The 144,179-nt window shown below is 41.4% G+C and overlaps 1 protein-coding gene across 1 annotated transcript; it reads left to right on the top strand.

Annotated features, from left to right (window-relative positions):
- Positions 1-23,034: 23,034 nt before the first annotated feature.
- Positions 23,035-124,057, top strand: SEC24A (SEC24 homolog A, COPII component). The gene is made up of 23 exons (XM_089669944.1): positions 23,035-23,302; positions 39,977-40,501; positions 44,605-44,745; positions 63,007-63,087; positions 65,251-65,417; positions 68,867-69,051; positions 74,795-74,897; positions 76,654-76,780; positions 89,323-89,432; positions 90,372-90,484; positions 93,067-93,185; positions 95,178-95,233; positions 97,084-97,290; positions 102,051-102,174; positions 102,267-102,425; positions 102,922-103,095; positions 105,482-105,592; positions 108,072-108,247; positions 109,990-110,127; positions 112,362-112,466; positions 112,983-113,075; positions 114,185-114,288; positions 117,458-124,057. Exons 1-23 carry the CDS (start codon positions 23,245-23,247, stop codon positions 117,570-117,572), a joined length of 3,291 nt encoding a protein of 1,096 aa, XP_089526070.1. The 5' UTR covers positions 23,035-23,244; the 3' UTR covers positions 117,573-124,057.
- Positions 124,058-144,179: the final 20,122 nt, after the last annotated feature.

Here is a 144,179-nt window from a genome sequence, read left to right as displayed (position 1 = left end):
AATACATGCTTAAGCTGGCCAACTGCATCAAAGTAATCTGTCTATGGTCAGTCCTACTCTGCTCTGCCTACGCAAATGCCACTGTGGACACAATGCTAACATAGGGGAAAAGACACAATGGGGGAGAGCTACAAGGTTCAGGTATGGCTACTGACCCAACAATACAACAAACAAGAGATACCTGTGCTCAAATCCCAAAAGCTAGTGCATGCATTTATCCATCAGGTGCTAAAGGGGTGTAACCACATATTAACACTAGAAATTCTGAAGGACCCTCTGCACACTGGTATATACCCTTTCCAGCAGACTATGCAATAAATAGGGATATTTAGTTCACACATATTGCAATACATGCTTAAGCTGGTCAACTGCATCGAAGTAATCCCTCTATGACCAGCCCTACTCTGCTCTGCCTACGCAAATGCTACTGTGGACAATGCCAATATAGGGGAAAAGACAAAGTGGGGGAGAGCTACCAGGTCTAGGTCTGGCTACTGACCCACAATACAACAAACAAGATATAACTGTGCTCAAATCCCAATAACTAGTACATGCATTTATCTATTTATCTTTTTAATCTCAGATCTCTAAAGAAGAAAGGCAGCCACACTATGAAATTGAGGAGAAGCAGTTCCATCTTAACCTGTTTGCACCCACAGTACCTTAACGCTGAGAGGCCTCATATATGCGTACCAGAATGTAAACACAGCTGTACCAAGAGAGAGTGCCGTTTGTGCTCTTGGCACAGTCACCAGCGGCTAACGGAAAGCTCCTGATCACTACCTGCTAATTACGTTGGTCACATGATGAGAAACCCCACCTCGCCTCCCAGCTTCAGAACCCCTTAATCACTTCCCTACTGGGCACTTTCACCCCCTACCTGCCCAGGCCTATTTTCAGCTTTCAGCACTGTCCCACTTTGATAGACGATTGCACGGTCATGCAACACTGTACCCAAACTAAATTTTTATTACTTTTCTGAGACAGAAAAAGCTTTCTTTTGGTGGTATTTAATCACTACTGGGTATTTTATTTTTTGCTCAACAAACAAAAAAAGACTGAAAACTTAGGAAAAAAAAGTTTTTCGTAGTTTCTGTTATAAAATTTTGTAAATAGGTATATTTTGTCCTTCACGGATGTGCGCTGATGAGGCTGCACTGATGAGGAGGCACTGATGGATACTGACAGGCATCATTGATGGGCACTAAAAGGCTGCACTGATGGGCACTGATAGACAGAACTGACTGGTACTGATAAGTGGCACTGATGGGTACTCATAGACTGCACTGATGAGGAAGCACTGATGGGCTTTGATAGGCATCACTGATGGGCACTGAAAGCCAGCACTGGTGGGCACTGATAGGTGGCACCTATGGGTATTGATAGACTGCACTGATGAGGAGGCACTGACAGGCATCACTGATGAGCACTGAAAGGCAGCTCTGATGGGCACTGATATGTGGCATTGATGGGCACTGATATGTGGCACTGATGGAACTGCACTGATAATTTGCAAGTCACAAAAAAAGGCTACTAAAATACAGCGAGTCAATTTTATGAAGTTATGCAGTATTTTAGTAACGTAACGTAGTGGTATTTTAGTGCCGGTGGTTGTCGTCATCCTTAACAACTAGTAAACTGCTGGTTTTTATGATAAGGGCAGCCCCCGCTGCATCCTTAACAACCATAGCTCATCTGCTCTCAGCGATATTCCCCACTGACAGCAGAATATAAACTATGGAATTTCTGGCCTTTAAAAAATTGAAAAAAAAAACCAGCACGGGGCCCCCCCCAATCCATATCAGGCCCTTTGGGTCTGATATGGCTTTAGAGGGGAACTCCACGCCAATTAAAAAAAAAATTCATACCAGATCCTTATCCAAGCATGCAGCCTGGCAGGCCAGGAAAGAAGGGGGGGATGAGTCTCTCACACCCAAAGCACCCCACCCCCATGTTGAGGTCATGTGGCCTTGTTTGTTGGGGGGGGGGTCACTCGTTCATCCCCCCCCCCCCTTTCCTGGCCTGCCAGGCTGCATGCTCAGATAAGGGTCTGGTATAGATTTTTTTTTAACTTTGGCGTGGGGTTCCCCTCAAAATCCATATCAGACCCGAAGGGCCAGGTAAGGATTGGGGGGACCCCCACTCTGTTTTTTAAAAACATTTTTTTAATGTCGGCAATTATTTTGTTTGCATTCTGCTGTCAGTGGGGAATCCCGCTGACAGCAGATTTGTCACAACCAGCTGCAAGCTACTTAACAACCAGCTGAAATAAAACAGATTCCTTAACTGTCACATGCCTGGACCACTACCTACTTACTGTATGCATTTATTTATTTTCTTTAGTGAATTGACTTTAATGCAGTTTTACAAAACATTTTTGCTTTTTGAGGTAAATACCACACAAACGGATAGTGAATTGACATGTTCAGTATTGCATGAGATATTTGGGAAAAATGTGTTAGATCAAATAAATTTCGCATGCAAGCTGCTTTAGTGAATGGAACCCAGAGTGCATTGTTACTGAGGATGCAGAACTCTATTTGCATACAAAATGGCAGCATTCAGCACTATGCTTCACCATAGCCTTAATACCACTACTCAGAGCATTCTGGGAGATGTAGTCTGGAAGCAAGATTGTCTATACAGTAAAGCTGAAGTTGCAACTACAAATCCCAAAAGCACCAGCCAAGGACAGGGGTATTATATAGAAAAAGCCTGGTAAGGAGCCAGACAGTTGGGGAGAGATGTGCCCACTGGAAGGCGTGTGTGAATGACTGTTCCGAGCTGTGCTGTCCGGACCAGGTCGGGTTGGGCTGCATTCAACAGTGGAGATATTGAGCTGAGGAGCAGACTGTTGTGCCGAGTGTTAACACTTCTCTTCCTGCTTAACAGACTCCTTGCTTCAACAGCATTTATCTTTGTTTAGTCAACTTAAAGGGGCACTCCTACTGACTAAGCTCAACCCTTATTTATGGAACTTCCTTATTAACGTCACACCTGAAAGTGAACTTACCTACTGACTTCTCATCTTAAAGTTAACGTCCCCATTGACTCCATACCTTATAGCAACATCACCCTGTTTTGTGCACCAGTGTAAAGGGCCCCAACTAAGCCGGAAGAAGCTATATCCAAAGACTATTCCAACCCAAGGGTCTGTCTGGTTACCACACTGGTGTACAGGAGATTTGATAGACTTTCAGGTCTAAGCCTAGACTCTCCCGACTGAGAGCTCCTAAGTGAACTAGCCTGTCATCTTATTGATAGCAATCTGAAGTCACTTGAAGCATAATCTCCCAGTCAGAGAGCTATCGCTTACACTCTTGGTACTGCAGTACATATTTAGCCTTACTTTAGAGGTACTGGTGTTAACTGCGCTGTATTATTATTGCTTCTTCTCCTTGTTAACTTTGAATCTTTTAATTGCTGTATTGCCCAGCCACTCTAGTTGCCAATACAACCCGTTTACCAGAGTCAGTGTGTGCACTTCTTACGTAACTGCCGGGAGGCCCTGACAAGGCTATTCTGGTGGTGTCATCAGAAGTGAGGTTCCACCTAGGGCCAAGGGAAAGAGCAGAAGATCCAATACTACCAGCGGCTGCTGCGGGGAGTGTTGCTACACATATAATTGAAAGGTTAGTTTTTAAAAGTATTTTAATGTACCCTGGTCACAAGTCTGATGAATGGGTCTTGCGAGACTCCAAATTGTTGCCTTGCTGTAACTATGTGATTGTTCATTAAAACTTTTGAACACATATTGGTGATCCTTGGTGTGCTGGTGACATTCTCCCTTGTGTATAAAAATGGTTGCAGTTCCTAAAAGTTTTACTTGATATTTGTCTTCAACCCCTTGAATTAAAGCTGAAAGTCTACTCTTCAAATTAATTTGGATTGTTTCGTTTTAATTGATTCTGGTGGCATACAGAGCCAAAAGTATGACAATTGTGCCTGTGTCCAAATATATATGGACCTAACTGTATGTTTTACACACATAGCTAGTACTTTTACCTTGGCCAATACACTACAGACCAATAATGGTGCTATCAGCAGCAGATGTATTAAAAAAGACCCAAGTTTCAGAACTCTTTCTATGTGCTATTTTTTCAAGTGTTTTCAATTGACCTTTCAAGTGTTTCACTGACTGTGACGACTTCAATGTCTTGATCCAGCAGACCTGTTTGAAACAATAAAATCTGTTTGTCAAAAACACGAGTCCTTAGCAACAATGGCTAATGCAGTGATTACTGATGCAACAAAGATGTTCATTACCTTCCAATCTCAAGCACTGGATTTAATAATTCAGGTTCCTTCATGTGAAGATATTCTCCAGGGTCTGCCCCCACAGATCCACCCTTAGCAGCTCTCTGCTTAAAAGATCAAGGGAGCACGCATTGCACTGTTCCTCTGATTCAGCCAGCTTAGTGCTAGCGAAAGTGGTCAGGTGGTGGTGCTTATCCTCCACTCATCTGCTCTCCTTGGGAGTTTGTGACTTTCTGGCGTCTGATAAGTATTAATACCTATAACACCACATGTGTATGAAAAACATGGAACAGATAGTGATGAGTTACTGTATATGTAACAGGAACTGCTGTATCACGCTTGTGCTAATTGGAATACTGTGATGCATACCCCACAAAATTACATTTTTTGGAGTGGTTTTATTTCACTTTTATTACTTGTAGCCACAAAATTGGATAACATTGCTATAACCACACCTATAGAATTTGCTATATGACACAATTGCATCTATGGAAGTCACTATATAATATCCAGGACACTATTTGCTGTTTGTGCTTTAGACATGTTCAGAGTGTCTGCCATGTCCCCTAAATAATGCTGAGAGCTATATAGAGGGGAATTACTTTGTTATGTTTCATTCTCTGACTGTAGCTTCAAAGAAGAATTTGGGAAGAATAGCTTGTAAGAAATAGTGGAGAATATATCCTTGTACTTCATTTACACTTATTATAAACTCTTGCAAGTTTAACTTTTGGTTTATGAATATTTTAAGAATGCACACTATGTCTTTAAATTAACTCTACCAATCTGTGTAAATTGGATTTTTAATCCTCCAAGAGTTTCATCAGCCTACCAGTATTTATGTATACCATACGTATTGGATCGTGGGAACATTTGGATGTTTGCGGATGCTTGTCAATGATACTCTGCATGGTGGAACTTGCATCTGTATGTTGTAAAGACAGTCATTATGGAAATACAGGTGTACTACTTTGGAATTTTAGTACAGGTTACTAAATATACATACTGTGTGTGAAATATGTACTGTATATAGTGGAAGCAACTGGGGATAACAGCAACTCAGCCACGAAGTGATAGGCCACGTAAAATGACAGAGCAGGGTCAATGCATGCTGAAGTCCACAGTGTGCAGATGTCACCAACTGTCTGCAGAGTCAATAGCTAAAGACCTCCAGACTTCATGTGGCATTCAGATTAGCACAACAACAGTGTGTAGAGAGCTTCATGGAATGGGTTTCTGTGGCTGACCAGCTGCATCCAAGCCTTACATCACCAAGTGCAATGCAAAGCGTCAGATGCAGTAGTGTAAAGAACTTGACTCTAGAGTAGTGGAGATGTGTTCTTTGTAGTAACAGATCACGCTTTTCTGTCTGGAAATCCGATGGATGTATCTGGGTTTGGTGGTTGCCAGGAGAACGGTACTTGCCTGACAGCATTGTGCCAAGTGTAAAGTTAGGTGGAGGGGTGATTATGGTGTGGGGTTGTTTCTCCGAGGTTGGGCTTGACCCCTTAGTTCCAGCGAAGGGAACTTTTAGGCATCAGGATACCAAGACATTTTGGACAAATTCCATGCTCCCACTTTTGTGGGAACAGTTTGGGGATGGCCCCTTCCTGTTCCAACATGACTGCACACCAGTGCACAAGCAAGGTCCATAAAGACAAGGATGAGCAAGTTTGGGGTGGAGGAACCTGACTGGCCTTCATAAAGTCTTGACCTCAACCCGATAGAACACCTTTGGGATGAATTAGAGTGGAGATTGCGAGCCAGACCTTCTCGTCTGACATCAGTACCTGACCTCACAAATGCGCTTCTGGAAGAATGGTCAAACATTCCCATAGACACACTCATAAACCTTGTGGACAGCTTTCCCAGAAGAGTTGAAGCTGTTAAAGCTGCAAAGAGTGGGTTAACTCAATATTGAGCCCTATGGACTGGGATGCCATTAAAGTTCATGTGCATGTAAAGGCAGGCATCCCAATACTGTTGTCCAAAAATATTGTCACCTCTGCATTTCTGTCCGATAATGCACCACTTAGCCCAGAACATTGGTGCAATTATAAATGTTTAGACATTCTCAAGTTTATTTCTTTTGTTTGTATTGGTATGACACAAAAAAGTGGAGAAACAAAAATCTTACACATTCCATGCAAAACCCCAAAAATGGACAATACACAATTATTGGCACCTTCTCAAAATTGTAAGAAATAATTGGATGTTATGCATTATGAAGCACCCGCCGAAGCTCTGGCTCTGGGCCCAAGTGTCACCAGCCCATGCCTGGATTTTCAGCAATTCCAGAGACTGGGGATTTAATAGACTTTTTTCTGCTAAGGAGGAACAACCCAGTGAGCCTCCAGCAGAAGAGCTGGCATCAGGGCAGAGCACCACTAACCTTTGCCTCTGCCCAGCACCAACAGCACTTCCAGAGCTCCAGGGAGCCAGGGCGGGCAGCCCTTCACCACAGCAGCAGGCCAATACAGTGGAACTCCTAACCCCAGCTGAAGTGCTGGCAGTACCACCAGTCTCTGCCCATACACAGTCCCAGCAGAAGAGCTGGCAACAGGACAAAGGGTCCAAGACCTCTGCCCCACACCCACAGCATTTATGGGGGCCCAGGGAGTGTAGGTGGTCATACTCCCTCCCCAACGGCAGTTCCATAGTCTGGGAGAGAAGGTGGTAATCCTCTCTCCCCAGCAGCAGATCCACAGTCCAGGAGAGAAGGTAGCCGTCCTCCCTCCCCAGCAGCAGTTCAGGGACTCGGGAGCAAAAAAAGTAATCTTCACTCCACAGTGGAAGTTCGGAAGTCCAGAAAGATGAAGCAGCCGGCTCATCTCCCCAGTGGCAGTTCCACAGTCTAGGAGAGGAGGTGGTCGTCCTCTCTCCCCAGGAGCCGTTCAACAGTTCAGGAAAGGAGGGGGCCATCCTCTCTCCCCAACAGTGAGCTAGAGCAGAGGAAACAGCTTTCCCTTACCAGAAAGGATATGTGCACCTGGGAGACAGTACCATAGAAATGTTATCCCAGCAACTGGATGAGGGTAGGGGCGATGGAGCAGCAGGCTCATCTCCCCAGTGGCAGTTTAAGGACCAGGGAACGGAGGAAGTCATCCTCCCTCCCCAGTGGCAAGTCTACTGTCCGAGAGAGGAGGTGTTCGTCCTCCCTGCCCTAGAGTAAGCCAGAGTGGGGGATTTCGGGTCCACTGCTGAATCGCTGGCCTCTGCCCTGTACCTATTGTGTCTTCATGGCTCCAGAGAGTTGTGACAGTCAGCCCCTCTCCCCAGCAGCAGACCAAACCCTGGAACAGTAGAAACCTCCCAGCTGAAGTACTGGCAGCCAGACAGAGGGTCCACAACCTCTGCTCCTCACCTACTGATGACATCTTTTCCCTGTGGCCAAGAATGGGGATTGTGTGGACCGACTATGTGGGTTCACTGTTCCCGACTAATGCAGGTTCAGACCAGGTGGAGGTCTATGACCTGGCTAGTCGACTTTTGAGGGGGGAGAAATGTGACAGACCCAACCAGGGCAGGGGCTTTTGGAGGGGAACTGCAGGCTAGCCTCTTGCCTACTGACAATGGCCCTGGCATCTGTGGGGCCTCTATTCTTTGGTGTGTGCCTGGGGAGACCTTTGGAGCAGTTTACTTCAGATTCAAGCCCATGTCGCCCCAAAACATAGAATCTGAGAACTCGAAGACCAAGATACAGATTTTGGGGTCTCTGTGCCCAAACCGGCATTGACTGCTTCAACCCCCTCCTAGACTCAGAGACTCTAAGAAGATGTTAATATAATCAGCTCAAAACAAACCTGATGCTTAGGACTCTTGATGGAATTTATTTACTGTCTTTCTCCCATTGTGTGCCACCTAGGTGTGCATTCCATTGTTAATTGAGTCACCTATTGTTTGTCTGTTGGCGATTCTTCCTAGAGGATCTTGCATGATGAGATTTCTCTGATGTCAGCTTCACCTCATTATCTAACCAGTGTGGGATGATTATCCCAATTTATAATATTTATGGTTATTGTTCATGTGGGGACTGCCCCTATTTGTGAAGTGTATAAAAACCTGTAATTTCTGTTCAATAAAGTAGCTCCAGTTTGACATTTAAACTAGTCCCGTCTAGTCTTTGGTGTGATGCCCAGCTCTACTACCTTGGTCCTGTGTCCCAGTGGTGAGGAAGTGGTTCTCTGATGGAATCACCCGCAGGAAAAAGAAGTCTGGAACATATAAAAATGTACCAAGAAACAAAAGGGGTAGGCTACCATTTTACATTTTTGGGTTTAGATTTTGTATTACAATGGTTTTTATTAATTTATAACAATTAACACAGGAGCAACAAATCACGCCCACGCAGGGGCTATCAATTGCACATAGAGGACTAGAAATTAGAGAAATCAGTGCTCTAACACCAACAGGGCAAAAGATACGCCCACGCAGGAGCCATCAATGGCACTTAAATAACAAAACATAAATATAACACTGATAATAACTCAGACTAAAGGCAGCTATCCACTGCCACACCAAAGCAAACAGAGAAAAAAAAGGGGGGAAAGGAAGGAGAAGTACAAAAGAAAAAAGGATAGCCAAACCAAGAGCAGGGATCCAAGAACGCCAAAGCCGAATAACATCACATCCCCAGGCTAGCCGGGGGGAGCGTGGGAAAGGTATATTGCAACCACGGCTCTCATATTTTCAAGAATTTACATTGGGAGTCATTGCAGATACTCGACATCTGTTCATTGAGCATCATAGCGGTCATACGGTCCCGCAGCCCTGAAGAGGGACAAACGGGCCACTCCAGGCCTAAGCAATTGTTCTAGAGGCCAACAAAAACAAATAGGAAGCCAACTTCTGCTGGTGAGCCAAGAGGCCTGGTATGGGGCAATGAAGCAAAGCATACCGAGCATCCCGTCGTATAGAAATATGGAACAAGGTGAAAAGGAGGCCAAACACATGAGACCAAAAACTAAGCACCCTCGGGCATGACCACCAGATATGCAATACATCACCACGATGGTCACAACCTCGAAAGCATCGATCACTGCAGGCAGGGTTCGCCTGTGCCAAACGAGCCGGAACCCAATACCAACAAAACAACACCTTGTAGGCCGCCTCCAGCGTGGTCGTATTAAAAGAGCATTTAGCTACAAGCGACCAGGCCTTATTCCAGTCCTCCGGATCCACAACCACTCCCAGGTCGTGCTCCCACTGAACAACATATGAAAGAGAAGTATGCGACGAGCGTCTATTCAAGGCTGCATAAAGAAGGGAGATAAGGCCCGGGGCGCCCGGACGCTGTTGGCAAAGCAGTTCAAAGGCAGATTTCTGGTACGGGAAAACATAAGTGCCCCGCAATGAGAGCAGCCAATGCCGCAATTGAAGGTAACGAAAAATTCCGCCTGAGGGACATCCCGTGACTCCCGAAGAGAATTCCAGGTGGGGAAGGACCGAGAGGTCAAAAAGTGTCATACTTGTGAAAAACCGTTGGCCACCCACCAAGAAAACGACCTTGGTTGATCTAAACCCGGTGGAAAGAAGGGGTTGTTAGTAATCGGGAGCCAAGGCAAGAAGGGTGACATTAGGCTACTGGAGTAACGTACCGAGTCCCACACTTGTAAGCCATGGAGCAAAATCGGACTCAGTGCCGTGGGTCACAGGGCAGGGGGAAGCCATAGAAGCGTTGAAATCGCAATAGGAGCACAATTAGGTAATTACAGCAGGACCCAGAGAGGTATGTCTGAGGAAGCATGCAACATAGATAGCGGGATGATCTGGTTCGCCTGATAATATTTAGTTAGATTGGGAACCCCAAGGCCACCCTGGAGTCTGTGGACAAAAAGCGTAGTTCTGGAAACTCTGGGACGTTTATCGGCCCAGATAAAACGCATAATCTTTGCCTGAAGCAACCGAAGGAAATGAGGAGGAATCCGCACTGGGAGGGTGTGAAAATAGTATAACAATTTCGGCAAGATGGTCATTTTCACTGAATTGATCCGTCCTATCCATGACAGGTGCGGAAATTGCCAAGAATGCATAAGAGAGGACACAGAGCAAAGCAATGGATAGTAATTTGCAGCAAACAGTGAGTCATAGGTGGGGGTCAAGCGAATGCCTAGGCATTCAAGAGAAGAAGAGGCCCATTTATAAGGGAAGTGGGACTGTAGGTGCGAAACCAGATCTGAGGCCAAGGTAATATTAAGCGCGACAGTCTTATTCAAATTGATACAGAGACCCGAAATCAAAGAGAAGCGCTCCAGAACCTGTTGCAAATTTGGAAGCGTCGTCAGGGGATTAATGAGAGTCAAGAGGGCATCGTCTGCAAAAAGGTTCAACTTGAACTCCTGTCCCACGTATGGAACCCCCGATACATTACAATCAGTCCGAAGCGCCATAGCCAATGGCTCAAGCGCCAGGACAAAAAGCGCCGGAGACAGGGGGCATCCCTGTCTCGTACCTCGCCAAATAGGAAAGGGACCTGAGAAATACCCAGCCGAAGGGGAAGAATACAAGGCTTGAATCCAAGAAAGAATAGAGTCTCCAAAACCCCAGACAGCACAAACCGCAGATATTCCCAGGATAAAGAATCAAAGGCTTTATATATGTCTAAGGACAGTAAGAATCCCGGTATTTTCCGCTGTTGTAGAAAATGTATAAGATGGACCACCTTACGAACATTATCACCCGCCTGTCTCCCAGAGACAAAACCCACTTGATCTCTGTGGATCAGGCTACGCAAGTATTTATTGATATGAAAGCTCAGAATCTTGCCAAGGTCTTCAGTTCTTCATTAAGAAGAGAAATGGGCCCGAAAGGCTTGCGGTTCCTGCACATCATCGGTCGTCTTGGGAATCATGGAAATATGAGCTCTAAGCGCGTCCGGAGAGGGCAATGAGCCCTGTCGTAACTCATTAAAATAGTCAGCCAAGAAGGGTGCTAACAGGGTTGCAAATTTCTTATAATAGAGGCCAGAAAAGCCGTCTAGACCCGGGGCCGTGGTAGACCGTAGAGATTTAATAGCTTGGGGCACTTCCGGTACGGTGTGGGTTTACATTTTAAGGCAACAAAGCCTAAATTGGTCTCCTGGGAAATTTGGATGGTAGCTAAGAAACAAAAGGGGTAGGCTACCATTTGACATTTTTGGGTTTACATTTTAAGGCAACAAAGCCTAAATTGGTCTCCTGGGAAGTTTGGATGGTAGCTCCAGTTATTAATCGGGCATGAGAACAAGGACTGTTCCAAGCCAATCCATGATTTTCTGTATTTTTCAGTGCAACAGTCCAGAACTCTAAGACTTCTGCTTGGTATTGTATAGGCTCAGGCAACCCAATTCTACCTTTATGTTTTGACAGGATCAATATAACTACATAGCCTAGTTTTTTTCCCTACACATGGTAAGTGGAGAGGTGAGATCATAGTTCTCCTAAGAACCCTAACGGGGAGCGTTTCATTGGGTTTGTAGCAAGTACAATAAGCGAGGTAAAACTTTCATATTTAGAGAGCTATTTTGTCTAAACCAAGCAATGGTTCTCTATTTCATTTCTTAACCAGCCCAGCTCTTTGGAGAACTGTTAATCACAAGCTGATGGCTGCAGTAGCTTGTGATCCATTTGCTCAGTAGGCTGTGGGCTTGAAAGTGTTGCAGCAGCTCCCTAGCTACCGTTCACTTTCACATAGCGCGCAGTGAGGTCACCCAGCTCTCCCACGCTTACTGGGACCCCGGGACCACAACTGCTGGCTTCCGAAGGGCTAAAATTTAGTTCAAAGGTTCTTTTTAAATCTAAAGGGATGTTGGTTCCCAGGTATCTGATATGTGAATTTGACTATTTAAATGGTAAGTTCTGTCTAAATTGTTCATATTGAAAGCGAGAGGACATAATGTTCATTGCTTCTGACTTTATTTTGTTTATTTTAAAATTAGAGATGCTTATGTAACTCTCGAGTTCCTTGAGAATTGCTTGGATAGAGATGGTTGGGATGTAATGAAAAATGATAAGGTCATTGGCATACACCACTACTTTGTGAGAGCAAGGTGCCCTTATCTCTTTTGCCACACATCCAGATTTCACTAAGAGATAAATACTGTGTGCATTTTTGTCTTAAAATAACTCACGCATTATTTATCTTAGAAGCAGGCAATTCACTAAAAAGGAAGTGAAAAATTTAGTAGTGGAATTCATACTAATGCTAAATATGACAGCTCCAGCCTACAGATGCTGATTGCCTGCCTCCTAACCACCAGTGACTCATCCCATCTCTGCTCATTCAGCTGCCAGCTGGGGTTACTAACCAGCCTGCATCCTAAACTCAGTGACTCATTCCTGCCCTGTTCTTTCAGCTGTCAGTTGGGGATTCCCAGCTGACAGGTGAATGTAAACAAAGGTGCCAGGACAGTGTTTAAAAAAAAGACAGTTGGGGGGGGCATCACCAAAACAATGGCATGAGCTCCCTCCCCAATTTCACACTAAACAGTTATCTGAGCATCCAATACAGCAGGCCATGAAAAGGGGAAGGAGGAGCAAACACGACCCCCCCCCCCGCCTAATCACACTAGGCCACATTCTCTCAACATGGGGAGTGCCTTGTCAGAGGGGTGAACTCCCTAGCATACCACCGTCCCTGAGTTGATGAGGACAAGGGCCCCTTCCCCACCACCCTGGCCTGGTAGTTGTGGTGGTCTGCCTACAGGAGGCTTATCAGACTCTGTAAACCCCCCTTAAAAAATAAGGGGTACATAGAACTCATTCACAAAAAAAGAATGTACCCTAGAAATAAAAAACACCAAACTATTGATACATATTTTATTTAAAAAAAACTGAATGGGGAACCCCCCTAAATTCTGATCCTGTCGATTTCCTCATGCCTAATGACATCTCTCGCTAATGAAAACAAAGGTCACCCCACTGATTGATAATGTTGAATATGGGCGTGTACATATTTGATTAATGATGTTGCATGGGTGACCCTGCTCCTTTGTTTACTTTAGAGGAGGGTATAGCAATCGTGCATACAAGAGCCAGGCACGGCCCTCACTGTGTTAAGAAGTCTTAATGTTATCCCCTCATTTCCCCCTCCCTCAGGAATGCAATCAGTGTATGATGCTGAGCCCCTGCCTAACAATTCTTTGCCAAATAAGGTAATTGGCTTGTCCATTGTAGGAAGATACCAGTTGATTTTGGGTAGAAAAGAGGCTGTTATGTTTTGTGTGCAGACAGAGAAGTGAGGACCTTCTGCGTTTTAACATCTAGCAGACAGAGAGAAAGGGGAATCTCGCTGTAACAACGAAACTGAGTGCAAGACCAGAAATCCCTTTTTAGCTCATCAGACTTGAAACTGCATAACCCCAGGCATCTATTTGGCAAGTACTTATTTATCTAAACTTCTTTCTGTTATCTGTTTGCTGTGCTCTGTATATTTATCTATATATATATTGGTTACATCTTTTTTCTGTAAATATTTCTACTGCACCCTTTTGACCTTTTAGTAATAAATCTTACTTTCTGAAAGTGTTAAACTGTTTCTATAGCCCTTTAATGTGACTTATGAATCCCTGCCGCTGAAGAGTGCTACTATGAGTGTTTAACCCCCGTATAGCCTGTCTGTGGAGATAGCGGTATACCGACGATTAACCAATCATCCTAGTGTATTGCTGAGTTTCCTCTTTCTCTGTACAAAAAGGAGGTGGTGGCAGTGTGAAGGGTTAATTGCGTAATTAACCTGACCCAGTAACAATCGCTCCCAGGCTGCTGGTACATAGATTGTGGTCCAATTAGCTGGAAAATCGTTGTGCAGGGTGCAGCTGGGCGTGGCATTGTTACGCACGTGACATCACTGTGTTGGATTGGCTAGTCCTTCGGTCACAAGTTTGGTGAGAAGGTCAGGGTCTGACACCGCGCCCGTCACATATTGGTTGGCAGCGTACGTGGGATAGTTGCATTAAGAGCTTCAGTGCAGTGTTAAAAATTAGCTCTGCACTGAAGGATTGTAACCTTTGTGGAAACAGTCCTTAGAAACAAGCGGTGCATATTTTTTATATACAGCTGTGTTCAAAATAATAGCAGTCAGACATCACTAACCTGATCAATCACTGTTTTTGGTAGAAATGATACTTCTACATGGCAAATAATTTACTAGCAGGTGTAGTAGTGTAATGGAAATCCAACAGACCCAACAGTCATGACATGCATGCTGCTGATTCTGTGTATCGAATCACTAATTGAAATGGGCATGTTGAAAATAATAGCAGGAGGTCTATTAGTGAGGTCATTCATTCTTTGAAAAACAGGTGGCAATTATTGCCCTTATTTAACCTCCCTGGCGGTTTTCCCGAGTGTAGCTCGGGGTAGAATTTCTATACCACAAGCGGTAACCCCGAGCTACACTCGGGCTTACCATGCGGCGCTGCTCTGGGGGTCCCTGCAGCACTTACCTTGTCCTTCGTTCCCACGATGTGTCCCCTGCAGCGTCCCCGGCCATCTCCTCCGGCCGATGCCGGCATCCGGCTTCTGTGTTCCGGTCCCCGTGACGTCGGGACGTACGGGCGCCGGCGGCGGCGGGAAATTTAAAAAATTTTAAAAATGTAATTTTTTTTTTTTCAATTTTAAATAGTAAAACATTGCTGTTTCATCCCATTTCACATACATATTGTCCCTAGTGCTTTGTCCTGTGCCCTGCCTGCATTTTGTCTGTTCTTTCTGCCTGGAAACTTAGAAAAGTCCATGGCGTCCAAAAAGCGTCCCTTTACGTCAAAAGCGGTTTTAGACCGGCTAGAGAACAGCGATAGTAAATCAGAACCACTTACAGAATTGAGTGATATTGATTTGTGGGGAAATTTTCCTAAAAATTACAGCCTACAATAAAAAACTATTTCCATGCGAAAAAATGGTACCACTTTCAGCACAAAAAATCGGAAGGAATCATACCGCCAAGGAGGTTAAGGAAGGCAGCAAATGTTGTACATGCTGGTTACACACAGGTAAAGTTACCTGTGAGTACTGTTACAATTAAAAGATGCCTATGTGAAGCCAAGCTATCTGCAAGAAGCCCCCGCAAAGTCCCACTGTTGAAAAAAAGACATGTGCTGAAGAGGTTACAATTTGCCAAAGAGCACATTGACTGGCCTAAAGAGAAATGGTGCAACATTTTGTGGACTGATGAAAGTAAAATTGTTCTTTTTGGGTCTAGTGGCCGGAGACAGTTTGTCAGACGACCCCCAAACACTGAATTCAAGCCACAGTACACTGTGAAGACAGTGAAGCATGGTTGCGCAAGCATCATGATATGGGGATGTTTCTTATACTACGATGTTGGGCCTATTTATTGCATACCAGGGATCATGGATCAGTTTGAATACATCAGAATACTTGAAGAGGTCATGCTGCCTTATGCTGAAGAGGAAATGCCCTTGAAATGGGTGTTCCAACAAGACAACGACCCCAAACACACCAGTAAACGTGCAACATCTTGGTTCCAGACCAACAAGATTGACGTTGTGGAGTGGCCAGCCCAATCCCCGGATCTTAATCCAATAGAAAACTTGTGGGGTGACATCAAAAATGCAGTATCTGAGGCAAAACCAAGAAATAGAGAAGAACTGTGGAATGTAGTCTAATCATCCTGGGCTGGAATACCTCTTCACAGGTGTCAGAAGTTGGTTGACTCCATGCAGCACAGATGTACAGCAGTTCTCAGAAACAGTGGTTATACAATTAAATATTAATTAAGTGATTCAAAGGAAAGCAAAATCTTCAAACATTTTTCAGTTTATATAGTGAATGTTTGAGAATGTAAAGAAGAATACAAACACTGCTATTTTTTTGAACAGTCTAATATTCACTTTTCTTCAATTTGTTTAGAGGAACAACACAAATTTGATATATTTTTCTTCATGTTTTGATTTGGAATAGAATGTGTAGTGTTCCCAATGCATTTGTGTGTATGGAAATAAAAGCTATTAGAAGGATTTTGAGCTTTATTCACTTTTTTCAACACACTGCTATTATTTTGAACACAACTGTGTATATATATATATAGAGAGACATATAGCCACAGCTCCTTCCTTTTTCTACTTTCTATTCTATCTTTGCTTGCAATTATGCCTGGTGAAGCTGAATACAAGAAAATGAGCAAAGGTGATTTGAGGGCGGAATGTACCTCACGAGGAATGGACGTCAGTCGCAAAAATCGTGAAGATTTGATTCGGGACCTACTGGAGTATGATATCCGAGCAAATCAGAACTCGGGGAAACTTGACCATGACGGGGTTCCCACTACATCCGATCCCAGTGGCTCAGAGACGACCTCGCCGCAGAGGCATATAGAGACTGACACTGGAGTATCATCAAATATCTTCACACCACCGCCTGAGCGGGCCAGCACCGGAGTGCCTGTAACCAGCAGAGACTCTCCTCAGATGCAGGAAGCCCTGAAATGCATCAAGGAGACAGATCCTGAGGCATACCTGCGGTTCATTGAACGTCAGGCTAACAGAGAGGCTGCGGAACACCAGGCTGACAGAGGTGGAGGAACGCCAAGCAGCGGCTGACAGAGAAGCTGCGGAACACCGGGCTGAGAGAGAGGCGGTGCAGAGGGAAGCTGATCGTCGGCACGAGCTGGAGATGGTGAGACTCCAGCCACAGTGACAGGCGCAGAACCCCAGGTCCCTAGAGCACAGGGTCGCCACCAAGTTCCAGTGATGGACAAAGATAGTGACATTGACACGTATTTACTGTCATTTTAAAAAATGTGCCATCAGTACCATGTGACCCCAACTCAATGGGCTCGTTACCTGACACCAGAGCTACGAGGCAAGGCCCTGGACGCGTTTGTTGAATTGCCAGAGGGGCAGGACGATGATTATGAAGCTTTAAAAGATGCCATCATCCTGAAGTACCAGATGACCCCAGAAGTGTACCGCAAGCGGTTCAGGTCCATGCAAAAGGGACCTGGGGACTCTTACACGGATGTGGCGAGTCGCTTACGCACCACATTCCGACAGTGGACTAAAGGACTGAAAGCTGACTCCTACGAGTCTTTAGATCTCATGATACGAGATCAACTCCTGCATATCTGCCCGGCAGACGTCAGACAGTTTGTCTTAGAAAGAGAACCAGCCTCTGCTAAAGCTGCAGCCGATTTGGCAGATACCTTTTGTCCACATGCGGGTGTCTGACCATCGCAAGGCTCCTCTAAATGGCTGGAAAGGAGGGAAATCATCCCTAGCAACCTCTCCTACGCCGTTGAGTCAGGCTTCCCCTCACCAACACCTGCAGCACTTGGAGCCAAGCCATTCCTGACTGACAACCGCAGATGTTTCACCTGTGGGAAAGCCGGACATCTCAGGACGCAGTGTCCTGAGCAGAAGATGACATCATCGGGCCAACCGACCCGCAACTCTTCCTCCATGCTGTTGGTCAGTGGTAAACCTCGGGGAACCAGCACCAACCTACAGCCAGTCATAGTCGGCAACCGGGCCGTAACTGGATTCCGTGACACCGGAGCTGAAGTAACCTTAGTCCGGCTAGAGGTGATAGAGGACAAGGACATCATCACAGAGAAGTTCCTTACCCTCACCGGAGTGGGGGGAACCCGTTCCCGCATACCCCGTGCCTATGTGTTCATCGATTGGGGTGCCGGGAGGGGAATGAGGGAGGTTGGATTCTCAGATGAAATCCCCACAGCTGTTCTATTGGGTGCTGATCTGGGCACCCTTAACTCCTACTATGCCCCTGCTAAGGACGCCCCGGATGCCCCCCTGGAAGTCTCTGGACATACAAGGTACTGTGTGCAGATGTTGGGGTAATATCTGAGCAACATTTGGATGGACGGAGGGAGGAGGTTGGGAGTGGGGTGGGGGTACGGAATTCTCCACCGCCTGGAGGAGAAGAGACCCCCTTGAAGGGGGAGGTAATGAACTCCGGTGGTATTGATGTTGCAAACGTAACGGTTGATAATGATGATGATACTGATGATGTATTACCAATACTAGTGGTCACCCGCAGTGTGGCAAGGGCGGCTGAGGCACAGGCTCTGGTCTCAGAAGAGCAGGAGGATGTCCCTGACCCCTCCCCTTGTTCTGACCCAGTGGACTCTGCCTCCATGGAGTCTCAGCAGCTGTCATTGTTTGCTACAGGACCACTGGCTGGGACCTGTAGTTCCACCTTTGAGGCCGCACTGCAGACAGACCAGACCCTAGAGCAGCTCAGAAGTCTGGCTAATCGCACCCCTGCAGAGAATGACAAACAAAAGATTTACTGGGAACAGAGAAGGCTGTATAGGGAGGGCTTGCCCACCGAGGGGAGGGGGTTGACATTGGTAGGAGACAGCTTGTCGTGCCTAATCCCTTTAGGGGACAGCTGCTGAAAGTGGCTCATGAAATTCCTTTAGCCGGGCACCTGGGGATCACTAAGACCAGAGCCTGATTGGTTCATAAATTCTTTTGCCCCACCATGCTCACGGACATAGCGGATTACTGTCGGTCCTGTGTTACCTGCCAGGGAGTTGGCAAGGCAGGGGATGTGCACAGGGCCCCATTGCAACCTTTGACTGTGATTGACGAACCTTTTAAGAGGGTGGCAGTAGACATTGTGGGGCCTCTAGCCATCCCTAGCAGCTCAGGCAAATGTTATATCCTGACAGTGCCTGACTATGCCACCCAGTAGCCACCTGCCTCTAGAAGCAAATAGAGTTATCCTATGTGTCCATGGACACTTTTTTAGTCTAAAAGCATTTTTGAAACTTTAACTTCTAGGAGAAATAAAACTTTTTTTATGTTTTTGGGAGCGATTTGCCAGCAGAAAAAAAACCTGAACGCTCCTAAGCTCTGCTAAACACTGCTAAGAGCTGGTTTCCAGCTTGTTTTTATTCTCAGCAGGCAGCTGCCTTCCCGAAAAAAAAAACAAAACTCTGCACTCAGTGCCGCTAAATAAACTAAGGGATGGGCCACCCAGTGACATCACCAGATTAATCCACCCCCTTTGTGACATCACTGGGTGGCCCCACCCCCTTGTGACATCATTGGGTGGTTGATTTAGCGCTGGATGCAGAGTTATTTCTTCGGGTGGCGACAGCATTCAGTGATTGAGGCTGTATTGAGGACATTTTTTTAAAACAAAGGACTTGTCAAAAACTTTATTTTTGCCAATGTTTTGGAGATTAAGTAGGGGTACAATGTACCCCCCACTCATTCACATTGGGGGCAGAATCTGGGGGTCCCCTTGTTAAAGGGGACTTCCAAATTCTGATAAGTGCCCCCTGCCCACAATCACTGCCCAGGGTTGTTGGGAAGAGGGCCTTGTCACCATCAACATGGGGACAGGGTGCTTGGGGGGCCTACCCCAAACCACCCCCCATATGTTTAGGGCATGAGGCCTGGTTCATCCCCCCATCCTTTCCTGGCCTGCCAGGCTGTATGCTCTGATATGGAATTTGGGGGGACCCCATGCCATTTTTAAAAATATTTTGGCGTGGGTTTCCCCTCAAAATCCATGCCAGCCCTAAGGGTCTGGTATGAATTTGGTTGGGACTCCACACTGTTTATTTTTTAATAATAATGCGGGGTTCCCCTTAAAATCAATACCAGACCCGAAAGGCCTGGTATGGATTGGGGGGGGCCTCATGCAGTTTTTCCCTCAAGTTTTAATTGCTGGCAATTCTATTGTTTACAGCTATCAGAGGGGAATCTCACTGACAACTGATGAGTCATCGGTTGTTAAAGCGATTCTAAAGGTTCATTTTTTTTTTTGTGTAAAATAACAAACATGTCTATACTTACCTATGTGTGTTTTTTTGCGCAGAGCAGCCTGGATTCTCCTCTTCTCAGGTCCCCCCACAGGCTCTCCTGGCTCCTCCCGTCTGTCGGGTGCCCCCACAGCAAACAGCTTGTTACGGGGGGCACCCGCTGCTCCATGTGTCCATTCACAATGGCTCCCGCTTGCTGTCTCAGCCAATGAGAAAGCAGAGACTCGGGGCAGCCGAGGCTGTAATGCACATGGATCGCGATGAGGCTCAAGCAAGAATTGAGGGGGCTGGGTGAGCTGCTGCACAGGTTTTACAACCACTTTAAGGATGAACGCGGCCCGCTCCTCAACAACCAGCTAAACTTCTAAGTGCCAGCAAAACAAAGAAGGGAAAACCGCTAATATTGAGTATTTTTATCCAGCGTTTTTCCATCTTTTTTTTCAGCTCCTAGTGTGAAGGAAGAATCTCTCCCTGGTGACCTTTATGCTCCCCATTTAGAGTGCAACCTTCCCAACAAACTTCATTAGATTCCCCCCCTTCCCCAAAATGTATATCCCTTGCCACCTCTTCCCTGTCCACAAACGTAGACTACATTAGACCCCTCCCCAAACATATCTCCCTGGCCACCTCTTCCCTGACCACAAGTGTAGGCTACATTAGACTCCTTCCCCAAATATATCTCATTGGCTACCTCTTCCCTGCCAACAAACTTAGGCTATGTTCACACTAGCTTTGTCAGCAGGCGTCAGACAGGCGTTTGGAAAGCGTTTTTAACGCTTCTCAAACTCCTATGAAAATTCTGTACATGGCAGCACAGTGCTGTTCACACTGAAGCGTTAGCGTTCCAGCAAAACTGATGCCTCATGTGGAGTCAGGAGGAGTTGAAGCCTCCCATTCAAGTCTATGGTGACGCTTCTCAAATGCCTGGCAGGTGTTTGCGGAGTGTTAAGACCATTAAACTTTATTATAGGCATTTGTGGTGCGGTTTTAACGCTTTGCAAACGCCTCACAAACACGCAAAGGGCGTTTGGGGAGCGTTAAAAACACTTCCCAAAGGCCTAACTATAGGGGCATTTGGCAGGAGTTAGAAATAAAGTCAAGTGTGAACGTAAAATACAATAAATAAATAAAATAAAAAATAAAAACTATGTCCAAAATCCCACCGTGTCCAAAAACAATTCAAAAAATATAAAAATCAAAAATCCAAAATTATAACAAAAATAATCCCCACAGGTGTAAAGTAAAAAACTTAAACTTTTTCTTCTTCTTTCATCACCAAAACCTTCTTAATACCCGCAAATCCTGATGTTCATACACCTCAAAAAAGGAAAAAAAAACTCGACATAGTGTCATACCTTAAATAATATAAAACACACGTGCCACTCACTGTGCAGCATGCAAAATATTAAATAAATGTGTATACTCTAAACGAGTGTCTAAACACATACAAATAAGTGAATGTCAATGTAAGTGAAAACACATTCACATAGGATATGTGTTATTTAATATTTTGCATGCTGCACAGTGAGTGGCACGTGTGTTTTATATTATTTAAGGTATGACACTATGTCGAGTTTTTTTTCCTTTTTTGAGGTGTATGAACATCAGGATTTGCGGGTATTAAGAAGGTTTTGGTGATGAAAGAAGAAGAAAAAGTTTAAGTTTTTTACTTTACACCTGTGGGGATTATTTTTGTTATAATTTTGGATTTTTATATTTTTTGAATTGTTTTTGGACACGGTGGGATTTTGGACATAATTTTTATTTTTTATTTTATTTATTTATTGTATTTTATTTGTTCAAAGAAAAGTCACATATATATTGTCTAGCTGGCCTTCAAGGGTGGAGGTAGATTACTTTTCTGGGATATCATAGGGTTAAGTGTTGTTATATAGAATTACAAGTGTGAACGTAGCCTTAGCCTTCATCAGCAAAGGCATTTATTTGGTGAATCCCAGCAGTAGGAATCTGATAACCGTGATCAGATAGCTTTGGCTGTCAAGCCCATACACTGCAATGAAAAGCTGTCGTGGCCTCAGCTATTCATGCTTGCTTGCACAGCTAGTGATCACCTGTATATTCCTGTTACTTGGATTTGCACCATGGGTAAATATCTGTGTGAATGGAGACTTGCAGGGCGACCTTCCCAACCACTTTCAATAAACCCTTCCCCCAAACTATATCTCCCTGGCTACCTCTCCCCTGCTTATACTGCTTCCCCCACCTCGTTGCCCCTCTCCTTTCTGGCCACCTACATTCCTGCTTGTTTTTTTATTACTTTTTTATTGTTTTTTTATTACTTCCTAGCCACCTGTTGTCACCTGCTCACAGTGCATCTCTCCATGGCAACCTCCATTATGATCCAACTTGTAGCACACCCCCCCAAAAAAAAGAAAAATATCTTATTCACCACCCCTTCCCTGCCCACAGTGATCTCCCCACCCTGCTGCTCCAGCCAGGGCTTCCCTGCATTGCCACCTACATTCCTGCTTAATTTTTTTGTTACTTCCTAGCCACCTGTTTTCAACCACCACTGCTCACAGTTCATCCCTCCATTATGCCCCACTTGCAGCACAACCATTGATGCCCCCCCCCAAAAAAAAAACCAAAACAAATCCTCAGACTACCTTGTTGCCCACTCAATTACCACACCCTGATCAGAAAGCATCACTACCTGCCCACAGTGCATCCCTCCTGGCCCCCCTCACAGTACCTACCTTCACCAACACTAGTCCTGTACCTCACCACCTGAACATTGTACTCCTTTCTGATCCCCAGCTCTATGTGCCCCACCACCTGCACACTACCACATTGTACACTGCTTTAAGATAACTGCTTAGCAGTAAGCTGCCTTAGACACCACATACGGTGCATCCTCATGAGACTAGCACTGGCCTGTGGACAATATTTCCTGCTCCTAGCTCTGTCTATAACCTGATGAGCCGAAAAGTCAGGAACAAGAACTCTCAACACCGTGCACAGAGGCACAGTCAGCAGCTCGGACAGGAAGTGCCACGTGTACTAAGCGCGCATGCGCGGGGCCGCCCCAGGGCCGGGACTCTGCACTTCCTGCTGCCTGAGCTCCCAGGGCTGAATAATTTCATTATTGCTAATATTCTCAGGCCTACACCAGGCGGACACCGGCGCCTTCCAGCCGGGAAGAGTCACCATGAGCGGCTGAGAGCCCGGCACACACAGGCCGTCTGCAGACGATCTCCGGAGCGCTCTGCCCCTTCCCCGCTCTGATCAGTCACCATGTCCAGCGCCAATTACAACTCCCAAAATGGGGGATCCGGGCCGCCCTACTCTAATGGTAAGTGTGGGGTCCCACTGGGGGTGATCCAGACCGAGGCGGGGGCCCCAGAAGTCGGACAAAGAGGAGACACTGTCTAGGGTTGCGTAATAGGTGGCCCTTCACTCTGAATGGAAGAAGGCTGTGCCCACCCTCTGACAGCTGGGAAGGGGTTAACGAGGGGGAGGTGAGTGCTGTGACCCGGGGACGTTCACCCCCCTCCACTGTGCGGGTAAGGCAGACCTTGTGTGTCAGGTGACCCCCCCCCTCCTCCTAAACTTACTAAAGGTCACAGTATACCTTCCCCGGACAGTGCTGTCACCTCTGAGCCCAGTGTGTACCCTGTGAGGGGGGGAGGAGGGGGTATCAACATCCCTTCATCCGGGAGAACTTGCTGAACACACGGCACACTATACCTGTTGATTCCAATACCGTACACACCGGACACTTTGTTGTAGTTTGTTTCTTTCTCATACTATGTCGGTTCTATTTACAGAAGGGTACAGTCTGAGAATGGAGTTTACTGGGCTTGGTTTTCTTGGAAAGGAACTCTTTTATTATGTGCAGCTCTGTCTTGTCTATCCAGTTTCTCTATCTCATGATGGATCTATCTGCCATATCTGTCTGTCAACCTCTATCTTTCTTTCTGGCCATCTCCTGTTGCCCTTCCGTCCGTCTGTGTGTCCGGTGATCTCCTGTTGCCCTTCTATCCGTCTGTGTGTCCGGTGATCTCCTGTTACCCTTCTATCCGTCCGTCTGTGTGTCCGGTGATCTCCTGTTACCCTTCTATCCGTCTGTGTGTCCGGTGATCTCATGTTACCCTTCTATCCATCCGTCTGTGTGTCCGGTGATCTCATGTTACCCTTCTATCCGTCCGTCCGGTGATCGCCTGTTGCCCTTCTATCTGTCTGTGTGTCCGGTGATCTCCTGTTACCCTTCTATCTGTCCGTCTGTCTGTCCGGTGATCTCCTGTTACCCTTCTATCCGTCCGTCTGTCTGTCCGGTGATCTCCTGTTACCTTTCTATCTGTCTGTGTGTCCGGTGATCTCCTGTTACCCTTCTATCCGTCTGTGTGTCCGGTGATCTCCTGTTACCCTTCTATCCGTCTGTGTGTCCGGTGATCTCCTGTTACCCTTCTATCCGTCCATCTGTGTGTCCGGTGATCTCCTGTTACCCTTCTATCCGTCCATCTGTGTGTCCGGTGATCTCCTGTTACCCTTCTATCCGTCCGTCTGTGTGTCCGGTGATCTCCTGTTACCCTTCTATCCGTCCGTCTGTGTGTCCGGTGATCTCCTGTTACCCTTCTATCCGTCTGTGTGTCCGGTGATCTCCTGTTACCCTTCTATCCGTCTGTGTGACCGGTGATCTCCTGTTACCCTTCTATCCGTCCGTCTGTCTGTCCGGTGATCTCCTGTTACCCTTCTATCCGTCCGTCTGTGTGTCCGGTGATCTCCTGTTACCCTTCTATCCGTCCGGCTGTGTGTCCGGTGATCTCCTGTTACCCTTCTATCCGTCCATCTGTGTGTCCGGTGATCTCCTGTTACCCTTCTATCCGTCCGGCTGTGTGTCCGGTGATCTCCTGTTACCCTTCTATCCGTCTGTGTGTCCAGTGATCTCCTGTTACCCTTCTATCCGTCTGTGTGTCCGGTGATCTCCTGTTACCCTTCTATCCGTCCGTCTGTGTGTCCGGTGATCTCCTGTTACCCTTCTATCCGTCCGTCTGTGTGTCCGGTGATCTCCTGTTACCCTTCTATCCGTCCGTCTGTGTGTCCGGTGATCTCCTGTTACCCTTCTATCCGTCCGTCTGTGTGTCCGGTGATCTCCTGTTACCCTTCTATCCGTCCGTCTGTGTGTCCGGTGATCTCCTGTTACCCTTCTATCCGTCTGTGTGTCCGGTGATCTCCTGTTACCCTTCTATCCGTCTGTGTGTCCGGTGATCTCCTGTTACCCTTCTATCCGTCTGTGTGTCCGGTGATCTCCTGTTACCCTTCTATCCGTCTGTGTGTCCAGTGATCTCCTGTTACCCTTCTATCCGTCTGTGTGTCCGGTGCTCTCCTGTTACCCTTCTGTCCGTCCGGCTGTGTGTCCGGTGATCTCCTGTTACCCTTCTGTCCGTCCGGCTGTGTGTCCGGTGCTCTCCTGTTACCCTTCTATCCGTCCGGCTGTGTGTCCGGTGCTCTCCTGTTACCCTTCTATCCGTCCGGCTGTGTGTCCGGTGCTCTCCTGTCACCCTTCTATCCGTCCGGCTGTGTGTCCGGTGCTCTCCTGTCACCCTTCTATCCGTCCGGCTGTGTGTCCGGTGATCTCCTGTTACCCTTCTATCCGTCCGGCTGTGTGTCCGGTGATCTCCTGTTACCCTTCTATCCGTCCGGCTGTGTGTCCGGTGCTCTCCTGTTACCCTTCTATCCGTCTGTGTGTCCGGTGCTCTCCTGTTACCCTTCTATCCGTCTGTGTGTCCAGTGATCTCCTGTTACCCTTCTATCCGTCTGTGTGTCCGGTGATCTCCTGTTACCCTTCTATCCGTCTGTGTGTCCAGTGATCTCCTGTTACCCTTCTATCCGTCTGTGTGTCCGGTGCTCTCCTGTTACCCTTCTGTCCGTCCGGCTGTGTGTCCGGTGATCTCCTGTTACCCTTCTGTCCGTCCGGCTGTGTGTCCGGTGCTCTCCTGTTACCCTTCTATCCGTCCGGCTGTGTGTCCGGTGCTCTCCTGTTACCCTTCTATCCGTCCGGCTGTGTGTCCGGTGCTCTCCTGTCACCCTTCTATCCGTCCGGCTGTGTGTCCGGTGCTCTCCTGTCACCCTTCTATCCGTCCGGCTGTGTGTCCGGTGATCTCCTGTTACCCTTCTATCCGTCCGGCTGTGTGTCCGGTGATCTCCTGTTACCCTTCTATCCGTCCGGCTGTGTGTCCGGTGCTCTCCTGTTACCCTTCTATCCGTCTGTGTGTCCGGTGCTCTCCTGTTACCCTTCTATCCGTCTGTGTGTCCAGTGATCTCCTGTTACCCTTCTATCCGTCTGTGTGTCCGGTGATCTCCTGTTACCCTTCTATCCGTCCGGCTGTGTGTCCGGTGCTCTCCTGTTACCCTTCTATCCGTCCGGCTGTGTGTCCGGTGCTCTCCTGTTACCCTTCTATCCGTCCGGCTGTGTGTCCGGTGCTCTCCTGTTACCCTTCTGTCCGTCTTTCTGTCTGGTGATCTCCTGTTACCCTTCTGTCCGTCTTTCTGTCTGGTGATCTCCTGTTTCCCTTCTGTCCGTCTTTCTGTCTGGTGATCTCCTGTTACCCTTCTGTCCGTCTTTCTGTCTGGTGATCTCCTGTTACCCTTCTGTCCGTCTTTCTGTCTGGTGATCTCCTGTTACCCTTCTGTCCGTCTTTCTGTCTGGTGATCTCCTGTTACCCTTCTGTCCGTCTTTCTGTCTGGTGATCTCCTGTTACCCTTCTGTCCGTCTTTCTGTCTGGTGATCTCCTGTTACCCTTCTGTCCGTCTTTCTGTCTGGTGATCTCCTGTTACCCTTCTGTCCGTCTTTCTGTCTGGTGATCTCCTGTTACCCTTCTGTCCGTCTTTCTGTCTGGTGATCTCCTGTTACCCTTCTGTCCGTCTTTCTGTCTGGTGATCTCCTGTTACCCTTCTGTCTGGTGATCTCCTGTTACCCTTCTGTCTGGCCATCCCCTCTTGCCCTTCTGTCTGTCTGGCGGGCCATCCCCTCTTGCCCTTCCGTCCATCCTTCTGTCCATCCATCCATCTGGCGGGCCATCCCCTCTTGCCCTTCTGTCTGGCGGGCCATCCCCTCTTGCCCTTCTGTCTGGCGGGCCATCCCCTCTTGCCCTTCTGTCTGGCGGGCCATCCCCTCTTGCCCGTCCGTCTGGCTGAGGGGCCATCCCCTCTTGCCCGTCCGTCTGGCTGAGGGGCCATCCCCTCTTGCCCGTCCGTCTGGCTGAGGGGCCATCCCCTCTTGCCCGTCCGTCTGGCTGAGGGGCCATCCCCTCTTGCCCGTCCGTCTGGCTGGCGGGCCATCCCCTCTTGCCCGTCCGTCTGGCTGGCGGGCCATCCCCTCTTGCCCGTCCGTCTGGCTGGCGGGCCATCCCCTCTTGCCCGTCCGTCTGGCTGGCGGGCCATCCCCTCTTGCCCGTCCGTCTGGCTGGCGGGCCATCCCCTCTTGCCCGTCTGTCTGGCTGGCGGGCCATCCCCTCTTGCCCGTCCGTCTGGCTGGCGGGCCATCCCCTCTTGCCCGTCCGTCTGGCTGGCGGGCCATCCCCTCTTGCCCGTCCGTCTGGCTGGCGGGCCATCCCCTCTTACCATTTGATTGTATGCAGCTGCTGTTTGTAGGAAAATTTTCCAACTGTTGTCTTTGAGTTTCAGTTGAAGGATGATGGGCAGGAGGGTGGCAATGGGACCCACCAATAGAGTGAATTTTGTCTGGTTCGTTAGGAACCGTCCAAAATACGCATAGTGTATGGCCTTTATTTTACCTTATCTATCAGTTTGTCCTCTAATCTATTTGTGCATATCTCTCTGTGTGTTTTTCTTTGTGTCTGTCTGTTTTGTCTGTCTGTTTTTTTTCCTTCTGCTAGATTTCCTGCCAGTTGGTGTGTGACAGCTGTCACTTTAGTTCAGAGGCTTATAAATGCCTTTGTGCCATGGTCACTAATATGCATCAGTGTCATAGAGTAATTGTCTGTTTTTGGGCCTTAAGATATTTGAACTTGTGCTGGCGGTGATTGTGGCCACACAGTTAGTGAGCTATAAAGTGAGTAAGCTGGTGACAATTGGAAAAACCCTTGTGTCATGTAGTATGATTAACATACCCTGGAGGGGAATCCTCCTATTCAGAAACAGCATCTTTCTGTGACGTTGAACCTGTCTTGTTTCCTCACCACTTATTTTGCTTTGCATTATTTTAGTAAGTGACTGTCTTAAAAAAATAACACGTGCAACCTGACACTCAACTTCTAACTTTCTAAACCGTTTCTCTCTGTTGTAATTGTAGAATGTTTTGGTTCTTTATGAATTAATGTGATTGTAATGTGCATTTCATTCTAGAGCTGGCTTGGCTGTATATATGTAAACTAACTTTTAACCTGAACCTGTTGATTTGTTAGCTATACCTACCTGGCTTGCCAATAACTCATTGTTAGTAAGTTGGGAGTGTGTGTGTTCCCTCCCTACCTTCATATTATTACTACTTAAAGGAGAAGTACAGCCAAAGCTCTTTTGGTAGTTGGTACTTCAATGGATCACAGGAGTGCAGTTGGTTGTGCACTCTTGTGATCCATTTTCAGGCAACGACTGGCCGAAGCCCGCTGACGTCACAGATCCGGTCCAGGTTCTGAAGAGATCCCAACAATGTAGTTGGGATCCACCCAGATGCCTGAGCTAACCACTCCCCATCTTGAATGTGTTTAAAACAGTTGCATCATTACTGGGCTCCCTGATGGGACAGGAGAGCCTGGTAAAGGTCTGGGGGACCCCCTTCCACCACTTGTAAAACTGATTGAGCAGCTATATAGCTGCTCATCCACGTTTACCAAAAAGAGAATCGTCTGCTCTAAAAAAAAAGAACATACCAAGATCTTGTTTGTAGTTTCAGCCATGATGTTGGTATAACAACTTCAACCCGAGGGTGTGTGTGTGTGACTAAATCTGTGTCCCAATCTACTTGTCCAGATAAACAAAAATACATTTTAACCAAAACCGTATTTAAATCCAAGGTGATTTTAGGAATGTCTGGGGCTTTTAAAAGCAAAAGAGGCTTTATGGCGACTTAAACGTGTAATAATTTTAACATTGCGCTGTTTATCTCCTTCTCCCCTCCCTGCCTGTCTCCAGCAACACACCCGTAGACTAGCAGGGAGGGGAGAGACCTTGCAGTGTAATGAGCAGTGATTGGGTGCTCATCAGGGGGGAGTGTCAGGCTTATCCTTTATCTCTTTTCCTACCAGAGCTGTTTTTGCATTTCTTGCACATTTAAAAATCATCTTAGTCTTGAAGATTACATAAAACCCCCAAACATATTTTCTGAAAGCAGAGACCCTAGAGAATAATATAGTGGTAGTTCCAATTTTTTATGTCACATATTACTGCAGAGATAATGGCCTAAGAACTCTGTTGCTTATCCAAAAAGCTAGAAAGGGGAAAACCCCGGTAATAGTACTTTCGATCGATGCTGAGAAGGCATTCGATAGAGTAGATTGGAGTTTTATGATGGATACCCTGGAAACTCTAGGAATAGGAGTAAGAATGAGAGAATGGATAGGAAAGCTGTATAGAGAGCCCTCAGCGATAGTAATGGTTAATGGAGAGAGGTCGGAACCTATTAGAATGTCAAATGGAACTAGACAGGGTTGTCCATTATCTCCATTGTTGTATATATTGGCATTGGAACCATTATTGGCAACTATTAGGAAGAATTTAGATATAAAAGGAGTGCAGATTGGGGAAGTCGAACATAAAGTAGCTGCCTATGCGGATGATCTTTTGTTTTATGTGGGAAATCCTAGGATAACACTCCCAATTCTAATGAAGAGCTTAAAGGAGTATGGGGAGTTATCAAACTTGAAAATTAATCCAACCAAAACTGAGATCTTGAATGTAAACCTTTCAAATAGTGAAAAAGAAAAAATACAAAAAGAATTCCCCTTTATATGGAAAAATAGAGAGAAAAAGTATTTGGGGGTGAAACTTTCTGCTTCATATACAAACCTGTATAAATTAAATTATATCCCACTCTTAAATGAGATTATGAAGGAACTAAGGAGATTCGAAGGAGGTAACCCATCCTGGATAGGCTGTATAAACCTGATAAAAATGATAATTGTACCAAAAATCCTCTATAAATTTCAGATGATTCCAATCAAAATTCCGGAGGCCTTTTTTAAAGTAATAAAAAAGATGTTAACCAAATATATATGGAAAAATAAAAAACCCAGAATATCATATGACTTGTTAAATAGAAATAAAGAGAGAGGAGGCTTGGGAGTGCAAGATATTAAAAGGTACTATAAAGCAGTAGTCTTAGCGAGAATTTATGATTGGACACATAATTATGAGGGGAAAAAGTGGGTTCAGATTGAGAATGAACTAAGCGGAGTTACCTTGAAGAGAACTATATGGGCACCAGCACAATATAGAGGGTTAAAAGATACCACGAGTGTTTTTACATTAAATGTTTTTAAAGTTTGGGATAAATTGCATAAATGTATGAAATGGGATTTTAACTCACAACTAATACCACTGAGGAATACGGATTATTTTCCCCCAGGCAAGGAGGAAAGTATAGGGAAATGGATTAGAAAAGAAGATATCCAACTGAGAGACATAATGGATGGACAGGAATTGAGAACACTTGGTGATTTGAAAGGGGATAAAAGGGAACTTTTTATTAAAATAGATGAATGGAAATATCAATTAAAACACTTTGTCAGAAACCTCCCAAAACCGTTCAGATCGAGAGAGGATTGGAACGTGTTTGAGAGGTTGTTAGAAACACGAGGTGACGGGAGGCGAGGCACCGCAAAAATTTATAAAATCCTCACTGAGTTAGACGCTTACACAAAACCAATGTATATAGGTAAATGGGAAAGAGATTTGGGAATAGAGATTGATGAGGATAAGCAAAGAAAAATATACAGATTAATACACGAGAATATAAGTATGAGAGAAGTGGAGGTAAATTACAAGTGTTTAACGAGATGGCACATTACACCGAACGTTGAGTATAAGATATGTGGGGAAAATTCACTAGAGTGCTGGAGGGGATGTGGAAAAATAGGCACCTTATATCATATATGGTGGGAGTGCCCAAAAATTGAAGGTTTCTGGGAGATATATGTTCAATTAATTGAGAATATCTCCGGGATAAAGATAGGACTGAACCCAGCAGTATGTCTTCTACATAGTACGGAGTTATCAGTAAATAAATATAAGGACTCTGGTATATGGTGCTATCTAAATGCGGCGAAGGGGTTGATACCTAAGTTTTGGCATAGACCAGAGGTGCCGAAGATAGAGGATTGGGTGGAAAGAACTAATCAAATTTATAAGATGGAGAGACTGTGCTATATGCAGGAAGACAGGATGGGGTTGTTCTATAAGAGGTGGAGAACATGGGAAGAATTCATGGTGAAATATATGAAGTAACTATGTGAGAAAGATAGAAGGATTTACATACCCTATATTCGCGTATGAAGAGGGTTAATAGAATTATGCAGAGTGGATGGGCTTATATTGGGGGAGGGAGGTTTTTTTTTTTTTTTTTTTTTTTTTACTTTGGGTGGGGGGAAATTAGATAGAAGGGGGGTGGTAATTGGGAATAAAGATAGCTAGAAATGTTATTAAAGATATGCAAATTTGTATGAGAACAATGATGAAATGTGCAATATATATGGAAAATAAATAAAAATTTAAATAAAAAAAAAATTACTGCAAAATTTTAGTAAAAAATACAAGTAAGTTAATTTTAGGGCACAAAAAAAAGCAATAAATGACAATATTTTTTTTTAAAATATAAAAGATATCCAACATGTCAAACCTTAAATTTGCGTGCGCTCATGAAATGGCGAGATACTTCAGTACCCTATATTTTCTATAGGTGACACTTTTAAGGTCTCTTATAGGTCATCAGTATAGTGTTGTTATGGAGGATGTCTCATGCTAGAATTATTGCTCTCATTTTGGTGTGCGCGGTGATATGTAACATGTGTATCGCAATCGACGCTTTCATGCGTAGGCGCCCCAGCATGTGCTTTTACGTGATGATCATGTGTTTTTTTTTTTTGGTGACAGGTTCTCTTTATTGAGACATCCAGGGTCTAAAAGACCCTTAATGTCTCCCCTGTGCTCCACGGAATGTAATGCAGTGCAGATCGCACTGCATTACATTCTTTTCTGGCCTCCATGGCCGGGCATCTGTCAATGGGGACCCGGAAGTGGCATCATAACGTCACTTCCGGGTCAGGATAAGAAGAGGAGGGGAGCGGACGTGTCCCCTCCCTCCCCTCCAGCCAGCAGATGGGCAAGCGGAGCCCGGGAGACCTCACGCTGGGGGAGGTTCACACAGTGGGGGAGGGGGGAGAGGCTGGCACTGTGTGGAAGCAATCGGCAGCAGCGCTGCCGCCCGAATGCTTCCACCTTACAGGCGAGGCATTTGTAAAATTATCGTTTAATGGACATGCCATACCTGTAGGCCTTTTCTGTCACCTTTGCAGCCTGGCTGAAATACTCCAAAGGTTTATATTCCTATGTTTGGACTTATTACCCAGATGCGGCAGATGTTAGGTGTTCAGCCCCGTCATCGCAGGAGTGAGCGTGTTTCTTGATTTAAAAGCTACGCGTGCGCAGTGTGCAATCTCTCTCCCTTTAATTCAGCAGCTGCTGAGCTTAGTGTTGCTGTAATAGTGAAAAGGAGTGCATTGCAAATGTGCAGCTTTTTAGCACTCTCAATTCTGCCGTGTTGGGCTTGAGTACCCGATGTCTGCTGTGTCCTGAAAATAAGTCATTTCGATTTCATAGGTGACAGAAAAGGCCTTCGAGTATGGCACTTGCAATAAATATTTTTCAAACAGCACAGTTGGACTTTAAATGAAATATCCACTGTACCATAAACAAAATCTCTACTGTTAATACTCATAATGGCCAGTGATGGGGATAGCAAGAACATTGTTCACTTATAGGCTCAAACTACAAGCAGTCTATATTGCGGTTAAGTCGTGTTTTTTGGCAACTCTTTTGAGTTATGATTTTTTAGATTGACATGCAAGTGATGAATGTTGAAGGTAGGCATGTGATGAAGGCTTTTTTCACATTTGTGGGAGTGCTTATTGCCCTTTGAAAAGTGATTTGCTATGGATTGCTTTTCAGAAGGTGGTAAAGCAGGGATTGTAGTAAAAACAATTGCTCCACAAGCCAAGTGTTTGGCTTGGGGTTGCAGTGCGCTTCTGTTAAACTCAGCAGCACAGCTTGTCCTGCCACTGCCTCTCAGCCCTTTAGAGGTTCTAAATGCTGGGAGGCGGAGACAGACATTCAGGGACACATATTAAAGCCAACATTCATAGATACCGCATAAATGCATGCGGCCGGCGGGAACTGGTTATTAATTCAGCGGCTGTGAAACACAGCACTGCAGCATGTGTACAGTCTTGTCAGGCTGTAATGTTAGAATTCAGGTGGGTGGGTGGGGTTTTTTAAAACCATGCCTCAGCTTCCTGCTTTTACCACTCCCTTACCACCAATGTAAAACGGTCTGAAAAGTGAAATGGAGCTGTCAATAAGGGCTCTTCCACACAAACGGCGGTAAAAACAGTTGGCTTGGTTGTGGTTTTAGCAGCCTGACAAGGCTGTACACATACAGAAGCATTTTAACTCAGGCTGCATAGTTTGATAGGCAGCATTGCCTGTCAAACTCACCCATTGAGTCCAATGGGAGCGCACTGCAACCATGACCCAAATGCTCAGCTCAAGTTTGCAGTGCGATTGTAGTATACTGACTTGTGATGTTGCTCATGGAAACTGTTTCTGTGAGATTGAGATTTGTTATGTATTTGTCTTGGGGAACATTGTCACAGAGACAAAGTGGTGGGAAATTCACAGTTTTAGAGCTGTCATCGGAACAATCTTCCACTGGGATCACCTGTTCCTTTGAAAACTGCCTATGGGGAGTGCTCTTTACTTTGTAATGCTTTCTTATTACTTCCTGTTATAAATCTAGAACAGGAAGTGTAGATAAATATCTTCAATGGGACACCATCACCAAAAAAACACAGGTTTCAATCCTTCACTACTCAATGCAAAAGAAAGTTTTTATGTGTTTTCAGGCATCAGGTGAGCTTCTTTTTTACGTTAATTGAATGTCTGGCTGTTTGGATTTGTGCCAGCACAGGTACTCGGAGGGTGAGTTTTATTTTGATTGTAGTCATGACCCATAATGCTCCATTCACACTTGTGCAACTTGTCATGTGACTTTGAGCACCTACAGACACATGACAAGTTGCAGCCCATTGTTTTCAATAGCACTTGTTAGGATCTATGCGACTTAGTCGCAGCAACTTTGAAAAGGTTCCTGCACTACCCTGATGCGACTTGAGTGTAAAGTCGTAACAGAAATTGCTCGACTTTGGAGTTGCGCAAGTGTGAATGGAGCCTAAAATATCAGTGTCCACTGCTGACTACTGTAGGAAACATCACTAACATGTTATCTGGTCATATTGTGAATAATGTTGACTGCCTTTATAGATTACTTCTAACTATAAAATTCTTTGCTGTGTATTTCATTTCATTCAAGACGAGGCTGAATGAGAGCTATTGTTTAAGTATCCATAAGCTGCAAACTCTGAAACTATGCTAGATGTACTGGAATTGCCTGAAATCATACATTGCGGGGGAAATTTATTCAAATTCATTAAATTTGAATGCCATTTTACTCATCCCTAATCGCGTATAAAAAACATGGAAAATATAAACTCCATTTGAATCTTAAGCAAAGGGATACTTGGCATAATATACAGTTTGTCTGATTAAATGCAAATATAAAACAACTTTAGCTCCAAATGTTCAGTTTTGAGTTTAACAATCAAGTGTCTGTTTTCCTAACAGTGCTGCAAAGGCCACTTGTGGCTCAGCTTGAATTGATGTTGATTTTATTGCAGTCCATATGTGGTTCTGCAATTCCATCCAGGACAGCACCTAAGAGAGTATGACTCTACTACACCCCCCCCCCCCCCACCCCACCCCCAGGCAGGAAACACAATCAGTATGGACTTTAAAAGGCAGTCCCTCAGAATAGTCAGACTCCATTCACACTTGTGCAACTTAATGCGACTTTGGACATCAAAGTAGCATGCATGCATCTAAACATTTATAATCACAAGAACCTAAAAGAATGCCTAGAAGTCCAGTCAACAACTCCCCTAAAGGATAGGGGGAGGGTTTCAGCTTCAGTTTCTCTGTTGTGGTAGCTGATTGACCAACCGATAGCAGTGCCCAGAGAAGACAAAAACAGGAAAACTTCGGAAAACTTCAGGCTAGTTTTTAGCTAATCCCCCTAAGACATCCAAACAAGTCCATAGTTTACAAAGTGTTTACATCGATACTATCTTTTCAACAACAATTCTCCCCCCCCCATTGTTTTATGGCAGGGGTTAATACCACAGATACTTACCTGCTTATACCAATCCAGCTGAGCTCTCAGCACTTATCATTGGCTGACAATTCTGTGGGAAATGAAGGTAAAACACTTCCAATCCCAACCTGTTCTGCTCCAGCCAAGACCAAATTTTCCAAGCAGCTATGTGGTCAGGTTACTTGTTCTTTTGACGCTATTGACTTGAACCTCTGCTCAGGGTCAGTCTTTTGGGATAAAAGTTCTTTAGGTAGTTGTACCTCTTTAATCTGGTAAATTCTTGCCTATCCTCTCTGCAGTTATCCTGGATAGATGACTGGGGAAAATCAGTTAGACTTGCCAGTAACTCTATTTTTAGGAGTCTTCCAGGCAGCTGGGATCCCTTCCCTATTATGTTCTTTTCTCTTTCAGTCTGTGTAAATGACAAAAAACTGTCTGTTCTGAGGGCCCACCTTTTAAAGTCTGTGGTGATTGCGTGTCCTGCTCTCTCAGGTGCTATCCTGAGAGAGCAGGATAGTTATAGATCCCAGAAATAGTTACTGGAAAGTCTAATGCCAGCCATGCATGGGTCAAAATTCAATCAATTTTTCATCTGAAAATTGGACCTAAGAATAATCAGACGATTTTCGTTCTGTTAGTGGTTCAACGGCACCAGCCGATTTTTGTGGTTCCTCCCCTTTTTGGTGATCGGGCATGTTGGAAAATTTGTGAAAAATTACCGATTTTCGACTCGATGGTCAAATCGTATGACCGTTTTTTCCGAAAAGAATATGCGTATGAGCCCTGACCTGGAAGGACCAGAAGTTTTGCCTGTTATATGGGGTGAACTTTATGACTTGGTTGGCCGATTTTCGAAATCATGGATGGCACCATTGGGATTTTACATCTGTCCATGATAACGCAGGACATTTGTCAATTATGTTTTTCAGCTGTGTCAACGTTCAGTATCCTGCTTCGATGACTGCAGGGCCTTTTTGATCAATCAGATCTCCAAAACTACTTATTGGCATTTGTGGGGATACCTAATATTTGTTGTGCATTAGATGTTTACAAGATTCACACCATTGGGGTGCTTTACTGCAAAGTGGTTCAAAAGGCAGAAGGTTTTTTTTTTTTTTTTTTTCTTACCTTAATGCATTGTTTACGTTACAGTAATAGCAAAGTCCCGTCACCCCCCCCCCCCCCCTCCAGGGCCCATGTTTACCCGGTCTTTCTTGTGGGCCTTGTTGTTTGAATGGCCGAGCTGCAATGATATCACTACCTCGCACGTGCGGGAGCAACAGCTGCAGTGTAGCACTCTGAAGGGACAGTATTTGATTTCTGACATCTAGGGGGATCTTACAGATGTGGTACATGTATAGTTACATTGGTCCAAGCTGGAATATGTATTAAATGGCATACCTGGAATTCTTTAAAAATTAACACTTATACAGCCTAAGAACTACATCTAAGAACTGGTAAACTGAAATATATTAAATGTTGTTCTTGGATTTAGATATTCTTTAAGCAATTAATTTTATTGGTTCAGCATTGAAAGTTGTCCAGCTTAAAACCTGCTTTCTCTGTGGAGGTTAGAGCATCCTCTCATTTTTCTGTATTCAGACCAGCTAGAAATACTGATATTTTTTCAGGTTTGTTTTTAAGTAACTGTACCGATGATGGAGTAATCCTGGCACGCTTCCCACAGTTTTCATCTTTGCTCTCTGAACAAAGCTGTAGCTGCCACATGTACAGTTCTGGCTATGTGGAAGCTTCTTAAATACATCTATAGTTCAGTGTTTGAGCATATGTAGTTTTATTAAATGTTTCTAAATCATCTGCTCACTTAGTAAGGTCAATGAAAACACTTAAAGGAAGATAATAGGTGTAGAAGACAAAACGAAATGAAGCCTGCATGGATTAAAGTGATACTAAATCCTTAATTAAGCCCACTGAAGTGACTAGCTGCAGCCACAGTAATCAATCAAATCCTACATAAACTGTACCTATTTATCTGCAGTCCACTCTTCTCTAGAGCTATTCAAAACATACAGATCAAAGGATATTTCTCAGTTTGCAGGATGCAGTGGGCAGGAATCTGATGTCATACACTGCTGAGTACAGAGCTGAGAAATCTGAGACCCGAGTGTAGAGAAAAGACACACCCCCTCTACACAATCTCATAGGGAAACATGCACATCTGAGGGTGTCAGTCCCCTGTGTGCCAGGAGGGCAGGGACATCTCCAAAGATAGCCTTGTTTCGGAGGGGAAAAAAGAGATCAGATGGAATCTATACTAAGTACTAAAACTTTAGGTAAACGCTATAGAAGGATATGCTTTGTTTTTCATTTCAGGGGTTTACAACCACTGTGGGGTTCAAAAGCCATAAATAGGAAAAGGTAATTTTTCTTTAATTGAAATATAAAGAAAGACTATTGAGTGTCTTAACCATTTGCTGACCAGCTACAGTAAATATACTGCTGTGGGGCGGTATGTGCAGACACAATCACATACGTGTACGTCATTTTGCTTGCTCCAAGTTAGGAACACGAGGTGTGCCCCTCCAGTGGACACATCGGATTACAGTTATTGGTAATCCTCCATACCTGGGTATCATATGATTGGTCATAGCGATCACATGATAAAACAACTGTTTGGGGGTCATTTGCACTGTCCTGACAATTTAGAGCCTCAAGAAATTAGATAGGCCATCAATATAGCAGGATTGTTCAGTTTTCGTGTGTGTGTGCGCGTGCGTGCGTGCGCGCGCGCGGACTGACCATTTGGAAACTCGGCACTGCCCGGGGTCAGTAGGGGGCCCCATGAGATGCCCCTGGTACCTTTTTCATAGGCTTTTTTGAATTTGGGCAAGGACACAGAGGCCCCATGATCCCCTATTGCCCGGGGGCAACATGAGTTGTCAGTCCGCCTGTGTGTGTGTGTGTGTGTGTGTGTGTGTGTGTGTGTGTATATATATATATATATATATATATATATATATATATATATATATATATACACACACACACCATAGTTTTGTAGATGCTATTACTTTCATACAAACCAATTAATATACACTTATTGGGATCTCTTTTTTTTTTTTTTTTTTCCCCACCAAAGACATGTAGTAGAATACATTTGAGCTGACATTTTATGAGGAAATGTATTTATTTTTCTTATTGCATATGTTTTATAATAGAACATTTTTGTTTATATAATCAGAAATAAACCCAGTGGTGATCTAAAAAATCCATTCAAATACCAACAAAAGAAAGCAATCTTTGTGTAAAGTGATATAAATTTAATTTGGGTACAGTGTTGCATGACCGTGCAATTGCCAGTTAAAGTAGCACAGTGCTGAACACCAAACAAAAAATGCCCTTGTCATGAAGTAGATAAAACCTTCAGGGGGGTCAAACCTATGCAAAAATAAAATCAGTCTGGTAAAAATGGAATATAAAAGGCTGGTTGTTAAACCGAGCATGACATAAAATTCTTTAACTGTATAAACAGCAATAAGACAAAGTCTGAACATGTAGGCCTTGCAACAACTGAGAACTTGTTTGTTCCTTGGGACAGAGTGTACATGTTAGATATTTTCTTTTAACTCCTGTGTAAAGAAAAAAATGTCCTTATGGGCCTGAGGTTCGCATAGTAAATGCCAAAGGGCCACAGGTTGGGTACCAGGTTTTAGGACGTGTAAAAAGGTGAATCAATAATTAAAACGTATCTGTGCATAGATTGCCATCACATGCTGTCATTTATTCTGCCATCTGCAGCTTCTAAAACCAGCAAGATAACTTCTTGTAGTAAAATATGCGTAGACCCCAGAGAGCAAGAGATAATGTTGCCTCATTACAAAGCATTCGTTAGAGGTCGTCTGCACCCTAATGGAGACATAGAGATAAGTTCTGGAAATCGTATCAAAAGTATACTAAATCAGAATGGGGCACAGAAACGCTAAACATGGTAATAGCATGCTTCTAGAAGTGTCTGCTTTTAGAAGTGACTTAAAATAAAATACAGGTTTACTTTAAAGGATAAGTTCACTTTTTAAAAAAAATAATAATTTTGCAGGTAAAAAAAAGTGCATTTACTATTTTTATTCATTTATTGAGCCTGGAAAGCATTGCACCAGCGATCAGCAGATTGCTGGTTCCATGCAGGACTCCTGCAATCTATCATTATATCTGTGTGCCCATACATCCCACACAGGCAAGCAGATACAATTTGACAGGAAGACTCAATGAACTACCACAGCTCTCAACAGCGCCATGGTAGTTTATTGAGAACTACATGCTGACAACCGCAAAGGCAGCCAGGACTTGTAGTTCATTCATTTACAGAACTCTGTGAATGAATGATGCAGCCGTGTGGGTGGAGTGTCGCACGGCCTCCCTGTTTTCAAAAAGTGACTGCTACTATGCGGAACTTCTCCCTGTACTGCTGTCACAGGAAAATGGGTAGAACATGTAACATGGTCCCAAAGGTGAATTATCCTTTAAGGCAATATATGGTACAAAAGTCTTTATGTTCATTATTGGACTTTGCTTATGAGAACATGTTTTAAAAGCAAATTTTTATGATGTTTTCATTTTCTTTTAAAGGTCCGGTTCAGAACCCTTTGATATATCCACCTGTTGGACAGAGTTACAGTCCAGGACTTCCTGGCTCCTATCCACAGCAGATGCCAGCGAAAGCACCTCCACAAGCAGTTGCCGGACTATACAGTTATGGTGGTCCTCAGACTATTCCTCAGTCTGCTCCACTGCCAGGAAATTATCAGGGATCTGGACAAACTGTTAGTAGACCACCTATGGGACCTTCTTCTGTGGCACCTCCCCTAAATACTTCATCTGCATCCAGAATGCCACCTCCACTTCAGAACTCATATGGATCTCCCGCAACCGTTGGTGGCAGTGTTTCTCATGCAACACAATCGACACACTCAAACTGGCAGTATTTTCCAACACCAATAAGTCATGCACAATCTCTGGCCAATCATGCACCATCCACAACGGGAATGTCGCCGGGGCCACCGCCAATGGTGGGCAATTCACAGCCTCCAACTACCCAGCAGTATAGACCTCCCTTTGGAGGACCCCCACTTCAAAACAGTTTTATGAGCCCAGGTAAATCAGTCATTTGAACATTTCTCATTTTCTTTTGTTCGATAACTGGGAATATTAAAAATATTAAGATTATTATCAGTGGTAATATTTGCATTATTACTCCTCACAAAAAGAGATGGCAATACAAATGTAACTGTATTCATTCAGTATATTTTTAAGGTTTTGAACTGGTTTGGTTAATTACAAAAGAAGTGTTTGTAAAAAGTTGGTCTTCATAACTTTAAAACTCAGTTATACCTTAAATTCACTAAATACATTCCAGGTGTACCACATCAAAATGTATTTAGGATTGGAGCTCTTTAGTGTGCAAAGTTCATGTTCTCTGCTGAGTGGAGCGCTCTAGTTGTTACTCAGTAGGGGGCATCAGACCTCTGCAAAGAGACTGCTGCTTCTGCACAGAGCTCAAGGGTCCTCCTTTGCTACACGTTGGCAGAGTACAGGCTTTTGGATTCCGGATGTAACTACTGTATGAAGAAAACCAACTGTAAGACTTTGCATGCGTTTGGTTTTGATCCACTTGCAATGTGTTTAGCTCATTCAAACAGTTCAATTGGGCTAAAAATATTTTTTTTACTATTCACACCTCTTGTGCACTTCTGCATGGAAACCAATCAGCATCCAGGTTTTATTGTTAAAGCTTAATCGAACAAGCTGAGGTTAGAGGCTGGCTACCATGTACAGGTGCACCAGATTCTGAGTGAACCAGCTTTAGTAAAAAACCACTTAGTATATCTAAACCCAATCGTACATGCTTTGACATACTGTAGTGTGTGTGAAATGTATAGCAGCATTATGATCAACTTGTCACAGAATTTGAATGATTGTAAATACCTTTTTTAAAGGATAAGTTCACTTAAAAAAAAATAAATAAATAAAATTAATGCCCTTTTTTTTTTTTTTTTTTTTGCTCATTCGCTGGTGCCATGCAGGAATTCTGCAAACTGTCAGTGTATCTGTGTGCCCGTACATTCCGTACGGGCAAGCAGATTCAGTCTGACAGGAAGACTCAATGATCTAACACGGTGCTCAACAGCGCCGCAATGCTGTTGGAACTTGTAGTTAATTCATTCACAGAATTCTGTGAATGAATGACACGGCCATTGGGTGGAGCCCCACATGGCCGCACTGGTTTCAAAAAGTGACCGCTAGTACAGGGATCTTCTCCCCGTACTGCTGTCACAGGGAGGGGGAGGATGCTGCAGCGGTGGGAACATGTTGCATGTTCCACCCTAAAAATGGGGTACCATGTTCCCAAAGCTGAAGTTATCCATTTAAACTTTCTGTAACTTGGTCATAAGCCAAGGTCATTTCCCCTGCAAGTCAATGGGCAATATGTGGTAGGAGTTAATTTCCAGTTTGTGACATGTCCTGTACAGGGGACTGTATCAGGCCGCGTTGCGTTTCCACCCTGAACACAAGTAATCAGCACTGTCAAGGTCACCAGGCATTTACTTTCTACTGCCCTATTTTTGAAACAAACATCCACTACAAATAGGGAAAATTTAATGATACTCTTAACACATCTGAATTGCTATTATAAGAAAAGAAAATGTTTCTCTATATTTGGTGGAGGATTAAATACATAACAAAAGCCTTGACAATTTTGATGTATGTCATTTAATTGTCCTAAAGTAGAACTAAACTCTCATATCCTTACAGCCAAGAAATGTGTTATCCTAGCCTTTTCTTGATCTGCAGTTGACATGGTACTGCACATGTGATCAGTTATGACAATTCAGATTAGATCACAAGCAACTGTGACTATATCCTACAAGGAAAAGTTTTAGCACCAGTGCTGCAGTTTTGTTTGTTTTTCTTGCAGGATATTGGTATATCTGTATTCATTGCATGCAGCTATTTGTTTTGGTTAGTGCTGACTTCACGTATTTTTTATAACGGTGACTATATCATTCATGGCATGCCTTTAAATATAATAGTTTTGGGAAACAGTTATATCAATGGGTTTAGTTCTGCCTTAACCCCAGTTTGCCCTGCATTTTTTATTATGGAGATGTGCAGAGAAGGGTGCTATAATTACAAACAATGTTTTAGCAACATACTTCTGTTCCTTCAGTGAGCTATGCATGCAAGTATCTGTTACAAAAGTAGACTATTATTTGTACAAAGTGCATGCATTTGCTTGTTACTTGAAAATTTCTAGTGCTCTTGCCAAGTTGTCCTTGAGAGGGAAGGGATATGGACAAGAAATTAAAATGGAACTTCACTCTCTCAATCAACATGGACTATATCTAATCCTTATGCTGCCAGAATGAGCAAATAGTTAGGAAAGTATATCATATTTACTTGTTTTAACCTTCTTTTTTTTTTTTTCTTGCATTCCTTCATTTACTTCCTGGTCTCCATGCCTAGGCAAATGATGTCATACATCCCAGGAGTCTCCAGGGATGAACCAATACCTGAACTAAAGACAGATGGATTCCAGGAAGTAACTGCTACATAGAGCATCTGCCCTTATTAAGTATGGCCATTGCCAGAAATGCCAGGAGGTGTTTTTCAAAATGATTTCTTAGCAAAATAAAGCATGGAGACATGGATGGCTGGAGGAGTTTGTTTTGAATATTAAAAATGATTTCTATATGGTGGAGAAAATAACTATTTGATCCCATGTAAGTTTGCCCACTTAAGAAATGAAGGGTCTATATTTTTCATCATAGGCATCATAGGTGTATTTTAAATGATGGAGACAGAATATCAACCAAAAATCCAGAAAAAAACACATGATACAAATGCTACAAATTGAGTTGCAATCAACAATAATTCTGGCTACCACTGACTGGCTTTGTCAAAGGACGTCAGGGACATGATTGTAGACCTGCACAAGACTGGTATGGGCTACAAGACCATCAGCAAGAAGCTTGGTGAGAAGGAGACAACTGTTGGATCAATTATTCACAAATGAAAGAAATACAAAATAACCATTATTGCCCTCGGTCTGGTGCTTCATGTAAGATTTCACCTCATGGGGTAAGGATGATCATGGGAAAAGTGAAGGATCAGCCCAGAACTACACGGGATGAGCTTGTGAATGATCTCAAGGCCGTTGGGACCACAGTCACCAAACAAACAATTGGTAACAAAATATGCATCCGTGGACTGAAGTCCTGCAGTGCCCGCAAGGTCCTCCTCCTCAAGAAGGCACATGTACAGGCCCATCTGAAGTTCACTAATGAACATCTAAATGATTCACAGAAGGGTTGGGAGAAAGTTCTGTGGTCAGATGAGACCAAGATTGAGCTCTTTGTCATTAACTCGACTCGCTGTATTTGGAGGAAAGGAAGAAAAATGCTGACTATGACCCTATGAACACTATCCCTACAGTCAAGCACAGAGAAGGAAACATTATGCTTTGAGGCTTTCTCTGCTAAAGGTACAGGCCGACTTTGCTGATTGTCTTGTAGCCCATTCCAGCCTTGTGCAGGTCTACAGTCTTGTCCCGGACGTCCTTTGACAGCTCTTTGGTCTTGCCCATGGTGGTGAGGTTTGAATGGAGGAAAGAGTTTCTGTGGACAGGTTTCTTTTCTACACATAACAAGTTGTCCTTAGGAGTACCTTCTTAAGTTGACAGGACTAATCTATATACCACATAGCCAATCTGTGGAAGCCAGAATTATTGTTGGTTGGTAGGGGATCAAATACTTATTTTATTCATTGAACTGCAACTCAATTTATAACATTTGTATCATGTGCTTTCGCTGGATTTTTGGTTGATATTCTGTCTCTATCATTTAAAATACACATATGATGAAAATTATAGACCCTACATTTCTTTGTAAGTGGGCAAACGTATAAAATCTGCAAGGAATCAAATAATTATTTTCTCCACTGTAGCATTTTTTGGTTTGTGGTAATCGGATGCAGTGCAGTTCTACTTTAAGTCTTGAGAGCGAATCCAACCCTTTTAGTTATGAAGTTATGAATAAAAGAGAAATGTTGTTTCTCTGCTTACATGAACAAATTATTTCAGTATATTTTGTAGCTTTTTATAAAGGCTTATGTGAATAATGTGTTGATTTGCATTAGACTAAACCTAAATTTGCATTGTAAATACTTTAAACATCTGTTGTCCTGACCATGATTTCCAGGTCCTACTTCGCCACCAATGAGCCAGTCTGAGCCAGTCCGGCCAAATTTAGGGCCTCCTCCCACATCATCCCCTTCTTTGACAAGACTCTCGGTACCACCCACTGGTCCACCTGTCAGCAGTGCACCTGTGCCTCCTGTGGGTAAGTGTGCCCATCTTCAAAGTATTCAAATTACACCTATGTTTTTTTTTAGCAAACAATATGCTGCAATTTTTTTTTTCTTTTTATTATGAACTTTTTACTTTATATTTGAAGGGTAATGTTAAAGGGTAGCCATTCATGAAATATGCTGTGAACCATTACAAGATTCATAATATGGTTCTTGTGAATTAAAGTAGATCTAAACCCTAACTTGATGACATTAAGTTTCATATACACTGTACATAATAAACCGTTGTAATTACTTTTTCCAGAAATAAGTTTTTTACTTTTTTTGCATATTCTTGGTATTAACCTCCTCCAACCTTTTTCAGTCACTTTCTGTCTACAGGGATAAAGTCTCCTGTATTTGCTCCATTAGCTGCAAATTATTGTTTAGGGTGAGCTTTCTGATTGTGATAACATGTCTGTGCAATATATAAAAATAGAGATCGGACTTGTTGTACATCCACATTGAGGTACAAGAATAAAAGTATCATTATGCAAATCCCCTTCATTGTGTTCTTAAGGGAACTTTCATACCAAACCAAGACAAGGAAAAAAAGCATTGTTCCCTACAAGGGCAGTTCACACCACTGCATTGCAGTGCTGTGTGCCAAAAAAGTACACAATACAGTACCTTTCAATGCAGCAGGTTACTGAATTGCAACACCTCTGTGTGAATAGAGCCTAAACTGTCAGTTGTGACATTTCAAAAAGATCCGAATAAAAAAAGTAAAAAACTAAACTTGTGCATCAGCACTGTTTTTTCTCTTGACTTTGTGATCAGTGCATTTGCTGGTGTGAACTGCTGACTTTTAAAAAAAACAGCTACTTACCTGTCCTGCGGTGTGTCCCCCGCAGCCTGTGTCACCGGCCGTCCTGTATTCCAGGAGGCCAGCATCTTCAGTGTGGGCCCCCGGCTGTGACAGCTTGCGGCTTCACAGCCGGGTACCCACTTTGCATGCGCAAGTAGCGCTGCGCTTTCTGAATGGTCCTGTAGTCTTCTGGGACCTGCCACGTGTCCCAAAAGACTACAGGAAGGGAGGACACCTTCCGCTTCCGGTCGCCTAGGCGATCAGACTGGAAGTGGGAGCGGGTACCTGTCAAATTCGGGTACCCGTGCTCTCCCCCCACCCCCTTCCCCCCCAAAGGTGCCAATCCTTAATGGGGATCGGGGGAGCAGTCCTTGAAGCGGAACTTCCTCTTTTGGGTGGTGCTCCGCTTTAATGGACTGCTTGTACTGGATCTAATACTCTCTCATAGTGTGAACTGTGTATTGGGATGGCCTCTTGTATTCAAGAATGACAGAATAACAACGCAGAAGCACAGTCAGGAGACAGTTTACACCCTATTAAAAGAAGTGCCTGAACAAAGACCTTCAAAATGGGATCCCAATTCATTCTTTTAATAGAAACAGCAAATTTAGAGTGTTGTTATTGGATAATTTTTTGTGCTAAAATAAAAAAAAAACTGGATGCTGTGAGGGCACCTACGCGCTCATGCTTCTGACCCCCACCCCTGCTCCCTCCTCGCAGGAGTTCACTCAGCGTCTCCTGTGAGACCAGGAAGTGAGAACTACGTTAATGAGCTGGGACAGTGCTGGAGCAGAGAGAAGAGTGACTTAAGTATTTAGAGATGGGGTGGGTGGGGGGGGGGAATTGGGTTGGACAGGTAGTGGGGCATTTTTTACCTTTTAATACAGGGAAGGCATTAAAGTAAAAACCTTTTGACTTTAGAACCACTCTAAAAATGATTTAAAAAAACAAAGTACATTAATGCTATAAAAGCTTAAATTTTTTGAGGTCTTTAAAGTGGTTGATTAGGGTGAAGGTTTTTTACCTTCATGCATTCTATGCACAAAGGTTAAAAAAAACCTGCAGTGTGCATTTCCCTTCCGCAGCCCTCCCTCATACTTACCTGACACCGATCTTCATCCAGGGGTGAGCACAAGAGCCTCGGCTCTCCCAGATCTCTCTCTCCTCATTGCCTGATAGACAGCAGCGGGAGCCATTACTACTTTCTCAGTGAATATTTCAGTGAATATTTAAAAGATAAGTTCACCTTTTAAAAAAAAAAAATAATAAATGTACATCTTTTTTCAGGTAAAAAAAAAATATGTATTTTTATTGGGAGCCTGTACAGTGTAAAGTATTGCACTTACGATCAACAGATGGGCTCTTGCAGATTCGTATGAGCAGTCAGTTACATACTGACGGGAAGCCTCTATAAAGTACCACAGTGATAAACAGCTCAATGGTAGTTAATTGAGAAATACAACCTGACAGCCGCAAAGGCTGTCGGTAGTTGTAGTTTCCCATTCACAGAATACACGCACTCCCGCATCTGTTTTCAATTGTGGCAGCAGACACGAGGAGAAGATCCCCTGTCTGCTATGACAGCGGGGATTGAGGGGAGTGCGGTGGCAGCTGCAGCACTAACATGTTACACACTGAATATGAATGTAACATGCTAGAAAAGGTGAACTTATCCTTTAAAAACTTGTTGCCTTTGCCATGGGACTATTGCTGTCTTATTTTTGTGGTTCAGCTTATTTAGGCTATGTCTCTTACCCCATCCTATACTATATGAATGATACCACTGTACCATTAAGTTGTGAAAGGGGCAGTGGAAGTGACCATGTATGTCCTCCCAGAACCATGCCCCCCCGTGCGCCACTTGGGGCACGTACCGGGCGTGATCTGTGATCATTGTCATTCGAAACGCAGCTGATCAGAGAGTAAATAGAAATCCCAGTTCTATCAGCAGTCCTCTCCTCACGCTGACAGCGTGTGAGGAGAGCTGGTAAGTGGCATTTCTCAGAGGGGACATCTGCCCATTATTACGTCTAATAGTGCCCGTCAGTGCACCAGTGATGCCTGTCAATGCCCATCACTGCAGTTTCATCAGCGCACATCAGTGAAGAAGAAAAATCACTTATTTAAAAAACGTTATAACAAAAACCTAAGAAACTTTTTTTTTTTTTTTGGTCAAAATTTTTGTTCTTTTTTTCGTTTGTGTAGAAAAAAATAAAACCCCAGTGGTGATTAAATACCACCAAAAGAAAGCTCTATTTGTTTAAAACAAAAAACAATTGACAATTGTGCGGTCATGCAACACTGTACCCAAAGTGCAAGAGCGCTGAAGGCTGAAAATTGGCCTGGGCAGGAAGGGGATAAAAGTGCACTGTAGGCAAGTAGTCAAGTTGCAAATAACATTAATTAATGCACTTCTAAAGATTTCAAGAAACTTGGAACGTGGTATATGCTAATGTCTACTGTTGATCTCGTTCCTAAATCTTTCTCATCGGCTCAGACTAGTTTTAAATACTAGCAGATATGTGCCTGTTGATGAGCAAAGTAATTTTTTTGGACATGTTGCAGGTTCTTGATTTCAAATGTTTCATAAAATATTTATTTTTCATTTGGTGTATGTATTTGTTATGAAAGAACTTGTGAAATAAATGTTACATATGATTTAATTCTAGGGAACACAAAAGAAAAAAATGGTGGTGGGGAGTATGTCAGCAGCACTGGGGATAGGTATCAGAAAGGCCACTGAAATTAAATTATTCGAGTGCTCTTTAGTATGTCATGTAATCTAGGAACAGACAAGATATATTATATTGATAAATAATCTGTGATTGGTGGGAAGTGGCCATCAGTCTATAGAGTGAGTTGAGAGATTTGTCTGTTAGTCCTGGAGGTATATAATGTACGTAGATAAATGTCAACACAGGGAAAGTGTAACACCAAGCAAATTGATAAATTTACATTTTGGAAGCCCATTTGTTTACTGTTTTACCTGCTAAAGGATTTGTAATTCTGTATACCCAATGAATTACGTACATCTGCTGGTGCCTGCAGACATAGCAATCGTTCTGATTCTGCCATAGGTTATCATACCTTAAGTCTGTGTGTAATGTATATTTAAGCTTAAGCTGATTGAAAATATATACCAACAACCATTGGTTGAACTAGATGGACTTGTCTTTTTTTTATTTTCAACCAGACTATGTAGCAATAGAACCACTAGTAGGAGAATCGGCAAGGTAGTATACAAAATACAGTTGTGTACATACGGCAGAGTTATATTGACCCTACACTGTTTGACAAATCTTTCGAACTCTCTTTTTGAATTACGAACACTCAAGCATAAGAGCAGACGATATTGCCATGTGATGACCAAATTTCAAACGATAAATCATTAAATGAATCCAGTTTTTTGTTTTTGGCACGTGTAGTACGAACAGTATGATTTTTGTGGTCGAGATGCACATTAACCTTTCTATTTGTCTTCCATTCTGCCAAAGTTTCCCAAACTTTTCCTTCAGTTTTCTTGTCTCAAAAAAATAAAAAAAAGTCAAAACTGATTTTCTATTTGTGCCCATTAACTGGATGAAAAAGGAAGGACTGGTCCAAATGATGGATTTTCAGATGATTTTTGGGCTAGCGTATGGCCACTAAAAAAAAGGGTTTAAAATGTGAAAATTTTAGTAAAAGCCACCTTGAAATAATTTCACATAAATAACTCAAAATAGTTGAGATTAAAATACACTATAGGTTGTTTGAGAGCTAATAGCCTTCTGCGTACATTTAAAGTGGAGCTCCACCCAAAAGGGGAAGTTCCGCTTTAAGGACTGCTCCCCATTAAGAATTGGCACCTTTGGGGAGGGGCGATCGCAATGGAAGGTGTCCTCCCTCCCTCCCTCCCTGTAGTCTTTTGGGAAGCGTGACAGGTCCCAGAAGGCTACAGGACCATTCATGAAGTACAGCGCTACTCACGCATGCGCAGTGGGTACCTGGCTGTGAAGCTGCAAGCTATCACTGCCGGAAGCCCACACTAATGATGCCGGCCTCCTACAGTTTTTGTAGTTGCTGACTTTTATTTTTTGACAGCGTGAGTGAAACTCCGCTTTAAATGTTCTCTTACCTAATCATTCAATTTTGCGTTCTTTAGCTTTCTACTTTTTCTTGTTGGTTTTCTTGTATTTACTCCATATTTTCTTTTAAATGACTCGAGTAACGTTTTCATGGAGATGGCCTTAGATCCATTTGTACAAAGGAACGATGGTCACCTTTGTCATAATGTTGTATACCTGCATTTTTTTTTTTTTGCACAAAGCTGACGTGGAGGATATTGAATTAAGAACTCCATTGTACGTATCTGGCAAGTGATTTGCTACAAATCAGCCATACACTGCTTGACATGTAAAATCCCTAGGTCCCTTCCTTAGAAGTTCGAATCTGTATGGTCTCCGATGACAGGCTAAACCCCTGAAGAGTTGCAGTATACTGCTTTTATACCTCAGCCTGAGGCTTTTTCTATTACATTGTTTAAAGCTGTTAGTGTTGTGAACAAGTGCCGTTGGTATACGTCCTGTGAGGGTGCTTTAATCATCTGTCAAGCCCTGACCCTTTGTATGTAGACTCCTGTAAGTAGGTAAGGAATGATGAGATTTGTTATTTTTGTTCATAGATTGCAACCTTCTGCTCTTCTTCTTTTTTTTTTTTTTTTTTTTTTTTCTATTTAGCTGTTGTTAATATACCTTTAATATGTTCTTAATAAGTTAATAAGTATGTTCATGGCGCTGCCCTTTATCAAAGCAGCAGTATTCGGCATGATGGCTCTGGTCTTTAAAGCAGGCTATGTCAAAAAGTTGACCGTTTTCAGCAGCATACACAGCGTTCACTGTTATATGTGCGTGCTTCTATAGAAGAGAAATTGAAGATTATATGTGTGTTTGTGTATATGTGTGTGTGATAGATAGATAGATATATATATATATATAATGGGGTCCAGCTCTCCCTGGTGTGTAAGACGTGGGCCTTTTCTTGTCCTGTGATTGTATGGGGTAGAGCTGGAACTTTCCATATGCTTGAAAAGTCATTGATCAGCATCCAACATTCACTGAAATTTCAGACTTTGCTGTAAATTTATTATTTTGAAGAAATGATGAGTTGATAGCAATTTTGCAGGTAACATTTAATGATTTTTGGGAGGTCTTTGCTGTTACAAGATGTAAGTGTGTGTGTGTGAGAGAGAGAGAATGAATGAATATTGATGGATAGTTGGGTGTTTTAAAAAGTTTCTTACATTGTGGCTGCAATGTCAAATGGTGATAGAAGGGCCATATGGAGGTGAAATGATAAATCCTCGTGGTGCTTTATAGCTTTTCAGGACCATGGATGGAGAGATCTCCCCTGTTTGTTCAGTTAAATCTGTGGTGGCTCCAGGACACAGAACTTAGAAGTGCTCTTTTGATCCTCTCATCAATTTTGATTTGAATGGTAATGTACACAGTGTGTGTTAATTGTTGCTATTGCAGGTTTGCATGAAAAGTTGAGCAGCTTTCACATCCATGCTAGAGGTGAGGGTTGGTTGTCTTATTTTGAGGCTTCAGAGTATTTTAATCACTAGCCTACTGGTCACTTATACCCCCTTCCTGCCCAGGCCAATTTCCAGCTTTCAGCGCTGTCGCACTTTGAATGACAATTGCGCGGTCATGCAACACTGTACCCATATGAAATTTTTATCATTTTTTTGTGACAGAGCTTTCTTTTGGTGGTATTTTATCACCTCGGGGTTTTTTATTTTTTCTTAAACCCAAAACCACTGAAAATTTTTTTTAACAAAATTTTTTTCTTGGTTTTTGTTATAAAATTTTGTAAATAAGTGATTTTTCTCCTTCACTGATGTGCGCTAATGAGGATGCAGTGATGGGCACTGATAGGCTGCACTGATGGACACTGATGGTTGGCACTAATGAGGAGGCACTGGTAGGTGGCACTGATGGGCTTTGAAAGGCAGCACTGATAGGCGGCACTGACTGGCGCTGATAGGCGGCACTGACTGGCGCTGATAGGCGGCACTGACTGGCGCTGATAGGCGGCACTGACTGGCGCTGATAGGCGGCACTGACTGGCGCTGATAGGCGGCACTGACTGGCGCTGATAGGCGGCACTGACTGGCGCTGATAGGCGGCACTGACTGGCGCTGATAGGCGGCACTGACTGGCGCTGATAGGCGGCACTGACTGGCAGCACTGATTGGCATTGATAGATGGCACTGACTGGCACTGATGGATGACACTGAAAGGCAGCTCAGATGGGCACTGATATGTGGCATTGATGTGCACTGGTATGCACTGATATGTGGCACTGATCGGCACTGACAGCTGGCACTGATGGACTTTGACAGATGTCACTGCTGGGGCTACACTGATCATCAGGGCACACTGATCATCAGTGCCCTGATGATCAGTGTACATGTCCCCTCCGCGGAAAGCCGATTACCGTCTCTCCTCTCCTCTCGAGCTGTCAGCGTGACATCTCGAGAGGAGAGAAATGCTGATAACCGGCATTTCCGTGTTTACATATGATCAGCTGTGATTGGACACAGCTGATCACATGACCGAGCCGACATCTTCGGCTCTGTTTGTGATCGGTGATCACCATGCATGCGCGGTGAGAATGGGAGGACGTCGTATGACGTCCTCTCAGAACGAGAGAACCACCTTGCGCCCGTCATTGGACTATATGGCGGGCGGGAGGTGGTTAAAGACCTGTCTTAGGACTGACTTCTACACTTTTATGATTCAGCTTGGTAAATCCGGTTCAGGTACAGAACAGGATATTATTGTAGGATGAAGAGCATTTGAAATTAATAATTATAAATATAATTAATTTGAGGGGTGTTCAAGTCAAACCGGGACCTTTTTTGAGTTTACTTAAAAGAACAAATTTCAAGCAGTGGGAACTGCATTTATCTTTAGTCATATTCCACTGCTACATTAATACCTTTTATCCCAGCGTTTAATGCCTGGCAAGCTTCGGCATAGAAAGTTTTGTCAGTACGCCTGAACCATCCTAGGACAGCCTGCTTCACTTTGTCATCATTGTGTTCACTGTTCCCACAGATTCATCTCTTGTGCAATTTCAATACAGGTTATGCGTCGGTTATCCAGGATCATGCGTTCCATGCACTGAATGTTCACAGGAATGACTGTGGTGGGCTGGGAACCACTACTGCCAGGATCGTCACTCACGGATGTCATGTTTACACCATTTAAATGTCTTACTGTGGCTGAACATCTCACCACCGTAGTGTGCTTTAATTTTTCTGTAGATATCCGTGGGTTTTACGCCTTAGTTCACAAAAAACGTCATCACCACACGCTGTTTCATGCAGACACGAACACTGTTGTCTGCCATCTTGATTAACAGTGTCTAGACTGGCCCATGACATGTGCGCCATCTATAAGTAATAGGACACACAATCGCCACTTCTGCATGTAGTACCACCATGCTAGCATCCCTTTTTTATACTTATAAAATGAAAAGTCCTGGTTTGACTTGGAACACCCCTTGTATATTCAGTTAATGTCTTTATTTTTTTCAAAAGAACAGCTGGTTTGCAGCCGAGTGTCTGACACCTTTTAAAAATGTTTGTCTCTGACATGCTAAGGAGGAGTGCCCATACTGGTGAACAAAATTTCAAACCTCCACTTTGAGCTGTAATTTTTCTTTCACCGAAAAATTTGTTGTTTTTTATGTTGTGATTGGGCAGTTTTTTTGGGGTTTTTTTAGGCACTTTACATAAAAATGATGCTTCATGTGCTTCCAACAACTCATTGCAGTCTTTTATTCCATTTGAACTATTTAGTCTGTTCAGACTAAAGAAAGCTGAATCCATATTACTTGTTCTCTAAAGCTGGCTACATTGATCGAAATTGGGCCAGTTTAGCAGGAAGCAGCTGAATTTATTGGTTTGTTTGACTTCTATTGAAGGGGACACATTGGAAAATTCTCCTCAATTAACAGCTGCAACCACAGATCAGTGTATTTTGACAGTGGTGGGTGCTGCTGTCGAAATACTACTGACAGAAAGGGACATCTCCATCCACCTCCTTTGTATTGATGAAAGTGTGTGTGTGTGTGTGTGTGTGTGTGTGTGTGTGTGTGTGTGTGTGTGTGTGTGTGTGTGTGTGTGTGTGTGTGTGTGTGTGTGTGTGTGTGTGTGTGTGTGTGTGTGTGTGTGTGTGTGTGTGTGTGTGTGTGTGTGTGTGTGTGTGTGTGTGTGTGTGTGTGTGTGTGTGTGTTTTCGTTTTTCATTTAGTCTGCTTGCTGACCAAAAAAAAACTAATTGTGTAGGCCCATTTCACATGGGTGGACCAATCTGGTTCACCTGTCAATTTTTTTTTAGGCGGACCCGATCGGACCCTCGATTGTCCTATATGGAGCAGCAGGTGTAAATGGATATGTGTCCGTTTACACCTGCCAACATCCGATCCGTGCCTATTCACTAAAAATAGATGGGGATCAGTTCCCATCTGTCTAGCTGATTGGACCATGTGCCCATTTACATCCGACTGTCCAATAGAGAACAGTGGGCTGTGTCTAGTGGATCAGCAGTCAGATTTGCTTGGCAGAGTCTGCCCATGTGAAAGGGGCTTTATTCTGTCTGCTGTTCATAAATTATTTATTTGTTAATTTCTTTGTAATTTAAGTTGTTTTTTTTTTTTTGTATCCCGTTTTGCTTCATCCACCTGATCTGTCCTATTTATCCTTCTGGGTATTCCGGTGCAGAGAACATCAGTATGATAGGCCTGTGCAAGATTAAATTGCTATTGAGTAATGTTTGTGGAGCGTGGGCAGAGTGCATGGGATAATTATAAACAGACATAAGGGAGAACAACTGAGTATTCTGGAAAGTTTTAAATCCAAAACAAATTTGTGAAACCATCTCCTCCTCAATGCAAAAGTGTAATGTATCTGTCATTAGAATAAAGTGGCCAAAGCTGGCCACATACTGTATTGGCTACTTTCTGCTAAATCAGCTAAAGTTCCAGCTGTGCATTACCCTGTTGGAACCACCTGGCTTCACAAACGTTGACAAAAAAAAATTGGATGAGCTGTGTGTGTCAAAGCGATATTCTTTAGATTTCTCTTTAATATATTTAGCATATTCAATATATGGGTTATCTGTTTCTTTAGGTAGCCCTTATTTTAGTTTAAGGAGAAATATATCCACGATGGGTAAGGCCCCTTTCTTTCTAGCAGTCCGATTTGGGTCCGCCTGGCTGTCTTTTGGTGGACATGATCAGACCCTCTATTCTCCTATATGCAGCTGCAGATGTAAATAGACCCCTGTCTGTTACACCTGCCTACACCCAAATTGGGTGTAAATGGACAGTCAGTCCGTTTACATCTGGCTGCCCATACTGTAGAATGGGCTGCCTCCGTGTCCGCTTTGCATTAGAGGAGTGGACACAGACCTGTTGCTCACCTGCTCTGCTCTGCTAAATAGGGATCAGTGGCCAGATTCCCCACTGAGCAAGCGGATTAAAACTGATTCTGCCCCGTGTGAAAGGGGCCTATGTTATTCCACATCTAAACCGTTAGGTTTCATACTGACGGTCCGATCGGATCCGCCTGTCAGTTTTTCAGGCAGACCCGATTGAACCATCCATAGACCTCTATGGACCAGAGGGTGTTAGCGGACAAGTGTCCACTGACACCTGCCAGCATCCGATCGTGTATGCCAAAAACAGACAGATGGGGATCAGATGGCAATTGGATGGAAACAGACAGGCGGTCAGCTTCCATCTGACTGGGGCAGAAAAAGCTGGCTTTGTCTGTATCCGCTCTGCAGCAGTGGAGCGAACACAGACCTGTCATCCATTTGCTCAGCGGGAATCAGGGAAAGATCCCCTGCTGAGCCAATGGATCCTCTGGCTGGTCCGCCCCATCTGAAAGGGGCCTTAACAGCAATGTTTACAGATGTGTTGGTATTGAATACATTGTTTTATAGTGAGTGGGAATTCAAAGACTGGTTGCATAAGCTCGAAAGAGCAGGGCCCTCGAACCCCTCGTGTATTGTTCTGTTACTGTATTGTCTCATGTACTGTCCCCCACTATAATGTACGGCGCTGAGCAAACCTTTTGGCGCTATATAAATACTGTATAATAATGTCCTTACCATGTAGGACACCCTCAGTATTGTTGATAAGCCTTCATTTTGGTTAAATATTTGTCAAGGAAAGTATTTGTTGAAATCAGGAAGACTGGCAAAACACTTGTAGAATTTTGTACTAAAATTTAAATTTTCTGAATGTTTGTTCAATTTCCTTGGCTAGTACGGCCAAACCAATGATCTTTTTTGACCGCAGTGATGAAAAACTTTAAAGCTGCAGGATGGAAATTTTTTTTTAAACAAAATTCTAACTGTGAATCTGGTTTACTTTTAGGAAAAAGAGCACATTGTAATGAAACCAGTTTAACACAGCTAAGATTAAATTGAAATAGCAGATCTGGATGAAATTTTAAAAAATATCAAATGAAATTAGTTGAGCGCACCAGTGATGGAATGAAAAAAACATTTTAAGAATGTTCGGATGTGAATTTCCATGTGAATATGTGTATGAATTTATCCGCTTCCCGACCTGCCGCCTGCAATGTACTGCAGCAGAGCGGCAACTACAGCCAAAGCGACGTACTGGTATGTCACTCTGGCTGTACTAACACAGAGAGGCGCCACGTGCCTGAGCGGGCACGCAGAGCTTCCCACCTTGCGACTGCTGTGTCCCCTTTTTGGAAAAGAAACTCCAAGGTATTTACCAAGAGGCATGGTGATTGTTTTTGATTTGTTGCCACGTTTTTGGAAAATGAAGAAAGAAAACAAATAATGTATTTTTTTCTTTTTCAAAACCTTGTTACAAAAATGATATCTCTAAAATACTCACCATGCCTCTTATCAAATTCCTTGGGGTGTCTACTTTCCAAAAAGGGGTCATTTGGCGGGGGGGTGTTTGTACTAACCTGGCTTTTTAGAGCCTCCGAAACTTTTATAGGTAGTGGGGAAGTGATTTGAGGAAATATGCCCTTGAAAGCCTGGAGGTGGTCATTGGATTTTGGGGGCTTGTATGTAGCTAGGCTGCCAAAAAGTCTCTCACATCTGGTATCTCCGTATTCGGAAGAAGTAGTAGAATGTGTTTTGGGGTGTTATTCCACATATACCCATGGCATGCATGAGCAATATATCATTAAAGTGACAACCATGTGTAAAAAAGAAAATAAATAAAAAAAATTGTCATATTCAAAAATTTTGTGGCCAAAAAACAAAATGTTTCATGGACTCGGTATGCCTCTATGCAAAATCCTTGTAGTGTCTACTTTCCAAAAAGGGGTCATTTGGGGGGGGGGGTGTTTGTACTGCCCTGGCATTTTAGCATCTCAAGAAATGTGATAGGCAGTGAGAAAGTTAAAGCTACGGATATTCCAATATATTTACCATAGTTTGTAGACGCTATAACTTTCACACAAACTAATTAATATACATGTATTGAGATTTTTGTTTTTACCAAGGACATGTAGCAGAATACATTTTAGCCTAAATTTATGACCAACTTTGAGTTTATTGGATATGTTTTTATAACCAAAAGTGAAAAATACCTTTTTCACTTTTGATTATATATTTTTACCTTTCACACAAAAGAAAGCTCTATTTGTGTGAAAAAAAGGACATAAATTTAGTTTGGGTACAGCATTGCATGACCGCGCAATTACCAGTTCAAATAGCGCATTGCCGAACAGCAAAAAAATGGCCTGGTCAGGAAGGGGGGTAAATCCTGAGGAGGGCAAGTGGTTATACTAGTTAATGGTCAGTTTAAGTCAAACATTTTTTTTTTTTTGTTTGGTTATGTCTTGTAGCACAGGCATGATTGTGAGAAGAGTACAGTATTTTCTTTACCAGCCGGCTATATTAATAGGTTGGGTTAAGCTGTTCTTTGCTGTGCTGATATTTACTCCACTGCTCTCCCATGGGAAAGAATTCTCTCTGGAGAAGTGAACTATATTGCAGTAACCCAATGCAGACCTATAATTAGACTCATGAAAACTTGGGTGTTTTTAATTGTGTATATTCTGTGCACCTGAAGCTAGAGTGGTGCAGCTTTCATCAGCTTACTTTTTGAGGGTTTTGGTTTTTAATTAAATGACCACTATTGCTAGAAGGGATGTTACATTCTGAGAACTGTGTGCAGTCAATTCCTGTTTTGATAGTATTGAACATGTTAAATCATGATTTTAAGTTTGCTTGTCTTTTTTTTTTTTTTTTTTTTTTTTTTTTTTTGCTACATTCACATGCATATCTGCAAATGTGACAGTGACAAGGGGCAAGACAAAATTGTACACTGCCAGGGTGCTTGAAGGTTTGTAGTAGATTAAAAAAAAACACCTTTTTTGTTTTGCTCTGTTCTAGCTTTTGTCACCATCACTTTTCTGGACAGCATGCCCTGCATGTAAATGTACAAAATAAATTAGGACATGTAAAACTAAAAAGATTTTCATGTACTTATTACTCTCCTTGCATTTGTTACCTGCAAACAATGCCCTTTTGGAGCAAATGTGATGAGGCATTCCATACAGTTATTTTTTTATTATTGTTATGCAGGATTTATATAGCGCCAACAGTTTGCTCAGTGCTTTACAATATAATTGGAGACAATACAGTTCAATACAAGAGGGATTTTTGGGCCCTGCTCCTTGGAGCTTACAATCTAGGAGGGAAGGGCTAGTGGTGCAAAAGGTACTAACTGTGGGGGATGGACTGGTTGGAAGAGTAGAAGATTCCAGTATTAGCTGAGGGCAGGATAGGCTTCCCTGAAGAGATAGGTTTTCAAAGATCGCCTAAAAGTGAGCAGAGTAGGCAATAGTCTGATAAATTGGGGTAGAGAGTTCCAGAGGATGGGGGAAGCTCTGGAGAAGTCCTGGAGACGAGCATGGGAGGAGGAGACAAGGGAGCTAGAGAGTTAGGGAGGACTTGAAAGGTGCTCAGTGGGGATAGAAGCAAACCAACCCCACCACCTTTCCGACCCTAGGTCTGGGTGAGTGGGTCCAGATGAGGCCTCCGTAGGAAAGTGCTGCGGGGGAAGCAGAATCTGCTGCTTGAAGCCAGGTTTCTGTAATTGCTAGTATGTTAAGGGAGCGGGAGACAAAAAAGGTCATGGACAGAGGTGAGCTTATTACAGACAGAGCGGGCATTCCGCAGCGCACATGAAAAAGGGAGGGTGGTTTTTGGGAGCACGGGACCGATATTAAATTGAGGGGATTGCGGCTATTCCCGGAAGAAAGAGGATGCCTGGTGTGGGGGTGAAATAGTGGAGGACCAGGGTTTGGGGAGGGTGAGGAAAGTAACATGGGAGCGGGATGTACACGAGCACACATGCCTTCCAGTCCTGGTGTTTGGGTAAGCAGGAGAGTGAAGTATCAGCAGGAGGAGATGAGAGCAGTAGTAGGGAGATGGTAGCAGTGAGGGTGAGATGTACAAGTTTTGGGGTGGAGCAGAGGGATAAAGAAGTGAGATTTTGGAACGCAGGAAAGTAATATGAAAAGGAGGAGTAGATGTTTAAATACAGTTCAGATGTTTACACATGATTATATTCTAATATAATTGTATTATGGTTTTCAAAAGGATTTCATTATTTTGTTTTTAAAATTAAAAGCTTAAAAGTGTTAAGGTGTCTTGACATTTGAGATAATGGAACGGTCATTTGAAGTTCCCATTTAATGGTTATAACCAGTGATAAGCATTTTGCTTTCTTCACTTTAGGGCATTGTATTTAATTGAGTTAAGACATTGCACAGAAGCCTCTTGTATGTGATGCAGCAGTATTGCTTTACCAATTACAAATGTAATCCCTCTTGAACTGGGACTTCAGATCAGGCTGTTTTAACAGCTAAAACCATCCAAAATTTGTACTTGTTTTTGGTAGCTACTGAAGAGTTAATGTATATCCAAATAGGAAAAAAGGCTAAGCTTCAGAATTGAGAATGGTTACCTCTAGGTCAGGTTTTTTTGGGGGGATCTCATGAGAAATAAAAAAATCACTGGACACTAAACCCAGCAGGTTCCAACCCTAATGTGAATATTTCTTTCTGGTGGTGTGACTGTAAAATCATAGGTTGGGGTTCCAATAGATGCAACATGAGCTTTTGGTCCAGCTATTTTCTAGGTGATTGATAAACACCAGCTGGCTGTTCGCTCTAAAGGCTGCATTCACACTTGAACAATTTGTAGCTTCAAGCTCAAAGCTCCAAAAACGCTCAAACTTAAAAAAAAAAATCAATTTTTCTCTCTGGTGCTTGTTCATACCTGATCACATGAACAGGCACCTTTTTTTTTAAGTTTGAGCATTTTTGGAGCTTCGAGCTTCAAGCTACAATTTCTCAAGTGTGAATGCAGCCTTAAGGGATGATCTGTGGAACTCGGTTGTAACCCCCTTTTCACCTGAGATTAGCAGAATTGCCCACATGCTGAAATTCCTCTAAACCAACTAGCTAGAGAATATGTAGTAAAAGCAAAATAAAGCGTAACGTGCTGAAAGGGTTCATTTTTATTCACAATGCACCTGTTGCAAAATGAGCTTGTGACAAAATTATAGAAACACCAGGTAAAAGAACAAAATTATTACCTAATATGCTGTTGGACCTTTCAAGACGGCCTGAATTCTCAAAGGAATTGATAAATATAATTCTTGGATGGTGGATTGTGGAATAGGACACCACTCTTCATGCAAAAATCATTCCAGCTCTCTCAAAGATGCTGGAGGTGGAAAATGAGCCTGATCCTTGTTCTCCAAAATTGACCATTGTGGCTCTATGATAGTGAGGTCAGGTGACTGCGGGGCCTTTGATACTGTACCTCGTGACTCCACAAATAAATTGGCAACTTCGTAACTAAGTAGTTACTGGCAACTAAGTAGGCACGAACAAGTTGCCCTCTTTGAAACTCAATAAGCTCTGACATGACTCCGAATTACTAGCAGCACACATAGTGAATGAAGAAAGTGAGGCTTCACACCTGCTAGCTAGGTGTCTCATCACACAGCGGGGAAAAAAAAGAATGTTATATCACTTCCGCTTTCAACACGGAACTTGTCATCAGTTTCACATCTGCAAATCCATACAGTGTTTCCATATTTTTGTCCAACCCCTATGTATTTGTATATACAGTAAGTGTGTGTATAGATTACGGTAATGATCCCACAGTTCTGGCTCCCTGTGTCAGTGAACGACAGTTGTAAGGGAGAGGAAGGAGTGAAAACAATGGCTGGGCTATGGGTGATATCACAGCGCCTAGAATTCCCAGCCATTGTAGAGCAAGTGCTTTCTGTGCTGGAGATGGGTATCTTGTCACCAGAGCAGATTAAAAATAGGCAAGTACAAACTTAAAACACTGCATGTGGCATTTTTAAGAATAGCTAGAGCACCAGCAGTGATCATTGTTTTTCTGCTAGCAAGGAAATCTCCCCTCCAGCAGAACACAATATCCCTGCGTGAGTGATTCCCCCATCAGCACTGACTGACTGACCCATGGTGGAAGGAAAAAAAATTGGATAATCTATGGGCTGCCTTAGGTTTTTCTTCCATTTTAAGACTTAAGGGAAACCACTGACAGTAGTTCGTGGCTTTACAATACAGAAAAGCACTTGTAAGGGGTTTTACTTAGTAGTAGGTGATTTTAACTTCATTAAAAAAAACTCAGCATCTGTAATAAAGCTGCTGGTTTTCCTGGTCTTTGAACAGACAGGAAATGTCTGCACCACTCACATTGGAAGAAAAGTAGTAAGTGTGCTAATTTCTTGTACTTTGTGCACTATTCTGCTGCTGTTCTAGAGTTGCCATTCAAACAGTTTAGCAACTCCTGTACCTCCTTTTTATTCTTTTTTTTTTTTTTTTTTTTTTACAGCTGAACTACACTGCCCCTGAGCAAAACCAACCAAATTCACTGTTACACTATGTTTTAATAGTCATTGCAACCCATTCATCCATATCTCCATGTGTTATTTTGCTGAGAAATCACATTCAAAAACACCCCATAGCATTTCTGGCCATGGCCATCTTGAGTAAGGGCAAATGAATAATATAGCATTTACTTCCTGAATCCATCTGCCCTTAGATCATGCATGCAGGCAGGAGGGTGTCCTTAGCTGAGAAAATCTCTTCTCCCCTCCTGAAGACTCCTGGGATGTACGACGTCATTTGCCTTGGCATGGAAACCAGGAAGAAATGTAAATGTAAAAAAAAAAAATTTTTAAACAAGTAAATATGATATACATTCCTTTCTGTTTACTAATGCTGGCACCATAAGGATTAAAAATAGTCAATGTTGAATGAAAGAGTGAAGTTCTGGTTTAAGAGTTAAAATGTAGTGCCTGTACAGATATAAACACTAGCATGCGTGTTGAGATCCATACAGCCACTAAATTTCTTGCTGTGTCATTAATTTTGACAGGTTGGCTGCACGGAAGACCTGTCATTCCCTGAGTGCATAAAACACAACCCTTTGGATGGAGCTATGGGTCTATGCACCCTTGTGCATGGAGCATTATTCCTTATATTGTATAGTCTTCTCTGTGATCAGCCTACTTTCCTCTGCCCTATTTTCTTCAGCAGGGACAGTCCAAGATTCGAAACATCTATAGGCAGGCTGATTGTACCCAATTTGATTGTCGTACGACTTGGGTACAACCAGCATGTCTGAGTTTTACATGCGATTGTCAGCAGCTATAGCCACTAGCAATAATCACAGTGTTCTCCCAGCAGGGATGGCACCAGTGGTTGCAGGAAAGAAAATTGCATAGTAAATGGCCTGTCTTAGAAAGCAGTCAGATTTTTTTATTTTTTTATTTCCTAAACTGAATTGGATAGTGACAGATGGAATGGAAGTCTTATTTATTTGTTTATTTTTAATGTAGTGGTTATATCTGTACAAGTAATAGGGGACATGAACAGTAATAAAAGCACTGCCAAAAGTTTTCACTATTCCCCCGTTCTATTGATAAAATGTTTTTGTCAATTTCCCTGTTAAAGTGTTTTCACGTTACTTTTGTCCTGACGTTAAGTGAGAAGAGATGTCCTCAACAGATGGTAATAGACACCTCTAGCTATAATCTTCCTTGCTCTATTCAAAATAAAATAAAACACTTTAGCTGGAATTGGGCTTAAGGCTCCATGCACACTAGATTTTTTTTTTTCTTTTCTTTTAAAGCTCAAAAAAGGCTTGATAAACACTGGTAGTAGCGTTTAGAAGTTCTAGGAGCTTTTAGGAGCCTTAGCGTTTTTACAGTACATGTAGGAAATGAAAAAAAAAAAAGCTAGAAAAAAAAAGCAGTTGGGAGCGTGTATGTGTTATTTTTTTTAAACTAAAAGCTTGTGAAAAGGTACCATAATGGTATGGTGACTTTCTAAATGTTTTTTTCAGGTCCCCCTCCTCAGCCCCCAACCAGCGATAACACTTCAGTTCAAAACAGCTACGATACCATAGAAGGTGGTGGATTCATGGGTAAGAGTTCAACTTTTGTGTTCCAGGACCCTTTGAATGTGATAACTCTAACTTGTCAGCACTTCATATATTAAAAAACACTATGCACCAGTTTTAGTAATTCTACCCCAATATTTCCTAGTTTCCAAAAGCCAAGTTAGACACCACAGGTTGCTATTACCTTTTGCTAGCTAGAAAACCCTCTGCTCCCACCAAATTAGTTCTAATAGGAGCCTGCTGTACCTGGCTTCATGACCAAGCCCTCTATCTACCATTCTCCTGGCTAACTGCAAGGCCTTTATTAGCTTCTAAGGGTCCCATTCATAAAGTTGTGATGTGGCCCTAAAAAACAAAACCAAAACAAAGCTGTTGCATATTTATAAAACACTGTACTGACTGTGGGAGTTTACTAGGGAAAAAAAAATGCCTGGAGGGCAGTTTTTTGTCACGACTTCCAGTCTTCCAATCATTGAGTTTTCTTGAAGTTTGGCAGAGAGAGCTCCATGAGGTACCGCAGGCCCAGTACTATGGCCTACATTTTATAAACGGACCACAAAATGCAGGCTGTGGTGAGTAAGGCTGCAGAGTATAAGACCTCATGCACACTGGACGTGTTTACAGCTGCTGTTTTTGGCTTTTGACGTTTTTTTTTCTACAGCCAGTAAACTCCCCAGCATGTTATCCTATGTGTCCATGCATACATAGACTGTAATCAGCGGTTTTTGGCAGGGGCATTTTTTGTCTGGAAATAAAATCCAGAACTAGTGAGTTTCTAGAGGAGTTTTTTAGCTGTAAAAACACGGCAAAACACAGTAAATCGCTGCAATCTGCATTTTTGAGCTTTTTTTTTTAAACCAAAAAAAGCCCAAAAACGCAGCACGGGTAAACGTGGCAAAACGCTGTTAAAAACTAATGCAAAAACGCTGAAAAACTAACGTTTTTAATGTGACTTTACATAGCTAACATTACCAGCGTTATTAAAACGCCCAGTGTGCTTGGAGTTTTAGGCAGAGCAGATAGCGATATCTGCTCTGTTATAAACACCTGAGTCACTTTCATTGGAATAGCAGAATTGCGGTTTATGGCCTTAGTCTAGAAAAAAAGAAAACGTTTTAGGAGTGTTCACTGGGAGCCCATCTGTATTTTGATTCCGGTCTACATGTGTTTTTTGCTTCTGGTCTGGTTTGTTTTTATCATTTTGCTTTGGTATTGTATCGATAGCAACTGTACCAAACCACAGGTGGACCACTACATTGGAACTAGGCTCTATAAAGAATAATATAATGTATAATGTGGTGCCTGCTCTGATCTTCAAAAATATTTATAAATTATTTTAACCACTTTTGTACCAGAGCAGTTTTTCCATTTTTGCACACATTGAATGCAAATTTTAGGTCTGAAGATTAGTTAAAACCCCCAAACAATTTATATTTTCTGAAAACCGAGACCCTGGAGAAAATAATTCTGGTAATGGCAATTTGTTAACATAATACTTGTGCACATGTTTATCAAATGCATATTTTGGGTAAAAAATACACTGAAGCCCTTTTTTGGCAAAGTATAAAGTTGCATCATTTAAATGCGTATCAAAAGACCAAACCTTAAAATTATGCACACCTGTGAAACGGCAACAACTTTTGTACCCAAAATTGCCCATAGGTGATGAACAATAGCCCTTGCAGTTCATCAGTTTAAGTGAAGAGTTTAAGAAAGAGTTAAGCAGGAGTAATTTCCATAGAAGAATTGCTCTCACTGCAGCATGCATGGTGATTATGTTTAACACATTAGCAATTTCTGTAAGGAGGCACATCTATCGCATGTATTTACATTATGTGCTCTGGTGCGGAGAAGAAAAACTGTTTGTTTATTATGTTTATTTTATTTTTTAAACTTTTTTTCGTGTCCCCCCTGACTCAGAGCCACCTGGACTGTTTTTAATTTATACCTACCTTATCTGAAGTTATCAGACCACATAACCTGCAGGGCCATGTTCCTTAGTGGTGGGCAGCTCCTAATGCAGAGAATGGTATTGACATGTTTTGCCTCACAGGCATCCTTACACTGTGAGGACAGGGCTAGCTTGCCTACCTTCAAACACTTGGTGCCAGAGCTTCAGGTGGCCCTGATTTTTAATTGATCTGTTTAATTATAATTTCATGTTTTTATTTTATTTTTTTGTCACAGGAATGGTTCATCCAGCTCAGCTCCCTCCACCTCCTCAGAATCCTAAAATCAGCAGGAATGCATACCCAACGCTACCTCCAGGGTACCAGAATGCTTTTCCACCAGGAGGTCCAACTTTAACAACTGCTACTCAGCGATATCCTACTCCACCGCAGCCACTGCCTCAGGTAGAATACAGAATAATACACAGTTTCCTTTTATGAGTATTACTTTACATGACACAAATCGTTTTTTGGCGAATGGCACAACAAACAGCTGGATGTACTTCTTTTCTGGTTGCATCGAATATATTTGCATTAAAATATATATGATGATTTTGCTGTTGATGTGATAGATTTTATTAACTTTTTGAGATCATTTAAGGATTTCTTTGCACGTGATAGTGTGGGTTAACATTACATATGCTTGCTGTTGCATCTAGAGGTTTTCCGTCTAGTCTCCTTAACAACTAAATTATTTCCATTTCTCAATAAAGGTTTTTAAAGCATAACTATGGGAAAAAATAAAAGAAATACACATATGATGCTGTAATCTAATTACATTAAACCTAATTATTTTACATGTTGATTATATTAGTGGATCCATTATTATCTCTCCTCCTGTAGCAGGCCAAGGTTTTCAGAAAAGGTGGCATTTACAGGGGTTGGGTCAAACCATTTAACACTGATAGAAGTGCTTAAATGATTTAGTTTTTTTTATTCACAAATGTTTAAACCTTTTTTCCAAAGAATAAAACATTTTTTACTATAACTGCTTAAAATGTTTTAGCTGGAGTTGGGCTTCCATTTGGTTGTCATTCATTTATAACTATATGTCAATCTAAGACTGCCCTGTCCACATCTTCATTACTCAAGCAGATGCTGCTAGCTAGTAACTGTTCCCGATTCAGCTTTTTAAAGTGGAACTAAAATCTGTGATACTTGCCTTTCCTTCAGTAGTCCGATGTCATTCACCAGGATCTTATACCTGCCTTCTTAGGTTTCTTTTATTGCAGCAAAGACTTTCAGGTCAGACTTTTCCTGTAGTTGGCCACCAGGTTTGCACAAATCTCAGGAGGGATTTTGGCCCACTCTTCTTGGCAGATCCTTTCCAAGTCATTAAAGTTTGGTGGCTGATGTTTGGCAACTCAAACTTTCAGCTCCTGCCACAGATTTTCAATCGGATTAAGGTCTGGAGACTGGCTAGGCCACTCCAGGACCTTAATGTGCTTCTTCTTGAGCCACTCCTTTGTTGCCTTGGCCATGTGTTTTGGGTCGTTGTCATGCTGGAACACCCATCCATGACCCATTTTCAGTGCCCTAGCTGAAGGAAGAAGGTTCTCACCCAAGATTTGACGGTACATTGCCCCGTCCATCGTCCCTTTGATGCGATGCAGTTGCCTTGTCTCCTTAGCAGAAAAACATCCCCAAAGCAGAATGTTTCCACCACCATGTTTGACAGTTGGGATGGTGTTCTTGGGGTCATAGGCAGCATTCTTCCTCCTCCAAACACGGTGAGTTGAGTTGATTCCAAAGAGCTCGATTTTGGTTTCATCTGACCACAACACTTTCAACCAGTCCTCCTCTGTATCATTCAGATGTTCAGTGGCAAACTTCAGATGGGCCTGGACATGTGCTTTCTTCAGCAGAGGGACCTTGTGGGCACTGCAGGATTTCAATCCTTGTCAGCGTAGTGCGTTACCAATTGTTTTCTTGGTGACTGTGGTCCCAGCTGCCTGGAGATCATTGATAAGATCCTCACGTGTAGTTCTGGGATGATTCCTCACTGTTCTCATGATCATTGACACTCCACGAGGTGAGATCTTGCATGGTGCACCAGACCTAGGGAGACTGACAGTTGTTTTGTGTTTCTTTTATTTGCGAATGATTGCACCAACTGTTGTCACCTTCTCACCAAGCTGCTTGGTGATAGTTTGTTAACCCAGTCCAGCCTTCTGTAGGTCTACAATCTTGTCCCTGACATCCTTGGTCAGCTCTTTGGTCTTTGCCATTGGTGGAGAGTTTGGAATCTGATTATTCGATTGCTCCTGTGGACAGGTGTCTTTTATACAGGTAACAAAATGAGATTAGCGGCTCTCCCTTTAAGAGACTGCTTCTAATCTCAGCTTGTTACGTGTATGAAAGACACCTGGTAGCCAGAAATCCTGCTGAATGATAGGGGATCAAATACTTATTTCCTTCATGAAACCAGTGCATTTCTTTTGAATTTTTGTTGCTATTCTGTCTCTCAGTGTTACAATATACTTACCATTCGATTTTTAGACTGATCATTTCTTTGTGAGTGGGCAAACATTCAAAATCAGCGGAGGATCAAATACTTATTTCCTTCACTGTACATGCAAAGTCTTTGCTGCAATAAAAGAAACCTAAGAAGGCAGGTATAAGATCCTGGTGAATGACATTGGACTACTGAAGGAAATGTAATAAAGAGCCTGCCTGCTTGTAATTTTTTGAAAGTGAAGCTTTAGTTTCACTTTAAAGTGATTCGTAAACCCTTACCTTCTAAAACAACCCATTCAGTTTTAAACAGAAATGAAAGGCAAAACATTTTATGTATAGATATAATAAAATATTTCATGCACATTTTTTTTTTTTTATAAGTGATAACATACACTCTGTTCTTGGCTGCATAAGAGCCTATGGGAGGAGAAACAACAGAACAGCGATCTTCCCATTGAAAGGCTGTGCAGGCAGATGTGTCAGGACAAGTGATCATTGGAGGCGAGTACACTGAGTTTCCAGCACAGCTACAGAAATGATCATGGTGTATTCTGCTTATAGTGGTCAATTTTTAATAGGAAAGCAGAGGAACTGGCAGGAACACCAGGGATTTTACACAAAGGTATCAATACAAAGTGAACAGGGTACTTTTTTTTTTTTTTTTATACAGGTACATGGTACAGCAGGCACATATTGTGGATATGAAATGTTGGGTTTACATATTCTTTAACTTCCTTGCATAGATTCACACAGACCTATTAATGAGTCCATTCGAGTTTATTTTAACCAAAGCCCTGATGAAGGTGCTGTCTGGTCCCCAGAACCATTGGCTGTTTTTTTATGCAAATGAGTAAATGAATTAGGACTCCTTTGCTGCTTCTTCCATTGGTACATTTTTTCTCTGGTAACCTGCTGAGTACATACTGGAGGATAGCCCTCTCTATCGTGAGCAGCCTAACATGAGTCAGTGAGCTCTCTGAATGTGTTTGGGTTTTTTTCTCACCACTTTGTGTCCCAGCACTTCTTAGATGCTTTTTTTTTTATTCATTGCTGTCTACAGAATGACAGTGTTGCTGTCTGCTTTAATTGAAGGATTGAAGTATAAACACCATACATGTTATAGGAAGTTGATAACACAGGATTAACCAATAATAAAGCTGTCATAGATGTCTTAGAAAAACAAAAACATCTGTGTTAATGCCAGTGACAGACTGCACCACACGTAATTTTAGATTTTGCCCACAATACCACTTCCCCCCTCCCCCCAAACCCTTTAGGGGGAAAAAATGGTTAAATGTCCAGTGAATTTTGTGATCGGAGAATATGAAATATTTATGTAGTTGCTTATAATTCTGTGGAGTTTCTTTATATATAAATTTATTGTAATTTTGTTATAGCCTACTATGGGGATGAATAATTTGGTATCATCGGTGGGAGGTCTGAGTCTTCATCAAGCACAGCAATTGGATGAACTACGAGCTGTGAACCTTCTTCAGGAAAGGAACATATTGCCACCAGCACCAGTAAAGGCTCCTACACCCTGTCTACAGGAAGATATTCGGAAACTCAATTGTAGTCCAGAGTAAGGTTTATTTATTATTGATTGTTATTGGTAAAATAATACAATCTGTTATGCTATTTTTATGCCTGAAGGACCCCAAAAACATACAGATTACTTGTATAGAAAAGATTATCTAATATGATTTACAAAAACGACTGTTAAAGTTTCCATATCACTACAGCTTAAGATACAGTGGGGAAAATTATTTGATCCTCTGCATATTTTGTAAGTTTGCCCACTTACAAAGAAATGAAGGGTCTATAATTTTTATCATAGGTGTATTTTAAATAATCGAGACAGAATATCAACCACAAATCCAGAAAAAAACACGATACAAATGTTATAAATTGAGTTGCAGTTCAGTGAGTAAAATAAGTTTTTGATCTCATACCAACCAACAATATTTCTGTCTCCCACCGACTGCCTATGTGCTCATGTGTTACACAGATTAGTCCTGTCAATTTAAGAAGGTGCTCCTAATGACAACTCGTTATGTGTATAAAAGACATACCTGTCCACAGACTCTTTTTTGGCTCCACCAAGGGCAAGACCAAAGAGCTGTCAAAGTATGTCAGGGAGAAGATTGTAGACCTGCACAAGGCTGGAATGGACTACAAGTCTATCATCAAGACGTTTGTGGAGACAACTGTTGGAGAAATTATTCGCAAATGGACGAAATAAGAAATAACCATCAATTGCCCTCGGTCTGGAGCTCCATGCAAGATTTTTCCTCCTGGGCTAAGGATGATCATGAGAAAAGTAAGGGATCAGCCCAGAACTACAGGAGAGGAGCATGTGAATGATACGCCACCGTGGATTGAAATCCTGCAGCACTCGAAAGGTCCCTCTCCTCAAGAAAGCACATGTACAGGCCCATCTGAAGTTTGCCAGTGTACATCTAAATGATTCAGAGAAGGATTGGGAGAAAGTGCTGTGGTCAGATGAGACCAAAATTGAATTAACTCGACTCGCCGTGTTTGGGGGAAGAAAAATGCTGATTATGACCCCTAAGAATACTATCCTTACAGTCAAGCACGGAGGTGGAAACATTATGTTTTGACGCTGTTTCTCTGCTAAAGGTATAGGCCGACTTTGCAGCATTGAGGGGCCAATGGAGGGGTCCATGTATTGTAAAATCTTGGATGAGAACCTTCTTCCCTCAGCCAGAACACTGAAGATGGATTCTGGATGGGTCTTCCACCATGACAATGACCCAAAACATCGCCAAGGCAACAAAGGAGTGTTTCAAGAAGAAGCACATTAAGGTCATGAAATGGCCCAGCCAGTCCCCAGATCTTAATCGCTATAGAAAAGTTATGGAGGGAGCTGAAACTTTAGCTAAGCGACAGCCAAGAAACCTTAAGGATTTCGAGAAGATCTGTAAAGAGGTGTGTACCAAAATCCCTCCTGAGATGTGTGCAAACCTGCTAAGAAACATCTTACCTCTGCTTGCCAACAAAGGGTTTGCCACCAAGTACGAAGTCCTGTTTTGCTTGGGGAGCAAATACTTATTTTGCTCACTGAACTGCAACTCAATTTATAACATTTTGTATAATTTGTTTTTTTTTTTCTGAATTTTTGGTTGATATTCTGTCTTGAGTACCAAACGATTTGATGGTGTGTGTTTTTTCAACAGTAGAGCATGTAATACTTTATTTGTACGTTCCAGGGTGATTTGCAGCCCATTCAAATGAGTAGTCTGCAAATTCACACTGCAGGGGAACACACAGCACATTCTTGTGCAATTCTGGTGAACAGGCCCAAAGGGTGCCACAAACAGCCTACTATAGATATTAATCATTAAGAATCTGTAGGAGCAAACAGGGTGTGGGTGAGCTTTAGCACTACCAGGAAGTGAGGGGGTTTTGCCTAGTCATAATGGCCTATAGTCATAGGACTTCAGTTTGGTATATATGTTTACTGAATTGCACTTTATAGCATATTTTGTCCTTTTAATATGCAGTGTTCCTTTAGCTCCTATTCACATCTAAAAATTTGGGATCGCAAGCAGGATTGCCCTAATTCTCCCTTCAGTTCCAAATCACAGTGCTTGAGAAGCGCAGTGGCACCAAAATGTAGTACGGCCGCTATTGTTGCATGATAAATTGTGCTACAGTCGCGGTAAACCACATTGCACAAAGCCTGTTGCCCAAAAAGGAACAGCTTCTTTTCGGAGACCAGCTTTGCGTAATGTGCTTGGCCGCAATTGCAGCACAATTTATTGAGCGACAATGGCGGCAAATCCGAACTGTTTTAGATGCCATTGAAAACGAATGGCACCCAAACACACATGCTTTAGCCTGCATTGCGTTGTGATTTGGAATCGTGGGCAGAATCTCGGCAATTCCTCCCATGATCCCCATCACTAAATGTGAATGGGGTCTTAAAGTGCATCTGGCAGTTTGAATAAAATATAAAGTTACACGAAAAAAGAAACACTGGCCAAAATTGCAGAACTGAATGGATAAATGTCTTCCACGTCAGAGGAAATGCAGGATCCCAAACGTTTATTCTTCTCCTTTCCCCTCCAAACACAGACCCTTATTAGTGTGTCCTGGAATTCAGCCCATTCATATAGTCATAGCCAAAAATATTGACATCCCTGCATTTCTGTCAGATAATGCACCACTTCACCCAGAAAATTGTTGTAATTACAAATGTTTTGACATTCCCATGTTTATTTCTTTTGTTTGTATTGGTTTGAAACAAAAAAAGTGGAGAAACAAAATGCCAAATCTGAAACATTCTAAAACCCCAAAAATGGACTGGACAAATTTATTGGCACCTTCTCAAAATTGTAAGAAATAATTGCATTCCAAATTTGTGATGCTCATATAATTTTGTAATTAAACTCACCTGTATCAATTAACAGGTGCGAACACTATAAAAATCACACCGGCAACCAGTTAAAATGGTGAAAAATTGACTCAATCTTTCTGTTGTGTGTCTCTGTGTGCCACATAGGGAAGAGAAAGAGCAGCAAGGAATTGTCTGAGGATTTGAGATCAAAATGTTGAAAAGCATGGACAACTTCAAGGTTACAATTCCATCGCCAGAGATCTTAATGTTCCTGTGTCCACTGTCCACAACATTGTCAAGAAGTTTACAACCCTTGGCACTGTAGCTAATCTCCCTGGACGTGGACGAAAGAGAAAAATTTATTAAAGATTTCAACAAAGGATTGTCCGGATGGTGGATAAAGATCCGTGATCAACTTCCAGACAAATTCAAGCTGACCTTCAGGCACAGGGTACAACTGTGTCAGCTCACACTATAAGTCACCATCTGAATGAAAAGGGAAGGAGACCCAAGAGGGACCCCACTGCTGACACAGAAACATAAAAATGCCAGATTGAAGTTTGCCAAAACTTACCTGAGGAAGCCAAAATCCTTATTGGAGAATGTGCTGTGTACAGACAAAACAGAATTACAGCTTTTTTTTGGTAAAGCCCATCATTCTACTGTTTTCAGAAAAATAAATTGGGCCTTTAAATAAAAGAATACAGTCCCTACAGTCAAACATGGTGGAGGTTCACTGATGATTTGGGGTTTCTTTACTGTTCAGGCACAGGATGTCTTGAACGTGTGCATGGCATTATGAAATCTGAAGACTACCAAAGAAATCTGGGGTGCAATGTAGGACTCAGTGTCAGAAAATTGGATCACCATCAGAGGTCATTGGTATTTCAGCAGGACAATGACCCAAAGAACACATCAAAAAGCACCCAGAAATGCTTTAAGATAAAGGGCTAGGAAGTACTGAACTGGCCAGCAATGAGTCCATATCTCAATCTCATAGAGCACCTGTGGAGAGATCTCAGAACATAAGTTGGGTAAAGGAACCCTTCCAATCTGAGAGACCTGGAGCAGTTGACGAAGGAAGAGTGGTCCAAAATTCCAGTAGAGAAGTGTAAGACACTCATTGATGGTTACAGGAAATGATTGACTTGCTTTTTTTTTCCAGGGGGTGTGCTATCAAATATTAAATTGATGGTGCCAATTATTTTGTCCAGTCCATTTTGGGGGTTGTGTGTGGAATGTGTCAGATTTGTTTTTTTGTTTTGTTTTCCATTTTTTTGTGTCATGCCAGTACAAAAAAATAAATAAATATGAGAATCCCTAAACATTTGTTATTGCAACAATTTTATGGGTGAAGTGGTGCATTATCTGACAGAAATGCAGGAGTGCCAATATTTTTGGCCATGACTGTACTTCTGTTGCTTGCTATTTGCTGGATCTACTAACAATTTATATGTTCCCGACCATCATGTGGATCACATGCTTTTGGTCTTTGTATTCTTCCACTCCTTATTCTTATTATAGTGTTTATTTCATATGGTTCTACTGAGTGCACAAACCATTTAATATGCTTAGTTACATTACTAAAATAGTTTGGACTGTGATTAAAACTGACATTGTTGCCACACTGAATTGTGTGAATAACTTATAAATATATACAAATGATGTATGTGCTCGTTTCAGTCAAAAATTGCTTTGGGCCACTTTAACACTGATGTGGTGCAGTTTGATTGCACCATGGGGATAGCACAGTGTACCTACAGGTTTGGTGCCGCTTAGCTGCACTTTCCCATAGAGTTCCGTATCATATGTCTTGTGGTTTTGGTGCGCTTTATGAAAGCGCACTTAAAAGTTCTGTAGTTTCCAAGTTGTTGGGGGGATTCTTCTGTGGGTTTGTATTTTCACTGAACGTCACCTGGGTGCTGCAGGGTCTTCAACTCCCAGTAAAATTTGGGAACTGCGACAGGTCACGTGACCTGCTGTAAATGCTTAACAATGCTAAGTGTTTCATTTTTGACGGCACGGTTTTCTTTAAAGACCAGGTATTGCCTTAGGGTTCCTTCAACTGATGGTCTCCACATTGAAGAAAGGGGTTTCAGCAATTGAGTGCCACTCTTTCTGCTAGGAAGAAAGTATCACTTATTGTGGGGTCCTCTACCCTCCTGGATGGTCAGCAGACAGGACATGCTACAGTACCTTGGTGCTGGTTTCCTATTTGGGGAATAGTGTGGAAGGGCAGTGTGCTTTTCACCTGGGCTTTGATGGGTGGTCGCTTGGTCTTCTGGGATGTACAAGCTTACCTATACATCCAAGTTTAACAGACTTGTAGAGACGGCTGTGTGGCCTCCAAAGCTTATGGTCTGCATTTGGGGCCACACGGCTATCTTGCATACCTGTCATCTCTGAGGTGCAGGCGAGTTCATGTCTCCATTGATTAGCATATGTCTGCATGCAGCTCCACGTTACTCTAGAAACACAATGGTTTAGTAATAGGCTCAAATCCAGATAATGGGTATTGAACTGGAATCCTAGAATGTAATTAAGAGCCAAGTAGTTTACAGAAGACACTTTTTAAGGTAAACCTTTCTTAAAAACTGACACAAGGCTGTCGTAACTGTCTCTTGACAATGCTTGTTGCCTTACTGCTAGTCTGACCTTCTGAAAAAATGTGCAGATCAGGAAACTGACTCCTTATCCTCATATTTGTTGCTGGTTAGTGACTCCAAGTCAAGTACTGAAGCCCGGAAAAGGTCCCCTTTAAAAATACTGGTACATATTTGATCAGAAAAATGTCCCACAGTGCATGTAGATGTCAAACAAGACTGCATCCCTAGGTATTAAAATAAACACAAAACAGGTAATAGGGCACGCTGCATGCCGTACTATTATGTATTTTGACCAAAGAAACCTTTCTTTTGTGACTAAATATAGCTGTGTCTTACATCGGTATTGATGTTCCTTGCAGGTTATTTCGCTGTACCTTGACCAACATCCCTCAAACTCAGGCTCTGCTGAACAAAGCCAAGCTTCCACTGGGGCTCCTGCTTCACCCATTCAAAGATTTGTCGGTATGAACTGTTTCCAAAACATGATAGCTTTACTATTGTAATTATATTTCAGCCAGTGCTGATTATTAAGGGATAGGCTTCCTTACGTAATGGTTTTTTGCTGTTTCTTGTTGCAACTATGCTGTCAAAAGTGTTAAAAAGATTACACCTCTTGGCAGTTGCCTCTTGCACATGTTTATTGGAAGAATTACAAAGTCATGTCCATGTGTTTTAAAGTTTCACTTTAAACCAACTTTCATATTTTCATTGTGTTCTCTTCTGCGTAGCTGAACTTGTAAATTTTTTTAAAAGACAAAGTTGTTTAACTAGTTGCCGACCACAGATAGCCGAATGACGGCTGCACTGCGGCCGGCCAGTTCTGGGTGGACGTCATATGACGTCCTCCCAGCACGCGCTCTCTGGGGCGCGCACCTGGCGATCTCCGTGATCGCTGTGTCCTACGGACACAGCTGATCACGTGATGTGGTAAAAGGCCAATCATACCGGCCTTTTACCACGTGATCAGCGGTGTCCAATGACACGCTGATCACAGGGAAATGCAAGTGCCGGTTCTCGGCTGCACTTTCCTCACACTGTCAGATCGTGAGGAAAGTACTGCCGAGAACCGGCAGTTGTCAGAGCGAGGATCGGCACAGATCATCAGGGCACTGATGATCAGTGCCCTGATGATCGGTGCCCAGCAGTGCCACCCACAAGTTCCGCCCAGCAGTGCCACCCACAAGTTCCGCCCACCTGTGCCCAGCAGATCACCCACCTGTGCCCAGCAGATCGCCCAGCAGTGCACCCACCTGTGCCACTCTGCAGTGTCACACACCTGTGCCCAGAAGTGCCACCTACCTTTGCCCAGTAGTGCCACACACCTGTGCCCACCCACCAGTGCAGCCCAGCAGTGCTGCCAGTCAGTGCCACCAGTCAGTGCCCAGCGGTTGTGCCAGTCAGTGCCGCCAGTCAGTGCCCAGCAGTGATGCCAGTCAGTGCCGTCTATCAGTACCCATCATCAGTGTCACCTATCAGTGCCGCCTATCAGTGCTGCATATTAGTGCCGCCTATCCGTGACACCTCATTAGTGCTGTCTATCAGTGCCGCCTATCCATGCCACCTCATTAGTGCTGCCTATCAGTGCCGCCTATCAGTGCCCATCAGTGCTGCCTCATCAACGCACATCAGTGAAGGAGAAAAATTACCTGTTTGAAAAATTTTATAATAGAAACAAAGAAACTTTTTTGCACTTTTTTAATTTATAGCGCTAAAAGTAAAGCACCCAGTGGCGATTAAATACCACCAAAAGAAAGCTCTATTTGTGAGAAAAAAATGATCAAAATTTCATATGGGTACAATGTTGCATGACCGCGCAATTGTCAATCAAAGTGCGACAGCGCTGAAAGCTGAAAATTGGCCTGGTAAATAAGGGGGTATAAGTGCCCAGTAGGCAAGTGGTTAAAGTAAACTTGTATGCAACATTACCAATCCTAACTAAATCCACAGTTGCTGAGAATGTATCTACTGGTTCTGCATGTTGCTTTTAGATTAAGACCTCTATCTTGGATATCCAGACAAACACTAACTTTCAAAAAGTTGTTACATGCATAAGTTGGTAGTGTAGGGGTGTTTTTGAAGGCCATCATCAAAATTACATTTTAGTAACAAGACTTTGGAAAGGTCTTGAGTGTTAATTGGATATGTTCTACTCTAGTCTGACATATTTTATTCTACCTTTATGCATCCTTTGAGATAAAAATTATTCTTGTTTTTGTAGCAACTTCCTGTTGTAACATCCAGTACTATAGTCAGATGCCGCTCTTGCCGTACATACATCAACCCTTTTGTAACCTTCTTGGACCAAAGGCGATGGAAATGTAACTTGTGCTACAGAGTAAACGATGGTAAGTTGTATTTTGGTGTGAGGAAACATTACCCATATTTTGTGTTTTGTTTTTTGTATAGAATTATTGTATAAGAAAAATGTCTGTGTTTAAATATGTGACTTCAAATATGAAAGCCTGGCTCCAGGCAAAACATTTTATTTTAGTTAAAGTGAAGAAAAGGTAAGGCCTCTTGTCAGGTTTTTGCTGCCATCATTTGAGAAATTTCACCTAACTTGTTTGAACAGTCTTTAAAGGTGACCATTTCTTGCATGGCCATCGTTGGAGCAGGAAGTGAAGGGATATCTCCTATGTGGGGTCACAGACCAAAATGAAAACCTGATAGATATTTCCTCTCTTCCCCAACAAAACTAAAAATGTCAGGAGTTCTCATCTTATGTGTGTATGTTTACATATAAAATTGGGCAATGCAGTATTTAACCGCTTGCCGCCCTGCCACTGTGTTTATACGTGTGCAGGGCGGCAGTGGAGCGCAAAACCACGTTTAAAAACGGGTTCCGCGCTCCCGACACTTTCGCGGGCAGGGGGCGCGCGCGCCCGCCGACCCGCGGGTGATCCGATTCGATCCAGGAGGGATCAATCATTAGATTTCAGCCAGTGATTTCTGGCTGAAATCGGATGATCGGTCCCTGTCCTATCCTGTCCTGTGTTGATATTTACACAGGGCAGGATATGATGTCATTCTTCTCTGCCTGGACACATTCCGTTCCAGACAGAGAAGAAGAGACATTTAAACGTGAGTAAAACACTACACTAACAGTTAGAACACACTCTAGGACACATTTAACCCCCTGATTGCCCCCCCCCAGTTAACCCTTCACTGCCCTGTCACCAGTGTACCTGATCAGTGAAGCGATTTTTATTGATCACTGTATCAGTGTCGCTGGCGACTTCCAATAGTGCTAGCGCCCCTCCCAGATAGCGCCAGTTTGCCCCCCAGTACACCAATAAAGCCATTTAACCCCTTAATTTCCCCCCCCACCCCCCCAGTTAACCCCTTAACTGCCCTGTCACCAGTGTCACTGATCAGTGAAGCGATTTTTACTGATCACTGTATCAGTGTCGCTGGCGACTTCCGATAGTGTTAGCGCCCCTCCCAGATAGCGCCAGATTGCCCACTAATACACCAGTAGTCCCGTCTAACCCCTTGATCGCCCCCCCCCCCCCTGAGTTGACCCCTTCACTGCCCTCTCACCAGTGTCACTGATCAGTGAACCAATTTTTACTGATCACTGTATCAGTGTCGCTGGCGACTTCCGTTAGTGTTAGCGCCCCTCCCAGATAGCGCCAGATTGCCCGCTAATACACCAGTAGTCCCGTCTAACCCCTTGATCGCCCCCCCCCCCCCTCCCCGAGTTGACCCCTTCACTGCCCTGTCACCAGTGTCACTGATCAGTGAACCAATTTTTACTGATCACTGTATCAGTGTCGCTGGCGACTTCCGTTAGTGTTAGCGCCCCTCCCAGATAGCGCCAGATTGCCCGCTAATACACCAGTGATCCCGTCTAACCCCTTGATCGCCCCCCCCCTCCCCCCTGAGTTGACCCCTTCACTGCCCTGTCACCAGTGTCACTGCTCAGTGAACCAATTTTTACTGATCACTGTATCAGTGTCGCTAGCGACTTCCAATAGTGTTAGCGCCCCTCCCAGATAGCACCAGTTTGCCCGCTAGTACACAGATAATCACATTTGACCCCTTGATTGCCAGGAACACGCTTACTTGCACGCTAAACCTTCATTGCTAGTATAGTGTCTGATTGGATCAATATCTTTGATCAGATCAGCGCTATACCAGCATTCACATTACTTTAGTATCCCCAAAAACGCAGTGTTAGCGGGATCAGCCCCAACACCTGCCAGCACCTGCGTTTAGCCCCTACGCCCCCCCCTTCTCCCCCGGCAAGTGCAGTGTCAGTAGATAACTGTCACTTGATACATATTACACACAAAACCGCAGTGTTCACAGAATCAGGCCTGATATCTGTTAGCACTTGTCGGTAAATTTTTTGTAGCGGTTCAAGCAGTCCCTGACAGCCAGGCGCTCTTTTTCCCGTGAGTCGCACTAGGTACCTGTAAATTTAGTGGCCAAAATGTCTAAGCAAAGGTACACTAGTGAAGAGGCCTATAGGATTCTGAGCATGTCAAGTGAGAGCGAAGGGGAAGACTCACTGGCAGAATCAGGCTCAGAATACGAACCTATAGACAGCAGCGGCACCCTGACAGCTAGCTCAGGCGACGAGGAAGTGGTCCCTGCTAAGGTCAGGCGTACCCGATCCCATTCACAGGTTGCTGAGGTGGTACAAATGCATGATGACTCTCATATGCAGCAGAGTGCCAGTACTAGTGCCGCAGTATCTTTTGGTGAACTGGCGAGCACCAGCGGCCTAGTACGTCCTGGTCGTAGGCATACCAGCACTGCAGTATCACTTGGTGACGTGGCGAGTCCCATAAGTGCAGTACAAGCTGGTGCGGTGGCGAGCACAAGTAGTGTCCCGCGGCCACCAAGAATTCGCAGACAGGCCCGTAGAGCCCCTAGTGTCCTTCTGGATGTGCTTGCAAATCCCGATTGGCAGCCCACAAATTCTGCAGCACCCGTACTTCCCCCATTCACTGCCCAACCCGGAATTCAGGTGGAAACAGCAAATTTAAATACTCCCCTTAATTTTTTTGAGCTGTTTTTCACAGAAGATCTTTATGCATTGATTGTGGATCAAAGCAATTTATATGCACGCCAATTTATCGCCGCCAACCCAAATTCAAACCTTGCCAGACCATTTGCATGGAAACCCATTACGGTTTCCGAATTTAAAGTTTTTTTGGGCCTAACCCTCAACATGGGCATTAATGATAAAAATCAATTGCGGTTGTATTGGTCCACCGACCCTCTTGTTCACATGCCCGTGTTCTCTGCTGCCATGGCCAGGCATAGATATGAGAGTATAATGCGTTTTATGCACTTCTACGACAACTCACTCAGTCGTCCTCGGGGTGACCCTGAATTTGACCGGCTCCACAAAATTCGGCCCCTCGTAAATCACTTTAACCAAAAATTTGCAGATACTCCCCAGAAAAACATCTGCATCGATGAGTCCCTCATTCAATATTCTGGCCGCCTTGTAATCAAACAATATCTCCCCAGCAAGCGTGCCAGATATGGGATCAAGATGTATAAGACCTGTGAGAGGGCAACAGGCTATACATGTAAGTTTCGGATTTACGAGGGAAAAGATAGTTACTTGGAGCCCCCCGGATGCCCAGACTACATGGGGAGCAGTGGCAAGATAGTTTGGGACTTGGCGTCATCCTATTTCCACATGGGGTACCACTTATACGTGGACAATTTTTATTCAAGCGTGCCACTATTTAGACATTTGTTCAATTTGGGAATTTGCACATGTGGCACTGTGCGATCTAATCGCCGAGGCTTCCCCCAACGGCTTGTAAATACCCGTCTTAAAAAGGGGGAAAAAGCCTGCTTGAGAAATGAAGAATTGCTCGCAGTGAAGTGGAAGGACAAACGGGATGTTTACCTCCTGTCTTCCATTCATGCAGATACGACCGTCCAAATTACCACGGCAACTGGTGTTGTTGAGAAGCCCCTCTGTGTCCACGATTATAACCTTAACATGGGAGGGGTGGACTTCAATGACCAGATGATGCAGCCGTATTTAGTTTCCCGAAAATCCAAACGCTGGTACATAAAAGTGTCAGTTTATTTATTTCAATTGGCTCTATATAATGCTTTTGTTCTCTATAAAGCAACTGGACATAGTGGATCATACCTAAATTTCCAGTTAGAGAACATCAGGGCCCTTTTGTATCCAGAAGGTGCTGTGCCCCAAATCCCTCTCCCAGATGCAGTTAGCCGTCTGCATGAGAGACATTTTCTCGATACCATTCCTGGTACCCCAACCCAAAGAAGACCCCAAAAAAGATGTCGTGTCTGCAGCAAACGTGGAATTAGGCGTGACAGCCGCTATTGTTGTCCCTCCTGTCCTGGCCAACCTGGCCTCTGCATCAAGCCCTGCTTCCGCCTCTACCATACACTAGTGAACTATTAGTATAGGGTACAGCACGGCACAGATCAGGGCACATTTACACAGGGTCTCAAAAGATGTTCGGTAGTCAGGAAACTGGCTATCGCATTTGGAGAGACCCTACCAGCTGTTTAAATGTTTGAAGTTTGGAAAAAAAAGTTAAAAAAAATAAAAAAAATAAATAAAAGTACAAATACCCCCCAAAAAAATAAAAAAATGTAAAAACCAAAAATAGTTATAGTTTTTTTTTGTTGTTGTCATTTTTGTGATTGTTCGACTTTCACTGGTTTATTGTTGTTTTATTGTTAACCATTTCTGTTTGCAGGAATGCTTTCAGCTGCAGCGCTGACCTGTTTATTCTGACAGCAACAGGAACTTGCTCTCAGAATAGACATAAGTCAGCGTGAGCAGCGCTGTTGGATGAGATTTTTCATCCGCAGTTATAAAAAACAGAATATATGCCAAAGCATGGGGGCCTGGGGTGGCCTGTGGGTGGATGGCCCCTATGCTTCGGCATATATATTTTATATTTGTTGGCACATTTCATGTGTGCCCACCATTAGAAGTGGGTGGATTGAGGGAGGTTTCTAATGGTGGGCATACCACCACACACTTTTCCTTATAAAGTTGTTTTATTGAGTTTATGTTTTATTGTTAACCATTGTTGATTTTTTTGCAGGAACGTCAAACTGCAGCACTGACCTGTTTATTCTGACAGCAACAGGGTCTTGCTTTCAGAATAGACATAAGTAGGTGTGTGCAGTGCTGTCGGATGAGATTTTTCATCCGCAGTTAAAAAAAAGAGAATATATGCCAAAGCATGGGGGCCTGGGGTGGCCACTGGGTGGATGGCCCCTATGCTTCGGCATATATATTTTATATTTGTTGGCACATTTCATATGTGCCCACCATTAGAAGTGGGTGGATTGAGGGAGGTTTCTAATGGTGGGCATACCACCACACACTTTTCATTATAAAGTTGTTGAGTTTATGTTTTATTGTTAACCCTTGTTGATTTCTTTGCAGGAACGTCAAACTGCAGCACTGACCTGTTTATTCTGACAGCAACAGGGTCTTGCTTTCAGAATAGACATAAGTAGGTGTGTGCAGTGCTGTCGGATGAGATTTTTCATCCGCAGTTAAAAAAAAAGAAAATATATGCCAAAGCATGGGGGCCTGGGGTGGCCAGTGGGTGGATGGCCCCCATGCTTCGGCATATATATTTTATATTTGTTGGCACATTTCATATGTGCCCACCATTAGAAGTGGGTGGATTGAGGGAGGTTTCTAATGGTGGGCATACCACACACTTTTTCTGGCAGAGATTTCTTCTCTTTTTTTTTCATTCAGCCCACAGGCTGCATAAAGAAAAAAAGAACATAGCATATACACCCAACAAGGACCAGTGACGTACTGGTACATCACTGGACTTTGAATGGTTATACCAGGGTGATGCCTGCAGCTGCAGGCATCATCCTGGTTTTATTTTTTTCAGCCGGAAATGGGCTTTCATGTAAAAGCATTCCTAGTGGTTAATTAGCTGCAGAATTGCCTTTACAAGCAGCGGGAGAAAATGGCCCCCCTCCCCCTCCCTGAGATTTGCTTTCCAAAAAGGGGTCATTTGGGGGTGTTTGTTCTATCCTGGTATTTTAGCACCTCAAGAGATGTGATGGGCGGTCAGAAAGTAAAAGCTGTGTAAATTTCAAATTATCTATACCATAGTTTGTAGACGCTATAACTTTCACACAAAGCAATCAATATACACTTATTGGGATTTTTTTTACCAAAAACATGTAGCAGAATACATTTTGGCTTAAATTTATGACTAACTTTGAGTTTACGATATATTTTTTATAGCTGAAAGTAGAAAAAATTGTTTTTTTTTCAAGATTTTCGTGTTTTTTTGTTTATAGCGCCAAAAATAAAAAGCGCACAGGTGATCAAATACCACCAAAAGAAAGCTCTATTTGTGTGAAAAAAAGGACGTAAATTTCGATTGGGTACAGCATTGCATGACCGCGCAATTATCATTTGAATTAGTGCAGCGCTGTATAGCAAAAAAAGGCATAAATTACAGTATCTATACCATAGTTTGTAGACGCTATAACGTTCACACAAAGCAATCAATATACACTTATTGGGATTTTTTTTACCAAAAACATGTAGCAGAATACATTTTGGCTGAAATTTATGACTAACTTTGAGTTTACGATATATTTTTTATAGCTGAAAGTAGAAAAAATTGTTTTTTTTTCAAGATTTTCGTGTTTTTTTGTTTATAGCGCCAAAAATAAAAAGCGCACAGGTGATCAAATACCACCAAAAGAAAGCTCTATTTGTGTGAAAAAAAGGACGTAAATTTCGATTGGTTACAGCATTGCATGACCGCGCAATTATCATTTGAATTAGTGCAGCGCTGTATAGCAAAAAAAGGCATAAATTACAGTATCTATACCATAGTTTGTAGACGCTATAACGTTCACACAAAGCAATCAATATACACTTATTGGGATTTTTTTTACCAAAAACATGTAGCAGAATACATTTTGGCTGAAATTTATGACTAACTTTGAGTTTACGATATATTTTTATAGCTGAAAGTAGAAAAAATTGTTTTTTTTTTCAAGATTTTCGTGTTTTTTTGTTTATAGCGCCAAAAATAAAAAGCGCACAGGTGATCAAATACCACCAAAAGAAAGCTCTATTTGTGTGAAAAAAAGGACGTAAATTTCGATTGGGTACAGCATTGCATGACCGCGCAATTATCATTTGAATTAGTGCAGCGCTGTATAGCAAAAAAAGGCATAAATTACAGTATCTATACCATAGTTTGTAGACGCTATAACGTTCACACAAAGCAATCAATATACACTTATTGGGATTTTATTTACCAAAAACATGTAGCAGAATACATTTTGGCTGAAATTTATGACTAACTTTGAGTTTACGATATATTTTTTATAGCTGAAAGTAGAAAAAATTGTTTTTTTTTCAAGATTTTCGTGTTTTTTTGTTTATAGCGCCAAAAATAAAAAGCGCACAGGTGATCAAATACCACCAAAAGAAAGCTCTATTTGTGTGAAAAAAAGGACGTAAATTTTGATTAGGTACAGCATTGCATGACCGCGCAATTATCATTTGAATTAGTGCAGCGCTGTATAGCAAAAAAAGGCATAAATTACAGTATCTATACCATAGTTTGTAGACGCTATAACGTTCACACAAAGCAATCAATATACACTTCTTGGGATTTTTTTTACCAAAAACATGTAGCAGAATACATTTTGGCTTAAATTTATGACTAACTTTGAGTTTACGATATATTTTTTATAGCTGAAAGTAGAAAAAATTGGTTTTTTTTCAAGATTTTCGTGTTTTTTTTGTTTATAGCGCCGAAAATAAAAAGCGCACAGGTGATCAAATACCACCAAAAGAAAGCTCCATTTGTGTGAAGAAAAGGACGTAAATTTTGTTTGGGTACAGCATTGCATGACCGCGCAATTATCATTTGAATTAGTGCAGCGCCAAACAGCAAAAAAAGGCCTGGTCATTAAGGGGGGTAAATCCTCTGGGGCTCAAGTGGTTAAATAAAGTATGTACATTTTGTAATTGTTTGATTAAGCGGGTTAAATGGATTGCCTTGTCTGGATTTAGATGGTACTTTGTGAATAGTGTAGTAATGAGAATCTCTTGAGATAATATTTTTTCACATTTGTTCCCCACCCCTTTTTTAGGCAACAGACTGTCTGTATACTAGGGGTGAATTTATCAAAACTGGGGCAGAATCTGGAGTAGAATTGAATGACTACTAAGCAGCTGCTGTCTTCAGCTTATTTAGTTAAAGCAGGACTATACCCTCCTATCAATTTCAGCCAAGCAAACTGCTATGTTAGCCCCTGTTTGATCTTCAACTATCATGATACTGCACATGTGATTAGACCAGTAATGACACCAGCTATATGATGGTTTGACAGTTTGGTTGAGATCGTAAGCAAATGTGAGTTGCATTCCCAGCATATGTCGGGAATGTAATATTTTTTTGAAATTGTTAAATCGATGAGTTTAGTTCCGCTTTAACTGCTTCCTGCCTGGCCTATTGTAATATGCAGGGCAGGAGCTCTACTGTTTTGGGTGGACATCATATGACATTGTCCCAGGATCACACCTCACTTGCCCCATGAGCTGTGCTGCAGTACAATTTGTCACCTGCTGTGTCCACTAGCCTGCTGTCGCTACCATATGATTGCTGTGACCAATCACAGCAGATCACATAACAAGTGTGCACAATGGATGGTCTCCATTCATGCAATTCATTGTGTACTATTGTGTTGATCTCTGTAATTGGTCACAGTGATCACATGGTATAGACAGCATAGCTGTGGCCCATCACAGTTAATCACAGTAGTACACAATGGATTTCATTCAGAAAAAATGGTTGCTTATAACAGTTATAGTTAAAAAAAAAAAAAAAAAAAATCCTGATCACCTCCTCAGAGTAGTTAAGTGGTACTGTGGTAACACTGTTTTGCTCTGGTCACAGTATGAGGAAAAAAATTCATAAAAAAGGTAATGAAAAAAAAAATTATAAACAAATAGAAAACCAATTATTTTTTTTTTTTACATACTATCACCAGTCTTTGATCACTGCCACACCAGTTATATGATGACGCTGTACTGCACTGGTGACAGTATGGTGTAAAGAAAAAAAAAAAGTGACAAAAAAACTATAACTTCAAAAATCCCAGTAAACCTCTTGGACTATCTACTTTCCAAAAAGGGGTAATTTGGGGGTATTTGTACAGTCCTGGCATTCTCGGGCCTCAAGAAATGAGATGGGCCGCCAATACATCTGGTTTTGATCGGTTTTTAGATATATACACCGAAGTTTGTGGACTCTTACTTATTTGGGTAATTTTCACCAAAGAAATGTAGCAGTATACATTTTGGCCCAAGTTTCTGAAGAAAGATTATGTATTTGCAAAGCTTTATAACAGAAACAAACAAACTTATTTCTTCAAACTTTTCAGTCTGTTTTTTGTTTATCTAGCAAAAAATAAAAAACCCAGTGATGGTTAAATACCCCCCAAAAAAGCTCTATTTGTGTGAGGAAAAATTATAAAGATTTAATTTGGGTAAAGTGTTGCATGACCACATAATTGTCATTCAAAGTGTGATATTGCTGAAAGCTAAAAGTTGGCCTAGGCAGGAAGGGAGTGAAATTGGTCTGGTATTGAAGTGGTTGAGCTTTGAAAATGAAAGATAGAAGCCGTTTGGTTGACATGCACAACTATTCCAGATTTTGGCTGCTCCAGGATTGGTACATTCACTTTTATTTTTAATTAAAACATTTTTAATTGCCTAATGCCTGAAGTCCAGTCTTTCAGATACAGTAATGGTATAGAGCAGGGGGTCTCCAATCTTTTCAGTATGAACACCACATTGTATATTTTTTCAAATATTTGCAGGTTTTACAAATGAAAACAGAACTCCAAAATAGACAAAAGAATGCCAAGACTCTGGGAGAAACCACAAAAACAATTTAGAATCACATTTTTATTAGGTATACAGAGTTGAAACCATATCAACCATAAAAATGCACTTCATTGAATATGCATATATAGCCACTTGTATAGCAGAAAATCTACAATTAAGTAACACCTTATGCATAGTATTCCACTTACCAATTATACCATAGTGATTCTAAAGGTGTTTTTTTTTTTTTTTTTTTTTTTTTTTTCTTTCTATAACCACTTGCCCTTTGGAAGATTTACCCCTCTCTCCTTTCTGATCAGGCCATTTTTTTGCAATATGACGCTACTTTACTTTGCACGGTCATGCAAAACTGTACTAGAATGAAATGTATGCCCTCCTTTTCCTACAAATAGAGCTTTCTTTGGTATTTGATCATCTCTGCGGTTTTTACTTTTTGTGTTATAAACCAAAAAAAAACACGACAATTTAGAAAAAACTTTTTTTAAATTTTCTACTGTAAAACATATCCAATAAAAAAATTAAAAATCAAATGCCTTCATAAATTTTAGGTCAAAATGTGTTCTGCTACATATTTTTGGTAAAAAAAAATCTCAATAAGGATAAATTGATTAGTGTGGCAAAAGTTATAACGTCTACAAACTATGGGACTTATATTGAGACTTGATTTCTTTTTTTTTTATAATGGTGGTGATTAGCGACTTATAGGGGGACTGTGATATTGCGGCAGACATTTTTACACTAACTGACGCTTTCTGGGAACCAGTGACACTAATACAGTGATCAGTGCTAAAAATATATACTGGTCACTGTACTAATGATACTGGTTAGGAAGGGGTTAGCATCTAGGTTGATCAAAGTGTTCACTGTGTGCTTAGCAATGTGCTTGGTGTACACTAGATGGCGCTGGTACAATAGGAAGTGATGGATCCTGTTCCCAGCTCTGTAGGGGGACACATGATGGGTTACTTTCTCTTGTCACAGCACAGCTGGGCCTATGTAAACTTAGGCACAGCTGTGTTCTTCCTCCTTGCCCAGCGATCTGCGGGTGCCGGTGAAGATGCATTCGCCTGAACTCGCAGATCACCTTCTGCTGTGATAGTTTACAGCAGAAGCGATCCACCAGCGGCGTTCGCTCGCCCCTTGAGGTGGAAGTGCAAAATCACATATATACGTGATTTAGCACAGGAGAGCCAACCTATAGCCGTAAAACTGCTATAAGGCAGAGGGAAGCTGGTTAACCACTTATAGGACGTCCTCCCAGAACGTGTCCCCTGCAGCGATACAGCTGATCAAATGACTAGGTAAAAGGTCAATCACAGCAACCTTTTACCACGTGATCAGATGTGTCCAATGACATCAGATCACAAAGTAAATACAGTTGCCTGTTATCGGCAGCACTTTTCGTCATGCTGTCACAGCATGAGGAAAATACTGCCGATAACCGGCAAACAGAGGACATCCGCACTGATGATCAGTGCCCAGCAGTGCCGCCTATCCGTACCTGTAAGTGCCCATAATTGCTGCATATCAGTGCAGCATCATCGATCTCAATCAGTGCTGCCTATCTGTGCCACCTCATCAGTGTCCATCAGTGCTGCCTGTTTGTGCCACTTCATTAGTGCCCATCAGTGCTGCCTATTTATTTTTTGCCTGTATATGTTTATAATGCAAAAAATAAAAACCTCAGTGGTGATTAAATACCACCAAAAGAAAGCTCTGTTTGTGTGAAGAAATGATAAAAATTTCATATGGGTACAATGTTGCATGACTGCGCAATTGTCATTCAAAGTACATCAGCACTGAAAGCTGAAAATTAGCCTGGTCACAAAGGGGGTAAAAGTGCCTGGTAGGCAAGTGGTTAACTAACAAACGTTTCATAATTACCTACTCTGTGCAATGGTTTTTCACAGAGCAGCCCCGATCCTCTTCTTCTTGGGTTCCCTGCAGGCTCATGGCTCCTCCCCTTGACCAGTGCCCCACAATAGCAAGGTGCTTGCTATGGGGGCACTAGTGTGTGCTCGCTTCTGAGCCCTGCTCTATGCATGCCTACGAGAGACACAGGTGTGTTTTGGCCCTGCCCCCTCTCTCCTCATTGGCTTACTGGCTGTGATTGACAGCAGTGGGAGCCAATGGCTCCTGCTGCTGTGTCTCAACCAATGAGGAGAGAGAGACCCTGGATAGCCTCCTGTGCACAGTGCTGGATTGAGAGGGGGCTCAAGTGAGTATAAGGGAGGGGCTGTAGGGAGAGCTGTTTTTTTGCCTTAATGCATAGAATACACAAAGGTACAAAAATAAATCCTCAGACTTTACAAATATTTTAAGAATAACAAGTATAATAAGAGCAAATAATAAGTAATCATTGCTCAGATGTTATATGTCCATGGGGCAAAGAGCAGATCTCAACATGTTTCACAATAAATCGCTTCATCAAAAGACATCCAGATGAGATCATAATTTTGAAAACATTTTATTAAACCACAAGATGGCAATGTTTGATAACCAGTTAGGAAAGGAAAAGGTAGCCTCAACAGTTGCAGCCCCAAAAAGTGGGGATTGGGGTGAACAAGGGGCTCAGAGAAATGGGCCAGCCTACAATACTGGAAAGATATATGAACACAGGGAAGATGAAACAGATTGGAGCTACAATAGCTGTGGTCCTCCTAAATAGCAATCGGCCTACATCTCCCTAACCATTCATCAGAGTTCCTCTTTTACGTCATAAGCTGTCCATCACATAAGAGTTGCTGTGGGCCAGGTAAAATCTTGGAGTGGAGGAATGAGGCCTTCAGGTCATGGTTTGAAGATTCATAGTATAGAGCACCATAATATCTATATGGTAATATTAAAATACTGGAATTCACCAGTAGGTGGTCCTGTAAGTGAATTTATTGAACTCACATTTTTTGCTTAGTCCATGCTGCAAAGTGACAATATTTTGTATGTGTATATACCATATTTGTAGTTGGTTAGATCAGTGCTATAATGGGCTACTTTGTATATTTGTTAATCTAGTGCCCGAAGAATTCATGTACAATCCTGTAACAAGAGCTTATGGAGAACCACACAAAAGACCAGAGGTCCAGAATGCCACTATTGAATTTATGGCACCATCAGAATATATGGTGAGTGTAACTACTACATTACCAGCTTACAGCACAGGGTTAGTTCTAAACCATAACTTACCTGCTAAACAAAGAGGCAATACATTTCCAGCAGTCAATGTGTTCAAATGCTCCTGCTTCACTGTACCCAGCCACTGCAAGTATTTGACTGGTTGGATGGGTAAAATACCTGTTACCCCATCTACACTTTCATCTGTCAGCTCATATGTCCTGCAGTGTGGTGGAGGTGGGGGTGTTCCCCATACCTTGAAGTAGATGGTTGTAAGGTTTCAAGTCTTCATTATGGTCAGGTGTTTGTGACTATTTCCCTACAATTTAGTAATTTTACCCTAAAAGTGCTCTCCTTTCAACAGTAGTAGATAAAGGGGAGCTCAGGATTTCGGATCTGAGCTTTGAGTATGGTTATATCCTCAGAAGCTCCCTATTTTAACCCAGCTAACAAATCTACGTTGTCACTTTCCATACAGCATATTGGTACACAGTTTATAGGCTCCAGGATGCAGCACTTATTTATTATATCACCAGCAGTAGAGAATGGAACACAAGTCATACTTAATGAGGTTTCAGCAATAACATCGTATTGTGAACAGTTTATTTGTACATGTGCCTTTTTTGTGCCTCTAGAATTCACTGTGTCTGTGATTCATTTTTCAGTTGATGTTTTTGTGAGCATTGCATTAATAGATTGAATATTAATCAGGAGTAGTTGTCCAATATACAGAGTTCAATCTACCGTGGTAACTAGTTTGTGTTCTAGGCTATAAGAACCCTCTACTAAGCTTTATCTGAAAGTACACACAATCAAACAATAGTTACAACTGTGATGAGAGTGAATACATTCATATTTGCTTAATTATTACTGCCTTTAAAAATGTGCTTACACTCAGCCATATCTATTAGGCTATTCAGTTAATAATCTTTTTTCATTTGCTTTTAAAGCTTCGTCCTCCTCAGCCTCCAGTATATCTGTTCATGTTTGATGTGTCCCACAATGCGATAGAGACTGGATATTTGAACACTGTATGTCAGACCTTGCTTGACAATCTGGAATGGTAGGTTTATGCACAAATGTATCCACTAAATTCAAGTCTGTAAAAAAAAAAAAAAACACATTTGAATCATCCAGCTACATAGTTGGACAACTGTTAAATTTTAATTTTTGTTTTTGTAATCTTATGTGAATCATAGTCATTTTTTTTGTTATTTATCTATGGGCCTTTCATAATCTTAAGTCTAATGAAGATTATCTTTAACCACCTGAGTACAAGCCTTCATTACTAGCCCATTTTTTCCATTTTCATTTTAATATGATAGTTTGATAACACTGTTCAACAAATTTTTATTTTTTGCCAGTTTTGGAAACAAAAGGATCCATTTCTTAATGAATTTCACATTCTGAGTTCAAATATAACAATGAAATTTGTCAATTGGCTCTAGTTTTTCTGTAAACGGAAAGTTTTCTACTATAGGTGTAATGACTACATAATGCACAATAATTATATAGATAGATGTCTTTCCACAAATATAAAGCAAGTGATATTGACTACATAACAAAGCCTAAATGGCATAATATATTGCATAGGATTACCAAGAAAAATTATAGCCATAAGCTAAGTTGAATCATTTTAATACTTAGGATTCTCACTAGTTTTGTCTTCAGTTTGTGTCCGTTTTGCTTCTCTTGGCTTTTCTCTTGTATTCGAGGAAAGGGCTATCTCTTACAACTTCACGTGACTACACGCTTCAGGTTCTTCCTCACTAGACTCAACCACGAAGGATTCTGGTGCTTTAGGAATTGGTAGCCCCTCTCCATGAGGAACTGGACGTATTGCCGATGGAATATTTGGATAGTGCACAGATAACTTTTTCTTCTTATTTAGCCCTTTTACAATTGGAGGCACCATACAAAAGTAACAATTACTAACATGATCTGTTGGCTCTCTCCAAATCATTGGCACAGCGAAAGGCATAGATGCCTTTTTTCCATTCAACCATTGCTCCAGTGCCATCCCACAAGAATTGCAGCATATATGTGGTGCCCAGCTCTTGTCCTGGTCTCCTATCTTGCAGCCAAAATACAAGTTGTAGGCTTTCTTAATCATTCCTGTTATCCTCCTTTTTTGTGAGATAAAAGTTATTTCACCGCAGATATAGCAGAAATTATCTGCTTTATTCACACAAGTTCGAGGCATTACTGAGTAGCCTATATAAGCATAAAACGAAATGTAAAGACGCTGTCGAACTACAATCAGCTACAGATACTGCAGCTTTTATGCAGTGAAGTGATGCAATTAAAGGCTAATATTGCATCATCTCAGTATACATGCAATTTTCTATTGGTCACCAGTATCAATTGCGCAATATGCAGCTGAAGTTGCATCATAATTTTGAATGGCTTACGTCATTAGATGGGTGAATATATCATGGAAACTAGGGCCAATCAACATTTTTTAGGGTCATTTTCATTTTCAGCACCCCAAAATTATGTAAGATTAGCTAATTTTATGCCCAAAACTTTGTACCTGTTGAACAGTGTAATTACCTAGTAATGCAACACTGTACCCAAATTAAATTTATATAGTTTTTTGGTTGATTTTTCCAGTTTGCTTTCGTTCGGTGGCCAAAAATGTGGATTTGCTTACATTTACCTTTCATCTCTTTAACGTAAGAAAAAATAAATAAAAAGGACCCCCCTACCACCATCATCACCAAAACAAAATGATCCCGTCATTATTGATGGTCTGAGGCTTTTTAAGACTCCTACCTTCACTTCGATTTGCCAGTCCTCCCTCCTGCTATGTTTGCAAACATTAAGTCCATTCACGAAGGATGAAGGGGAGTTCCACCTCTTAATCAACTGGATCTTTGTAAAAACTGCTAGTGTTTACACTTATGATGGCAGTGATTGGTTCACAGTAATTGCAAGGTACCCTCTGGCACCCTACATTATGACTGTGATCTTAGCTGTTCAATAAATGACTCTAGGACAGGACAGCAGTTGAAAGAAAAATCTTCCCAAACAGGGAGAAAAATGGCAAGCACTCTTAATTGTTCCACTGTGCGAAGACAATTGCTACAGGTATAATTTAAATTGGACCTGTACTGTAGTAAGATTGGCCCAGAAAAGCAGACTGAAGGCAGCAGGTGTCTGTAGGCTGCTGATCTTTTCCCCTCTACTGACTTACCATGGCTTGTCCCACACTGTGTTTCTGTGTGGACATGGCAATCTTGGCAGAGAGCAAGGCTTTGCTCCCTCATGCCAGAGTTGTGTCTCTTAACTGGCTGATTAATGACAGAGAAGCAACAGGAGAGCTGCAGAAAGCATATATCCACATACTAAATTAACAAAATCAGGGAGATCCTTTTATTGCAGGTTCTCAGACACCGCTTTCTCTCCAGCAAGTCCTCAGAAGAGTAGTGAACAGTACAGTAATGACATAACTAAAATTTGTTAGAGCTACAGTCGGAGGTAGCAGTGCTTTTGTAGAGATGAGGTTATTTTTATTTAATGATGTTTCTAAAGTCACAGTATATCCATAACAACCTTTAAATAGTGAATTACAATAGCCAACCTTGTCTTTATAAATAATACTAATACTAAATTAACTCCAATAACACTTGTAACCATTTACAGGCTTCCAGGCAACACACGGACAAAAATAGCTTTTATCACGTATGACAGCACAATCCATTTCTACAGCTTACAAGAAGGCCTTTCGCAGCCCCAAATGTTAGTGGTATCAGACATTGATGGTAAGTGCTCTTATAGAAATTGTTTTAATTTACTTTGTGCACATCTTTTTCTGCTGTCAGTCTAATGTGGCAAAACTACCTCTATAGTAGGTAATTCATCCTGTGGGCAAGTTGGACTTGTTGCTAATTTCCTTCACCAGGTCTGCTTAACTACAGTTGGTATAGAAGAGAATCACTCCCCTTTAAAATAATGAAATTTTTTTTCTTTGCAGCCTGAAATTTGTTTTATTGAAGCTGTATTTACTCAGTGCAACTTATAATATCCAAGTGAAAGATGTAACCTTAACATGTCAGAAAACAAATTCAAAAACGGAATCACTGTGTTGGAAAAAGGATCACGCCCTTGTGTCATTATTTTGTTAGAACCAGCTTTTGCTTTTAATTACAGCCTTTAATCCGTTGGAACATGTCATTACTAACTTTACACATTTAGACTTTGCAATATTTGCCCACTCTTCTTTGCAGAATTGCTCAAGTTCAGTTAAATTTGATGGTGACCGTCTTTGGAGTCTGCAGTCTTTGTCATTCCACAGATTTTCAGTGGGGTTTAAGTCTGGGCTGACTAGGCCATAAAGGGACATTCACCTTTTTTCTCCTTCATCCATCCTGTGGTAATTTTTCCTGTGTGCTTTGGGTCATTGTCATGTTGAAAGGTAAACCTTCTTCCCATTGACAACTTTCTGCCAGGGGGGTGCAGATATTTTCCTGAAAAATTTGACTGTATTTTGCCCTATCCATTTTTCCTTCTATCCTGACAAGTGCTCCAGTCCCTGCTGCAGAGAAACACCCCCCATACAGGATATTACTCCCTCCATGCTACGCTGTAGGAATGGTGCTATTTGGATGGTGAGCTGTATTGCATTTATGCCAGATATGTAGTTTAGTATTGAGGCCAAATAATTCAATTTTAGTTTGATCTGGCCATAACACCTTTTTCCATGTGGCCTCAGAATCTTCAAGGTGCATTTTGGCAAAGCTCAGTTGTGACTGCATGTGGCCTTTCTTGAGGAGTGGCTTTTTTCTTGCAACCCTCCCATACAAGCCACATTTTTGGAGAATGTGTGATATTGTCACATGCACACAATGACCACTCTGTCATAAATTGCTGCAACTGCTTCAGAGTTGCTGTAGGCCTCTTGGTAGCCTCTCTGACCAGTTTCCTCCTGGCTGTTTCATCAATTTTGGAGTGATGTCCTGATCTAGGGAGGGTCTATGTTTTACCAATTACCTTCCATTTCTTAACAATAGACTTCCCTGTGCTTCTAGGCATTGATATAGCCATTGAAAGTTTTTTGTATCCATCTCCTGACTTGTGCCTGTCCACAACTTTATCCCAGAGATCTTTTGAGAGTGCCTTGCCACCCATAGTTGATGCTTCACTTGCACTATCAGGGACTGAAATGCTTCAGGAAAGCTCTTTACATGCTGAGCTAACCAAAATGACCACAGCTGATCAGAGTTGAAAATCAAATGGCTTTGTGTGCCATTGAGAAGGTGATTAGCTACACCTGATTGAGTTTACAAGTCATTTTTAGGAGGTAGTTGATGCTTTTCTTTCACTTGGATGTTATAAGTTACACTTATAAATAATAGAGCAAATACAGCTGGATAAAACAAAAACTGTCTGTCCTCATTTCAGGCTGCAAAGTAACAAACTGTAATTATTTTAAGGGGGGTGCGATTCTTTTCTATACTATCCACTGTATTAACATCTTTACTAGAAAAGATTAATGTAAAAGTGTAGTCCTAAGGAGATTCGGCCGAGAATAGGCTTCCTATTATGTGTTTATAATGATGGGTTAACCTTTCTAAGCTGCTTGAAGGTAACACTACACTATTATAACCTCAAGATTCAAATTATAATGAAATCCTATGGGTGGCTGGCTCTATTTACTGTAGGTGCAGAGAATAGGCTCAGCCACCAGTTAATTTCAGATTTGTAAATTTTAAATGGAATGCAATTAATCCATTATTTTTAATGCTTATTTACAGATGTATTCATCCCAATGCCTGAAAATCTCTTGGTTAACTTAAATGAGTGCAAAGAGGTATGACTTGACAACCAATGTCTTTTGTCTTGTGTTAGCTTCGTTTGTTTAAACCACTTAACTTTAACAAGAACTAAAACTTAAATAGACTCTATTAAGCCAATACAAAGTAACTAATAAGAATTCATCATTTTGTGCCTCTGGTAGACTTCTGACCACATTAATTGTATGCATTTTGCATCATTTATTTATTTTTTTTAATTCAAATTACAAACGTGGTATACTTACCTGCTCTGTGCAATGGTTTTGCACAGAGCAGCCCTGAGCCTCCTAGTGTCTAGTGTCCCCTGACAGCGCTCTCTGTTCCTCCTCCCTTTCCCTTCTGTCTGAAAGCTTCTTGCTATAGGGGCACCCGTGTGGACTTGTTTCCAAGCCCAGTTATGTGTGTCCATTGACACATACAGCACTGTTCAGCCTTACCCCCCCCCCCCCCCACTCCATACTCAAAAGATTTGGTTGACAACAGCAGGAGCCATTGGCTACTGCTGCTGTCTCTGAGCCTGTGGGGAGAGAGAGAGGGCGGTTCTTGATTTATTTATTTTTTTCATTTCTTTTCACCTGATGCTCCAGCTAGTCACACACTTCCTGTATTTGGATGTCACCACACCACTGGAGGAGCAATAGAGAAAACTTTGGACACTGTCAATCTGGGGAGAAGGTAGTGTTAGATTACTAGTTTGATCTATCCACAGATGTCAACTCTTCACAATTTTATTGCAGAACGAACAGTGTCACCCTTAAAGAAATAAAAAAAACAATGAATCTACTGGCAGGATTAACAGATAAATGCTGTGGTTCCATAGTCTGACACCTGTGTCACTGCTGTGTCCTGAAGATGATGTAGGCGTCAGAGGATGGAAGCACATCACATAGTGGAAGAAAAAGGCATCTGGCACTGCTGGAAGTGTAGAATGCTAAAGATTCTGTTGGAGGCTGCAGTTGCAATGGTAGGAGGCACATTCAACTGGCATTTCAATTTCTTAACTGACTAACAAGGGTCACTTTAATGAAGGCAGAGCTGCATCAAATTCAGCCTTGAATATCTGCCTAAAGTTCAGATTTAAAATTCTTACATAAATTTTGTTTTGTTTGGCTTTCTTTAACCACTTCCTTACTGTGGTATAGCCAAAATATGTCTGTGGCTCGGCTCTGCTGTTCTGGTAGGGTGTCCATGGGCATCCTCCTGGAACCACGCTTGCAGCGCACTCCCGACATGCTCTGCGATAGCTGTGTCCTTTGGATACAGTTGACCACATATCACGATAAAGTGCCAAACACACTTGCCAATTATCGGCAGTACTTTCCTCACGTGCTGTTACAGCATGAGGAGAGCCAGTAACTGGCAAGTGTGACAGGGGTATGTACACAGATAATCAGGGCACTGATCATCAGTGCCATCAGTGGTGCCTATTCGTGCAGCCTATCAGCACAAATCAGTGAAGAAGAAATATTACTTATGTGCAAAATTTTATAAAGGAGATGAAAAAAAAAGGGTTTTTTTGGTATTTTCATTTCTTTAGCAAAAAAAAAAAACCCTAGTAGTGATTAAATACCAACAAAAGAAAGATCTGTCTAAACAAAAAAAAAAACGATAAAATTAAAGTTTTGCATGACTGGCCAATTGTCATTCAGAGTTGAATAGCACTGAATTTGGCCTGGTCAGGAGGGGGTTAAAGTGCCCGGTAGGCAAGTGGTTAAGCGTCAGTTTAATGGGTAATTTGGTGCTTGTTACAGGAGTAACAGGCATAAATCTAAATCACAATTGTTTTCATGGTCATGTAGCTAATTAGTTGTCATGTACTTGTTTTTGCAGTAATGTTATCAGCTTTTCTTTATATTTTTGTCTTTAGCTGGTCCAAGATTTGCTGAAGAACTTGCCACAAATGTTCACAAAGTCCTCCGAAACACAAAGTGCTCTCGGACCAGCACTCCAAGCTGCCTATAAGCTTATATCACCAACTGGTGGACGTATATCTGTATTTCAAACACAATTGCCAACGATAGGAGCTGGAGCACTAAAACCTAGAGAGGAACCCAACCAAAAATCTACTGCTAAGGTGATGCCAATTTCACTTTTTCTTTTTTTTTTTTGCTTGATTTAGATGCCTTTCATTTTGTAGTGCTTTATTTAGTTGCCTGCCATGTAAAGTAGAGCTATAGGCATTTTTTTTCCATGTTGAATTTGCAAACTCAAGCAGTCGTAGTCTTCCTGGGGGGTAAGAGTTTTGTGTGAGAGATCGATTAACTGCATCTATAGTAGAAGCAGTACACAGAGGGGAAATGTGCAGGATGAGCTGTAAGTCAGAACCAAAGCCACTGGGTGTCTTCACTGTTTGGTAGATCACAGACAGGATAGAGAGAGTAGCTGGCTGATGATCATTGGCACAGGGGTGCCGAGCTGTCAGACTGGATGGATAGGGCACTGAAGAAAGTAAAAGGAGCTCACAAAGTTGAAAACGCAGGAGAAGTAGAGATGGTTGAGATTGTCAGTCATCCATCTGTATCTGCCCAGAGAGATGATTCAGTAGTCATGTGAGATAAACTGGGACAAGGGAGGAATTGAACGTCTCTAAGTGCGCTATAGTAAAAACGGACAATCCAAAAGATGCAATGCTGCAGCGGGGACACAGGCAATTAGACGGTACTAATAAGCAACAGGATCAACCAGGTTTTTATCACTCTTTATTAAATGAACATTAGTGATTTCAGCAACATCTACATAATATAATATTACATGAAAAAACCATGTTAATACATTTTGGGTTTAGTGACACTTTAACGTCATGTATTTGTGTCAGCTCTTTAACTTTTTTTTTTTTCCACTTTAACCTCTTCCCCACCACCCGATAGCAGAACTACTGCTACAGGGGGGCAGACCTGCGCAAAATCACGTGTCTGTGTGTGTGTGTGTGTGTGTGTGTATGTATATATATATATATATATATATATATATATATATATATATAGAATGTGCACCGAAATGAGAATTCTGGTGCCTAAATGTCAAAATTACTTGGCCGAAAACCGAAATGCGCAATTTTTAAAAATTACTATATATTTTTTATAAAAAAAATACACTTTGATTAAAAAAAATAAAAATAAAAAAAATCTATATACCCCAATTTTTTGAATAAATAGATACCCAACATGTCACTCTTTACAAATTGCGCATGCTCGTGGAATGGTGTCAAACTGCGGTACTTTTAAAATCTCCATGGGTGATGCTTTAAAAATGTCTACAGGTTAGCAGTGTAACGTTACAGAGGAGGTCTAGTGCTAGAATTATTGCTCTTGCTCTGACTTTCGTGGGGATACCTCACGTGTGTGGTTTGAACACAGTTAACATATGTGGGTGTGGCCTGCATTTGCGTTCAGCACTACTTGCCAGGACGGGGGCACGTTAAACTTAAATAAGTTTTTTTTTTTTGTTTTTTTTTTGTTTTCTTTTTGTAGTATCCCTTTTAAAAAAAAAAAAAAAAAAATGTAATCATTTTTATTCTTATCACAAGGAATGCCTTAATTCCTTGTGATAGAAATAATTAGTGACAGGTCCTCTTTTCGGAGAGATATGGGGTCAATAAGACCCAACATCTGTCCTCTGCAATGTAAAGCATTAGGTCAAAAAAGGCATTGATCTAGTGCTTTTAAAAAAATGGCCGAAACTGGAAGTGACATCACTCCGGTCCTCCAAGGGTATAGAGATGAGTGGAGGCCATCTTTCCTTCACTAATCTCTATGCCCAGCACTGGGATCGTTCGATGGTAAGTAAGGCTGAGAACTACCAAGCAACGGGCGGTGGTGAGGGGCTGCAGTGGCGAGGCAGCAGTGTTTTCTCTGCACCTGTATCGGTTTTTTTTTTTTTTTTTTTTTTTTTCATATCGGCCGACCTCTGAAAAGTTTCGGTGCACCCCTAATAGACAAAAAAAAAAGGGTGTGTGTGATTTTGCTGGTAGGGGGCTCTCACGCCACCCTACCTGCACCGCCATTGCTGACTACAGATGTCGACCACCGGGTCCCGGCCGGAGATTCCGTGCCGGCGATCACCGAGCATCACTGACAGGGGAGAGACCTGTGTGTTTCACTAGTAAAACACACATACAGCACACTTAGTAAAACAGCACACAGTTAATCCTTTGATCACCCCAGATGTTAACCCCTTCCTGCCCAGTGTCATTAGTACAATGTCAGTGCTTTTTATTAGCACTGATCACTGTATTGGTGTCTTTGGGACATCAGTGGCAGTTAGTAACCCCCCCAGTGTCAGAATGCCCGCCGCAATCTCGATATAAGTCGCTGATCGCCGCCATTACTAGTATAAAAAAAAAATTAATTCCAGTATATATACCGCCATTTGTAGACGTAATAACGTTCACGTTAGCCAATTCATTTACATGTATTGGGATTTCTTTTAGCAAAGATATGTAGCAAAATACATTTTGTCCTAAATTTAAAACGAAATGATTTTTTTTTTTTTTTTTTACTGAATATGTTTTGTAGCAAAAAGTAAAAAAAATAGTTTTGTTTTTTTTTTCAAAATTGTCAGTCTTTTTTTTGTTTATAGCGCAAAAAATAAAAAACAGAGGTGATCAAATACCACCGAAAGAAATCTATTTGTGGGGAAAAAGTACATAAATTTCATTTGGGTGCGGCATTGCATGACCACGCAAATGTCAGTTAAAGTAACGCAGCGCCGTATTGCAAAAAATTGCCTGGTCAGATAGGGGGTATATTCTCTGGAGGGCAAATGGTTAACTCAATTAAAAATGTTCAACCAGCACAGGAAATAGCCAGAAAACATTCAGTTTGTGTTCTTTTCGCACAGAATGAAAATGGTTAAAACACACCCCTAAGCTATAGGAACATTAGTAATGGAGGATCTATGGTGTAATAATTACTATTTTATAAAACAAAGATCAAAATATGTCTTTAACGGTATAATATAGGTATTAAATGATCCATAGGCAGTTTTAGGTGGAATTTATTATTTACACGTTTTGATCCTAAACATATTCTGCAAGGCTGCAGTTTCTTTTCTGAGAGTATAACAACACAGATATTTCAGCTGTGTTCAGGATCTGCCAAATCAAAGCTGAACTCAAACAACTTTATCTTTATTGCAAACTTTTAGTCTAATTTGGCTAGATGTAAGTATTCATATCTGATATCTATGGGGACACTGGGGATGCTGAAACTCCCTGTAGTAGTCCATGTTACTACTATGATAGTCCTGTTCTGGGTGTTACTCAGGTAGAAAGGAGTAGAAGTCACAATCTCTATCTCCTACACAGATTGTCTTGTAACAATTGAAAAAATACAAGGTGTTCTCCGAACTGGTGTGGTAGCACTGTATACTACAGATATACTACTCCAAAATGGAACAAAAATGTTATATATATTGCATTAGTTTTCATGGATAGTTGTAAGGATAAAAACATTTTCAGCAAGCACACAAAATACCAGTTGATCTTGCCAGAAAGGCAGTAACTTTGTGACTTCCTATGAGCTGAACTGAAAATAAAAACAATGTTATCTTCCTTCTGTAAAATTACAAATCTCTCCATTCCCCAAGTAATGTAGATGATCAAAGACAGGCATGTTTGAAGCCCAGCTTGAGTGACAACCATGGCCTTCTTACTTAGACACAGGATAGAAAGTATGTTATTCACAGCAGAGTTGGACACAAGTACCTTCAATAATCACCTTTCAGTGAGGCTCCATTCACATCTGAGAGTAGCGGGTTTTTAAGCACATATTTTACCGCGATATTTGTGCATTTTCATACAGTGTTTTTGAGCTTTGGCGGTTTTTTTTTTTATTAGCAAATAGAGGAAAAATATCATCTGTTGCATCATTTGTTGCTAGGTTTTTCTGCTTCAGCTTTTCCATCATTTTTTCTTAATTTTCTTTTTTTTATTATTTATTTTATTAGTTATTGTATTCATTTATTTATTATTTTTGTTGATAAATGAATAAATTAAATGTTAAATACACAAGTAAATACAAATATTCAAAAATAAATGCTATGTAATAATAAAAAAAATTAACCCCTAACCTAAATCACTAACTCTTACAAAATATATTAAATTATTGTTAATAATAATAACTACTTGCCCTCCTGAGCATTTACCCCCCCCCCCTTCCTGAACAGGCCATTTTTTTGTGTTAGAGCTCTGCGGTACTTTAACTGACAATTGCGTGGTCATACAACGCTGCACCCAAATTTAATGTATGTCCTTTTTTTCCCACGAATGGAGATTTCTTTCGGTGGTATTTGATTGCCTATGTGTTTTTTATCTTTTGCTCTATAATAAGAAAAAAAAAAGAAAAAAAAAAAAAAGACCCCCGAGGGCAAGTGGTTAAATAAAAAGTGAATTCTTCACCTGCATTTAGCTATAACTATATTAAGAGTGATATTTTCTTCAAAGATGTAGATCGCATACCAGAATTCATTTGTTGTGCTGCAGGTAGTATTTTCAGAATCAGAAGCAGTGCTCAGCCCTTATTTGGTATGCTAAAATTTTTCACCTCAGTCGTAGTATTAAAACATCATCCTGCCTTTGCACTGTAATATATTATTTGTTTAGCTGACCAGATTTAAAATTTGTACTTCTTTAAAATTTCCATTCTTGTGAAGTATAAATTTTGCATTTTTATTGTTGAGCATTTTTTTTTCATTAGCTTAACTTGTTAAATTACCTTCGGTGTTAGAAATGAGTCTGCACCATTATAGCTGGTTCAAAGGGTGATCTGCAGAGAAGGTAACATTACAAAACAATAAATATATCAAAATTTTTATGTTAAAATGTTCTCATAACAGGATATCCACAATTTGACACCAGCAACTGACTTCTACAAGAAGTTGGCCTTGGATTGTTCAGGGCAACAGGTAGCTGTGGACCTGTTCCTTCTGAGTGGACGATACTCTGATTTGGCCTCTCTGGGTATGTTTCAAAGCTTGCTTTCAGACTCACTATTAAATAGGTGGCTTGTGTTTAGTTACATACTGACAGCTTGTATTTCACTGCTGTTTCAGGTTGCATTTCTAGGTATTCAGCTGGTAGCATTTACTATTACCGTGCTTACCATTATCAGCACAATCCTGTGCAAGTTGAGAAGCTGCAGAAGGAACTGAAGCGATACCTGACCCGGAAGATTGGTTTTGAGGCTGTCATGAGGATCAGGTGTACAAAAGGTTTGTAAGAAATTCCTTTTCTCTATGGTAACAGAATGAAATATGCATGTATGTGAATATGTGCTACCACTGTGCACCAGTTGGGATAACTTGCTATAAAAAGCCACACTGATTGTAGGGTACCCTGAGCCCCTCACAAAATGCAAATCTTATGGTCTTAGAAACCTCACAGATTGCTTTGTCAGTTGCACAATTCCCTGCTAGCCTTTTTTTTTTTTTATAACCATGAGCGAGTCCCTGGGTTTAAGGGATACCAGCTTTCCCTATATCTCATTAATTGTACTGGCAAGCTATACTTATGGGTATCTTGTGCCTTTTAATTAGATGTGCTTATTTTGAACTATCTCACCTAGCTAAATTAAGTATATTTGAATATTAGGTATATTTTACTTTTATTTCACTTCTACTTACAAAGGTTTGTACTTTCTCTAATTTCTTCTTTAAAAAAAAGTCTGTATTTATAAGCACAACTTTTTGATGTCTTTTTTTCTTCCAGGCCTCTCTATCCATACTTTCCATGGAAACTTTTTTGTACGTTCTACAGATCTGCTGTCCCTACCCAATGTTAATCCTGACGCTGGCTATGCTGTCCAGATGTCTGTGGAGGAGAATTTGACAGATACACCCTTAGTCTCATTTCAGTCAGCTCTTCTGTATACTTCAAGCAAAGGTTTAATATTATTATTATTGTTACTGTTAAACCACATACACATTTTAGTTAGAAGTAATTTTGTTGGACAAGACCTTTTATGCCCTGTACACATACAGTGGAGGAAAGAAGTATTTGATCCCCTGCTGATTATGAATGTTTGCCCACTCACAAAGAAATGATCAGTCTAAAAATCGAATGGTAGGTATATTAGAATAGCAGCAAAATATTCAGAAGAAATGCATGTCTAACAAATTATGCACTGATTTGTATGTTCATGAGGGAAATAAGTATTTGATCCCCTTCACAAAACATGACTTAGTACTTGGTGGCAAATCCCTTGTTGGTAATCACAGAGGGCAGACGTTTCCTGTAGTTGACCACCAAGTTTGCACACATCTCAGGAGGGATTTTGGCCCACTCCTCTTGGCAGATCCTCTCCAAGTCATTAAGGTTTGGTAGCTGACGTTTGGCAACTCAAACTTTCAGCTCCTTCCACAGATTTTCAATCGAATTAAGGTCTAGGTCACTCCAGGACCTTTAATGTTCTTCTTCTTGAGCCACTCCTTTGTTGCCTTGGCCGTGTGTTTTGGGTCATTGTCATGCTGGAACACCCATCCATGACCCATTTTCAATGCCCTGGCTGAGGGAAGAAGGTTCTCACCCAAGATTTGATGGTACATTGCCCCGTCCATCATCCCTTTGATGCGGTGCAGTTGTCCTGTCCCCTTAGCATAAAAGCACCCTCAAAGCAGAATGTTTCCACCACCATGTTTGACAGTTGGGATGGTGTCCTTGGGGTCATAGGCAGCATTCCTCCTCCTCCAAACATGGCGAGTTGAGTTGATGGCAAAGAGCTCAATTTTGGTCTCATCTGACCACAACACTTTCAACCAGTCGTCCTCTGCATCATTTAGATGTTTAGTGGCAAACTTCAGACGGGCCTGGACATGTGCTTTCTTGAGCAGAGGGACCTTGCGGGCACTTCAGGATTTCAATCACTGTCGGTGTAGTGTATTACCAATTTTTTTCTTAGTGTCCCAGCTGCCTGGAGATCATTGACAAGATCCTCACGTGTAGTTCTGGGATGATTCCTCATTGTTCTCACGATCATTGATACTCCACGAGGTGAGATCTTGCATGGTGCACCAGACCTAGGGAGACTGACAGTTGTTTTGTGTTTCTTCCATTTGCGAATGATTGCACCAACTGTTGTCACCTTCTCACCAAGCTGCTTGGTGATAGTTTGGTAGCCCAGTCCAGCCTTGTGTAGGTCTACAATCTTGTCCCTGACATCCTTGGATAGCTCTTTGGTCTTTGCAATGGTGGCGAGTTTGGAATTTGATTGTTTAATTGCTCCTGTGGACAGGTGTCTTTTATACAGGTAACAAAATTAGATTATTATTATTATTATTATACAGGATTTATTAGCAGCACTCCCTTTAAGAGGCTGCTTCTAATCTCAGCTTGTTACCTGTATGAAAGACACCTGGTAGCCAGAAATCCTGCTGAATGATAGGGGATCAAATACTTATTTCCCTCATGAACATGCAAATCAGTGCATAATTTTAGACATGCATTTCTTTTGAATTTTTTGTTGCTATTCTGTCTCTGTTACAATGCACCTACCATTCGATTTTTAGACTGATCATTTCTTTGTGAGTGGGCAAACATTCAAAATCAGCAGGGGATCAAATACTTATTTCCTTCACTGTAGGAGCTGGAAGTGCGTGCCCAGCACAAGTTCCTCGGGTAGGGCTGAAAGACTGTATTGGGATAAATAACAAAATGCATACAAGCATTTAGTAAAGTTATGGCACAGGAAAACAGCAGCACAACTACTAGCTATTTATGAAATGTCACATATTATTAAAAATAAATATTCTAAGCCTTGCTATATACAAAGACTTGCTCTACCCATTGTAATAATCATTATCAGTGCAAAATTGGAATATTCCTGGAAATATCTGGCCTGTATGTTGAATGGTGCACAAAAGCACATGGTTATGGAAACCCTTGCCTGCTATGTGGTCAGTATTCAATATGAAGATGAGGAGGACTATTCACTCTTTGTTGCCATTGGTAATCATCTATCTGTCCCCTTTTGAAATGGGGGGGGGGGGGGCGCATGGGCTGGACTGGCATGGCATGAGTCGGGCTTTCACTTCTTTATACCTGGGCTGTTTCCTTGGAGTGCGGTGTTCCATCCTCCTGCTTTTTCATGGTTATAGTTTCTGTTGAAACACGACATGCACTTATTTGTGGAACCACAAATGAAAATATCCAACTTCAGTTATATCAAGATGAAATACGCATGTTCTGTTAAGTACTTATGTGGATTACGGTTCAGCCAAGTTGTGACTCCTTTTCTTTTTTTTTTTTTCTTTTCAAATAATTTACGTTTTAGGAGAACGGAGGATCCGTGTGCACACAATGTGCCTTCCTGTTGTTTCAGCACTGTCCGATGTCTATGCTGGTGCTGATGTGCAGGCTGTGATTGGACTATTGGCAAATATGGGTAAGTATGCAAATCAGATATTCTCTAAAATAACATCACGTTTTATTTATTGAGGGACTCAGGAATTTGGATACATTCAGGTTATACTGCCACCTAAAGGAGGATTGGTCACTGACGACAGAAAAATTGTGAGACAGCCCCGGTATATTTACTCCTCTTCTCTGTCCAAAGAGGGTGGATGTCCTTTCTTTGGCTCTGCTGAGAAATTTCTAACCATGTTTTGCTAGCCTTTTTTATTCTTCATTTTTGTTTCCTTGGCTTTTTCTTTAATCAAGGTTCTTTACTACACTGCTGTTTGAGCTGGTCTCTACGTAGTATTTGACTGGATTGGCCTTTTCTAAGCCTGACTTTGGAGTGTTGTACCTGGACCCGCTAGGCTGTGTGGGGCCTAGCCTAGAATGTGACTTTTGGGCGCAGGACTCTGCATTGAGGCCCTTTCCAGACCTTCATGTACTAGTACAAATTGACCTCTGAGGGCTTTCCAGAGCTGTGCCAATGCCTCAGCACTTGACCCTGTCTCTGAAGACTAACTTTGAGTAAGACCATTTGGGTTTAAGCGCTGGGAGCTACCTTATTATTGCACCACTAAGTGCCTTTTAAATGTCCTTCTACCACCAGTTGTCACCACAAAAAGATATACACTGAGGGTCTGAGTGCTGAAATAATTCTCTGGGTGGAGGGAGGGTCACACTGCTCTGCTATCTTTTCCACCATTCAGAGTGGAAGAAGCTCCATCCTTCTGCTGCTCCTGCTTTAAAAAGTAGCGCAAGGAACATCGGTTTCCTGTCTATTCCCACTTTTCAGCTATGGAGACCTGGTCACCTCTAGCCCCCTGAGCCTTCACTCATTGGAGAACCTCCATCTTTGGGGCCATATGGAGTTCCTTTAAAGCAGACAGGGAACATCAAGAGGTTGAATACATTGGAACACCATTCGGATTTTGCTTCTGGAATGGAGTAGTCCTTTGTCCTGGAGTCCTATCTTTTAACAGAGAGGTAGCCGGGTCCCTATGCTAGATGATGTTGAGAATAACACCCTCACTTGCATGGTCTTCATTATGGACAAAGCCTTGGGAACCCAGATCTTCTCAACCGGTAGCCTTTGCATTGAGGGGAGCCTTTTGTGCTCCATGGTGCACGTCAGATCCTTTGGGGAAACAGATCATCACTAGAGGGCCTGGATCTCCTTGAATCAGCAGGTGGAACACCCTAGTTTACTGCTGCAGGTACCCTCTGTCAGGGATAGAGTATGCCCAGAAGACTTTGTGGGACCTGTCCACCTGGGAATAGGTCCTCCCCTTTTGGCTGATCTGCAGTCTCTTGAGGAAGGGCCTTCAGATGCCTTACCACACTCCACTCTTAATCAAGTGAATGCTTTTACAGTTTATGCTAAGTTTCCTGTCCCTCGCTTTACTTCTGTTGATACTTTACCTGATCTGGGGAAATTAGAAGATTCTTAGACCCATGGTTTGTGGTCTGGGTTTGGCAGGCTCAACAGGATCTTTTTGCAGGGCACCAACAATGCCTTTGGGTGTTAAAGAGAATGTTTCAGCTTCAGCCATTTCTGATGGTCCCTAGCTCAGCAGTCATGTATTAAAACAGGGGTTCTCAACCTTTTGGAGACCAAGGGCCACCTAAGTGATTTGGTAACTGTTCATAGACCACAATGAGATGAAATGGTTTAGAATACCAGGTACATAGGCTGTAGGTCTTTCTTCGCTGCCTGGAAATTAGTTGTGTTCCACCTGTTTTATTGGGTTCTGGTTAATCAGCTTCTCACTGGTTCAGGTTTGGTGTTCTCTTCCATGTGTGGTTATTCCATTTTGCCAGGGACCATTTCTTCCCTGTCTTTGAAATAACATTGGATTGATTCTCCATGTCCCCCCGGTCGTGTTGGCAGGAGGCCATTGAGAGAGACAGATCCCAACCCTCTGTTTTTGTTCATGTGTTGGCCCTGTTTGCTTCAAACAGAGGCATGCTTGGGAGAGGAGGGGTTATACTAAGACTGAATTGCAATTTTTCTTTTTGCCAGAGACCAGTCCTTGTGCAGGTAGAGGTATAACCAAACTGTATCTGAATGCCTGTGTCTTTCACTAGACTCCATGAAAGGCATTTTATGGTGTGTTCAAAAATCAGTTTTTGGATCAATAGCTATGAGTAAGACCTAGAAGTGTACATGTACTAGGAAGAAAATGTCAAAAAGATTTGAGCTCTATAAAGTAAATCTTATACAGTGTCAGAATGTACCTTTGTTACAGGACAAATCTTCTTAACGTGCATTTAACTTGTAATTCATTTTGGTAGCACTTCATGATTTAATGCACGCATAATTTGGCACCTTTTGACAAAATAACCTGCTTATACCAATTGCCATTCTAAACTGGAAAAAAATATAAGCAATCAAATTATGTATTTTGGCATGCATATTTAAGATAAAATGGTTTTATTAATGCATAAGACATTTGATTTTCTACTTCTAGCTGTAGACCGGTCCGTGGCTTCAAGTTTGAGTGATGCACGAGATGCTTTAGTTAATGCAGCAATTGACTCTCTTGCTGCATATCGCAGTTCAGTACTTACTGTACAACAGCCTGGTCTCTTGGCACCACACTCTTTGCGTCTTTTCCCTATGTTTGTACTGGCTCTCTTAAAGCAGGTTAGTAGATTTAATTTCATGGATTGTGACTTTTAAATTTAATATTAAAAATGGTGTTTACAGTGTTTGTGCATACACTTTACTGGAATATGAGGAATTTCCATGTAACAACTGCACTAAAATTTGTTTTATATATTATCCATTAGTGATCCCTATATCAAGCTGTTATACTGACCATACCGTCTTACTCTGCAATTTTTAGCCATTTTCAACTACATTTCAGTTCCTGAAATAATTGAACGAAGCATGGCAGCTTGCCACTATAACTTAATTCTTTAACCACTTGCCTACTGGGCACTTATACCCCCTTCCTGCCCAGGCCAATATTCAGCTTTCAGCGCTGTCGCACTTTGAATGACAATTGTGCAGTCATGCAACACTGTAGCCATATGAAATAGAGCTTTCTTTTGGTGGTATTTAATCGCCACTGGATGTTTTATTTTTTGCACTATAAACAAAAAAAAGAGCAAAAACTTTGAAAAAAATTAGTTTTTCTTTGTTTCTATTATATAATATTGCAAACAGGTCATTTTTCTCCTTCACTGATGTGCATTGATGAGGCAGCACTGATGGGCATGGATAGGTGGCACTTACTGGCAGAACTGCTGGGCAACATTCTTGCCCTGATGATCAGTGCCAATCTGTTTTCTGACAATTGCCGGTTACCGGAAGTACTTTCCTCACGCTGTGAAAGCGTGAGGAAAGTGCAGCCGGCAACTGCAATTACCCAGTGATCTGCTGTGTCATTGGACACAGCTGATCACGTGGTAAAAGTCCACTGTGATTGGCATTTTACCACATCACATGATCAGCTGTGTCCATAGGACGCAGCAATCATGGAGATCAAAGGCTGCGCACCCCTGGGGGCACACGGGAGGGTGCTTTCTGGGAGGACATCATATGACGCCCTCCCAATACTGGACAACCGCACTGTAGCTGTCATTTGGCTGTAGCTCGGTTGTCAAGTGGTTAAAGTGTAACAAAAGGCAAAGCTTTTTTTTTGTTGTTGTTTTGGATACAGTGGAGATAGATTAGGACACCCGTCAGGTTTTAATTGAGGTCTGCACCAATTAGGGAGATTCTGCCCAATTCCACACGGTCTTTGCAAAGTAAACCTCCTTGGCTCTTCATCCTGTGCATGCGTGCCATGGACCTAGTCATTTCTCTGATGCAGCCATAGTACAGCCGTTGGTGACCGCCATGACCTAAATTTGGTGTTGAAAGAATTACTGACACACAAGTCTGATATTCACTCTCCACATAGATATGAAGTATTGCTGTAAAATATTAGTTCTATTATTTATTTTATTAATTGTTGTCATTTGTTCAGGAACATGAAATAGATTAACGTATCGTGCCAACCTGTAACGTAATTATTACAAATGTGGCTAAAATCACAGGGCAAACCCTCTAACTATTTTAAATTGGTAATATTTTGCATACTTGCAATGGTTCATATAACATTACTCCTTACATTAGATATCACAGCATTGAATAGATCCTGTACTGCCAGCAGGTAGTAATAATGTGGAGTCCTGTAATGTGCAGAGTCAAGGACATGCTTGCTCCCAGGCAATTAGTCCAAATCTTTCAACTGAATGTGATTTGGGAAATACCAGTCCTGCAGTCATATGTCAGCTTAAGTAGGAACCAAAATAATATGTATTGCATAATTTGTAGTAGTGCATCATACTGCATATATGTCAGTTGTTTGTTTTATTAATTTTTTTTTTTATCCACAGAAAGCCTTTCAGACTGGTACAAATGCAAGCTTGGATGAGAGAACTTACGCTATGTGTCAGATTAAGAGCCAGCCACTTGTTTACCTTATGCTAATGACCCATCCCAACTTGTACAGAGTGGATGACTTATCAGATGAGGTGTGTCTTACAAGCTTTCTGTTAAAATAATTTGTTTGAAAATTTACTAGTCGCCCAAAGTAAAGGTATTCCCCCACACAGTACTTTTATGGTTGGGTTTGGGTGAGAGATATTAGATTAATGACAGTGACCCTACACAAGCATGTTTAGATCCTATGTAATGCTGAAGTGTGGGCAGAGCAGTCTATTGTGTGGGTTATATATTGAACCATATGATAGCCTACTTGTGTTAACTTGGATTTGAAGGAAATGACAGAGGCCAGGAATTCTCATACATATCAGTCTTATTTTGTTTTTTTTTTGTTTTTCAACATGTTAAATGCTCTAAAAACTGTCTGAACCCTCTGAATAGGAATATTACAGTAATTCTCTATACTAAATTGATTTTAAATATCCTATTTAATTAAGACTATAACATACATACAGCTTACCCAAGACCACAAGCTTGTCTATCAAAATATGTTTGGATAGAATAATATATAGTACTGGAGTTGAATTTAAATATAATATTGTTTTTTGTCAGGTCAGCTAATTTATTCAGTACATATACACAACTGAGTAAGGAGGAGGATGGATATACCCCCACCCTTCCACTAGCTGATCTTTTAGGGTGTATCAACTGGAGTAAGTCTGTAAGTGAACTGCTAATTCTGGGTTGCCTATGGCCTTATTCACACCATGTGCCTAGACTTGCGTTTTTCTACATGTGTTCTGCAAGAGCACCAGGAAAACAATTGTTCTTTATGTGCCCTGTTCACACCACTATGTGGATTTTTTCAGCCCAGGAGTCTGCAACATGTATGCAGTTTTCTGCGCTGAAAAAAACTGACGTGAAATCAACATTGTGGTGTGAACAGGACACATAAAGACCACTTGTATTCTTTGTGTTCTTGCAGAGAATTTGTTACATATTTCTAAGCAGAAAAAAAAACAGTGTTGAAACGTACATGAAAACTAGTGTAAACTTGTGTCTGTGCAAGTGAAATCTGCACTTTTTTTTTTTTCATTATTTTTTATGCATGTGGTGTGAACGAGACCTTAGAAAGCCAAAAGTGCTCCACAGTGTTATGGAAGCACCTTGTAGTAAGTATTTATTTCAAAAATGGAAAATTTTATACAAGTAATGAAAACATTGAAATAGAATATCAGTTTATAAACTGTCAAACATTCAAAAAATATTTTCAGTTCTTCAGTAATATTTTCAAAAATATTACACTTACCAAAAAACAAAAGTTCTTTCTTTTAAAGAACAGGACCTGGTGACAGTCCAGGATCTGCTGAGCAAGCAGATAACAGGTCTGTGTCCAATACACTGCTAAGGAGCAAACACAGACACAGCCTGCTTTTTTCTATGGGGCAATTGGGTGGAAACGGACTGCCTGTTCGTTTCCACCTGACTGTCATCCAATCCGCTGGACGGATGTAGAATGGATTCCCATCCATCTGTTTTTAGTGTACAGGATCGGATTGGATGCCATCAGTTGTCAGTGGACACATGTTTTCTGAAATCCGCTGACCATCAGTGTGAAAGGGGCAAATCTCCACATCAAAGAGATCTGATAGTAACAGGAAAGCTGTTGTGACAATTCTTGTTGGCTGAAAAAGTGTATGTAAACCCAAAAACTCTATCTTTTTTTTTCTATTGTTTTGGATATGGAAAGGTAATAGTTGTGTGACCCCTGTCTGGGTTTATATGTGTTGTGTTTTTTTTTTTTTCTCCTTTGGGTTCTTTTTTGTCAGGGGATTTCCCTTCACTTCTTGTCCCAGAAACAGAGCAGGAAGTAAGAGGAGATCTCTCCAAATCAAGGGGGATATCCTCTTAGCGGTCACCAGAAGCAGGTTGCCCTTTTAGAAGATTTCTCTTTATCTCCTGTTCTGCAGCAAATATATAAAAATATTTGATTTCTTCTTACTTTTTGTACCAGAGACAATAACTGTCAGGACTAGGATGAAGATCCCCAATGGGGACACTGCCAACATTTCACAGCTTCTTAGTCTTTTACATTCTATTCAAAACAAATTGTCTTTCATACACTTTAACTTAGGCATTCCTGTGAATCCTTTCCTTCACAGGAAGAAAGTGCTGGCAGTAAAAAAATTATTGGTTTGTGATGTTGACCATACGGGATCTATGCATCTTCTTTAAACTCAAAGAAATCAAATTCTATAGAATTTCTAATAAACTATATACTTTACTACTTTCTTTTGGTGGATAATTTTGCTTTTTATTGCAGGGAGCACTTAACATCAATGACAAGACATTACCTGAGCCACCAATTCTTCAGCTGTCAGTAGAAAAGTTGAGTAGAGATGGAGCTTATCTTATGGATGCAGGGACGGTATGTACAATAGAAAATGCATTCAAAGAACTGAAATTCTAATCCTGTCTCACTTTAGAGTAAATTTGTTTTGTGATAGACCTGAGTCCTAGTAGCCTAAAACTTCTTGCATTAGAAAGTGCTTTTCTTTAATATTACCACCACTGTGCTTGCACATAGTTCTGGATGCATTCAAGTATACCTGAATGGTTGTATATGGGACAAGACCATAAATGTGAACTTTCCTAAAAACACTTGTACATTATTATTACTACGATGCCTCTACTGAAAAGCTATGAAGAGAAGCGGTGTTATAGACAGTAGTATCTTTCAACTCTGTGGCTAACGTATGGTGTGTAAATGTGTGTGAAAATGAGTAACTAAATAAAATATGCTGCCTGGTCATGTGAATCTAAAGGATGTAATTCATCCATTGAATACTAGTAGCAAAGATATTACAAATTTGTGTTAAAATTTCAGCCCGTTCATTTGGTTGCAACAGGTCTTTATTCATGTACTTCTCTGTTGTTTTGTTAGATTATGCTCCTGTGGGTGGGACGCAACTGTGGACAGAACTTCATTACTCAAGTTCTTGGAGTTGCAGGTTACTCGGCATTAACTCAAGACATGGTAAACTTTCTGTGTTTTATTTATTTATATTTTTTCCTAAGCCCTTTAAATGTAGTGTCAACATTGATGCCAATTCCAGAGCCATCAGCAGACCTAAAATTGGAAGCACTCTAATATGGAGATAGTGGCTTGCATAAAGAAGGAAATAGTTGGCCTTATGTCTTCTACTTCTACCCATAATTGGTCCGTGAAGCTGCTTCTAACATGAATGGGCCATATGTTAGATCTTTAAGAACAGCTATATCTTTGGAACCACTTACCTTGCCACCCCAAACCCCCCCCCCGGTTCCAATGTATGAGAGTTTTTATTTATGCACATTGGACGCTTGGCCATCTCTCCTAGATGCCTTTTTCTCCTGGCAACAGCATTTTGACAGGAAAAAAACGCTTGTAAGTTCGTGTAATGCATTTAGGGACGTCAAGCATTTGGGCATTCATTATTATTCTCGCCAGTTAAATGAATTCATTTTGGCTATTGAAATGAATTCATGCTCAAGCGCTAAATGCACCTAGCAGTAATGCTTGTTTAGACTCTGAATTCCTCTAAACACCTATCTGTGCAAGGATGCAAGCTAACATGCAGGGGTGTTTAGAGACAGGAGAAAACAAATGCCAGACGCCACTAACAGCAGCGTTGAAAACTTCGGCCTTAAGCCAGCCATAGATGCTTCGAATATCTGCTAGTTCAGCAGGAATCCAGCTGTGTTTTGAACCATCTACAAGCAGGCTGATTGTGCCCAATTTGATGTCGAAATTAGGTACAAGCAGCCTGTCAGATTTTTCATAGGATTTGTCAGCCAGGAAAACACAATAGCTTTGTGGGAGGGGTTCCCCCATCAACACTATGGCCTGTCTTAGGCTTGTTTCATAGTAAATAAATAGTGTGCTGTTACAGACAACAGATAATTAAAACTCTGCATTCAGTAGCTTAAAAGGGACTAAAGAAATCTAATTAGTAATTGGTTTCTGTGCGTTTTTGAAAAGTATTGTTCTTTGTTCATGAGTGAATCCTTTAAGTCTATAAGACTATTGTGGTTTTTATGGATTGTGTTGGAAATACTGTAAAACTCATAAATTATAAAAAATTTTGTCCCTTTTCTTTGCAATAGACTCAGCTCCCTGAACTTAATACACCTGAATCCAGCAGACTGATAGCTTTTATCTCTAGCCTAAGAGAGCAAAGACCTTTCTTCCCAACATTACATGTAATCCGGTAAGTTTTGGCAACATCGTCATGCGGTCTTTTCTTTCACTTTTTAATTTATTGTTATTGAACTGAACATTGCATGCTATGTGGTTATGGCCAATACCAGTAAAATAATTCTTGAAAGTGTTAATACATTGCAAGTTAGACATTATTATGCTTACTATGATAAGCATCATTCTTAGAGTTAATTTTTTCTCTCCGCTAAAAAGTCTCTACTTGGTCCAAAAAGCTATATATGCCCAATACCGTTTATTAGGAGAGATAGTGTTACGTATTCTATGTAATAGAATTGTATAAAAATGTGAAAAGTATTTATTTTATACATTACTACAAACACAAGGGATGCAAGCTAAAATGTAATTTCAGGAGTGTTTCTTTAAAAGAGTATAGGTTAATTTTTTTTGCCCTCTGAAATGTACATCCTTTATAGTGAAATAAAAAAAAATACCTGTGGGAGGGGCTAATGTCTCATGCAGCGTCATCCCGACCATAATGTCAGGATCCACCCCGTCTTTCCTCTTCTGTATGACTGACATCGGCTCCTGACAGTCTGCACGCACCCAAGACTTCAGCAGTGCTTTAGGTCTTCTCACATTCCTCCCCCTCCCATCCAGGTTATTCTCCCAAGTTTCTTTACACACTGGCAGCTCCTCTCACCCTCCTTCCTCCCCTCTCCCATCAAGATCATTCTTAATCTGAGTTACATGCAGCTGTTTTTTCCCTCCTCCCTCCCCTCCTGTCCAGGTGAGCTCTCACTGTTAGTGACATTGGAGAAGCAGAAGAACTTCTGCACTGCCAAACTTGGAGTGGAGCAGAGAACTAGCTGAGAATCATTTTAATCCTTTTCTTGTACAGTAAAGTGTCCTGGAGCTGAAAATCCCACAGCTCAGCATACTGTTATGTGCTTGCAATTCTTGTTGACAGTGTGATGTCATGGAAACAAAGGCACATGACAAGCATGTAAGTTGTTCTGAGGAAAGCGTGGTCACAGCTGAGAGCTGAAGGAGGAGAGTATGAAGGGGCTGTTCACTCCAGATGTAACCACCCACTCTAAACTTTCAGACTTGGAAAGGACTGTTACTCAGCCCCAACCAGGGCTTGGAATGGGGATACAGCAAAATGGAGCAACATAGGAATGAACGAAAAGCAGTTCTGTGGTTAGGGTAGCTAATGCTATTTATTTGTACTATCCCATACTTCTCCTTCAAGCACAATGAGCCAATTACAAAAACAGGTTTATAGTAGCTCATATATTAAAAAGCTTAAACATGTCTTAATAAATTTAGTTTGTTAATATAAACTGTTGTTATAGAACACTTTAGACAGACAAGACATCAAACTGCATTTCAACCTTTCATTCTTCGTTGCCAAAATAAGGCAATATCCTTCTCTATAAATCTGTGAAACTAAGCTCCAGAAGTAGAGGAAAGGTGTAGGGCACTGGATCCCTTAAATTAGTAGGCATATTCATTCAGGTCTATAGCAGTGTAGAGGAAATTAATTTAGGCAACTCTCCCAGGAGTGGTGGCTAAAGGTCAGCATTTTGCTCAAGTAATGACTGCAAATATGTAAGGAGAAAAGCACCAAAGGCACAACGTATCAAATCCAGATTTAATTTTATTCAGATTCTTGTATCCTAAGAGCCAATACATTTCAGGACTTAAAGGGTACCTCTTCATTAGGGCTTGCAACTGTTGACTAAAACATTTTAAGGGACTGATAAAATTGGAGGGATTCTAAAGGGTAATTGATCTGATTGCTCCAGATGCTGGCAATATGATAGCAAGAGTTTGAGTAAAATTAATTCTAGACTATATGGGGGAGATTTGCTAAAAATGGAGAGTGCAAAATCTGACGCAGCTCTGCATAGAAACCAATTTGCAGCCAGGTTTTATAGTCAAAGCTTAATTGAACAAGGTAAAGTTAGAAGCTGATTGGCTACCATGCACAGCTGGTAGCGTTCATTCCAGTAACCAGAATAAATATTCTGGCCAATGGAATCCAGTACCGCTCCTAAACGTGTCTGCAATTTGCAACTTTAGGCACGTTTTTTTAGCAGAATTTTCCTGCCAGGAGTAAAAGGTGTTTAGATTAGAAAATCAAATGTCCTGTGTGCCTGGCAGCTTAAAATTGCTGCCAGCTTCACTTAAAGCGGAGGTCCAGTCAAAATGGGGAAAAATGGGTTTAAAAAAAAAAAAATGGACACTCACCTGTCTCTTGATCCTGCCATGTCCTCACACCAGCTGGATTCACTGGCCATCCTCTGCCTCAGCACTGGCATGTTCATTGTGGGAACCCAGCTGTGACTGCTTGCGGCTTCACAGCTGGGTGTCCACTGCAAAAGCACAAGTGGGCCTGTAGTCTTCTGTCACATGTCCTAGACACGGGGTGGGGGGAGGACAATTTCCGCTTCCGATCGCCTAGGCGATCGCAGCAGAAGTGGGAGCGGGTACCTATTTGTCAAATTCGGGTACTCTCCAAACCCCCCCCCCCCCCCGGTTCCTTAAAGCAAAACTCCACTTTTAGGTGGTCCCTTGGGGGACCATGTCTGTGTCCTGTATGTGGATTTCTGACACCGAAAATACCATTGGCCCATGGCTTATTTCTTGGAAAATGCAGGATGTGGTCTCAGGCCTCATGCACACAGAGCTTAAAAAATTCTTGTTACATTCATTGAGCCTTTTTTTTTTTTTTTCCAGCCTGTAAAAGCACATCTATTTAAGCTTAAATGTCCATGCACACATAGGCATTTACAGGCATATTAGAAGAGGAGCATTTACAGACAGAACCCCCCCACCATAGGCGCATTCAGGAAAAGAGCAGAAAAAAAAGTGGAACTCACCTAAACTTGTCTAGAGCTTGTGCGTTAAAGCATTCCAATGGCCAGAATAAGTAATATTCTGGCCAATGAAACAGATTGACACTCAAATGCTAGACACACCTGTTTGGGCAATACGCAGCTTTTACCGCATTTTTTAAACCGCTTTTTCTTGCCTGGAGTTCTGGCATTCAGGTGGACTTATACAGACCCCCTGTGTGCATGAGGCCTTAAAGTCTTGCTTACCCTCTATTAACTTTTATGACCGCATTAGGTCATAGTCCTTTGTTTATGAATTTGTTTATAATTGTGCGATGTTGGTTATTGCTCTGACTGACAGATTTCTTCAATTCTCAGGGATGAGAGTGCTCTAAAGTCCGCTTTCCTGCAGAACATGATTGAAGACAGAACAGAATCAGCCTTATCATATTACGAGTTTCTTCTCCACCTCCAGCAGCAAGTGAACAAGTAAACCACTGCATAGATCATGTGTGCAAGAGGAGAATTCCCTCTCAGCAGTAACCCATACAATGGCCCAATTATTCCACATCTGCAATGTTAGGTCCCTAGGCCTCATGAATTAAGATGTGCATACACTGTGATTTCAACAAAAGTAATCTAACGAACATATTTTGGAACTGAGATGTGCAAGCAGATATGCTGTCATTTTAAATGAAATGTAAGAAGTACAATAAAAGGGATGCCTTTATGCCAGGTGTCTATAAGAACTGTCACTACTGTCAAGTCAGCAAGTCAACGCACTACGCAGCAGCCCTTGTTGGCATCATATAGTTTCCACAATATACAGGAGGCGAAAAGACCTTTACAAAAATATAGCCAGATCTTGCTTTTGAATACAATTTTTTTTTTTTTTTTTTTTTTTGCTTTCTTTTCTTTTTGCTGCTAGTTTTTGAAATTGAAATGAAATACAAGTTGCTGCTATAAGAGGAACTGCTTTGTATTCACAAGTATATGTTTTCATAATTTGACAGAACTTTAGAAATGTGTTTACAATGGGCCATAGAGCGATTTGTTTTTCTTTTTTGTTTGTTTCCCCCCCTACTGTAACGGATTCCTACGATATGTTCAATATCATCTTGGTTTTTACATGTACATGTAGTTATATGTGATTTAATTGCTTTCCCAAGCTTTTTGTAAAAGAAGAACTCCACCCAGAACCACTTTATTTCTTGGATTGTAGAAATCACCTCCAGTAGAGTAAAGTTGTGCTTGCTTTTTAATTCTGTTGATCTACTATAATTAAATTCCTCAAACAATTGTATTCATTATCTGCTTGAACCGGTTAGCTACTGAATGATTGAAGCATTGATTTCAGTGGATAATCTTTTAATGTCCATGCAGATTTATTGTGGATTACATTGACTGGTTTTGGGTAGTGTTCTTAAAAGGAATCTGTTATTAATTATATTACCTGTGTGATAGGTCTTTGATGGATTCTGTCATTCTCTAACTTTCTGGCATGCCTATTTAAGACCAATCAGAAAATCGTTTCCATCTGAGGCTTGTAACAAAGCAGTTTTCCTTTGTCATAATGGGAACATTACGCTGTCTGTGATTATTACAGCATCTTCTTTGACATTGAAGCCATTTGTATTTTAGCAATAGTTTTCATATAGTACTTTAGTTGGCAGGAACTAGGGAACAAACAGAATCCATTTGTTTTTAAGAACTATAAAAATAGGAATATAAAAGTAGCCGATAAAATAATGGATCAGATTGTGCCTCCCCAGAATCCTTTGTTTTTTTTGCTTTGTTTTTTGTTTTTTTAAGTCTCTCTGCATAATTCTTGAATAGACCTTTTTAGCAAAAGCTTATGTCAAACAGTCGCTACGTCAGAGATGTGGGCAGTTTAAATCCTGTCCAAATCTAAACTTTTCTTATAAAGTCAGGCTTGGCCATGATCTCACTATTTGTCCAGCAGTAGTTTCTGGTTGTACAGTAGTACAATCATAAATATTAGTGTAGTATACGAAACCATATGAGCCAATCTTTCAGTAGTCACACAGTGGTGTAAAAAGAACTCCCTGAGCCAGTAAACTCTTCAAATGTGGCATGTAAGTCCTTCAGATTTAAAGCTATCTTAAGCATTTGCACGCACCAGGTGTTTTCAGATCTATTCCACCAGTAACTTGATTGTGTATGGGACGAAAACTAGTACCTACATCTGATAGTGAATAACCATAATCTGCTAGTAACAATTTAACCAAATAATTTAGATGTTTGAGAACCAGTTGCTTGCCTATATCTGGTTTGACCATATACATGTTTGGCTACAAGTGGTGCCGGTCACACATGGGTCACCACTGTCAGAAGGGTATCCAAATTATTCTATGAAGGTTTATTTTGTCAATATTCAGAATCACTGATGCATTTCGACTGTTTCAAACCGGAATGTGGTACCAGATGAAAAATGTACCACTCAAAGTATACTAAACTTACCTTTCCTTTCTTGCATGCTTCTAAGATAGAACCAAAGTGTTAGCAACATTTTGTGGTAATGTGTGGGACTGCACCTTTAACATGCAAGGAAGGTGGCTGGAAAGGTTTAAACACCGACACTTTGCACATCAAATAGTTTCTGCCGTCCTTAATTTTCTTTTTCTTTTTTTCTAAATTGGCATAACTTTATTATTGACTAATTTATTGTGAAGTGGAAGGATAGAACAAAATGTGTGTAACTGAATAAATTCAGTTTTCATTGTTTTAATAAAATGCACCTTTTATTCTCAGATTTCTTTGTAATACAGTTTTTTTTTAGGATTCTATAACATTTTTACTTATCTGTAGTTCACCATCAGAACTGATGGAGTACAATGCAATTCAACATTCTACAGAGTTATTGCAATGTTTTAATTACAATCCATTTATCACATTCTAAGCATAAAGTATTTATAACGACCTATAAAATTTATCTGCCAAGATTATTAAAATGACATTTTTTTTACTAAACATTCAAACTACAGATGCTATGGAGTTGCTTTTGGTTTTAGCTTAATGTATTTAATGAGAATTATGATTCTAACAAGCATTTAAGGAGTCTTTAGAAGGTTTTTTCTGTAAGACTACAGAGGTGATTTTTGCAGACACTAAATTTTTACTAAATGCATGCTTTTAGTTGGCTAAATGCCTACTGAACAAGATGTTCCTCTGGCTAGCATTTACTAGCTAACATTAAAAATTGCCATGTGTACCGAAGTGTAAATGATCAGATTTCATAAACATTCAGCGCCCCCTCCTGACCTATACCGAAAGGGTCCTTTTGTGTGTGGTTTAAAAATTCTGTAGAGATGGAAGTATTTTTCTTCAATAAAATTTTATTTCATACTATATTTGATTTCACAGAAAACTCTTTATTTTAATGGTAATCTGCATGTGTTACCCTTTATCCTATTGTTCTAACTTAGAGAACTGAAGCTAAATACACTTAATTTTCTGTAATGTTTTAAGTACTGTTATCTCCCCTAGAGACTGCATCCGTTGATGTGTGCAATACAGAGAAATGTTAATCTTGTCTCTAATGACAGACAATTGTCTTCGGTTAGTTGCTAGAAGGTGCTGGTTCAGTGGGTTTGATTTTATGACTGGAATTCATGTTTTCTTTATATGCGTCTCATTGTAGGAGATTAAATATGCAACATTAGTTAATGTTTAAAGTGAACCTGTGGACAGATTATAGACCTAAAAAGTTGTGGACAGTAAAAATATTTACTTATTCTCAAAAAAAAGTATGTTAACTTTAAAACAAGCATCTACTGATCTCTGTAACTGCAGGCACTGTGGTGCAGTCCAGCCTCAAATTTCACAGTAGAAGCAAGGAAGTTGTTAAACATTCTCTAGCAGCTCTGCTTTCCCCCTGCCACCCCCCTCCTTCCTAAACCACCTGCACTATGCTTACAGCAGAGATTAAAAGTCTGCCAAGTCATTGCTGGAGGGGGGGGGAGTTAAGATGAGCTTAGCTACTGGGCTGAGTCATGTGAAAGATGCTTCTGCTGTGAACTTTTGCAAACTAATTTTTCACCACTGCCTAATGTTAGAAGGCATCGAAGACTTGTTTTAAAGCATATTCAGTTTTTTGGGAAATACTTAGAATTCTATAGCCTTGTCACAGGTTAACATCAAGAATATGTTGTAAATGAATTGTTAATTAGAGATTATCCTAATCTAATAACAATAATTATAATATGAGAAGCATTCATATATGCAGCAGTATTTGATTCCATTACCTTGGAATATTCAACAGATCATATATTCTAGGTGCAAAAAAGTTCCCTACATTTGCATTAGAGATTGGGATGATAGTGTGAAGGGGATACTTGTGAACGAGGACTGCAATAGCCATGTGCACCAAAATTGCATACGAGTATATCCAACTTCACTTGTATAGCAGCAAAAATATCTGTAGAATTCTACACACTGCCTTTGAAATCAGGTAATAGTCTTTTTTCTTTTTTTTTTTTGTATGGGTAACCTAGGAAGAAATGACTGCTGATTTTATGCTTTCTGAGAAACCTTTCCACCCTTAGCCCTATGTTAAGACAAGAAAGGTATGGCCTGACATTGATAAAGTTATCCATATACAGTAGTAACACTCAGTAGTAACACTCACCCACCTGCTGTAAGCTTGTTCAAAATTGGCTGACAATGTTCTCTGCATTTAAGTAAAAAACCCATAAATAGAACGTTATCCTGTATTCTGTTTTGAGCTGGTTAGTGCTTACACTATATAAGTATTAACTTAACTTTGTTATAATTGAGGCAACTTTCCCCAGACAGGCCATGTGAAAGGTAAGAAGTAAATAACAAATGGGAGAAATGTTGAAGGCTAAAATGTCCAAACCAGGCATAGATTTGCTTCAGCAGTTGCCCCTCTCTAATGCAGGGCAGGGCTGTTTAAGAGGAAAGCAATGCTTCGCTATGACTGGTGGCTGGCTTGATTGGAAAGTATTGTGCTTTTAGTAAAGATAATGGTGAATAAAACATTTTTAAACTGTACATTTTCCTAATTATAGCTTCACAGGAATTTAAAAAATAACCATACATTCTCCTTGCTGTTAATAACACAAGATGCATCACACCAAAGCTGCAGATTACACTGCAACCATAGCTGATTTTATTTTCCCCAGGAACCCAGGACAATGCATTCACTATATCTGGTCTCACACAGAACACGGAAGTGCAGTTATTTTAGTAAATAACTGCTAAATACCTTTTCTCATCAGCAGTTAGAGCAGTCTTTGGACTTGTATCTGTGTGCAACTGAGCATTGGTTAAAGCTTGTAGGAGGAGTTTTAATTCTGCTCTAGGAAGATGCAGGACCCCTGACCTCTGCCTGAATAGGGCTGATTGACACCGTGCTGATACATGCATTCTCCCAAGACAAAAAAAAAACCTCTCTAGCCATACACAACAACATGAGAATGTGCAGAGTTGTCTCCTGATAAGACATATAGTGTGAAGTCAGAGGGGGACACTGGAAGAAGGGAAGGATTAGAGAAGTCGGGATCAAACAGTGTTTACACAATGCAGAGGATTAACCCCTTAGGTTCCACAGTAAATATATCAAGCATGCTTTACTGCATATACAGGCTGATTTTACTGTTGGGGGTTTAGTAACACTTTAAGATCATTTAATCTGAGTTCTGTGACTGGGAGGGCAAGGTAGGATTTAGTTGAAGCAAAGTTATTTGAATGTATAGTAAGAGCTGCAAGTTCTGCTTTATAAGACTTTGGCTTTGACCTGAAAATGTAGAATATTCCCATATCAGTCTCTTAGGAGTGGAACTGAAACTGTGGATTTGATTTCATAAAACATTTCTGTGTACATTTATGGTTGAAAATCCTTACCTGTCCTATGCTTCCCAACATCTGGATTCTTATCTTCATTAACCTATTCATGCTTATGTTCATTTAACTCTCAAGTGCAGACTGCATTATAGTAGAGGATTAATGCAAGAGTGTAGGCCATCTTGTAACATTCCATTTTGTGTTTGCTGTAGCGTCAAGTGTGCAATGCAGTCCCCTACCACATAGGGGATTGGAAAACCGTGTAACAGTACTGTTGATCAAGAATCCCACTCAATATTGCCCTTAAGCTTCATGTAACTGTCAAACATTTCAGCAGATGACACTAGTTGGGCCTCACCAATCATCAAAATTGCAGTATAAAATGCTAGAAGATAGTGTGGATCAGGTTGCTGTGAGGGGATGCTCACAGTTCTATTAGACATACATTGATAAGTAACATCTAATTGTTTGCCTGGCTTTCCGGATACTCTGAAAATAGCAATATTAACAGACAGCTCATATGGTGCAGAATCTCTAAGCTTAAATTTAGTGCTTTAAGAAAGACCAGCTCATCCCCATTCAGCAAAGTTGGGGGGAGATGTAATACAATAAAATTTGGATACAATTAAGTTCTTACTGGGTAGATACATGAAATAGTGTGCACAATGTGATATTATAATAAAGCTATATAAATATTAAGCTTCTGCAAAGGATGTTGAAAATGTTTTCTGCTGCTGCTGAATGAGATGGTGCTGTCCTTTTCTGACAAGGAGGGTGCAGTACTTAGTCATGTTAAATCAAGTGAAAACAAGCTTGATCAGTGGACACTGAATGCAAGTTCAAATTTCTGTATATAACACTTATTTCTCATTTCTAGGCTGAATTTTGTAAAGTAGTGTAATATTTGTAACATTGAAATCCTGTTTGGAGGAGGGAGGAAAATTTTAACTTTAACTGAAAGATACAAATCTGCCCTTCCTCTTATAAGAATATGTTTGAGACAAGCTGACTTGTCTTTCTTTTTACAGTTTGTACTGTAACTTTCTGTTATAATTCTGTAAAGAAAACCTCATTTGTAACACATGCACATGCTGATTTTGTCTGTGCTAATTTATCAGATTTGGCAACTTAATAAAGTTAATTTAAATATTACCTTGTTGATCATTTCGTAATATGCTCTTCTATTTGTCACTTCATGTGCACTTTTAATCTCTTTAATTTGTGAACCACAGGCACTTTGTGGCCCCTTCAACTATCTACATTAGTGTTCACATTGATTGGTGTCCCTTGGAGCCCTCTCATATCACAGGGCCTTGACTCTTCTTCAAGTTGGAATGAAATAGATCCAGTCATAGTTGGGCTTATGCAAGAATCTGAACATTCAGCCTTATTCTATAAATCTCACTATTATGCCTTGGAATTATGGACTAGTTGCTCTGTACATTTTCAAGCTAAAATTGCTATCCAGATCACCAACTATGCAAATAAAGGCGCACACTCAATTTAGACATAATGAAAACCATAGCAAGCTAAAAATAAGCTTAAAATAAAAAACAGGGTTCTGCAGCTATATTCTTATTTACAAACCACTAGTGACTGATATTAATGCTCAAAAGAGGAGAGATTGGTGCAACACCCGTAAATCGTGAACTATCGATCAGTGGAAGAATGTAATCTAGTCCGATGAATGGAGCTTCACACTGTACCCAACCACCCAATGGTAAAGCATGGTGGCAACACAGCCATTTCTTGGTATTCTGCAGGCCCAATCAACACCTTTTTAAAGGTAGAGTCACTGCCAGCAAATATGTATAAATTTGGGCCAACCATGTGCACCCCATGGTGCAGACATTGTTTCCAAAGACAGCGGCATTTACCAAGACGATAATGCTCTGATTCACATCATGATGTTGTCAAATCGTGGTTTGATGAGCATGCAGAAGTCACTTGCACCTTCCCTGAGCGCCGTAGTTGTCGGACCTCAATGTCATAGAGCCACTATGGTCACTTTTGGAGAACAAGGTTCGGGCTCGTTTTATGCCTCTGGAACTGGAACGATTTTTGCATGAATAGTGGTATCAGATTCCATTATCCACCATCCAAGACTTATATTTGTCAATTCCCAGAAGTATTCAGGCCGTCTTAGATGCCAAAGGCAGTCCAACACCATATCGGGTAACAATTTTGTGTTTTTACCTGGAGTTTCCATAGTTTTGTTCAACCCCCTGTATATTTACACATAAATGTTCATATATTTCTAGGGCATATTGCCCTGTGTCAACTGACAGCAAGTTGCACAAGAGACGTATAGCAGGATATGCTAAATTCAAAATACACTTTTCTAGTTACAAATATAAAACTGCACATGGGACCATAATAATGATTTGTCATTACATAACCATATATAAGATCATTACTGCAGAGTTTAGTCCAGACTGCAAAGAAATATTTTAACTCTCACCACTATATCTTTGTATGGTAACATCTGCATGGTAATAGTCTGTTCAAAAGTTACAGTACATTAGTAAACTCTACAGAGAAATTAGCCCAGGTTTCAGCTTTTAACCGATTCCCGACTGCCCTATAGCAGAAATACTGCTACAGTGTGGCATTGGGTATGCAAAAAATCACGTTTGTGTATGTATGTACAGTTGTGTTCAAAATAATAGCAGTCATACATCACCTGATCAATCACTGTTTTTGATAGAAATGATATTTCTACATGGCAAAAAATTTACTAGCAGGTGTAGTAATAATGTAGTGTGTAATAGAAATCCAACAGTCATGACATGCATGCTGCTGATTCTGTGTAATTGAATCACTAATTGAAAGGGGCATGTTCAAAATAATAGCAGTGTGGAGTTCTATTAGTGAGGTCATTCATTCTTTGAAAAACAGGTGGCAATTATTGCCCATATTTAAGAAAGGAAGGCACCAAATCTTGTACATGCTGGTTACAGTGCATTTCTCTCTGAAATTCTGAGGAAAATGGGTCGTTCCAGACATTGTTCAAAAGAACAGCGTACCTTGATTAAAAAGCTGATTGGAGAGGGGAAAACATATAAAGAAGTGCAGAAAATGATAGGCTGCTCAGCTAAAATGATTGCAAATGCTTTAAAATGGCAACCAAAACTTGAAAGACGTGGAAGAAAGCGAAAAACTACCATTCGAATGGATAAAAGAATAGCCAAAATGGCAAGGACTCAGCCAACAATCAGCTCCAGGAAGATCAAAGCAGGTCTAAAGTTACCTGTGAGTACTGTTACAATTAGAAAATGCCTATGTGAAGCCAAGCTATCTGAAAGAAGCCCCCGCAAAGTCCCATTGTTGAAAAAAAGACGTGCTGAAGAGGTTACAATTTGCCAAAGAGCACATTGACTGGCCTAAAGAGAAATGGCGCAACATTTTGTGGACTGATGAAAGTAAGATTGTTCTTTTTTGGGTCTAGTGCCCGGAGACAGTTTGTCAGACGACCCCCAAACACTGAATTCAAGCCACAGTACACTGTGAAGACAGTGAAGCATGGTTGCGCAAGCATCATGATATGGAGATGTTTCTCATACTACGGTGTTGGGCCTATTTATCGCATACCAGGGATCATGGATCAGTTTGAGAATACTTGAAGAGGTCATGTTACCTTATGCTGAAAAGGAAATGCCCTTGAAATGGGTGTTCCAACAAGACAACGACCCCAAACACACCAGTAAACGTGCAACATCTTGGTTCCAGACCAACAAGATTGATGTTATGGAATGGCCAGCCCAATCCCCGAATCTTAATCCAATAGAAAACTTGTGGGGTGACATCAAAAATGCAGTTTCTGAGGCAAAACCAAGAAATAGAGAAGAGCTGTGGAATGTAGTCCAATCATCCTGGGCTGGAATACCTGTTCACAGGTGCCAGAAATTGGTTGACTCCATGCAACACAGATGTACAGCAGTTCTCAGAAACAGTGCTTATACAACTAAATATTAAGTGATTCAAAGGAAAGCAAAATCTTCAAACATTTTTCAGTTTATTTAGTGAATATTTGAGTTTGTAAAGAATACAACCACTGCTATTTTTTTGAACAGTCTAATATTCACTTTTCTTCAATTGTTTTAGAGGAACACAAATTTGCTACATATTTCTTCATGTTTTTATTTGGAATAGAATGTGTAGTGTTCCCAATTCATTTGTGTTTATGGAAATAAAAGCTATTAGAAGGATTTTGAGCTTTATTCACTTTTTTCAACACTGCTAATATTTTGAACACAACTGTATATCACCATTGGCTTAATAAAATTACAGTATGCTGCCCTGATATATGTATATCACCATTGGCTTAATAAAAATTGCTACACTATATAAGCTCTTTGTCCTGGTGGCTTACTTGAGCTGCTTAAAGTGGATTTCCTGCTGAGCTTACCTGATGCCGGGTGCAATTAATACCAATGAGCAGTTCCCACTAACTGAGAGGATCCACTGAGAGGTCTGGAGGTCTTTCCCAGGGTATACCAAGCGCCATCGGAGTGCCATATTCCCATCGGGTTCCAGATGACTACTAGTGCCCTTTATATTATATGCGTAATATTGCTATACGTCCAGTGAGTGCAAGCACACCCCTTTTTTCCATATCATGAAAGTCATGAGCACTTTATTATCATTGCAAGTTTAATGGGAATGATTGATACCTTCCAAACTTGGGAATATTGACGCACCTTTTGAATATTTTATGGACTTTAATATAATTATATACTATTTTTATGCGATTTAATGTGTTATGATGTGATGATTATTGATGTCACTTTATATTAATTACTGTCTTCATTAAGACACCACATATGTTCCACTTGCTAGCGCATAACTTTGAGCAATTTATATCACTATTTCACTTTATTATTTATTGGAGCGCTGCATTTTGATTACATATATTTATGTTGTAGGATTTTAGGGGCTATCCTTATGCAAGCTGCTTTTCTGACCATATTTTAAAAGCGCTCGCTTCACTATTTTACTCATTGTTGACGTGCTTGCAAATCCCGATTGGAGGAAGCTATGCAACTCCATTGCCTATTACAGCTTAAGGGGGGTGTTTGGAAGATGGCAAACATGCAGCTCAACTGCGATTTTCTTTTTCTTTTTTTTTCTTTTTTTTTGCCGCCCCTAACCGCAAGTCTAAACAAGGCCTAAGGCTTTGTTCACAGGGGCCGTAATACAGCGAGGCCATGCTTATCTGCACAGGGATGCACAGGTAATCCGTGCATCCCCATACAGGCAGTCCTATTGATGTAATTTGGGACACAGCGGCTACATCGACACAGCCACTGCTCCCAACTTGACATCCATGTTGGTGTATGCCCCTAACACATAGTGTCTGCGTTTAGGGCAATGCACCTACACCCGCACGGATGTGAGATCTGTCCTTGCAGCTGCTGTGTACCAGTTGACATGAATTGGACTGCCTGCACATGGCCTGCCCACCATGGGCATACGCTTTACCACACCCCATTGAACGAGGCCTTAGTAGGAATTTAACAGGAATTTTGTAAGTTATGTTGTGGTTTTGTGTGCAAATAAAGATTTTAGTGGGTTTTTTAGTGAAACTAGAGATTGGATAAACATTTGCACAACTATTGTGGTGCCTAAAAAAAAAAAAAATCAGTAGCACCTTCTTTTTATTCTACTGGTCATGTGCTTTTAGAAAATATAGGGTTTGGAGGGTCTTTTAAAAATTCTGAAAGCTGTTAAGTGAAATATTAACACACCTGGATTTTTGGAGAAATTTTTGTGTACTTTCGATTTTCACCATTTCGAGTAAGGTGCAATTTAAAATGTACAAATACAGCGAGTAAAATAAGTATTGAACACTTCACTATATTTCTAAAGGTGCTATTGACATGAAATTTTCACCACATATCAGTAACAACCCATGCAATCCATACATACAAAGAAACCAAAACAAGTAAGTTCAGAAATTGTGTAATAAAATGGAATGACGCAGGGGAAAAGTATTGAACACATAAAGAAAATAAGGCTCAAAAAGGTATGGAAAGCCAAGACACCAGCTGAGATCTATCAGTAATTAGAAAGCAATCCTGCCCCTTGTCAGTGCAAATTAATATCAGCTGGTTCAGTCTCAACTGATGGCCCATAAAAAGGTGCCTCATTACCAAGGCATCAAACAAGAAACATCTCATGATGGGTAAAAGCAAAGCGCTCTCTCAAGATCTTTGCAGCCTTGTTGTTGCAAAACATACTGATGGTATTGGTTACAGAAGGATTTCTAAACTTCTGAATGTTCCAGTGAGTACTGTTGGGACCATAGTGGTAGGCGTACACCCAGAGATGGACGCGGTTCAACCATTTTGGCTTCAACCTCCATCTTGGCAAAGGGGTTAACCATCCTGACAAACATATTTCCCCCTCATTCTCCTCCTTCCCTCTCTGTTAATTCACAGGGACATATGTGTGTTAAAAGTGTCACAGGAGGCCAGAGCCCAGCAGGGGGCTATGTGCTATAAAATCCCCAAGGGAGCATGGGCCTGGCTGTCTGAGCAACCTGTGCCATTTAACACCTCGTAAAAAGATAACACAGCCTTCCAGGAGTTCAAAAGACATTGAACCAGCTTTTTTAAAAGATTCATTTTTCCGCTATGTCTCATATCTTGGAATATGAGAGACTTACATAAAAACCAGAAATATCGTCATATTGGCTAAGAGGAGCAGAGCAGTTTGATAGGTCACTCGAATACATAGGAAAGCAGAAAAGTAGATCTCGTGAACCGTTCAGTGTATAATTTCATAATTCATATCTAATCAATCCTCAGATGTACATAATAATCTACCCGTGGGTGGAATGTCACTTGTGCAGATGGAACGTTATGGGCCAAAATATGAGTGTGAGAGATTTTGGCTCTAGTTGAGGTATCCGCCCAGACCTCCACGCCCTAAACGGGGTATTGGTCCTTGACTTCAGAGACACCCCCTGCTGGGGAACTACAAATTGGGCTGTCAGGCCTAAGAGAAAGAAGTTGAAGACGTCTCCCTTTTTAACATCAGTACCACCTGGGGAGACCCGCGCAGTTTCGCTCTGAAACTTGGATCTGCTAACCCAGGACTGTGGCAAGTACCTTAACCCTTTCACCTCTCTCTGATATCTCTTTGCTGTGCTGTTGGTCTCTGTATATTTATATATATATCTTAGTTGCATCTTTTTCTATAAATATTTTTATTGCACCCGTTTGACCTTTCAGTAATAAATCTTTCCTTCTGAAAGTGTTGAACTGTTTCTATAGCTCTGTATTGCAATTTACGAATTCCTGCCTCTAAAGAGAACGCTACTGTGTTTGTTTAACCCTCTGTATAACCGTGTTATACAAACGATTACCTCAACCATTATAGTGTTAGAATTGATATCGCTGAGTTTCCTCTTTCTCTGTACAAAAAGTGGCAGTGTGAAGAGTTAATTGCGTAATTAACCTGACCCAGTTACAATCGCTCAGGCTGCCAGTACATCGATTGTGGTCCAATTAGCTGGAAAATCATTGTGCTGGGTGTGGTATTGTTACGCACGTGACATCGTGGTTTTAGATTGGCTAGTCCTTCGGTCACAAGTTGGTGAGAAGGGCTGGGGTCTGACACCGCGGTCATCAGATCTTGGACGTCATGATCGTGGGATCATCACATATTGGTGGCAGCGATCCTGTGTTCGTGACACTCCTTGCAAGATTTCTGACAGAGAAGTGAAAAAATGTACCAGAAGAGTTGTCCAAGAGCCAAGGACCACTTGTGGAGAGCTTCAGAAAGACCTGGAATTAGCAGGTACAATTGTTTCAAAGGAAACAATAAGTAATGCACTCAACCCATTTGGCCTGTATGCACGCTTACCATGCAAGGCTTCATTGCTGAAGAAAAAGCATGTTGAAGCCTGTTTAAAGTCTGCTGCACAACATTTAGACAAGCCTGTGAATGGTGTGGAGCTGTTTTTCAGCATACAGTACTGGCAAACTTCATATCATTGAAGCAGGGGTGTCCTTAGGGTTGGTGTACCCCGGTGCGATAACACTTGGTGACACCCCCTCCGACGATCCCCGCAGAATTGATCGGATCTGCGGATTGAGCATATTGGATCAGACTCCGATCCATTATGCTCCCCAATCTGCAGATATGATCCATCCTGCGGGGATCGTCGGCTTTCTTTACAACTTACCTTTGCATGGAGCGGGTCCCGTGTCACCCCATGCGGTAGGTGTCACCTGGTGTGGCTCGCACCTGCCTCGGGACGCAATTGCATTGAAGGAAGGATGAATGGAAAATGTATCAAGACATTCTTGATAAAAATCTGCTGCTATCTACCAGGATGATGAGGATGAAATGAGGGTGGACATTTCAGCAAGACAATGATGCCAAACACAAAGCCAACAAAACCTTCAGTTGGTTTCAAAGAAAGAAAATAAAGCTGCTAGAATGCAGCCAAAATACCTGACTTGAATTCAATAGAAAAATCAATGGAAAGAACTAAAGATTAGAGTTCAAGAGGCTCACAGAACCTTCAAGATTTGAAGACTGTGTGGAAGAATGGGCGAAAATCACACCTGAGCAATGCATGCGACTAGTTTCCCCATACAGGAGGCGTCTTGATGCTGTTATTACCAACAAAGGATTTTGTACTAAGTATTAAATAAATTTCAGTTAGTGTGTTCAATACTTTTTCCCTGTGGCATTCCAATTTATTACACATAACTTAATTTGTGAACTTATTTGTTTTGGTTTCTTTGTATGTATGGATTGCATGGGTTGTTACCAACATGTAATCAAAATTTCATGTCAATCGCACCTTTGGAAATATATTTACTTAGAAAATTGGTGACATGTTCAATATTTATTTTGCCCACTGTATTTGTTATTTATTAAGTGAATACAGGTTAAGCTTTTATATTTAGTAAGAAATTTAGCTGGAAGTTTGTAAAATTTTGCTATGTTGGTATCTGCTAATAATGATTTTTAGTGAAAATATTGCTTTGATTTGTGCAAGCCTTAAAAATCAGTAGCACCTTCTTTTAATTCTACTGGTCATGTGCTTTCAGAAAATATATGGATTGGGGGGGGGGGTCTTTTACAAACTATGAAAGCTGTAAGTAAAAAATGAAAACTTCCAGATTTCTAGAGAAATTTGGTTATTTACAGTTTTGCATACATTCAATTTTCACCATTTCGCAAGAAGGCATAACTTAAAATGTACAAATATTTGGTATTAACTCGATACAGTTTAAACTTTTATATTTAGTAGGAATTTAGCAGGAATTTTGTACAATCTGCTGTGTTTTTGACTGCCAATAATGATTTTAGTGTGTTTTTAGTGAAAATATTGTTTTGATAAACATTTGTGCAAATATCGGTCCCTAAAAATCAGTAGCACATTCTTTTTATTCTACTGGTTATGTGCTTTCAGAAAATATATTTAGGGGGTCTTCTATAAATAAAAGTTGTAAGTGAAAAATTAAACCCTCCAGATTTTTTGAGAAATGTCATTATTTACAGTTTTGCATATGTTCGATTTTTACCATTTCACAAAAATGCACAATTTAAATTTGTACAAATATTTGTTATTTATTAACTCAATACAGGTTAAGCTTTTATATTTAGTAGGAATTTTGTAAAATTTTCTGTTTGTTCCTGCTAATAATGATTTTAGTGTATTTTTTGCAAAAATAATGATTTGATAAACATTTGCACAATATTATGGGGCCCTAAAAATCAGTAGCATCTTCTTTTTAATTTACTGGTCATGTGCTTTTAGACTATATATGGTTCGGGGGGTCTTTTACAAACTCTAAAAGCTGTAAGGGAAAAATAAAAAAGCAATGGAAAAATTGCAAAAATGCACCTGGGTTTAAAAGTGAAGCTCAGGGCCTGGTAGCGAAAGCATTAATAGCCCATTGGTCAGATGCCTAATCTGGCTCTAACCTATGCTGCTTATTGAGCCCCGAGCTAAATCTAGCTATAGAATCCCAGCCCAGAGGGCACAGAGTTATCCTAAAATAACAGGGGTTGATTGTAAATTCTTTTGCAATAAGCAGGTTCACCTACTAATAAACTGGAAGATGACCACTACATAAACACTGTATCACAGACTTAGTTGTCTGGTATAGTGCATGTGAGATAACAAAAAGGGGACAGGCATGCTTTTTCACCAGATTTTAGATATATACAACAGGGCTCAAGCCAGGCCTTAAGTGTTACTCGCCACCAGTTGCCCCACCCAAGCCCTAACCTGCTCTGCCCCTAAGCACGCCCTTGTTAATTATCTCATGAAATGACAATGTTAAATGTCTTATGCAGAATAAATATTGACAACAAATTTAACAATATTAACCGCATAAGGTCCGCCTTTTACTGCTGCAGGGTGGGCCCACATCACGTACAGTGGGGCAAAAAAGTATTTAGTCAGCCACCAATTGTGCAAGTTCTCCCACTTAAAAAGATGAGAGAGGCCTGTAACTGGCATCATAGGTAGACCTCAACTATGAGAGACAAAATGAGAAAAAAAATCCAGACAATCACATTGGCTGATTTGAAAAGAATTTATGTGCAAATTATGGTGGAAAATAAGTATTTGGTCACCTACAAACAAGCAAGATTTCTGGCTCTCACAGACCTGTACCTTCTTCTTTAAGAGGCTCCTCTGTCCTGCACTCATTACCTGTATCAATGGCACCTGTTTGAACTTATCAGTATAAAAGACACCTGTCCACAACCTCAAACAGTCACACTCCAAACTCCACTATGGTGAAGACCAAAGAGCTGTCGAAGGACACCAGAAACAAAACTGTAGACCTGCACCAGGCTGGGAAGACTGAATCTGAAATAGGCAAGCAGCTTGGTGTGAACAAATCAACTGTGGGTGCAATAATTAGAAAATGGAAGACATACAAGACCACTGATAATCTCCCTCGATCTGGGGCTCCACGCAAGATCTTACCCCGTGGGGTCAAAATAATCACAAAAACGGTGAGCAAAAATCCCAGGACCACACGGGGGGACCTAGTGAATGACCTGCAGAGAGCTGGGACCAACGTAACAAAGGCTACCATCAGTAACGCACTACGCCGCCAGGGACTCAGATCCTACAGTGCCAGACGTGTCCCCCTGCTTAAGCCAGTACATGTCCGGGCCCGTCTGAAGTTTGCTAGAGAGCATTTGGATGATCCAGAAGAGGATTGGGAGAATGTCATATGGTCAGATGAAACCAAAATAGAACAGTTTGGTAGAAACACAACTCGTCGTGTTTGGAGGAGAGAGAATGCTGAGTTGCATCCAAAGAACACCATACCTACTGTGAAGCATGGGGGTGGCAACATCATGCTTTGGGGCTGTTTCTCCACAAAGGGACCAGGACGACTGATCCATGTACAGGACAGAATGAATGGGGCCATGTATCGTGAGATTTCGAGTGCAAACCTTCCATCAGCAAGGGCATTGAAGATGAAACGTAGCTGGGTCTTCCAACATGACAATGATCCCAAACATAACGCCCGGGCAACGAAGGAGTGGCTTCGTAAGAAGCATTTCAAGGTCCTGGAGTGACCTAGCCAGTCTCCAGATCTCAACCCCATAGAGAACCTTTGGAGGGAGTTAAAAGTCTGTGTTGCCCAGCGACAGCCCCAAAACATCACTGCCCTAGAGGAGATCTGCATGGAGGAATGGGCCAATATACCAGCAACAGTGTGTGCCAACCTTGTGAAGACTTACAGGAAACGTTTGACCTCTGTCATTGCCAACAAAGGATATATAACAAAGTATTTAGATGAACTTTTGATATTGACCAAATACTTATTTTCCACCATAATTTGCAAATAAATTCTTTCCAAATCGGCCAATGTGACTGTCTGGATTTGTTTTCTCATTTTGTCTCTCATAGTTGAGGTCTACCTATGATGCCAATTACAGGCCTCTCTCATCTTCTTAAGTGGGAGAACTTGCACAAATGGTGGCTGACTAAATACTTTTTTGCCCCACTGTGTATATATATATATATATATATATATGTAATTTTGCATTACCGGGTGGGGGGTGCACAAGGCGTGCAACGCCTCCAATCGTGGCCCCAGGTGTCAATGACTGGGTCCCGGTCGGTGATTGCCGGCAAACACCGACAGGGAGGAGGGCTGCATTGTTTACAATGCAGCCCTCCTTCCTGTCAGTTTGGGCACACTGATCGGGATGGCTGAGCACAGCCATCCGATCAGTGTGCTTACAGAGAAGCACACGCCCCCTAGTAAAACACTCCCAGCACACAGTTAACCCTTTGGTTCCCCCAAATGTTATCCCCTTCCTCCCCAGTGCCATTAGTACAGTGTCGGTGCTTTTTTTTTTTTGCACTGATCACTGTATTGGTGTCACTGGGGATGTCAGTGATACCAAGTCTGTTCCCCCCAGTGTCAGAATGCCCGCCGCAGTCCAGCCATAAGTCACTGATCGCCTCCATAAGTTGATCGCCGCCATTATTAGTATAAACTAAAATATTTCAGTATCTATACTGCCATTTGTAAACACTATAAATTTCACATAAAACAATTAATTTACACATATTGTGATTTTTTTTTTTAGCAAAGATATGCCGCAGAGTACATTTTGGCCTAAATTTATGCCGAAATTTGATTTTTAAATTTTTTTACTGGACATGTTTTACAGCAAAGAGTCCAAATTATAGTTTTTTTTATCAAAATTGACGGTCTTTTTTTTATAGTGCAAAAAATAAAAAACCGCACAGGCGATCAATTACTACTGAAAGCTCAATTTGTGGGAAAAAAAGGACGTAAATTTCATTTGGGTGCAGTGTTGCATGACCGCGCAATTGTCAGTTAAAGTAACAGTGCGTAACACAAACCGCTTCTGTAACTGCTTGCTGACCGCCCTATAGCAGAAATACAGCTACAGGATGGCACGGGTGCACAAAATCACGTATATATACGTGATTTGCACTCCCATGGTTTTCGCTCCCCTCCCAGATAGCGTCAGTCATCACCAGTCATCACATTTAACCCCTTGATTGCCAGGAACACGCTCACATACACAATATACCACCATTGCTAGTATAGTGTCTGAATGGATCAATATCTTTGATCATATCAGCACTATACCAGCGTTCACATTAGTATAGTGTCCCCAAAAATGCAGCGTTAGCGGGATCAGCCTCGGCACCTGCCAGCACCTTTGTTTAGCCCCTACGCTTACCCCCGCCCTTCTCCCCCAGAAAGTGCAGTGTCAGTAGGTCACTATCACTTGATACATTGAACACAGAAACCGCAGTGTTTGCAGAATCAGCTCCCATACTTCCCCCATTCATTGCCCAACCAAGAATTCAGGTGGAAACAGCAAATTGCACTACTCCCCTTGATTTTTTGGAGCTGTTTTTCACTGAAGATCTGTATGCATTGATGTGGATCAAAGCTATTTAAATGCACAACAATTTATCACAACCAGCCCAACCTTGCATGAACATTCGCATGGAAGCCCATTACAGTTTCCAAATTGAATTTTTTTTTTTTCGGCCTAACCCTCAACATGGGCATTACTAAAAAAAAATTAATTGAGGTTGTATTGGTCCACAGACCTGATTCATCATATGCCCGTGTTTTCTGCTGCCATGGCCAGGCATAGATATGAGAGTATAATGTGTTTTATGCATTTCAACAACCATACACTCTCTCATCCTCAGGATGATCCTGAATTTGGCTGCACAAAATTTGGCCCCTCGTAAATCACCTTAACTAAAAAATTGCAGATGTCTATACTATCCAGCAAAACATCTGTGTTGATGAGTCCCTCATTAATTTTTCTGGCCGCCTGCATTCAAACCATTTCTCCCAGCAAGTGTGCAAGATATGAGGTCAAGATGTATAAGACCTGTTAGAGGGCAACAGGCTATACATATAAGTTTCGGATTTATGAGGGAAAAGATAGTCACGTGGGGCCCCCCAGATGCCCAGACTACATGGGGAGTATTGGCAAGATAGTTTGGGACTTGTCATCCTTTTTCCATATGGGGTACCACTTATACGTGGACAATTTTTATTCAAGCGTGCCACTATTTAGACATTTGTACAATCTTAGAATTGGCACATGTGGCACCATGCGGCCAAATGTGTGCCCACCATTAGAAGTGGGTGGATACAGGGCGGTATATTCTAATGGTGGGCATACTACACACTTTTTCTGGCAGAAATTTCTTCTCTTCTTTTCATTCAGCCCACAGGCTGCATACAAAAAGAAAAAGAACATAGCATATATACCCAACAAGGACCAGCGACTTACTGGTACATCACTGAATGGGTATACCAGGATGATGCCTACAGCAGCAGGCATCAGCCTGGTATTGTTTTTTTCAGCCGGTGATCGACTTTCATGTAAAAGCAATCCTAGTGGCTAATTAGCTGCAGTATTGCTTTTACGAGCAGCGGGAGACTATGCCCCCTCCTACACAGCTGTCTTCCACGGCCTTCTTGGGCAGTCCCGTGCCATCGGGGGAACCTGAGAATGCAGCCGGTGTTTCTGCCAGCTGACCATAGAGCTGATTGGAGACCAGAATGGTGCCAATCATCTCTATAGTCTAAGAAATCGGAAGCCACAAGCATTTCATCACTTCAGTTTTGCAGGATATAAACAGCGCCATTTGTAAATTGGGAAAGCATCTGATCACATCGATCTTGGTGAGATTAGATAATGTAAGGGCAGAAGAGATATCTAGAGTCTAATAGACCCAAGATTTCTCAAAAAAGAATATATGACAATGCCCATTGAAGTTATAGGGGATATTTGCATTCCCTGTGATAGTATTCAAAGTGATCAAAAAAAAAATGAAAAGGACAGTATAAAAATAATTAAAAAAATCAAAATAACTTGCGTGCACGAGCGTTGACCCTGTGCCGGTATGTAAACAGCGGTTACACCATGTGAGGTATCGCCGCGAACGTCAGATCAAGGGCAGCAATTCTAGCACTAGACCTCCGGAAATTTAAAATAATAGCTTGTAAAGGCTTTTAAAGCGTTTACCTATAGATATAACAAAATGTATGCAGTTTGTCGCCATTACACGGGGCATGCGCCGTTTTAGAGCATGTCATGTTTGGCATCTATTTACTCGTCATACAATCATCTTTTATATTTTACCATATAATTGGCCAATATATTGTGTTTTTGTGCATCAAAAGTAAAAGAAAGTGTATTTTTTTCCTAAAATTTGCGTTTGAGAAATTGTTGCGTGAGTACTATGTGACATAAAAAATTGCAGCACACACCATTTTATTCATTAGGGTGTCTGCTTTAAAAATATATAATGTTTGAGGGTTCAAAGTAATTTCCTAGCAAAAAATACAGATTTTTTTTTTTCATGTGAACAAAATGTGTCAGAAACTGCTTGGTCTTCAAGTGGAAGAGTGAATGATGTGTGGCATAAACTTCTAATGCTGGGCTTAAAATGCCCCCACCCCCCAAAACGACCCCTTTTTGGAAAGTAGACACCCCAAAATGTTTGCTGAGAGGCATGCTGAGCCAATAGAAGAATTTATTTTTTACTACAAGTTTTTGGAAAATTACAAAAAATATTTTTTTTTGTTTTACACAAAATTGTCACTTAAATTATTTATTGCTCATACATTCAATGGATATATGTTGAATTACTCCCCAAAATACATTCTGCTACTTCTCCCAATTATGGGGGTACCACGTGAGAGATTTTTTGGCACTCTAGCCAAGTACAGGACCCCAAAATCAAATAAGCATCTTCAGGCTTTTAAAGGGCTTTATTTCCTCATTACATTTTCCTGACTACCTATCACACTTTTGGAGGTCCTGAAATGCCAGGATAGCACCAAACCCCCCCAAATGCCCCCTTTTTGGAAAGTAGACACCCCAAGGAATTTGATAAGAAGCATGGTGAGTATTTTGCAGATCTCGTTTGTTGCCACAAATTTTTGGAAAAAATATATTTTTTCTTTTTTTTTTTATATTTCAAAACCTTGTGAGAAAAATGAGATCTGCAAAATACTCATCATGCATCTTTTTAAAATCCTTGGGGTGTCTACTTTCCAAGAAGGGGTCATTTTTTTTTGGGGGGGGGGGGGTTGGTGCTATTCTGGCTTTTCAGGGCCTTCGAAACTGTGATAGGTAGTGAGGAAGTGAAATGATGAAGTTACGCACCTTCAGGCTTTCAAAGTGGTCATTGGATTTCAGGCTGCTGTATGTGGCTAGGCTCCCAAAAAACAGAGATACCTGTGCTCAAATCCCAAAAGCTAGTGCATGCATTTATCCATCAGGTGCTAAAGGGGTGTAACCACATATTAACACTAGAAATTCTGAAGAACCCTCTGCACACTGGTATATACCCTTTCAAGCAGACTATGCAATAAATAGGGATATGTAGTTCATACATATTGCAATACATGCTTAAGATGGTCAACTGCATCAAAGTAATCCCTCTGTGGCCAGTCCTACTCTGCTCTGCCTACGCAAATGCCACTGTGGACACAATGCTATCATAGGGAAAAAGACACAATGGGGGAGATCTACAAGGTTCAGGTCTGGCTACTGACCCAACAATACAACAAACAAGAGATACCTCTGCTCAAATCCCAAAAGCTAGTGCATGCATTTATCCATCCATAATGACAAGAAAGTTTTTATGAATCAATCTGATTTATAAAAGCTTTGCTTCTGTTCTTAGAGAGCTGTGATTGGTCCACAGCTCTCACATTGCACATGGGGCCAATCACAGCACCCTGTGCCATGTGATCAGCTGGAGCCAATCACAGATCACTATTATATTGAACTGTCATGAACTTAACTCATCCGTTACAGTTCAAAGCAAGTTTTGCATTAATCTTCATTGTTCATGCAATGCAAAATTGGAAAAAGTGTAAAAAAATCCCTGATCGCCCCCCCCCCCCAGAGTAGTATAATGTTACTATGGTAACATTGCACAACTCTGATGAAAGTATTTTTTTTAATTGTTTAAAAAGAAAAATGTTTAAAAAAATTTAGAGAATTTTATTTATTTTTTTTAAAACTACTTGCCGCCCGCCAACCAACAACTCTGGGCAAAGCAACGTAATCTTATGTCGCTTTTTATTCCTGGGTGTACGTGTATGCATGCGCTCCCCACTGCCCCCTATGCCATCCAGGGTAAGAAGAACGAACATGGCACTGAGTAAAAGCACTACATTTTACACACACGTTAGATTATCACATTTAACTCTTTGATTGCCCCTATTAACCCTTTGATCACCCCATAACCCATTCAGTGCCGTTAGTACAATGTCAGTATATAGAATTTTGTTCACTGAATTACTGCCACTAGTGGCATCAGATAGTGTCAGGGTCAGTTAGTTCCCCTCCCAGCCAGGGTCAGCTAGCGTTAGATTGCTCGCACACTATCGCACTCATGCAATAGGTCGCTGATCATCGCCATTACTAGTATAGTTTTTCTACAGATCAATATATTGATCACGAACAGAACTATACTAGTGCCTCCATTGTATAGTGTCCTCAAAAACACAGTGTAATGCAGGCCATAGATGGGTCATTAATCCGATTTTTCGGCCGATTTTCGTACCGTTAGTGGATTAGTTCGTCAGCCGTTTTTCGTGTATTTTGCACTTTCAGATTATCGGTTATGTTGGGAAATTTGCGACCGATTTGGACGATCGGCCGATTTGCCCAGCAATGATGGCCAAATCGGACGATCGTTTTAACAATAAAAAATCTGCGCATGAGCTGTGAACTTAAAGGGACAGAAGTTATGGGGTGTACTTTATGATTTAGTCAGACGATTTCTTTATTCGTTCGTGGTAACGTCGGCCAAACGAACGACCGATTTTTCGTTTATCGTTCAAAAAATTGGGCAATTTTCGACCCGTCTATGGCCTGCATTAGGAGGATCAGCCCAGTTTGCTGCCATCACTAGCGTTTAGTCCCTCCGCTGTTTGTCATGGAAGATTTGTATCAATTGATTGTGGGCCAAAGCAATTTATACACACAACAATACATCACCTCCCACCCAAATTCAGCTCTTGCTAGACCATTCGCGTGGAAACCTATCACGGCTTCCGAATTTAAAACTTTTTTGGGCCTAACCCTCAACATGGGCATTACAATAAAGAATTAATTTTGGCCATATTGGTCCACAGACCCAATTCATCATATGCCCATGTTCTCTGCTGTTACATATATGCGCAACATGGACCCAGCAACATATTGGTATGTCACTGGATTTTGAGTGGTTATTTTGGGATGATGCCTGCAGCTACAGGCATCATCCTGGTATCATTTTTTTTTCAGCTGGTGGTCCGCTTTCATGGAAAATAATCCTAGCCACTAATTAGCTGCTGGATTGCTTTTACAGGTAGCAGGAAGGGCCTCTCCCGCCGCCTTCCAAGATTTTTTGGGCTCTCCCGTCCCACAGGGGAACCCAAAAATGCAACTGGCAGATCCGCTGGCTGACAATAGAGCTGATTGGAGACTGCAATGCCTCCAATCATCTCTATGGTGTAAGGTAGCCTTTCTCATCCAGTGTGCCCAGGCACCCTGTGTTGCCCTCAGGTCTCTTCAGGGGTGCCTTGGCAAAATGCCCAAAAATAATATACAAGCCAGCAGGTGGATCAATCCTGCCTTTTAGTACACAAAGCCACAGGTTTTCATTGTGAACTTTTGTGACCTTCTAGACGCCAGCATCCTAAAAACCAATGACATCATCAATTGATAAGGAGGGCGTGGGGTGCATGCACATCATCCTTGTTTGGCTCGCCCCTGCCCCTCTCCATCAACACTGCGGTCACATTAGCAGAGTGAGGGAGAAAAAATGAGAGGGACACATTGGAATACTAGTTGGAACCAGTGTGCAAAGGTGTATTTGCTTTGGAAGAATAAATCACCTCAAACGTTGGGTGTACTGGATGTGTGTAGAACAGTTTTTTACATTTTAGATTGGGGTGCCTTGAGATTGTGTAGAATTTTAAAGGGTGCCTTGAGATTATCCATAATTTTAAAGGGTGCCTTGACTGAAAAAAGGTTGAGAAACAGTGGTCTAAGAGACTGGAAGCTACGAGCAATTCATCATTTACTTTTCACCAGATTTAAATAGCATTATTTAAAATTGGGAAAGCATCTGATTACACCGATCTTGGTGTTATCAGATGCTTTAAGCGCAGAAGAGAGATCTAGAGTCTAATAGATCCCAGATTTCTCAGAAAAGAGAACCTGTCACTGCCTATTGCTATAACGGGATATTTCCATTCCCTGTGATAACAATAAAAGTGATAAAAAAAATTAAAGAGGCAGTATAAAAATAATAAAAAAAGCAAAATTAATCATTAAAAAAAATTCACTCCCCACCCCCGTGCTCGCGTTCAAATGCAAGCGGTGGTCCTGTGGTGGTATGTAAACAGAGATTGCATCATGCATGTGAGGTATCATGAAAGTCAGATCAAGGGCAGTAATTCTAGCACTAGATCTCCTATGTAAATCTAAAGTGGTGACCTGTAAAGGTTTTTAAAGTGTTGCCTATGGGTATTAAAAATGTACATAGTTTGTTACCGTTGCACGGGATGTGCAATTTTAAAGTATGTCATGTTTGGTATCTATTTATTCTGCGTAACATCTTCTTTTAAATTTTATCAAACAATTGGGCAATATATTGTGTTTTTGTGCATTAAATTTCTAAAAAGTATATTTTTTCCTAAAAATTTGTGTTTGAAAAATCTCAAATACCGTGTGACATAAAAAATGTCAACACCCACCATTTTGTTCTCTAGGGCCTCTGCTTTAAAAATTATATAATGTTTGGAGGTTCAAAGTAATTTTCTAGCAAAAAACCTGTTTTTTCAAGTAAACAAAAAGTATTGCGCTTTTATAATCAACTGTGTGCTGGACACCTGTTTAATGAATAATTGGGCTCACCTGTAGTTGAATTCTTGTTCATTTGGATTTTGTTGTCTGAAATTTAGCTTTGCTCCTAAGACTTTCATTGGTCTTGAATGAATTTGTTAGAAGAAATACGTTTTTCTGTGTGCAAATTAATAAATCTTGTTTGCAATCAATGGCCCGCATTTGTGGGAGTATTTTGTAGTATAGTGTCCCATAGAAAATGTTGATTCTGAAAGGAAAGTAAAGGTTATCTGACAAATCTGTTGGGGTGTACTCATTTATGCTGAGCACTGTATATACCACAGTTTGTAAACGCTATAATCTTCACACAAACCAATTAATATACATGTTTTGGGATTTTTTTTACCAAAGACATGTTGCAAAATACATTTTGGCCTAAATTTATGACTCAATTTGAGTCTACTATATATTTTTTATAACCGAAAGTAGAAAAATATATGTTGTTTTTTTCCAAATTTTTGGTCTTTTTTCATTTATATCACAAAAAATAAAAAACCCATTGGTGATCAAATACCACCAAAAGAAAGCTCTAGTTGTGTGAAAAAAGGACATACATTTAGTTTGGGTACAGCATTGCATGGCAGCGCAATTACCAGTTGAAAAAGCACAGTGCCAAATGGCCTGGTCATTAAGGGGTGGGGGGGGGGGGGGGTAAATATTCCGGAGGGCAAGTGGATAAGGCAAATAATCCACTGGAGGTAACAAAAAGTCCATAGAATCCATGGTTGGCAGCTATAAGTCCATGAGGGTCTCCAGGACCCACTGGGGAACCCCAACTGGGCCTACATGAGTTTAAGCCTGGTACACACAGTAAGTGCTGAATTAAAAAAAACTGAGACGCTCGCTAGGAGGTCGCTGTACTAACATTGCGATTTTAGTACAGCAATCTCTCTGCTGAGCTGTGATCTGACAGAGGTTTTCCAGCAAGTTTGTTCAATAGAAGCCGGCTTCCGCCAAACAAATACATGTTCACATGGGCCAAATGGCATCCACTGTACCTGCTGGTTTCAGCTGATATTTTCCCTGTGTGTATGAGGCTTTACTATGCTTAATTTGTGCATAAACAGGAGCCTCTGTTCATTCACTGTTCAATGTAGCTGAGGCTGCAGAGAAAGGGATTGAAGAAATCTATGTCCTCGGGCCTTTTCTCTGTGCAGCGCTACCCCCAAAGGAGCTGTTTGGTAACTTTGGATTCTCTGTTCTGCCCCTCTGACACACTTGGTTGACTAAGAATCACTGCAAGTAGGGATAATTATACAAGTATAAAATACTTTTAACCTGGCTGTGGGTTACTACCAGTAAATAGACACAAACCTGTTTAGTGGTAAATGTTCCTAATCTATGGATATGG

Source organism: Staurois parvus, unplaced genomic scaffold (genome assembly GCF_062004578.1).
Source record: "Staurois parvus isolate SC_StPar_1 unplaced genomic scaffold, SC_StPar_1.0 ptg000085l, whole genome shotgun sequence".
Classification (NCBI taxonomy): Eukaryota; Metazoa; Chordata; class Amphibia; order Anura; family Ranidae; genus Staurois; species Staurois parvus.
Note: the sequence above shows the minus strand (reverse complement) of the source record. Positions and strands in the feature narration are given on the sequence as shown.

What these genes read in the sequence shown, in the direction of transcription:
- SEC24A (XM_089669944.1), top strand. Translation starts at nt 23,245, where the DNA reads ATGTCCAGCGCCAATTACAACTCCCAAAATGGGGGATCCGGGCCGCCC. An exon ending in TGGCACCATCAGAATATATG is followed by an intron (nt 89,433 to 90,371) that starts GTGAGTGTAACT and finishes TTGCTTTTAAAG; the next exon opens with CTTCGTCCTCCTCAGCCTCC. An exon ending in ATCTTATGGATGCAGGGACG is followed by an intron (nt 112,467 to 112,982) that starts GTATGTACAATA and finishes TTGTTTTGTTAG; the next exon opens with ATTATGCTCCTGTGGGTGGG.